The sequence below is a fragment of the Haemaphysalis longicornis genome, unplaced genomic scaffold (assembly GCF_048455015.1).
Source record: "Haemaphysalis longicornis isolate Haplotype H1 unplaced genomic scaffold, Haemaphysalis longicornis Haplotype H1 scaffold_2, whole genome shotgun sequence".
Taxonomy (NCBI): Eukaryota; Metazoa; Arthropoda; class Arachnida; order Ixodida; family Ixodidae; genus Haemaphysalis; species Haemaphysalis longicornis.
In genome coordinates this window covers 57,174,196-57,318,374 of record NW_027526295.1, presented here as the reverse complement: position 1 = coordinate 57,318,374, position 144,179 = coordinate 57,174,196, and the positions used below count along the sequence as shown (strand labels likewise).

General features: G+C 46.8%; 2 protein-coding genes across 2 annotated transcripts; both read left to right on the top strand.

Moving 5' to 3' along the window:
- Positions 1-22,450: 22,450 nt before the first annotated feature.
- Positions 22,451-23,014, top strand: LOC144167985 (uncharacterized). The gene has a single exon (XM_077697089.1). It carries the CDS (start codon positions 22,451-22,453, stop codon positions 23,012-23,014), a length of 564 nt encoding a protein of 187 aa, XP_077553215.1.
- Positions 23,015-38,183: 15,169 nt separating this feature from the next.
- On the top strand, positions 38,184-115,302 carry LOC144167984 (uncharacterized). Its single transcript, XM_077697088.1, is given in 6 exon segments — positions 38,184-39,753; positions 39,756-40,060; positions 40,946-41,856; positions 113,590-113,725; positions 114,103-114,818; positions 114,957-115,302. Coding segments are annotated over 6 exon segments (3,984 nt in total).
- Positions 115,303-144,179: the final 28,877 nt, after the last annotated feature.

Below are 144,179 nucleotides of genomic sequence, written 5' to 3'. Positions count from 1 at the left end.
TGACGCTACTTATGCATGACCCCCTCCCCCCTCCCCGCATCTGTACTTCTCGGCCCTCTTCCCTAGTTGCATCGAAAAAGAGCCCCCAGGAAAGGTACTGGCGTCACTTTTTCTGAAACGGCCCTGACATGTTGAGAAAGTCATCGCAGCCCGCTACACTTTTTCGTTCCAGTCCACTGCGTCTCGCCTTTTCTGCGGCTACCACCGTTCAAGTAGGAGCTGGTCGGGCACGTTGGAGATTGCTAAAGACCCTCCAAGTGACCACCGAAGAGCCCAACACCAGGTAAGTAGCGGCTGGCAAGGCATAATTGGTCCTGGACTGATGACTTCACCTCCTGGAGGGTCCAGGCAACTTTTTTCCCACAATAAAGATGTTTATCCTCCTGCTTCTCCCTCCATTCTTCTCTCGTCTGAGCCCTCGTTAAGTAGCGCCAGCCTGCCGTCCCAGCTCTCTTTTTTTCGCCGAGCCAAGGAAGCGGACGCGCCGTGATGTTCTTTTGCCAGCGTTTCTGGCGGTATACTGCCTATCGCGCAATGGCTGCTCCCGGCTACACGAATTAGGTAGAGCTCAAGTGTCATTAGGATTTCCAAAGTTTGTCTAGAGGCCACCCATTGGTACATTTGTGCGCCCCACAATTAGCGAGATCAAAGGTCTTCACCCTGTGCTAGTCGTCCTCGAGCTTCCGAAGTGGAAGGGCCGCGGTAATATTTCTGCTAGCAAATGAGCCCCTCCCACCATTCACTACCGGAACCCCGTCATCGTTGCGTGATGCAGATGCATTTCTATTTCGCAGTCAAAATTCGGCAAAGGAGTACCAAGCAGGATTGGGTAAGCGCGTATCAGTGCGGCAACGTACCGCTCGTACGCGCTGTCGCGGAACATGGGGGAAAGAATGCAAGGCGGAGACGGATGCGAGCTGGTTGAAAGTGAACTATGTGGCTGTGGCTCATCAAAGGTTGCCGCTACTTAAGACAGCGGCTGCGGACGTAACGAAGGGGCTTTGAGGCACGCGAATGCCGAAGAAGGCAGTGGACGCCACCATATCCGCCGGAAATTAGCCCTAGCGATGAAGCAACAGAGACGCCCCGTGATTATCCCAGAGACGGGACATAGCTAAATACCAAGCAATTTCCGTCAGACTTCCTGGTCTAAATGTACGATAATGAGAGCCTGCCCTGCGTATTCATTCTATTAGGTCTGGTAGTGCGAAACTCATGTTGAGTTGGTTGTCCGGCTCCCTGCGTAGTACTCGGTCCTGCGCAAGAGCAACCTACGTTTTCTGGGGCGATGGAGTATGCCGGAGAGCTCGAGCAAGTATACTACGACTCGAATGTTGCTTACACGTAGCATTTCCTCCGACGGGAACGCGAAGCGGACAAGTGGTTGGCATCAGTAACGTTCTTAAAAATGGCGTTTTACATGCGTTACAGAGGCCACTCTATACGGGATCATCAAAAGACAGATTCGGCTTTCAGGGGTTGAATATCTGCTAGATAAATGGAATTTGATATCTCAACGGGCGTTACACGAACCCACAAAATCCGTATAAACAGGGGATTTACGTGCGAATTCCGATTCCCCGGGTTCGGTGTCGTTAGAATAAAAGCCTCAGCTTTATTTGCAGATACTTTCAAGTGTTATAAAATCCCTATTAACCGATCGATATCTGAATGACTTAGCGAGAAGGTAGGAAATTTTCGGAAAGTACATTTGGTTCCTCTGCTGTTCTGTTCTGAAGCTGAACAATTTCAAAAAATGACATTTTCACAGTTGCACAGGTGCACAGGTGTTCAGTTCAAAACATAGGGTAAGTAGATATGAGAGGACACATTACAGACTCAGACTTCAACCAGTCTTCTTTATTTGCAAAATCGGCAGAAAATATATACAAAGCACGCCAACAAACTCAAGCAGCTATCCTTTCTTGTAAAGCTGCTACGCCACGCAAAAAAAATGTGATACCTGGTGTTCAAGTCTCCAGGCCATGAGTTCCCAACCGGGGTTAATCATCCCGCAAAGCAATCAATCTGGAACTGCTCTGTACATATATCACTATATCTTCTGTGCCTGCCGAATTTTGGGACAGGAAGAGAGCCACAAAACTATACGAGTTGTTTAAAGGGAGGCTATGTATGGCTGTGATCACGGGTCTACCACCAGCGGCCACAATTTGCTGAGCTGCGGGCGTTTACCTTAGGGAGAAAATTGATAAACAATTAAAAAAGGCCCTCGGGCCTCCATATTCATAAGACGGCGGCTTCTCTTGTCTCTGGAAAAATGCCTTCTCAACAATGCACTTGTGTTTAGAAGCGAAGCCGACGTCAAGACGATCGTTGTAATCTTGGCATAGCTGTAAATTGTCTTTCCCACATTGGCTGTTGCACAGCGAAGCATGGGCACATACGAAAGCGGTATGGTTACTCCCACTTCATACTCCTCTCCACCACCGCCGCCTCTTTGCCGAGTGTATGTACTGCTCACCACTCGCTGCACCTCTCTCCCTCCGACCGTTCTCAATGTCGCAATTCTTCGTTGACCACTTGTGCGGCGCACAAGAGCATGAGCCACCATTTTGCGTTGCAACGCCATGGTAAAACACCGCCTCTACCATCGCCTCCTGTATGTTTCAATGCGAATGCATTATCCGCAAGCGGCCAACCAAACCCTCTCCTTCTACTCTGGCCACTCTCCCCAATTGCTAGCCATATCCCAGTGCTTTGGTCACGTCGCCGGTTAATTTTGGGACGACGCGTGGTGGAAAGCGGCCACGTTGGCCAAACGTGCTCCGCCACGGTTCTGAGTTTTATTATTCATTATTTATTTATTTACAGATACTGCAGGTCAAAACCTTGACCTAAGCAGGAGATGCTATACAAAACACAGGACTGACACGAGTACGAAAGAGAACATTAGTAATAAATATATCAGAAACAATTCATGGTACCCTGCATCTTATACACATGTATTACAAGAGCAACATGACAGAACACATTAATTTGAAAAAAGATGACACTGTAACGTTTCTCCAAAATCTTTTGCTTTTAAACATCTTGAGGTAAAGAATTCCAGTGCGCAATAGTGCTGGGAAAAAAACTACTTTTGAAGGCATCTGTTCGAGAGAAAATAGGTGTCAGTACGAATTCGTGAGCACGTCTCGTAGCCCTTGCTACTCGCGGCTTAACGCAGCCAGGGAGAGGTATTTTTATTTCGCCTGACAAGCAATCACGCAGAAATATCAGCCCACTGACCCGTCAATGATGATCTAAAGCTTGAATATTATTTTGTTTCATAAAAAGCGATAACGCTAGCGAGAGCGCTGGCGACAGCGTCGTTACTTTCAATCTCAAACGTCCGTTGCCTTTACAACCAGGCTCAACCGCTCTCGAATTCAATTACGGTCGCGTGATCCCGGTTAATCTCGGGCCCCACCTTACGGCATGTTGCCACTGCAAGCGTACCATTCACCCACATTGGGAAGCGGACGATGCCTTTGAAATTTACAAATACAGGAGGCGATGTCTCAACATACCTGTCTTTTGTGTCCTTTTGTGATGTAAAGATCAGGCATTGTTCATGTATTGAATATAGCAAATCCCCAGTATAGCTAAACCCCAACAAAACAAATTCAACAAGAGCGACAGCTTAGCTTGTCTTCCCTCTTCACAGGGTGAAGGCCTCTGATTTCTCATAAACCAGCATTATCGAATCATGACTCCACCCAATCAAAAGAAATGAATTGGCCACTCCGGTAGCCGCGTGACATAAACAAAATATTTTTCGGGGAAATTCTGCGCTTGGTTCTAAAATTATGAAACTTACAAGATTGACACACAACGCTACTTTTTAAAGAAACAAATAACTTCAGACCTCAATCGCGTTACTGGCAATAAACTCCATAAAAGCACACTCAAAGGTTAACAATGTTTAGCAGTCGTAGTTTACGTTTTCTGAATTTCTATGGGTTGTAGGGTCAGGGGTCAGACTACCGCGCTAGACTACTCGTGGTCAGGGATTTACACAGATTGCCATGTCAGCTAAAAAGTTGGAGAATATTGGAGGTCCCAAGCATAGCTGGAAATGTAATAAATGAAAGAGTTCAGCCTCCCATAGCTGGTTTGAAACGAGTGCGCCTGTGGCATTATATTAGGGGCATACGTACTTTTGGTAGCTGGTAATTCCATATTGTGAGCAGTGGCGAGTGCGTCAAGAAATACCAGCTGTCACGAGAAAAGTGTAACCTTTCAATCCCCGTGGCGGAGGTTCAGTTACGCGTAGCAGTTTTTACAGACAGCAGTCTTTCTTGGGCTATCTAATCCCGAAGATGTTTCGTCTGCCTGTCTCTTTGTATGCATGTCTGTCTGCCTGTCCCTCGATGCAGCCATTCGGCGAAAAGGTGAAAAAATTCCTTGACGAGAAGTTTATATCGTCAAAAGCTTTCCGAACTGATAAATTTGGAAACACACTTTGTAGTTATCAACATTGTTGACAAAAAAAAAATGTAAGGCCTAGTTGAGGCGAAATAATAAGTTCCAACTGGTGCTCCCAGTGTTTCTTTTGTGAAAAGTAAATGTATGCTTGAAATTTGCGTGCGCAAATGAAAAGTACTGGTCAAAAACATCATTGTGACCCCCAAAATAGAAACATATCTGAGAGCCTGGTGCTCCTGGCAGACTTACTATTTGAGCAGTTACAAAAGTTTCTCGTAGATGGCATCAGCAGGAATTCCCTTTAGCAAACCTATTCCGTGATTATCATGGGAGCATCAAAATGGAGTGGAAGAGATTGATAGGTGACCGGTGGACAGAAAAGACGCAATTACGTGGCAGAGGTGGCAGAAGGTTATCGTATTATGAGAAAATTTATAGTGTACTGAGCAGACACCCGGCCATTTTTTTGACGCGGACAATACTGAGTGGGAAGGTTTTTTCCTGAGAATATGCGCGCCATAGACAACTGTCACGGCGGGCTGTAAGCACCGGTTGCTGGATTTCTAATTATTAATGCGTAGCATTCTTTGCCGAGCACCCCCCCCCCCCCCCTAAGCCAGGACTTTGTAACACCCAGGATTTCCACGAGAAAGCAGACTTCGCGAAAGGTCAAATTGTAATCATTGTAATAACGTAAAAGAAGATAAACGGTCGAAGTAAATACGGGAAAACTAAAAATTAAGAAAAATATAAAATAATCACAGAAAATGCCGAACCGTCTAACACCGTGCATTTGCACACAAATGCCACTTTCGCGAAAATTTCTCCTGTAGTCGTTATAATAGCGTAAATACAGATAATTGGTCGGCCAGGATTTAAAAAAAAACCAACAAAATGGCGGCAAAACAACCCACACTCAAGATAAGCGATATAAGAATGCTACGCGTTAGTAGACAATTCTCTGAATTTCAGCAGATTTTTTTAGGTTAAGATCTCCGGAGCAAACCACTTTTTGTCAAGGGCGAAGTCGTAACCAGGAAGCACAGCCCCTTGTGCGCACTGAACTAAACGCAGGGCGACCAAGCCTTTATCACGCATTTGTATTGCAGCCGGACTGATGTGGAGGGTGGCCGAAGCGATGTCCACGTCCCCACACTTGACTCGCGCAACTCAGCCGGCACCCATACCATTAGCGAAAAGGATGTCGGCCTTTACGTTAGCTGGCAGCGACAAATAACCATGTGTTGGAGTTTTCTTGAAACTTTTCGACGTGCAGCGCCATCACGCGGAGTCACTGGCTGTAGCGTGGCGATGCCATTGATTAACTGCAGCGGTTTTCCCTTTTCACAGCAGGGCTTTTTATAAAAAAAGCCTTAGCTTGGCCCATTGGCATTCGCAAAAAATACAAAGAAAAAAAATTACGCCCACCTCCCCTCGCGGGAACCCTGGTGTGATGCTACGCTGAAGGGGGTTCCATTGGCGTCGGATCAAGCAATCGGAGGGCACGGCAAGAGAGCAAGCGCAAGCGCAAGCGCGGACGACCGTCGACTGAGAGACCGGCCGGAGCGCGGCACTCCGCTTCTATGCGCAGCGCGCCCAAAGGAGAGGAGACCGCGGAGAGAGAGAGAGTACTGCACATGCGCACAGTGCGCAGCCGCGCGCAGCGCGACCGCAGATGTTGGGAGAAAGTGTTCGCTATCGGAGCGAGGGTAGGAGGCGAGCGGAGGAGAGACGCAGCTGTGCGAACACGGACGACGGACGGACGCACGCAGTACAGGGCCGCCGGCAAGAGATGCTCCTCTCAGCGTCGCATCTAAAATACCGAGCGCACATGAGGGTGTGCCTGCTGAGCAGTGCCCGGTTGCGTCCAAATCGATCTTCGAGAACACTCTGTCCAGCGTTCGTAGAGTCATCGCTCGCGTGGTGTTCTCCTCGCCAGTTTACGTGAGTTCAAATTTGAAAAGGTGAGCGCAGAAGAGCTCCGGCTACAGACGTGTATACTTCACGAAGCTGGTTCCAGCGCCTAACGAGGTCCACTTTGGGCGAGATGTGAAGGCCTGAGGAAGAAACGATCCGGTCCTGCCAGTCATGAAGAACTTTAAGCGGCAAGTTGAGACATCCGTGTGAGCTGCAACAGCCGGTTCTCCAATAACAAAGGAACAGGGGCCACCAGCTCTGCTGTTTCTCCAGCCTTGCCCCACAAGTAAAAACTGTGCTAATATTTTAAGCTGCGTGGGGTGGTACGGCGACTTTAATGGATGCGTCGGTAGACACTACCCTCGTCTCAAGAAGAAAATTTCACAATTTATAGTATTTCTATCATACTGGATTTATATTTTGCGATTACTTTCTGGTTTCCTGTCTCCTTTTTCCCAACTAGAAATCCAACATTTTTTTTTAACCCCTCTACTCTCCAATTACAATTTTCCGCCAACTTTAGAGCGGAGGGATTCCGGAAGTTCAATGACTACCTCGCTTATACAACATTTCGCATGCTGTTTCCCTGTCTCATCCGGCTCACAGAGTGACCTTTTGTACGTGGTCGCGTGTAGGCGTTTCGCAGCGAAGCTGCATCTCTTTGTATATCTGTATCTGTTTCGAAGCTGTATAGGCGTCGCGGAGAAATCTCGCTATAATGAAAATTTTGCGCAGGAAGTATGGTTACAAAACGCGGCCGCAACTTTTATTTAAGGTTCTGACTTGAGTGCCGTCCGATGGTATTATAAACCCTCCACTATATCGACGTCCCCCAGCGTTTTGCAACAAAATTGCGTCTGGCACTACATCGCCCTCGATAATCTAAAGCTAGGCAACCTAACTTGAACATAATATAATATGACCTAACGCACACAAAAAAATCATTTAAGACACCAAAACTAATTTAAGCCATAAAAATTATATTTCAATTTGAAGACGAAAAGAAATACCGAATCAATAGCCGGTCTCGAACTCCCGTCCTTGGGATCGAGAAAATAGGACGGATCCTCTACACTACAACGACTTTTTTTTTTCAACACCGCCAACCTTCGCTAATATTAGTTGGGTCACCACTCCAGTGAAGTACTTGGGCGTTGAACTGGAATATTACAGGGATAGTGAACCACACAGGCGTAGCCAGACACAGGCGGTGAGGGAGACGGCCGAGAAATGGAAGGGGGCAAGCTTGTCAATTTTTGCAAGGCCATGGCATGTAACTTATTCTTTGTAACGAAGATTTGGTATATCATGCAGGTACTGCATTGTTCGCGAATCAACGTCCAAAGGCTTCACCGGGTATTTGCGGTGTTCGTTTGGGGCTCAACATGGGAGAGGTGCAGAAGAACAAACCTGTTTCGGAGAGTCCGAGATAGTGGCTTGGGGCTGGCGCACCTTTATGTGCGACAGCTGGTAAACCGGTTTTTGTTTTGGCGAGATGTTCGGTACCCGTTCTTGCAGAGTGTCATGCAAGTACGGCTGGCGCGTGCTATGCCGGAATATGTAGTATCAACATGGTGCATGCCAGGTGGCGTGTATGGGTATTTTAAGGAAATAGTTATGACGGCCCGTTTTCTATTCGCACGTTTTTCTGGCGAGTACCTGCCCTCTGTGACACGCAAAAAACTGTATAAGGACATTTGCGATGTTGTTTTCCCCGTTCCTATGTATAGATATAATTACCGTGCTGGGCCAGGCCAAAATGTGCTAAAGCGCGGCAAAAGAATGGAGGTTCACCCTGGTGTGAAAACCTTTTTCTTCAAATTACACACAGGCACCTTGTCTGTTGGAACCTGGATGCAGTATAGAGGGATATCTGTGCCATGGGGAACTTCGTGTTCAGTTTGTAAACAACCAGAAACGATAGAGCATGTTTTTCTGCATTGTTGGGCTCCGGTATTTTTGTGGGATGTCCTCCACAGGACCCTCCAAAAATTTTTCCCGCTGAGCCCCCATGGCATACGCTATCTAGCGGTGGAAAACAAGGAGGGGGCGCCCTTGGATCTCGTTATGTTGGTGGCCTCGCATAGCATATGGCGCTCGCGCATGGCCTGGCTCCACGGTGATGTGGACGCCCGCCCTACGCGGCAATGTTTTCGTGAGTCTATATCCCAGTACGTAGAAGTCCAGAAGCGCAAGGCATGCACTCCTGAGTGGCTGTCAAGGATAGAACTTTTGACTACGCTTAGGGAATTTTAGAGAGACATCAGCCTTCATATAGGTTGGTGGCTTGTCGCTCGAGTTGCTCATGTGAATAAGTTTGTTTTGTGTTTCTGTGTTGTGTCGAAAACCGGCATTAAAAAAAATCTACACTACAACGACAGACACTTTGGCCGGTGCTAGCTCGGTCTTAAATATTCGAATTTAGTCGGACGGCACTCTAGCCATGCCTGCAGCAATCACCTAGAGTGCCGTCGGACGGCACTGTAGACACTGCGTTCATTTAATACAAACTATCTTTTGTAGAAACTATCTGGACAAAAATTTTAGGAGGCAAGCTGTTTCGCAAATCGTGGTTTTTTGTGTCCGCAGTTAAAAATACCAAAAATTAAAAAGCGGCTGCACGTGAGCGCGTGCTTCGCGGCGACCTCCCGGCAGCAAAGAAAACAAAGAAAATGCCTAGCGCTCGTGTGTGCTTGCCTCGCGACGGCGGCCCAGCGTTTCCCCTGCGTGGGTTTGTCAAGCCAGGCATACCCACTTAGTGAGATTGGCCAAAATTGACAAAAACAAAAACTCCAGCGTTCGCCGTAATCGTGGCAATACTCGCTCATAATAAGAAAGACACGTCATAGCGTACGGCCCTCCAAGGTGATGTCACTCCTCCCAAAAACGAAGCTTATACTTATAGCAACAATGACGAATAAGGTCGTTGCTGCAGCGAAGAAGAAGAACATCGGCTGCAATCGTGAACTTCAACCTCCGCGTGAAGGTTGTGTACAGCTTTGCTACCTCCAAGTCTTACGCGTAAGTGTGAACTTCCTTCATTTTTAAGGTACCTGGCCGCAAAGGCAGGTTTACCACGTGACTGAGTCCAATTTACTTGTAATTGTTCAGTTCAAAATGCATCCCCGCCTGCTGTCAATACATGGCGGTCGGCTGATGGTTTATTGCTACAGAAAACGGCTGCAACTTGTGTTTTGCTCAAACGACCCGAAACAACTTCCGTGAGAATTTCCCCGCTAAGAGGGCTTTTAACAATACGCCAAATGTGATTTACTTGATTTTCGCATTTGCGTACTTCACAGTCACATTGCACGTGTTACAGAATTCCCGTCTTCAGTCAATACATGGACTTCTATGGGAGAAAAACGGACAGCCCCATGTTTGTCTTCAATTATGAAATTCCTGTCCTTGCAAGTTTAATTCAGCGTATTGAAAGAAAGAATGTGCCATCGCAAATTACTAATCATCGTGTTTTGTTTCCTGCATTGTTGCATCGATTGAGGTAAAACCCACCCCAGCTTCGCTGCTAGTCTTTACAAAGTGGAAGTACGGATTAATTCTTTTATGTAGTGATGGCATAGATACCTAAGGCGACATTTAGCTTTTCTCGGAAATGGCGAAGAACATCCACGCAATGAGCGCGTTGCTTTGGGAGAAAAAAATACTCTGCCTATGCAATCTTTTACCCCATGCGAGAGATTTCCAATACCGTACCCAGTCTTCTAACATTGCCCGTTAAACGTCCACTGGGGTGAGAGGTGTTCGCGTGCTAAGACCGATGCAAGGAGCATATAAGAGAGAAATTTATTAATCGGCTAAACTGTATTGTGCCTTCGGGGCAAGACTTCTACAATTGTGTCTCCCCAACGCCTGTCGCTGTGGCCGGGATTGTTTGGCAGGCATTGGCCTCAATTAAAAAGCACGATCAACCCGATCAGTCCTGGCCACTTCCACAGGTTGAAGCCAAGCTTACCATATTGCGGTTTCTTAAGTTTGGAGTGAACATGACAAAAAACACGCCCAGAAATTCATCTGCAGAGGAGCAGCATTCTTATGCCGGTTGTGTTGGCAATTCCTTAAAGCCAGGGTAAGCTATGAGCACGCTATACGTTGGGTTGTATTTGTGTTTTTTTTTGCTTTCCTCAATTATATTTATTTATACTAATATAATACTGCTACAGCTCTGCTTTTCTGTCCGAATGCTGGATTTTGCCTTCTTGGTTTGTTTTCGCAAATTTTAAAAGTGTTTCCGTTGTCATTTTGGGGAATTTTTTTTTGTTTACGTCTTTGTCATATGGGGTAGGTTTATAGGGTCCATAATTTGATTTCTTATGCTGACGTTTATGACCTGTTACCTTTATGGTATTGTTATATTTGATATAAGTATCCTGTTTCCGCTATTATCGGCATTTACGCTATTATAATGACAATTGTGGTAGTTTCGCCAATCACGCAGTTTTGTGCAAATAGGGGGCGGAGCTTGACATGATTGGACATTCTCAATATTTGAAGCACAGAGACTGAAGCGCCGCACTCTGAGAACAAGTGCCGTTGTTGTAGTAGATCTCGTTTTAGTTATGCGTTCGGAGAAATGCTCGATGATACGAAGAGTAACTGATAAAAGGAGTCACTAGTGAATTAATGGAATTTCAACCAGAGTATGCACAGTAGCCGTTGGCACTCTAATAACTACCTCTTTTCTCTTTTATGGCATGTAATCCAAATATACAGAATAGTATATAAAGAATTAGGAAATCATGGTGGTTATTTCAAAAAGCCAAACAGTTAATCTCCGCACCTCGCCTCCATAGCACAAATGTAGCTCCTGCTGTAGTTGTTCCTTTCCTCGTGGCACATAAACACTTGTGTGATTGGCCAGAAATCTGCAGCTTTAAGCAGCAATGTACCCACTTCAAGAAATTCACAAAACCACATATTAGAAACGTAAAAGCTATAGATTAGTGCATGCGGCGTGTTTCTTGAACGTGATGGCACGGCAGTAGGTGGAACAGGCGCACACAAGTTGCACGGAACCCTGAAACTGGAAAAGTAACGCCTGCCAGTATGCTTGCTGACCTGATTATCACCGTAAGATTCGGAAAGACTGAAAAGAAAAAGGCGTGAACACGGTGTAGTATAAAAGAAGACTGCCGAAGTACTCTGCGCCAGAAAACAATGGCACGAAAACGAAGCTGGACGCAAATATGACGTTGCAGCGACAAAGTGGTCAAAACAGAATCGCGAGCTTCTGCCTTGAAAACACGTAAGGAGACCTAAATGGCTCCAGAAACGATTTTATTTTTTCGTATCTTGTAGTTTCTTTTAATTTCATCCAAAAAATTATCTCTATTAATCATGACATACTTCGACTGAAATTATAGCATTATGGGATAAGATGAACAGCACTGCCACTGATGCGATCTTGGGTCACAGTATGTGCAAATCAGTGGACGGCTATCCGCGGTAAATTGAATAACAGCAAGTGTCTCCTAAGGTAATATTTTGGGCCATTTTATGTTTGTTTTGTACCATAATTAAATCATACACTGCAACGTGCATCGTATCAGCAGATTACACCAGTGTATTTTTTTCGGTTCGCCCGGGAACCGACCTATCTATTCGAGCTAATCAAGCTCTTGGGGTTTGAAAAAAATGACTTTGGAAAAACAATGATTTGAAATTAAACACAAGCGAAACAGAAGAAGTTACGTTCCACCCGCGTAGCAAATCATATTAACTACCACCCCTCATACTAGATGACAGATGACATTGAAACAGAAGTTGGGAAGCCTTTCAAGACTTTAGGTGTGTATTTTTTCGAAAATAGGACGTGGGAGAGCCACGTGGAATACTCGCTTAAGAAGTTATCCAGTACATTTGCCTTCTCCGCCGTCACTGTTGCTATTTCCCAATTCCGATTAATGTTACGCTTTAAACCTCTTTATTTTCATCTACACAAAATAATGGGTTCCTAATCTGGGGAACAACTACCATGGATAACACTCAGGTTAACTTGTGCTTCCGAAATGTACTGTAGGGACGTTATGCAGAGCGCCTTATCTAAGTCGCACAAGTAAAATGTGTAAGAAATTCAACATGATTCGCGCTGATCAAATATATCACTTCCAGATTTGCTTTTACTACAAGCTGTAAGTAAGCATAAACCACATCTTTCGCTGCTTTATCTCGTGGAGAAAAATATATCCCGCAGTATCCCACTCGCCATACCAAACAATTGATAATACGGAAATGCCGACGAAATTACGGCGAGGATATGGTAATATTTCGACTTCCAACAATATTAAATGAACTGGCTCGACATCATAAGATGGATATATTATCCATATCTTTTAAGGATACCTGGGCGCAATGTTATTGTAAACGTGACTGTCTCTTGTAACTTCTCCTTGTTCATGACTCTCTTTGTGCGCGTGTTTTTATGCTTACTTTCGGTTGTTTTATTTCAAATGCATCTTCTTTATACTTCTTACTTCTACACTACTGTTGCATCTTGACATGTATTTACGCACTGTATGAGTGTATGTAAGCGGTCGAGCTAGACCATTCAGTTATCCGTGTTTTGCAACATAGTTTAGCGTTGCTTTTTTGACCATGCTGGTTGCCATGCATTGGAGCGCAGGCCCTGTAAAGACTTCATAGGCTTTTTGCCTGTGCTCCAAACATCGCTCAGATCTTGAATAAATCGAGATGAATTGAATTGAATATTTCCGCTATTGTAACGACTAAATATGTTAGCTCGTCCAATTATGAATTTTTGTGCGAATGAAGGGCTTTATACGGTTGAGAATGGTGAATGGGGGGATGAGGGCGGTAAAAGGCAGAGAAAGCTACACATTAAAAACCGCCTTTTGGCATGAACGTTAGAACGGATACTGTAACTTTGTATGAGAATTACAATTCTGCCGCTGTTTTTACGACCAGCATGACCAGAAACTATCCCCTCAGTGGTTTTAATCTCAATTCTCTAACAAAAAATATTGTACTACCAAAAATGTCCCACCACACGAGTTAAGCCCTCTGTAAACGAATGTTTCGCAAACGCCGCTCAACGCGATAGTCCATGATTGACCGTTGTTCGCGACGCTCAATTGGCACGCGTAGGTGCAAGTCCGAATCCGACTATCCGGCTACAACCGCTCGCAATCATTTCGTTCCGGCTTTGGTGGGAAATTGGACGTGCCCTCACTGATTGAGGTTTAAGGAAGAGGCGCTATTTCGTGCCTTCCTGCTCGTCGGAACAATCTCATTTAAGGCAGGCCGCTTGGCCGAGTAAAAACTGAGGCGTACAGTTTGCCGCAGAACTGTAATTTGGGGCTGGGCCTATTCGGAATTCTAGATTTCAGAAACAGCGGTGCGTAGAAACATGCCTGTGTAGTCACAGTCGTTTGTTGAATAGTTGAAAGCACAGCGCGTTCGATCCTCAAGAATACGGGTTTAGAATGTTTTTTTCAATATGTACCAATGTTTGCTGCTTCATGAACAGCCCTTTCTTTCCGTGTCACCAAATGTAACCATGGTTCTCAAGACATTGCCATAAAGAGAGGATGGACACAAGGTTCTCCAACGTAATACAGGTTTTTGGAGGGACCTTGTGCTCCGCCTCTGAATGTAAAATGTGGTGCCCTCAAGAAGCCGAGAAAAAAAATTGTGTTCTGCAATTCATAGTCGGCAAATAAGATACCGCGGCGTTTAATATGCGTGGATTCATCTTTACGCGGAGCTGTTTCTCAAACATCTAATAACATCCCGTACTTCGTCGGTAAACTAAAAAAATGCCACGGGGCTGACGAAGGCGTTCAACCAGTCCCCCTGTCAAACAAACTGTGCCAACCCTACTTAAAAATACTACAGAAACAATCCATGTGCCCTGGTCGCTAGCGATAAAACAAAACAAAGGGCTCTATGCTGGACTCCACAAATTCTCCGCGAATATCAAAATTATTCCGTTTCGTGAAACGTAAGCAAGGAGGGCTGTTTGTAAGTATACGTGTGACGACACTTCTTGTAGTTTAACGCTTAGGTTAGAAAAATTAGGAAAAAATTATATCAAGCAGAAAAGGTATTGAACACTTTTACACCTAATACTGTAAAAGTTAGTACGCAAGTTAACACTAGCTATAGAACCATATTTTTAAGTTGGCATTAGCGTTAGTTCAACTAATGACTGGCTTTACATATAGCGACCTGTCGATAGGAGCGGGCGACAATGGAAGCCAGCGTGCCAAAAAAGTGTGTGTAGGTACTGCGCGCTCCCTCGGGTGGTTCTGAATTTAATCCCCAACCACGGCAGCTTCGCCGCGCTCCCTGTGCGAACTGCGACTTCTCCCATTAAATGCAACGGTCGTACTAATAAATAGCGATAGTACCTATCAGTCCCAATGATACCGGCCAGCACCGAAAATTTATGGTTGAGCCTGTATTTACTTCTTATTTATGCAAATGTCGACGAATCAAAGTAAACCACACTGCTGCCATATCTGCCTAGTCGACCAGCATTCTTCATTTTCCAGTATCCCCGTTCATTTAAACACTCCAAAACTTTGTCTGAAGCCTTTCGGAAGCTTTGCTTGTACGTGAAGATGCTCCCTTTTCATTAAACGCGAAGGCCATCTGTGCACCTCCAAATGTTCAGAGCGAAGGCTGGAGAATTTTTATCAAGGAGCTCCAACGTGGCCATTTGGTGCGTGTCTGCGCCGTCATTCTTCCGCGAAAACAATGTTTTTCCAGCGATCGGGCTACTATGCACGGCATCCTGTTCAACTTCAGCGACTGCGCCGTTTTCACCATAAGAAGAGTCACGCTTGTCGGAGCTTCCCCATGGTCGCTTACAAGCCCGACAAATGGGAATGTTAGGTATGACAGCCATCAGTCGATCGCTGTAAATCTATACAGTTGTTTTTCTTGCATGGGTTGCTACACCCCCCACCTAAAATATGCCCACGCAATGATTCCTAGGCAATGCGTACGGAATGAGCGAGCACCATTTCTGAGTTTTCGATAGCCTAGACAATCTTATTTGAGTAACAGCTTTTACAGCTACACATTTGCGTTTGTTTTGTGGCCGCTAACTCTACCCAATGCCTTCGCTATTAGCACCAAAACGACCACGACAGACACAGGTAAGAAAAATATGTTTCGTTCTCTTGAGAAATCCTCGACTTCAAAAAGAAAAACCACCGCGGATAAACCTACCCGTTCAACGTAGGCGAAACTTCCGTGAACAATGCAACTTCGCGAGTAGTGCACTGCTTAGCTAAGTACCGCGGTGCAATCTGAGACAGAAGGGCCTGTCCGGGCTAATAAAGAGGAGCCATACTTCATCGCGACGGTGGCTAATGAAAAATTGCGCCCACCTCCCCGCAAGGGGAACCCTGTGTTGATGCGACGCATCGTGTGGTTCACTTGGTGTTTCCGTTGGATTGATTCTGAAATCGCGTGAAACGTGTCGGGAACGCGTATGATTATTATGTTTTGTCATTATTATAATGTTTTATTCGCCAATATTGGTCACTCTCTAAGTGGTATACTTGGAGCTTCGTTGTCGCAACGACCTTTACTCCATCATTGTTGCTGTAAGAGGGAGCTTCTTTTCTTTTATTGCAAGTGTTAATCATTGCCCCATCATGCGTTGTATCAGTAGCATCTTGACGTAGTTTGAATGAGTCAAGGATATAACGCGCGTTCGTAGCATTTGATTCTGTCTCGGTTTTGTGGCGCAATTCCATGCCCGGCAACTTCTTTACCAGCAACACACAACCCGCCGACGTCCCCACAGCGTGACTTACACAAGCGTCGTAACTCGACGTAAAACGGCGCACCATGCCCTCGGTCTCTTCCTCTCCGTCCACCTTCGTCTCCTGAACTGCTAGCACATCGATGTCCTGACCTATTAAAAGGCGATATACCTGGCTTTGTTTTCTCTTTGAAGCCAGACCCCGGACGTTTAATGTTGCTACATTCAGGGACCCTTCCATTTCGCCTCCCTTTGAATATTAGAGACCGCCGGCATGGTGCTCGCCCCTTCGCGTCCGCGTTTCGCTAGACGCAACCCTCCTCCGCCTTGGAGACAGGGGGTGGCTGCTGCGTCGACGGCGTTGCTGGTGCCGGTTGCTGCGTTGCCGGTGTTCCTGGGCGTACGCGTCTCTTCACGACGCTGGGACGCGGTTTCACAGAGGAAGAGCGTCGCCCCGGGTTAGTTTTCAGCGGCGGCTCCTCGCTGGTGGCCATGGCTCCCTCTTGCGCCCCCTCGTCCGTCTTGTCAAGGCCGCGCTTGCCGTTGTTCCCAGCGCTTGCTTGCCCGCCCGCCTCCATCGTCTCATCCACACTTGATTCGTATTCGACTTCAGTGGGTTGTTGGTTTTAGATGCGAATGCATCTCATTCACCCGCCTTGTCCCTGCATCCCGCGTCGGCGTCGTTGTCGTTGGCGTACGCCCCTCCCCCATTCTCCTCGCCGCGCTAGCTGCGCTCTCCGTGGCTCACCCCCTCTCCTCTCCGATAGCGAACACTCTCGCGAGGGGCATTGGATTGGATTCGATTGAATTGGATTGGATTTGGATTGGATTGGATTAAAGTGGATTGTGTTGGATTGTGTTGCATCATAGCTGCGGCAGGCGCACTGGCGCCGGCGCGTCCCCTCTCCGTTATGCGCGATATAAAACGCGGTGCCTGCGCCGCTCCCCTCCATCGTTCCAGCGCCGTTCCTCCACTATCCAACGCTGCAACGTGAACCCCTTATGCGTCGCATCTACACAGGGGTTCCCGCGAGGGGAGGTGGGAGTTTTTTTTAATAAACCGTCCACTGGAATCGCAGTGACACACGCTGCCTCCTTCTCCTGGTTCTTTGGCTCTGTGTCTTGCGACGGACTTGCAGGGGTCGCCTCCACCTATTCCAGGTTTCCCATGCCTTGTGCTGCTGCTTCCGCCTCGGCCACGTCCATCAAGTGCTCTCAAAACTCTTCTCTACCCGCAGGCCCCGTCACGCTGGCGTAAGTGCGGACGCAATCGGCGTCTGCATGGCCGAACCGACGGCATTTCGAGCAGCGAGGCACCTTGCAGTCACGGCGAACGTGACCAGTCCCTTGGCAGCGCAAAACATTGCATGGGCCTGCGTGGCGCCACCAAGAGGGCCAACTCGCCTGGGACCCTGATTTCATGCGGCAAATCTTCCAAAGTCAACCCGGCCTTGAGCTTCAGCGTTACCGCAGGCGTCGTGGACCCCTTCTCCTGCACTTCATGCACGCGCCACCTTTCCTTGGTGACTTCAATTACCTTGCCATAAGAAGCAAGGGCGGTACGCATGTCCTCGACTTCAACGCCGAGCAGGAGCCAGTGAAGCTGAAGCCTCACCTGCTGGTCCTGCGGATCCACGACGAGGCACCGGCGTCCCTTCACTTCCTGCTCACCGGCCGCCAGCATCTTCTTTGTAGCCTCGGCACTTTTGAAGGTCACCGCCCACCCGTGGTTGATCTGTTACGCCCCCAACGCTATCACGTCGGAGAGCATACCAACACGTGCGAGCATGTCTCAGAAGTCCTCGACGCGGAACGGTCTGGCTTTCACGTCCCCGTGAATAGACACCGTATTCAACACAATACGTCCTGTCGGAAGTTGGGGCAAAATAACCACCTACAGAGACGCTAGCACTAGTCTGCTAGCTGAGATAGTACACGAATTTGGCTTGATTGATGTCGGGGAATGCCTTCAGGGTACGAGAGACGTGAGATTCACACATTTTCAGGGGTGCAGCCACGCACGGCTACATGGGTTTTATTTTTCGATAAATTTAATTCAACAATGTCATGGCTATGATGCACAGCCGATTTCTTTCTCGAACCACTGTGTGGGTAAATGCAGACTGGGTAAAAAAAACAGAACACCCCTTTCTCGTGGGATCTGTGGAAACTGAATGAAAAGCTGTTGCATGGCAAAATGTTCATGGGTTTTGTAGTAGAAAAAATTACGGAAATCACAACAGTAAAATGGGGGAGAAGTGGGAGATGTATAAGCAAGACGTCAAAATAAAAGCCATAGAAAGGTCTAGCTGTATAAAATATGAGGAAAAAAGAAAAGAAAACCTTTTGCGAGTGAACCTACAAAAGTTGATTGCGTTGGAGAACAAAAATCCAGGCATGTTCAAAGGCGACATAGGGCAGATTAAGCACAAACTCGAAGTCATTGACCAAGACCGCTATCGCAAAGCGCTAGTACGCGCGAGGGCGGAACATTGGAGGTTCGAGGAGGCACCCACAAAACGGGTGTTAGGAATAGAAAAGACGCAAGCCCGGCGGAATATGATTAAAGAAATAGAAACCACCGGTTATGTAACTTCGGAAAAAGAGGATGTGTTGCGCGCATTTTTCGATTACTGTAAGGCACTGTTCGCTTTCAGAGAAACCGACTTAGAAAAATACAAGCGAAATTTTATCGGTGCGTTGCCACGCTTGGATGACGAAACAAAGGAATGGCTCGAACAACCCTTCTCGGCCGAGGAAGTTAAGTGTGCCATCGAAAACCTGAATCCGGGCAAGTCACCGGGTCCTGACGCGCTTAGTGCGGCGTTCTATAAACATCTGAAATCTTTGATATCTCTGGTTCCTGCCGACATGCACAATCAAAGCTACGAAATTGAAGCGCTTCCTCCATCTTTTTCTACCTCCCATACAATACTAATTCCGAAAACAGACGACAGGCAAAAATTACGGTATGTTAAAGCATACCGACCAATCTCGCTGACAAGCGTTGATTATAAAATTTTTATGAAGGTTCTGGGGAAAAGGTTACCAATGGTAATCCAGAAAATAGTAGGTCCACATCAGACGTGTGGCATCAGGGGTCGTAACATATTTTCGAATACCCAAAAAGCGACGTGCGTACTGGAATGTTGCGATGCAATGGGCTCGGGCGTGGCGATTCTCCAGCTCGACCTGGAGAAAGCCTTTGACTGCGTCTCCTACAAGATCCTGTTTTATGTTTTAGAGCACATCAACCTTGGTTCTGTCATTGTACGGGAAGTGGCGATGGCGTACCGGAACTGCACTACATGGTTGATAGTGAATAAGAAATTGGGAGCGGTCATCGAGGTGCGGCGTTCGGTGCGCCAGGGCTGCCCCCTAAGCCCTTTATTGTTTTGTGTATACATAGAAGCGCTGTGCCTGAGCATCATTCATAATGGTAAAATAAGCGGATTTAAATTATGGGAGACAGAGGTCAAACTTCTCGCCTATGCTGACGACATTGCCGTTGTTAGCTCGAACAAAGAAAGCGTGATGTTCGCCGTGGAAACAGTGAAGCATTTTGGGGAGGTCACGGGGAGTCTGGTAAATTGGGGAAAATGTCTGGGGTTTTGGCACGGTGAATGGATGTCAAGGCCAGCGATCTTTGCTAATGTAGCTTGGGTAAACACCCCCGTAAAGTACTTGGGAACCCCTCTGGAATACTATCGCGACAGTGAGCCCTACTGGCGGGGGCAGGTGCAATCACTGAAAAAGAAAGCGGAAAAAATGAAAGCAACTGGGCTGTCAGTGTTTGCGAGAGCCACGACTTGTAATCTTTTCTTCGTGGCAAAGCTTTGGTTCGTTATGCAAGTGCTGCATTGTTCGCGTTTGAATGTCCAGAATCTGCATGGCGTATTTGCTGTTTTTGTGTGGGGGTCCACGTGGGAAAGGAGCAGTAGGACGAATTTGTTTCGGCGAATCCGTGAAGGCGGATTAGGACTAACTCATCTGTTTGTATGGCAACTCGTAAATCGATTTTCGTTTTTACGGGATGTACAGGACCCTTTTCTACGCACTCTAATGCAAGTTCGGTTAATGCGTGCTTTGCCAGAATTTGTGGTTTCTTCAAGTTGCATGCCAGGTGGTGTCCATGGATATTTTAAAGAAATCGTTTTGTCATTCCGATTTTCATCAAGGCGTTTTTCGATCCAATATCTGGCCAATGAAACTAGGAAAAAATTATACAAGGATGTATGTGACCTAGTCTTCCCAGTGCCACTGTATAGAGCTCTGTACAGCAATGGTCCAGGACAAGATGTGTTAAAAAGAGTCAAGCGAATGGTAGTGTAACCTGGGGCAAAGAGTTTGTTTTTTAAATTGCACACGGTTACACTTTCAGTCGCTACTTGGATGAATGAAAGGGGGCTCTCGGTTCCTTGGGGAACCGACTGCCCCATTTGCAAACAACCCGAAACTGTGGAGCATGTTTTTCTTCATTGTTGGGGAGCAGTGTTCCTTCGGGATGTCCGCCAACGGACATTCCAGAAAGATTTTCCATTTAGCCCACACGGTATTCGTTTTTTGTGCATTGATAGAGAGGGCGGTGTACCATTTGACACTGCCATGTTGTTAGGTCTGCACAGCATTTGGCGTTCTCGAATGGCTTGGCTGCGTTGCGATGTCGACGCGCGACCAACGAGACAGTATTTTAGGGAAGTGTGTCACAGTTTGTTGAGGTTCAGAGAGCGAAGAACTCTCCACCAGAGTGGTTGTCTAAAATTGAACCCCTGACTACGCTTAGGGAATTTTAAACGACAACACCGGCCCTGGGGGGCATGGTGGCATTACCGTGATTTTTTCTTTGTCGTTGTACCTGGTACCTGGTGTTGCTTTCCGAGATGGGCAATAAAGAAAAAAAAAGGTTTTATGGCGCAGTGGGAAGAGCACCATGTACCGCGCGTTCCGCCCACAGGGTCGTGGTATCGAAACCGGGCGCCGCTAACTATTATATTTTTGTAGTGTAGGGGAGGGGCGGACGACAACAACGCCGACGACGCTGAATGGACAAGGCGAGTGAATGAGATGCAGTCGCGTCTAACATACGGCTAACGTCGTCGGCAAAGAAAGGTATTTGGGGAAAGGCTGGCCCCTCAGTAGTTTGGGTAACATGGTAGATGAAGGAAATGTATGCCACCATAGAGCATCAACAAAAACAGGAAGCCGCTGCACCATGAAAAGAAAATATCCGCGTAAGTAAGTTTGCTAGTGGGAAAACAAATTATTACTTTAGCGACAGGCGACGATTCAATACGCTTTCTACATTCGAGAGCAACAGAAAAACGGAGGAGGAATAGGTAAATGAACTTATGTCCAACTTTGGTGCTGATGTTGAATTATCCGCCCGGTTACAGGATACTTCATTCAGGGCTGTTATTCCTGCCGCTTGAAACCCAGTCCTACTCTACCAGGTTGCAGTGTCCGCGGTGGTCAGTGTAGCCACCCATTGCTCGCATAAGGGAGGGACAACCATTATACGGGCACTCATATAATAAATCGTAGAGGACGACCGGGAGAGGCAGTTGTTAGAAAATGTATTCTGGTTCTTAGCTTCACATCAGGCACATACCTACGCAGAGATTGGACAGCAGGTTTCCTACCAAATTAGTCGGAACGCACGCAAAAAATTCTTCTTTTCTTTGGGGTATGTGTCAATAAACACCTCATGTTCGATGGGACTGATCGACGGGTTCTGGATTCTGGTCTTTTCGCAAATGTTTGGTGCCGAAATCCCCCTGAAGACTCGACGAAACCTCTCCTGAAGACCACTGAAGAAGCAGCCTGCACGACTGAAGCAACAAACGGCGCTTCTACAATGTGTTTAGTCCCGACCCGACGCTTCTAGCTCCCCTAGAGCCTCACGCCGCCTGCGCCTCAACGCAGTGGATTGCTACGCCGTTCCTGATTACGCGGAGTCGATTCCACGCCAAAGCCCTCCACAGAATGGATCGACAGAAGCGCAAGCGGGCCACCCTTCGAGCTGGCGTGACAAAGACCATTAATGACTGCAACGCTTTGTTGGACTCCCAATCTGCGTCTATCGGTGAGCTGCAGGACCTTTTCAATGGTCTCGTGATGAAAGAATTAGCACTTCGAGACATAGACAAACAAATTGAAGGCACCATTGATGAGTAGAAACAAGAGTGGGAATCTGCGGAAGGGTATTACGTTTCCATATGTGTGGCAAAATCCAAGCTCTCCCGAAGAATCGAAGAAATTCAGCGCCCACAGGCATCAAACGGCCGAATGAACAACGTAGAGCCATTGCGCGCAGTTCGTGTGCACTCAAGCGCCTCTATTAAGCTCCCTCAAATGGAACTAGGAAAATTCGATGGAACCATTCAAGGCTGGCGTTCCTTTTGGGACCAGTATGAGGCCACCATACACCGGAACTCGCAGCTGTCGACCATTGACAAGTTTAAATATTTCAAAGGCTACCTTGTTGGTACGGCGCAAGATACGATCTGTGGACTTTCCCTGACTGAAAGCAACTACCAGATAGCGATCGATCTACTTGAGGAACGCTTTGAACGGAAGGACTTTGCGATCAACGACCACATGACTCGTCTCCTACAACTGCAGGCTGTTGATTTAGCGCAAAACGTTGGGGCACTGCGACGCCTTTACGACGAAGTGGTAAAGAACGTCAGGAGCCTTGAAGCACTAGGGGTGAAGCAGGAGCAGTACAGTGCTCTGCTCAGGGTGGCTATCGAGAAGTGGCTACCTCACGAGCTTGTACTTCGGTACTGTCAACAGAAGCCTGAGGAAGCTGACACTCGTAGCACATTTTCAGCGCTTCTAGACTTCCTGAAGAAGGAAGTTCGCAGCAGGGAGGAGGCCATAGAAATCGCATCGGACGGGTCTACAGTCCACTAAAAACTCCACGACAAAGCGCGACGCCACTATGTACCTTCAGCAGCCACCTTTACCACCACTTCCGGATCGGCCAAAGAACCGTGTTATTTCTGCAGTTCTGAAGAACACTCATTTACTGCGTGTGATAAAACGTTAACCCTTGAGGAAAAGAAGAACATACTCAAGCGAAGCGGCCGATGCTTCAAGTGTTCCAAAAAATTCCTTCGAGCCAAGGACTGTCGGAACTCGAGATTTCTGCGTTGTCAGAACTGCCAAGGCCGACACTTCACATTCCTCTGCGACTCCAAATACGCTGTTCCTTCGGCAATTGACACTCAGAGGCAGTTCGTCACGAAATGAATTCAAGTGACCAGTGCTGTGACTCAGGCCCAAGATACTATTCTTCTACAAACAGCTAAAGTTTGGGCACGTGGCTCCACTCAGCCGCGACATGTCCGCTGCCTTTTGGATGGTGGTAGTCAACGAACGTTCCTCACGTGGACACAGCCAAGAACCTTAGCTGCAAGGAAGTCGGAAAGGAGACTCTGAATGTGCAACGTTCGGAGCAATGGGCCCATCTAAGCAGACTCTACGACGCGTGGAACAGTGGATTACAAGCCGTCAAGACACCGAGGCCATTCTGATCGAAGCCCTCGAGGTACCAACAATATGCAGTGGAACTCCGTTCTTAGTTCCTACTTCTTGCGTGAGAGAGGATGTTCGGGATCTTCGCATCGGCGATGATGCTGATGCTCCAACAGATGATACTATTCAGGTACTTATAGGATGCGACTATTACTGAAAAGTCACAACTGGAAAAATTCGGAACGGCTTAACTGCCGTTGAGACGTCTTTTGGGTGGACGCTACAGGGCCCGGTAAAAAGCACGGAGAATATCTGAGGAACGTTTTCCACTAGCGTCATGAAGATATTGGCCCGGAATTTCAGTGACGACAACGAAAAACTGTCTCAACAGCTGCAAGCCTTTTGGGAGGTTGAGTACATGAGTATCCTTAACCACAAGGATGAAGCATCTGTCGAAGATCCAGTTCTCATTGAATTCAGAACCTTCAACATTGTATTGTTGAAAATAAAATTTGATTTGATTTGATTTGAAAAATAAAGAGAAAGGATGAAAAGTACGAAGTTTGTCTTCCCTGGAAGGATAACGCTCCGGAGCTTGATTGCAATGTAAAGGAAGTGAAAGATCGGCTTGCCAAGCTCACGCGACTTCTTCAGAAAAACGAAGAGCTTATCATTCGGTACCATGCGACGATACGCGAATATGTTGAGAACAACTTCGCCGCACCCGCAACGACACAAGAAGCAGCCGGTCCAGTCTACAACCTGCCGCACCGAGCAGTCATCCGCAACGACAGGGAAACAACGAAGACTCGAATTGTCTTTGACGCGTCATCTAGTTCACCTGGAAAACTGTCACTGCATGACAAGTTACACTGTGGTCCTAACCTGAATCCATCGGTACTATTCCTGCTTCTGAAGTTCAGGATGTACAGAGTCGCGTAACAGCCGACATAGAGAAAGCATTCTTGCAAATTTTGTTGCCGGAGAACGACCGTGACGCACGTCGGTACTTTTGGTATGAACACCCGCCGACTCCTGGACAGACCTTGCCGAAACAACTTGTCTGGAGAATGAACCGTGTTCCCTTTGGTGCTACCTCAAGTCCCTTTCTACTGAGCGCCACGCTGCACTACCATTTTGAAAATTCGACAGGTCCGCATGATGAACTTACAAAGGCCATGAAAAATCAATTTTACGTTGAAGATTTTGTGACAGGCGCCGACTCTACCGAGAATGCATTGTTGTTATGTGACAATGCAGCCAAAGTCATTAGCAAAGCAGGCATGCACCTCAGAAAATGGACGACTAATGAACCGCAACTAAAGACCGCTACTGAAGGGGACAACACCGTTAACTCTGATGTTGAGTTCACTATCCCTCAAAAGAAGAAAGTTCTAGGCGTGTTATGGCACCCGGACGAGGATACCTACGGGTTCGACACGTCTGAAATTATGCAACTGGTAGCCTCAATTCCAAGCACGAAGAGGAATATGCTGAAAATTACAGCCAAAATATACAATCCGTACGACCTTATTACTCCGTACACAGTGACGGCCAAGGTACTCTTTCGGAGGGCTTGGAAGAGGAAGGTGAACTGGGACGGAAATTTGCCGGATGACTTAAAAACGGAATGGGACAAGTGGTGCGAAGACCTACGTCATCTTAACGTGATACAGGTATCACGCTTTGTGCTGTCAAATGAACCCAGCAAAACAACCTTCCACGTGTTCTCTGATACAAGCACTTCAGCTTATGGATCTGCAGTCTACGTGCGAGTCGAAACTACCAGTGGCATAATGACTAGGCTGCTCATCACCAAGACAAGAGTCGCCCCCGTGAAAACGTAGACCCTACCAAGGTTGGAACTTCTTGGGGCTCTAACAGCAGTTCGGCTGATGTCAACCGTACAGAAGGAGTATGGTGCCCGCTGCCAAGTTTCGTTCTGGACAGACTCCTCTGCGGTTCTTGGATGGTTGAACTCAAGCCCAGGAAAGTGGAATACGTTCGTGGCAAACAGAGTGGGTGAGATCCATTCCCTAACCGATATTGAACAGTGGCGTTACTGCCCGACAGATCAGAACCCTGCAGATTTATTAACGCGGGGAATATCGGCTAAGAAATTGCAAGAAAGCAAACTTTGGTGGGAAGGACCTGAATGGCTACTCAAAGGAAGTGACAAATGGCCAAATAAAACATTTTGCGGCGAACCGTATGCGGAAACCACAGAAGAAAGGACACACGTGTTACCCGTAACTGAAAGGAATATTTCAGAGGTTTTTGACCTCGCAAGGATCAACAACATGTCAAAGGTCTTGAACATCACGGCTTGGATAATGCGGTTTGTCCACAATTCTCGTAACCCTCGCGGAAAAATAACTGGACCCATATACACTTGCGAAACTGAGAACGCCAAGAAATTTTGGATTTACAAAGCTCAAGAACGGGCGTTTTGTCCTCAATATTTGACCCATCCAGTGATCAGCAAATTTTTGCCCTACCGTGATGAGGATCGTTTGATTAGAGTGGGAGGACGGCCACAGAATTCTGACTTCACGACCAGCGAGCAACACCCAATCGTACTTCCTCCAGACGAGGAATTTACAAGATTAATAATTGAAAACGAGCACAGACGGCTTTTTCACGCTGGTGTTCGAGATACCTTGGTGCAGTTACATGAGCAATATTGGATCATCAGAGGTCGTCAAATGGTTAAAAAGGTGATCAGTCAGTGCAGTACATGCAAGAGACATTCTGCGAAGGCAATGAGCGAGCCATTCGCCCCTCTCCCAAGGAATAGAGTCACCAAATGCGAACCGTTCAGTATCATTGGAGTTGACTTTACTGGACCATTGTACCATCGAGAAGGAGACGGAGCCAAGAAATGTTACATTGTCATCTTCACTTGTGTCGTCGTGCGAGCAGTACACCTCGAGCTTGTGTGAAGCCTCAGCACGCAAGACTTTTTAGATGCATTCCGTCGTTTTACAGCCAGGAGAGGAATATGCAAGATAGTGTATTCAGAAAATAGCCTCACTTCCAAAAGAGCTTCGAAAGATTTGAAAACTATTTGTAGGACAATACGAGCTCAGGGAACATTGAAGTACTTTAGGGAAAACCAAATCCACTGGAAATTCATAGCCGAACGAGCCGCCTGGTGGGGCGGATTTTGGGAAAGACTTATAAGAACGATCAAGGAATCACTGAGAAAACTTTTAAAGGCTCATTGTTTTGACTATGATGAACTCTACACTTTACTTATAGAAGTTGAAGCCATTGTAAACTCGCGGCCACTGACTACCTTTTCAGCGTCCCTAGAGGAGGAACCCTTAACTACCGCACATTTTTTGATCGGCAGAAAACTGCTGTCGGTACCTGAAGGTGGAATCTTAGAGATCCAGAAGAAGGTATCAGAAGAAGAATTTCGGGGACGCTGGCGACGACGGAAAGAGTTACTAGATGCCTTTTGGAGTAGGTGGCGTAGAGAATACATACTGCAGCTGCCATCTGTCCACACTGTACATAATGCATCGTCGGGTGACGCTAAAGTTGGCGATGTCGTCCTCATTGTGAACGAGAAAACACCTAGGCCGCTTTGGGATCTGGCGGTGATCGAAAAAACCTTTCCGCGCTCTGACAACAGAGTTCGTCTTTGTCTTCTCAAGAAGTCGGACGGATCTCGTATTCGACGTGCAGTGCAACATCTGTATCGCCTGGAAGCTTCGAGTTAATGCTCTTTTTTTCGCCGGCGGAAGGATGTTAGAAAATGTATTCTGGTTCGTAGCTTCACATCAGGCACATACCTACGCAGAGATTGGACATCAGGTTTCCTACCAAATTAGTCTGAACGCACGCACAAACTTCTTCTTTTCTTTGGGGTATGTGTCAATAAACACCTCATGTTCGATGGGACTGATAGACGGGTTCTGGACTCTGGTCTTTTCGCAAAAGCAGTCATTACCAGTGGGAGGGTAGAGAGATGGATAAAAGGTGGGAAATATATTACGGTGTGGATTGAAAGTAGTTTTCAGCGGAAGATGAGTTGCGGCTTCTGCTCTTGTGAGCTGCAGGTGCGGTTCACTGAAGAGCCATCGTTCTTGGCAGCAACGGGCGACGACATCGGCGCATATTACGGCGAAGTTTACTATGCCTAACTAATAGCGCTGACGTCCGAGTAAAACACAATGAAGAATATCCAACATTAACCGCACTGCAGGAAAGCCAACTTTACACAATGGGTTTCCGGAAGGGTAAATCAATCATACACCTCATTACGTATTAATGTGACGTCTTCGCACAATTGGGGGACCTCTCGTAACACGCAAAATACAGTTTGGCAGGACGCACGGCTAGCGCTAATGACAATGAAATATATCCTAGACGCAGGGTGCGAATTTAGCTTAGTATTTTAGTGGTGTGGGGTTGGGCGTTGACTTTGCAATTTGGATGAGCTGAAGTTGGCTTTGGCTCTGGACTTTGGCAGTTTCGATTTCTGACGATGGGAGAGGGGGTTATGGACTTTGGATTTCACTCAGGTTGCACAGGAGAAAGCTTCACGTTTTAACCATCTTTCTCTAAAGAAAGGGGCTCTGATGTGTTTGAAGGTTCTCTATCTTTACGACGTCAGGAGCAGTTTTTATCTCGTGAGTAGTGTGAAAACATGTGCACACAAGGAATGCGGTGTGACTAGACTCAGCACCATTTGTATCGTGATCAGGCGCCCTGGTGATGTGTATTTCTTGGAGCTGACGTATGGTCCTGACAATAGCAGGTTCCTGCTTAAAAATTTGCCCATAGAAAGCGGCTGGTGAGCCCATAGAAACAGTTAGGTATCCGTCGCCCGTAGAGGTGGTCCGCAGAGGTGGTCCGAGGCGGCTTTTTGCTCCAGAGATTCCGTAGATTTAGTTAAAACTGTCAAGGCTGTTGGCTCGTGAAGATTGGATGACGTAAGTCTGGTGGTGTATACTGATTGGAAGGGGTATAGCTGTTAATCGACCAGATTTAGGGGAAATCCCCAAGGTGGAGTAAGTTTCTGTGAAGCCAGAAAGCTGTATAGCTTTCCTTTGTAGCCGTATGGCTGCATTTAGGTGGATGTCAAACTTTCCTTTACAGAAACGTACTCCACCTTGGGGATTTCCCCTAAATCTGGTGGATTAACACCAGTCCTTCACTTCGAGTTGTTGATCAATTCGCTCTCGCGCTACTAACGACTAGCCTCCTGGTTAGCTCAGTTGGTAGAGCGACTGCTCCGGTTAAGCAGTGGTCCCGGGTTAAAATCCTGTACCAGGACGAATTTTTCTTCAACTGCGAAGTTTCCGAGAAATCTGTATACCTTTCCTTTCTAGCCGTATGGCTGCATTTAGGTGGATGTCAAACTTTTCTTTACAAGGGGTATAGCTGCGCGTCTGTGCAGCGGGCAGAGGGACAGCAGCCGAAATTAGTGCGAATTGCCCGCAGTACATTGCTGGCGTGCTCATCTCATGCTAACACCTTTTAATTCGGACGCAACCACGAATACGTGATATGTGCGGTGTACGACTATTTGGTGTGAATATTTATTTTCCCTGCTTTAAACCACGCGAAACAAGGATATTTTTTGAAGTTCACATGCATCAAATGCCATTAGACGCCACCCTGTTTAGGGATGACAAACAGTTATTCGACCAGATTTAGGGAAATCCCCAAGGTGGAGTTAGTTTCTGCGGAAGAAATTTGGCATCCACCTGAATGCAGCCATACGGCTACAAAGGAAAGCTTTACAGCCTCCTCAGAAACTTCGCAGTTGATGAAAAATTCACCCTGGTCCACGATTCGAACTTGGGACCACCGCATAACCGGAGCAGTCGCTCTACACACTAAGATAACCAAGAGGCTGGTTGTTTGTAGTGCGAGAGCGAATTAACAACTCGATGTGATGGACAAGTGTTAATCGACCAGATTTAGGGGAAATCCCCAAGGTGGAGTAAGTTTCTCCGAAGAAAAGTTTGACATCCACCTGAATGCAACCATACGGCTACAAAGAAAATCTATACAGCTTTCAGCGCTGGTCTGGGGATCGAATTCTGCACAAGGACAAATTTTTCTTCCACTGCGAAGTTTCTACGGAAGCTATATAGCTTTCTTTTCTAGCCGTATGGCTGCATTGAGGTAGAAGCCAAAATTTCCTTCGCAGAACAACCAGCTTTCCTTCGCAGAACAACCAGTGTTTTTAAACTTCTTTAATTATAGCTTGATCATATAAAATGTTTAATACCCATCTCACATCGAACGTAACTCCAGGCCCCCTAGGAAGGCAGGGCGGAACTGAGGGATTCCCTGGTTGTTCCAGACTCTGGATGCCCTTAAAGGGACACTGAAGTGATTTGTAAATATTGCGGGATTACTAGTGCAAAGTGTGGTCCGGAGTCCACACATGTTTAGACCACTCTGGGTGCGTTTCCGCAAATTTATTCATTGAAAACTCAATTCGGAAATTTTGTCCCCCTCTCTGCATCGTCGCCCCCATTTTATGTGGCATTTTCGTGCGACGTCAGGAAAATAATGACTTGGCTTGACTGCGGTACTGCCCGGCTCGCCGACCTCCTTAAAGAGTCAGTCAGCCCAGTGCTTATTCCGCCGTCCCCACTCTGGGCGCGTGTTTGTCTTTCTTTCTGTATATATATATATATATATATATATATATATATATATATATATATATATATATATATATATATATATATATATAGAGAGAGAGAGAGAGAGAGAGAGAGAGAGAGAGAGAGAGAGACATCATGAGGTTCGATGGGCCAGTATAAAAATAGTGAAAGAAGTCGACTGACACGTTTCCCGTTTTTGTTGCCAACAGTTTCGGAGTTAGAAACTCCTACTTCAGGGCTGTATTTTAATTTCTCACATTGCGTCTTTATACAAAAACTTCTGTGAGGGAGGGTTACTTCCCTCATCCCTGCAGGAGAGCTCGCGGGTGAGGGGTGTTTCGCAATGTGAGAAATTAAAATACAGCCCTGAAGAAGGAGTTTCTAACTCCGAAACTGTTGGCAACAAAAACGGGAAACGTGTCAGTCGACTTCTTTCACTATATATATATATACAGAAAGATAGGCCAGCAGTCTACAACGCCAAAGGAGGCATAGGGGTGTGGTTAGGTTATTTTCTTTTTTCACTACAGTTAATGAAGTTACCTTTTTTTTTAATATACAGAAGAAAGAAAGAAAGAAAAACACGCGCCCAGAGTGGGGACCGAACCCCAGGTTCGGTCCCCACTTTGGGCGCGTGTTTTTCTTTCTTTCTTTCTTCTGTATATTAAAAAAAATAACTTCATTAACTGTAGTGAAAAAAGAAAATAACCTAACCACACCCCTATGCCTCCTTTGGCGTTGTAGACTGCTGGCCTATCTTTCTGTATTTCCTCAACGAGCCCCTCACTTCCATACTATATATATATATATATATATATATATATATATATATATATATATATATATATATATGTGTGTGTGTGTGTGTGTGTGAGTGAGTGTGTAGCCAACTGTCTTCGTAAAACCAAACAGGGACCTTAAAACAATAAGGCAACAAAAATATCCTGCGTTCTCGTGAAAAAGTCATGACGGCCAAGACGAACAACAACCGCCAAGGCAGCTCCGCGCGAAACGTTTGTGGAATCTTCGTGATAAATATTCTCGCGCGTGGAGCGGGGTACTTCCGAAAGTAGTGGCCCGGACTCTGAGACTGAGAGGCGTGTACGAGCTGATATATACGAGCATTACTTTGTCCGCACTCTACTTTATGAAAACGCTCTTAACGTCATCCGCACGAAAACGTTTCCAGGGATCTGCAGCATTCTCGGAATATTTTTAACATGATAGGTAGAAATATAAATGCTGCGATGGAGCATAAATAAAAAAACACAGCCACACCATAGTGAGAGAGGCAGCCATTATATTTACTTTGCACACGACACAACAATGAACATAGTTCTACGCGCGCTCTATGAAAGGAAACCAGGCTTTGCGTGACCGCAAAATTGTCCCTAGTGCGCACAATGTTTATTTAAATCTTGCGAATGTTTGCTTAGTTATTAGGCTGTGCAATTACGTACAATATTAGCAGACCTATTTTGCGTGTCAGTCACTGGTATTCCCTGCTATTGTTGGGAGATTTTGTCTGTCGCTGTCGGCGTAGGCTTAGCACTTAGCATGACCTCAAGCATACTAGACTCGCGATGTTCGTAGCGGCGTTTTTTACGACTCATTGATTTTAGGATTTAGAGCGATGACACTATAGAGGCGATGAAGCGCGCCGTGCTGGAGGGCTCCGAATTTATTTTGACCACGTCTTTCAAAATTTGAACCTGCGTCTAAATCTGCAACACATGGGCATTCTTCCTTTTAATCTCCATCAGATAAGCGGCTGCCGCGGACGGGAAACGGCACTTCCGTGGCGTCTCGGTCTTTCCAACTCGCCAATCACCAGCGTAATCTAGCGGAGCACCCACTCGCTCCTTCTGATTTCTCCTCTCTAAAGACAATTACGCAAAGCAGGCCGATAGCCTTGCACTAACAGCACCCTCGGCTGGACTCTTCAATGAGGCACCTCTGGGTATACGTTCAAGTGTCGAAATTGGTGCCTTCTTACAGTAACGTTCACTGCGAGGGGAAGCTTTGTGTTTCCAAATGTGCCGTCACGCGATACGTTTTGCTGGTAACTTTTTTACAGCAAAGTGTTTGGCACCCTGAATTTCTGACCTATTCGGCAGGCTTCAGGTATGAAAGGAAATGCCTCGCGGCTTTTTTTTGTAGCTTGTATTACGTCCGCCGATGTGCACAAATTGGAGGCCCAGGAAAAGCGAGCAGCCAGCGAACGCGACGTTTTTTTATGTTTTCGCTAGAAGTCCCCTGGTCGGCAAACAGGTTATTTCCCGACAAGATAATTTTTCACGCCAAATAAAAAGGTCGGTTATAGGGTTGCGGAATTCCAGCCGCATAACACACTTTCACTGTGTCTGCGAACTATTGCTACAATATATAAATATACACACTATGTACTGAATTCATTTTTTATTGAAAATTATGAAGAAATATCAGTGAGCCGCTTGACTCTGTCAAAGGGATGACCAACGTAGCCGAAGTTTGCAATACACGGGGCGTCACCATTACGACGGCGGAAGAGGATGGGAATTAAAAGGGGAGAACAACAACTTGTTTTTCACCGGGACCACCGTTCAGAGGAACCGTGGGAATCTAGCCCCCCAAGTGCTTTGAACGCCAACGAAGGCTGGGCGATGTGACCGTGGACATAGCTGGCACGGGTCGCACAGAGAGGCATAAGTTTGAGCAACACTTTTCATCTGCCTCAGAGCCTGCTTGCCATGACGATGGTGCCTTCTGACAACCAAACAGCTCAAAAAGCATGCGCATGCCTTAAACCGTGAATTTGTGTATGCCCCGGTGCAACGCCGCCTGTATAAACATTGCCTAACGCGTGAGCGAAAAATGGCCAAACAGCCACTCTCCTGTTGCTCTCTCCTACCCTTCCCCGCTCCGTAGCCTTCCATCGTGCTTTCGTGTCCGCCAGCCAGTGCCGCTTCTCGGAAACTATGCAAAATAGTGAAAAGTTTGTTTAGCGTTCCCGAGGCGGCGCTCCTACGCCTTCTTGTTTTTCACCATGCCTGTCTGTCTTGGTCTGTCACTGATAAAACTTCCTTTGTCACGAAGCAAAATCCCTTGCGCTGCCGCAGGCTTATGCCGGCTTTGCGCGCTTATCTACTCGGATCACAGGGCCTGAAATTTTCTGAGGGGGGCATCCCAACTCTATCCCCTCCGCATTTAGGCATTGTTTTGACCCCGCTGTTCGCACTCCGCATCGGTACGCACTTCTAAAATTGAGGACTGTACTGTAGAAGCGCCTGGACAGCGTGGCGGGATCCCAGCTGCTTATCCTTTTGTTTCCTATAATTTTCTGAAGTTTACAAGCACGTGACATTATTGGAAAGTAATCGTAGAAGTGAGCGCCTGAACAAAAAACGAGCACGCAATTTTTTCTTCTCTAAATGCTCCAGAAAGAAAAATATCAGTAAAATAGTGGCTGCCCCATCCGAAAATATCGTTTTTCTTTTAGCTATATGTCTACCAGACAATCAGTATGTTCTTACACTATTTCAGTCCGCCTCCGTTTTTATCTTAGGAAAAATGTAGCAAGTATGAAGCGAGCGACACGTTGAACGAGATCCCCAGTGCGCCACAGAACTAGCGCCCCGTCGCGGCTAAGATGTAAGCGAAACGGCCCTTGAAGCCCAACAGGCAAGCTGACAGACACATGTCGTAGAAGTGGGTGCAGCGTTCGCGACTCGCGAGCAGTGACGTAAGGCGAGATGTCCGCCGGCACGCACCACATAGCGGATCAGTGCCTGAACTAAGCGTCCCTACCCTTCCCATTGAAAAGCGCGCGACGCGTCAGGCAATGTTAATACAGGCGGCGTTGGCCGGTGTAAAGAAACAACAGCTTTGGCTAAAGCCCACGTGACCGGCGATTAGACAACTATACAGCGTTGAAAATACTGCACAAGTCGTTGACCCTCGTCTTAACGGATTTTTGACAGGTGTAGTAGTCTGTAAAGCTCATGCGAAGACATCAAGGGCAGTGGATCAGGACCACATTCTTTGTTCGGGTCGGTGCGAAAAGCAACACTATCCAATGTTAAGGTTGATTCTTGCCCGTTAAAAATATTAGTCGGACAAATATCGAGATCTGAGATGATGACTATGTGGACAACACGTAATCATTGACTTGCATTGTATTTTTTCGTAGGCTACACATTTACTCAAGCCAAAAGCAGCTTGGTGAATGCTATTGAACTTTGCTTTATTGCCTATTTGGAGATATTTGTTTGGCAGAAAGAACGTTCCATTGTTTTACGTCCACCCCAGGTTAACGCACATGGTTAGTGGTGAACTAGTGCGCAAATGCAAGCACCGATCGGAAGACTTACATGAGAAAGCCCCAAAAAATGCGTGCAATCTATCGGTGAGCATTTATAAATGCAAAACAAGCTTCCACCATAGCATCCGAACGACTTAAATCGCAAACCCGAGTTGAAATCTATTTAGGCATCTAGAGGAAGCATTAGGTGGATTTAAGCGTCTCTTTAAAACTGATGTGATGCCTTAATATGTGTTTATTAGGTATAGTGTAATCTTATAAATATTTCGAACCGCAAGACAGACGTTTCGCAGATTGCACGTCAGCGCGTGAAGTTAAAACGGGCTATGGTTTTAGATCATGGTACTGCATTGTAATTGGCGTATTCATGTGAGGTTGTGGCCGTTACTACACCAAGGTGGCCAAGCCTGCTTTGGTGAGGGAGTGCGTTACCGGAAATGGTCGCCGGGGTCAGGCCCCACACCAAGCCCCATTACTCGCCGATCAGCTTACTCTCAGTTGTCTACAAGGTACATACCAAGGTAATCGCTCACAGGATTTCCGCAACCTTAGATTTCAGTCAACCTAAAGAACAAGCGGGGTTCCATAAAGGGTATTCAACATTGGACCATATTCACACGATCAATCAGGTGATAGACACGTGCGCTGAGAATACTGAACCCCTATATATAGCCTTAATAGATCATGAGAAATCATTTGACTCGGTCGAAACCTCAGCAGTCATTCAGTCACTACGGAACCAGGGTGTAGATGAGCATCATGTAAGAATACTAGAGTAAATCTACAATGAGTCCACGCCTACCATCATCCTCCATAAGGAGAGCAGTAAAATACCTATAAGGAAGAGCGTCAGACAAGAAGACACTACCTCCCTAATGTTATTGACAGCATGTTTACAAGAAGTATTAAGAACATTGGATTGGGAACACGTGGGAGTAAGGGTTAATGGTGAATAGCTGAGTAACCTCAGACTTGCTGATGACGTTCCCTTGCTGAGTAACTCGGGGGAGTAATTGCAAAGCTTGCTTTCCGCACTGGAAAAACAGAGTAGAACCATGGGCCTGAAAATTATATGCAGAAAACTAAAGTCATGTTCAATAACCTCGGGAGAGCACAGCGGGTTGAGGTAGATGGCGAGGCAGTGGAAGTGGTAAGCGCATATATCTACCTAGGCCAAGGTATAACCCCGGATCCCAACCATGAGGCCGAGATAATTCGAAGGATAAGAAGTGGAGTGCATTCGGCAGGCATTCTTAGATAACGAATGGCAGCCTACCACTGTCCCTTAAAAAGAAAGTGCATTACAGCTGCACCTTGCCGGTACTCACCTACGGGGCAGAAAATTGGAGGCTCACTAAGAGGGTTCAACTTTATAGGACTACTCAGCGCGCAATGGAACGGAAGATGGTAGGCGTAACATTAAGGGACAAGAAGAAAGTGGAGTGGGTCAGAGAACAAACGCGTGTTAAGGACGTATTAGTAGAAATTTAGAAGAAGAAATGGATGTGGGTAGGTCATGTAATGCGAAGGCAAGATAACCGTTGGTCATTAAGGGTAACAGAGTGTATCCCAAGAGAAGGAAAGGGCTGCAGGGAGCGGCCGATTGTTAGATGGGCAGATGAGATCAAGACGTTTGCGGGGATAAATTGGTCGCAGTTAGTACAGGACTGGGGTAATTGGAGAATATTGGGAGAGGCGTTTGCCCTGCACTGGGCGTAGATAGGCTGGTGACGATGATGCTGATGACGATGATTATGATGATGACTGCATTGTAGATATTTTGAATTTTAACTCCTGATATGTTTTCTGGAATAAAAATTCTGCATGGATTCAGAGAATTATCTACTAATGCGTAGCATTCTTATGCCGCTTGTTCTGAGTGTGAGCTTTTACAGTCAGTTTTTGGTCTTTCTAAATCCTGTCCCTCCAATTAGCTCCGTTTGCGCTATTAAAGCGATTCGAAGTGAAAAATTTGCGAAATCTGCATTATTGTGGAGATGAAGGGCGTTATACGGATTGCCATTTTCCGTAATAGTTTAATATTTTTTTTTACTTTTTCATTAGTTTTTAAGAATTTCGTTCCACGAATTATCTCCGTTTACGCTGTTATAACGACTAGATTTGTAACTTTCGGGAAATCTGCATTGTTGTGGAAATGCAGGGCTTTGCACACTTAACCATTTCCCGTAACTTCTTTTTATATTTGTGTCATTTTTAGGGTCTCAAAATTTCGTTAAACCAATTATCTATTTTGCTGTATTATAAAATTTATAGCACTAACTTCCGTAAAATTTGCATGATTGTTGAAATGCAGGTCGTTATACGGTTTGCCATTTTCCGTATATTTTGATATTTCGTGTATTTATTATTTTTCAATATCTCGTTCGACCAATTATCTCCCTTTACCGTATTATATTGAATGCAAGTGAACCTTTCTCGATTCTTCGATATTGTGGTAATGCAGGGTGTTACAAGATTCGCCAGATTTAGTAATTGTTTCATATTTGCCTTATTCTTTCAGTTTTTCAAAATTTCGTTCCACCAATAATCTCTATTTATGCTATTATCACGATTACAGGTGAAACGTTCGCGATATCTGCTATATTGTGGAAATGAATCCGTTATTCGTTTGGACATTTTCCACAAATATTTTATATTATTTTTATTTTTCATTTTTTCAAAATTTCGTTGAACAATTATCTCTATTTTCGTTAATATAACAGCTAGGTTTGGAACTGTTGTGCCAGAGCGCCTGGCCCAAAGGCGTTGCACGAGGCGACGCTCCGACAGCGAGGCTGAGTCACGCCTCTCCCTTGCGTCGCTACGGCGCGGCCGAATCCCGCATCTCAGAACGCTGCGGCGCGGCCGAATCCCGCATCTCAGAACGACCAAACAAGGGCATGTCGCTACGCCCGGAGGCGAGGTCACGGAGAAGGCGGGGGCATCGTTCTCTCTTTCCCCATTGGCGGTGCAGCTGACTCACCGCTTCGCTACCATTCGTCGGAATTCAAACTTCAGGCAGCGAGAGCCCTGATTGGAGCTTTTCGAACTTCTTGGGGCCACAACGAACTTCCCGGGCTATAAAAGAAGCCCGGAGGCTCTCATCGTCGGCCTTCCTCGGCGGCTTCTCTCCGGCACCAGTCTCTTCGGAAGCACCGAGTGAAAAGGGTGCTGTCGCCTTTGTGCGAGTAAGGTTTGCTTACCCTGTAAGGTTTGCTTACCCTGTACATACCCTATATAAATGTTACTTCAACTCTTCGTCGGCTCGAGGACTTCGTCGCTCTGCTCTAAGCCGCGTCTATAGCGGACGGAGCAAGGCAACATCGCTACACCGGTGACTGCGCTCGGGTGGCCGGTCGCAACAGTGGATGGCGGCTGCGGGATCGACCGGCAACGGCTACTACCTGGTGTGGTAAGCGCTCGACGTTTTCTCTCAGTTCACCATACTTCTCTAGCACAGGTTATGGTAGTTTTGAGAAGGGCTGTGTAAAGCACTGTGTATAGCTTTGATTGTTTCATGCCTAGAGAGTGTGTTTAAACCAGAGCTAGTGCCGAGAGGTAAACAAAGGAGCGTAGAGAATTACTTGCGCGTGCCTTACTAGTAGCTCGATAGTATAAGAGCGGCAAGGGAATTCTAACGCGGGTAAGCAGCAACAGGCCAGTGCAAGCGATGGAGGACCTTAAAGTGAAGGAACTCATCGAAATTTGCGAGGAGCTGGGCCTTGACTTAGGCCGTGCGAAACGGAAGCATGTGATCCTTGAGATCATGCGGAAGGAGAAGGTAACGGCTGAGGAAGTCAATGAGGCCAGGGCTGAAATCAAAGAGCGCCATGAGCGCGAGGAAGCCGAAAAGAAAGAGCTCCGCGAACGCAAGGAAGCCGAAAAGAAAGAGCGCCGTGAGCGCGAGGAGGCGGAAAGGCGGGAACGCAGGGAGGAAGCCGAAAGACAGGAACGCAGGGAGCAAGCCGAAAGGTAGGAACGGGAAGCCGTGAGGCAGCTCGAGTTGAAGCGGTTAGAGTTCCGGCAGGGCTCGCCGGCGCCTGGCGTAGCTTCTCCAACGGCTTCTGCGAACGTTCCAAAAATTCGGGACCAACTGCCTCCGTTCGTTATTGGCGAGGACATGGCGAAGTACCTCGTTAAGTTTGAGCACGTTTGTGAGCCAAACGATATCGAACGGTCTCTGTGTGCGCAAAACTTGTTAGCCCTGCTTCCTGGAGAGGCATCGGACGTGATAACGTGCCTGTCGAAAGAGGCCTTTGAGAGCTACGACGAGGTCAAAGAGGCTCTTTTGAGGAAATACCGGTTGTCGCCTGAGGCTTTCCGGCTGAGGTTTCGGTTTGCGAAAAAGGGCAATGAGTCGCATATAGACTTCGCATTTCGTCTGAAGGCTGACCTAACTGACTGGCTCAAGGGCGAGGAAGCCTATGTCGACCGCGACAAAGTGGTTGAGTGCATAACGCTTGAGCAATTCTACCGCTGCGTCGAAGACGACCCTAGGTTGTGGCTGCAGTATAAGCTCCAAGAAGTAAAGCTTAACAAGGCAGCAGAGTTAGCTGAGGAGTACTACACCCGCCGAAAGTTGCATTATACGGCGGTTCGCGTTGAAAAAGCGGACGGTAAGGACGCTTTTATGAAGAAGCCTGAGGAAGGGAAACAGCTAGCGCGTCGCAGTTTTCGAAAAGACTCACCTCCTTCGAAAATAACTTTTGGGGAAGGGACAGATGAGTCTCGAAAATCGAACAGCGATGCTAAGCGGCGCGCGGATGCCGCCCGGGCATTTGAGTCGCGGAAGCAGATAATCTGTTACAACTGCAAAAAGGAAGGGCACTTCGCGGCAAACTGTAAACAGAAGGTTGCATTCGCTACGATCCGAGAAACCGAAAAGAACATGCGGTTGCTCGAGCCCTACATGCAGGAGATAAACGTGAACGGCAAGAAGTGCAGAGCACTCCGAGGCTCGGCAGCAACTATGGACATAGTCCACCCGTCACTAGTTTCTCCATACGACTGCACAGAAGAATGCGCGTGGATAAGGCAAGTTGCCGAGGGGCAGAGCGTTTGCTTGCCGATTGCGAGGGTCGTCATTGAAGGCGGGTTTGGTAAGCTTAACACCGAGGCGGCCGTGTACGCAGCGCTCCCCGAGCATTTTCCTTATCTCTTCTCTAATAGCTCGGAGCAACTGCTGAAAGAACAGGGAAAATCGTTCTTTATCTGTTTGGCGTGCATGACACTCACGAGATCGAAGCGCGGAAGCTCTCGCAGGAACGTCACACTACCCCAGCGAGCGAAACGGTAAAGGCGGGGGAGAAATGTAGCCCGAGCTGCGAGCCGACCGCACACTCTCGCGATAGGTCTGTTGAACCGCCAGCGGCCGAAGCGGATTGCGTCACCCCTTTCGGCGGAGAAACCGAAGCGGCGCCGCCGTGTGAGGCGAACGATACGTTGTCCCCAGTCTCCGACAGCTGGCATGAGTTAATCAAGGTGGATCGAGCAACGTTCATTCGAGAACAGCACAATGATAGCTCGATAAAAGCCTTGTTAGAGAACGTGAAACGGGGCGCAAAGAAAAAGAACGTTTCATTTCATGAGAAGTCCGGCTTGCGGTACCGCAGTTACACGGATGCAAAGGGTCAGAAGTACGAGCAGCTTTTGATCCCAGAAAAGTATCGCCGTCAGCTACTGGAACTCGCGCATGAAAACGCATGGGCAGGGCACCTCGGTCTGAAAAACACAAAAGCTCGACTTGCGCTACAGTACTGCTGGCCTAAATGCTGGAAAGACATCGAAGGCTTTGTGCGCTCTTGCGACACATGCCAAAAGGTCGGCAAGAGTACGGATAAGTGGAAGGCGCCTATGAAGTTGGTACCAGTCATAACTGAACCATTCCGTCGGCTGGTGATCGACATTGTTGGGCCTCTGCCCGAGTCCGAGAATGGCTGTAGGTACATTCTAACCGCCCTTTGTGTCGCGACAAAGGTCCTGGAAGCAGTGCCACTCAGAGAGCTCAATTCTCCTCAAGTGGTTGACGCGCTCCTTTCAATATTCGCTCGTGTCGGATTTCCTGCTGAAATTCAGTGCGGCAACGGTAGCTTCTTCACTAGCTGCCTAACCTCGACTTTTTTTTAATTGTGCGGGATCACAGTTGTGCACAGCTCTATCTATCACCCGCAATCCAACCCAGTGGACCGAATGCACTCAGTGTTAAAGCGAATACTGCGAGCCCTCTGCTTTGAGCGAAAACGCGCTTGGGAAGCATGCGTAGCTGCTGCTATGTTCGCTTTGAGGTCTGCTCCACACGAAAGTACGGGGTTTAGCCCTGCGGAGCTGGTGTACAGGCGGAGTCTCAGAACCCCGCTGCGAATGCTGCGCGAGTCTTGGGAATGTTACAGTGAGCATCCAAACGTGGTGGAGTACGTTCTTAACCTACTGCAGAGGCTCGGGAAAAGTAAAGACGTTGTTGAGAGACACATGAAGGCGGCACAAGCATTGTCGAAGGCGTACTACGACAAGTCGGCTAGGAAGCGTACGTTCGAAGTGGGTAACCTAGTGATGCTGCTGCGCCCTTCGAAGAAAAATAAGCTAGAAGTTCATTGGGAGGGGCCAGCAAAAGTAGTGTCGAAGCTATCTGACACAAACTACGAAGTAAAGCTAGGCGAACGGCAGAACAAAATCTACCACAGCAATTTGATGAAACCCTACATTCAGCGTCATGATGTGGTGAACATAGCTTTGAATGCCGAGGATGAGGAAGGCGCAGATATTCTGACCTCTGTGGACCTGAAGGAAGGCACTTCGGATCTCCTGCGGGAGCAAGTGAGGTTAGAACCCTCTCTAAGCGAAGCGCAAAAGAAGGACTTGGAGAAGATAATTTTTGAGTTTGAGGATGTTTTCTCTGATCGGTCCGGAAAGACTACGATAATCGAGCATGACATTGAGTTAACGCGGGACGAGCCGGTTCGTAGCAAGCCGTGCCGATATCCTCCCGTACAGAAACAGATTATGGCGGACGAGATCAAGCGCATGTGTGACCTTGGGGTCATTGTCCCGAGTAAGAGCGATTACACCTCACCTGTAATACTAGTTGAAGTACCTGGAAAGGACCCCAGGCCGTGCGTCGATTACCGGCGCCTCAACGCGATAACCCGAGACCAGAAGTATCTGATTCCGTACCTCGAGGAGCGGGTGGAGACCGTATCCAAGGCGAATTACATTTCCACACTAGACCTCGTACGAGGCTATTGGCAAGTGCCCCTCTCTGAGTGTGCCAGCACACACGCTGCGTTCGTTTCCCCGTTCGGAACATTCCGCCCCGTCATGTTGAGCTTCGGTCTCAAGAACTCAGCGTATTGCTTTTCGAAACTAATGGATCATGTACTTCGCGGCCTGTCAGAGTACGGGCTCCCTTACCTCGATGATGTTGCCATCTTTTCGAACACATGGGAGGAGCATGTAGAGCACTTACGAGTCGTGCTGAGCAGGCTCAAAGAAGCCGGCCTAACAGTCAAACCGTCGAAATGTCACCTAGGTTGCGCCGAAGTGACGTACCTAGGACATATAGTGGGGAGCGGCCGACGCAGACCGTCGGAAATCAAAGTAGCCGCGGTTCTAAACTATCGCGGACCAATGACTAAGTCCGAGATAAGGGCTTTTTTTGGGTTTGGCTGGATATTACCAGTATTATGTGAGAGATTACTCTACACTGGCTAGTCCTTTAACTGACGCTCTCAGAAAGACTGAGCCAGTAAAGGTGGCATGGGACACCAAAAAGGAGGACGCGTTTCAAACGCTCAAACGAGCCCTGAGCGAGGAGCCAGTCCTAATGGCCCCCGACTTTTCGAAGGGTTTCGTGATTCAGTGCGATGCGAGCGATCGTGGCATGGGAGCTGTACTATGCCAAGAGGATGCGAATGGCCGGGAATGACCAGTTTTGTACTTAAGCCGCAAGCTAACTTGCAGAGAAGAGGCGTACAGTACATCCGAAAAGGAATGTGGCTGCGTCGTGTGGGCAGTACAGAAGCTGGCGTGCTATGTAGCCGGTTGCCAGTTTGTTGTGGAAACTAATCATTGCCCGTTAACCTGGCTAAATAACTTGTCATCTAAAAGCGGTCGTTTGCTAAGGTGGAGTATGATACTCCAGCAGCACAATCTTGTCGTTCGCTACAAGAAAGGAAAGTTGAACGCTAATGCAGACACACTCAGCCGTGCGTTCTAAGTAAGGCTGCGTTCATTCTCCACGTGTCTTTCATTTCTCCTCTTCGTGAGCAGCTTTTATCTTAGCAGGTAGATGGGAGCAAAATTATTGCCCTCATTTGCTGACTCAGTTGATTATTTCCGCAACGCGTCATTTCAAGAAATCAACCTTAGTTATCATTTAATCTCCTGTGTTACGTTTGACACTTAGTGTGAGTTCTTCTTTTAAGCGTTTTACGTCCCGCATGGGCCTCTTGTTGTAGAGGGTCCAAATTTGGGGATAGATACTTAGCTAGGAGAGTTTGTCACGCTTTAGAGTCTGGTGTTCTGACAGAGGACACATGGTGCTTGCGTGCGCTTGGTGTTGCCTGTTGACGGTCGGTTCTTTGAAAGCTCCAGAACGATAAGCACCGGGGCCGAGGACAGAACAGAAGAGTCGGACGAAGCTGCTCGAGACACCTGGCAGCACGGCGAGGTACCTGTGATCCGGACCTGGCAGGCGGTACCCGTTCAGGGAGAGGAACTTGGTGGAGCCGGCCTTTCCTGGGACACTGGAGGTGGACCTGGATGCGCCTGGCGAACGAGCGCGCCCAGCATCCGAGCCACGTGGAGGCAGCTCGTCTTCACGGCGCATTGTCTGGCGGCGGAGGTGCTGTTGTGCCAGAGCGCCTGGCTCAAAGGCGTTGCACGAGGCGACGCGCCGACAACGAGGCTGAGTCACGCCTCTCCCTTTCGTCGCTGCGGCGCGGCCGAATCCCGCATCTCATAACGCTGCGGCGCGGCCGAATCCCGCATCTGAGAACGACCAAACAAGGGCATGTCGCTACGCCCGGAGGTGAGGTCACGGAGACGGCGGGGGCATCGCCCTCCTTTCCTCATTGGCGGCGCAGCTGACTCACCGCTTCGCTACCATTCGTCGGAATTCAAACTTCAGGCAGAGAGAGCCCTGATTGGAGCTTTTCGAACTTCTTCGGGCCACAACGAACTTCCCGGGCTATAAAAGAAGCCCGTAGGCTCTCATCGTCGGCATTCCTCGGCGGCTTCTCTCCGGCACCAGTCTCTTCGGAAGCACCGAGTGAAAAGGGTGCTGTCGCTTTTGTGCGAGTCATGTAACGTTTGCTTACCCTGTATATACTGTATATGAATGTTACTTCAACTCTTCGTCGGCTCGAGGACTTCGTCGCTGTGCTCTAAGCCGCGTCGATAGCAGACGGAGCAAGGCAACATCGGTACACCGGTGACTGCGCTCGGGTGGCCAGTCGCAACAGAACTTTCCCGAAATCTGCAATATTGTCGAAATGCTGGGCGTTACACTGTTCGCCGGTTTTTGTTATTGTTTTATATTTTCTTATTTTTTTAAATTTTCAAGAGTTCGTTCAACGAATTATCTCCATTTATTCTGTTATAACGGTTACACGTGGAACCGTTATAAACCGTTATGGAACCGCATTATTGGGGAAATTCCATGCGTCATACGCTTTTCGGTTTTTCGTAATTTTAAATATATATGTTTTATTTTTAGTTTTTCTAAATATTGTTCGACAATTTATCTCCATTCATATTGTTACAACAACTAAATCGGTACCTTTCCCGAATTCTGCATTATGGTGGAAATGCAGGGCGTTACATAGTTCGTAGTTATTTTCGTTCGTACTTTCGGTTCGTTCTTTCGGTTCGTACTTTCGGTTCGCACGGTTCGTACTTATGTAATTATTTTATATTTTTCTGATTTTTTTAGTTTTTTTTTCAGAATTGGTTCGACCAATTATCTCCATCTACGCCATTATAACGACTACACGTATAATATTCGCTATATTAGCATCATTTTAGAAATGCCATTCCTGATACGTTTTGCCGTGTTTCGTAATTTTTTGACATTTTTCTCACTTTCTAGATTTTCAAAATTTCGTTCGACAACTTACTCCATTTGCGCAATTAGAGTGATTACAGGTTAAAGTTCTGTGATATCCGCATTTCTGTGGAAATGCAGGTAGTTACAGGGTTGTCGCGGCACTCGGCAAAAAAATCTACTCATTAATAAGCTTCGTGCCATATAAGTGCGCATTTGCTTAACAATTCAGTGCTGTTTTCGTCTCACACTGGAGATTATACTTATAGGTACCTAAATGTGGTGACAACACCATTCCTGCGCGATTTTTGCTTGCGGCTACCTCTTTCTAAGCAGGCGCCCAACCTGGGTTTACCCGCGACGTTCCGGCTGGCAGCAAACCGCCTGAACAATGTCATGGCTTTATTTTCTGTCCGTGTTATCTAAGGCGTGTTCAATATTGAGTGATACTTGAAAGGAAACGAACCCTACTCTGAAAAATACCCCACGTGCATAACAGTCAAAGTGCAAAAACATATGAAAGGTACTACATCCTACCTGAAATTGCTGTAGCTCAATGTCTTCAAATGTACCTCATATGTGCTATAAAAAACATATCAAGAGGAACGCTTACATAGACAGGAATTTATATAGTAACAAAAATATGCAGCACTGGCCGACCCACGCGCGCGACAGACGTTACCAGCGAATGCTCAACGCGTGAACGGTTAAATAATTTTTTCGCTGTTAAAGAGCTGAAATAAATACTATAATTGAACCGTCCAGTGAACTTTAGGTGTTCTTATCTGTTGGCGAATTCTTCTAGGACAGCGGCCAGCACTATACTTGCAATCTAAGACCTAATGATGGACTTTTGGAATTAAATTGTGACTGTGCGGCTCTACGTTCAGAGAGAACTTCTGGGACGATGAAAGACATACTTCGTGGAAACTTCCTACTTTCTGAGTATGTCGTTCGCAGCCCTGCTAACAATAAGTCGTCACCGACAAAGCGCCGGTCTTTGGAGCCCTTAAAGTTGCTTCGTTCGTTATTTAATTTACTGACCTTTGGTTCCGGAACCTGCTGGTGTACAGACCTCCCCTTACATTTGTACTTTTCTCCTTCCGATGCGGAACCACATTTCAACTATTTTCTTGCAAATTAGGATGCGTCTTTGCCGAGAAGCGTAAAAAGAAAAAAGAATACGCTCCAATTCTTGGTGCCTTCACCTAAGAACGACACTTTGTGGCCGTTGTTGCCTCACGCTTATAAAGCAGTCAAGACCAAAGCAGGAGGTAGAGATTCGAGGCGACGCCTTTTCATTCTGAACACCGCCCCGAGCATCCCTCGCGGCAAAAAGAAATGGTAATCTCGAGTACGCTTCGGGGCATCACAATGTTTGCCGGTGAAGGGACTTATTGCTATGATTGTTGCGGCACAGGCACATATTCGGAGCCACGACGTTGTAGCAATATTTTCATACTGGCGACATATACCGCATTGCAACTAGGGCCGATCGAATTCCTAAGGTTTTTCTCTTGAACTCTAGAAGCAGCGCTCCAATTTAATACCGGCGTCTGCCGTAAGAATAAGGTCATTGAAAGTTCCTAGCATATTGGGAAACGGCTCTCTGATAACGTCCTTTTACCTTTTAAAGTGAGATGCTCGCTAAATGCAAAAGAAAACTACCATAGTACTAATGACGTGGAGTTTAACTATAAGGAGCAGATAGAAGTATATAATTTTTTAAGCGTCGTTCAAGTGGATGCCAGGGCATTCCTGTCGCTCGAAGGTTTTTCGCGACTGGTCTTTCACGCGGGCCGTGTCGTGACCGGCGTACTTAACGGCTGTTTGCAGACATTAACATGCCCAAGCACTTGATATAGAAGTCCGTTTATTCGTAGCGATTACAATGAGCAATTTCGACCTGTCTGGCTTCACAGCAATCAAAGACGCCATTCAGATCATCGATACGCCCGCGAAACAATAGGGTACTCTACGCAGTAATTTACATTAGGTGGTGATAGAATTGTCACATGGTAAAAGGCGCGACAAGAATAGGGACACTGAAAAGGAGCGCCCGTTGTGTGCAAGTGTTCGTTTTTGTGTCCCCGATTTTGAGGTGCTTGGGCTGTTGGCGGCCTCTCCTGTCGTTGTCGTAATGGTCGTCTCATGTAGTCAAGGTGCTAAAACACCGGGACGCTCGTTCACGCCTCGCGCACTGTGTTTTGTGCTTCAAAGGTAAGACCTTTTACAGGAAAGCTGTATACCTGTACTCCCCAGCCGTTTCATCACCATTGGTAAAAACGCCAAGGTGCGAAGTTTACACTTATAGACTGCGCGCTTCGGCCCTCCCCAGGTGTCACGTTACTGGAGATGGCCCGGGATTTTCTCGCGCTTGTTACCCCGCAAAAAATTTCAAGTTGGTTCAGCTACTGCATTTCGTTATTAAATTGCAATTACGCACATTTACTCACAACAGTTTCATTTATTAGGTGTCTATAGTAGACAAATTTACAGGTCAAAAGCAAACTGATTTTCACTGAAACAATACTTCAGAAGGAATGTCGCAAGCCCCATTTTTCAGCCCACAACCGACCAACACCGTACTTCCAAGACTGCAGAATGGGAGAACATCTGCAAGCGGCCATAATAAGAAGTACTGCAATGTGAAAAGGCTCTAGCCGATTTGTTACGCCTCTTTAGCGCAACAACGTTACCGACAAGTTGATAACAGTGGCTAACATGTTTTGCTTTCTTCACAAACACTTCTTCAAACTGTTTTCCTGATAGAAGCGGGAAATAAAATTTATAAGTGGACGTCAGCAGCGGACACCGGACGCTTTAGCATATAGAATTTAGTGCTGGGACTGCGTGTTGCTCCAGCACTGCCAATGCGAGCATTGAATAACGCACTGAATATATATACGTACTACCAAGATGGATTGAAACACAAAAAAGGGAGGGCACGGCTGTCATGACATGCTGCACATCGTGGTGACGGGTCCCACATGCGCAGTATGTTTTGGATACACGAGTTGGCGTAAAATGTTCATGTGTAACGACATCGTTCGACATGTGTGCTATTTGATTTGCCTTCACGCCACGCTTCCCGCCAGTTCGCGCTGCCGTTTTTTAACTGACTCTCTGAAGAGCATAAAAACGACATACAATAAAGTTGGCTAACGGCAAAATGAACCGGGGAGAAATGCGGCGGCCAGCAAGCTCAAACGTCTTAATAGTCGAACGATGCTCCTTATTTAGTAAATATATACAGAAAGCCCGTCGCTAGAATGTGTAACGTGTGCTGAAAACGACCCGCTCTGCTGTTCATATTACATGTATCTTGATTGTACAACGCTCCTCGCCGTCTTTTAGCCGGGCTGTGCACTGCTCTTTGCCGCTGCCACGAGCTAGCTTATCATTGAAACCTAAAACCTAGTTCACCACATTACAATAGGCGCCAATGTTACAACAATGAGAAGCCTGCGACAAGACAGGGCGTACCGTCTGCTTCCGTGATGCGGAAAAGCTTGTGTGTTTTTACTGGCGTACAAAAGAAAGGCGATTCAGCGTTACCGGCTAACGTTCCTACATTTTTACGAGTATTCGAATTACCACACAAAATTTTACACTCATACAAAGCACACTCAGAGCTCGTGCTTCGAACTGTAAGATGATGTCCTCTCAGTTAGAATGAAGTGAAATTCGAACTACTTAAAGTGATGAACAACCGACGTACACTGCGATTGGCAACACGAGAGTCTGTCAGCAATTTAATGATTGAAAAAAAAACGAGCTATTTTAGTCTGCCTTTTGTCCTTGAAAGAGAAAGCCGGCACTTCCTGCCCTAATGAGCGAATGTAGCGGAAGCCCTCCGGTTCACCTTCTTCACACCTAAAGAGGAGACGGGCGGCATTTCATACGTTCATTACTTCCGAGAGATTGCCTCACTGGTGATTCGCTTCCTTTCGCTTGATTTTATTTCTCCGTGTAGTTTTCTCTCCTTTCCGGGGACGACGAAGCCTCCCATGCTCAAGGCCCTAAGCAACCGGGGCGGTGGCGCGTAGTTCGAACTATCCGCGTCAGAGGCAGCTTGCGTTCGAATTATTTTTTAAACAAAGGCTTCTATGGGGCTTGGCCGAACTAAGCAGTTGAGTTCGAGTTACACATTGGTTCCATTTGTTGAAGTTTGAAGTAACCAGCTTTTAGTGTAAAATCAAGGCGAGTTTCTTCGTTCTGCAGACGCATAGAGAACTTCAGTGGCCCAAGTGATTCGCCAAATAGAATTTATTCTGCTGAAAAAACAGCAGTAAAATCAAAGCTAAAGAGGGGTTACATTTACAAGGCAGATGTCTCTTGTGCGTTCTGCGGGTGTTACGGCTCACTGCTCGTCCGGCCCGCTGCGGGAAAGCGTAGCAGCGTTCTTGTAATCATTTTCACCACTTCGAGGAGATTAGTGAATAGTTCGAGTCGTAGCTGCATGGAGGAAAAAAAAGCTTAGGCGAGGCCCCCAGCTATCCCCGCGCATTGGAAAAAGTGTGGGGGAAGTCACGTGTTTTCGGCGGCTATTGGAAGTCGCGCTAGCAACGGCGTCCTAGCAACAGCCCGCCCGCCGTTCGCCAGTCACGGAGGAAAGGCAGCGCCTCCCTTGTCGTCCGATTGCGAAGATTGCTGCTTCGCTTTGCTGCGCTGTGGTCTTGCGGAACTCGAAAAGGATGCTGCGAGTTGCGACAGCTGCGCCGATGTGAATATGTCATTTAATTTCTACTTGCAAGTGCACCTTGTACCGCGTCAAGCTTTTGCTCCGGTCGCGATCACGACGCGCCTATTGAAGCGCATATATCGTGAACGCGCCGTCCCGTCGTACGCGCGGACACCCGTCAGGTAGATTTTCGGGAAGTGATACACGGTGTGCAGTACGTAGGCGACTTGCAACCGAACGATTCGCAACTCAATTTTTTGGTTATCGCCGCTGCAATATATAGTTTGCTAGGCCGGCAATGCGCGGCAGTGCCTTTGCAACTGTTACAAGGTAGATTCCCAGTTGATATAATTCCATCGTCCTATTACGTTAGTAGGTGTCCGCCTGTTGACTGGAAGAGTGCTGGATCTGGAATATGGATCTTTTTGTGGTCTCGCTCTGGATTTCGCTTTTCAACGCTTCATACTGCGAGGTTAGTGTATGAACGTTTTCAACTGATATCACCTTGAATTTATTGACACTGAGACAAGTTGAAACTTGGCGAAAAAAAGTTTATTGACGCCACCCACCCTCTCATTTTTTTTTACTCAATAAAACGTTTTGCCTCCCCCTCCTCCTTCGCAAAAAATTCTATCGAAGGCACGCGAACAACGGTAAAAACATTCCACAATTTTTTATCGTGAAATCTGCATGAAGTACGGCTTACCTATATATATAGAACGGCCGTTTAATTGACTAGTCATCTCTGGGATTGCCAGTGAAACTGCAACGCAAACTTGGGCACTTTCCAGTCCGGTAGCCGCACGGCGTTCGCCCACTGTTTGCGGCGATTGCAAACAAAGGATGAATGCACACCAATGTACAGCAATACTTGTCAGCGGAATGATGCACTAACCGGTGGAAAGTGACGCCCAATTCCTTGGGTACCGATCGCGACTTGCAGCCTGGCACCGAGCATTGCGGCATTGTTAGAGCGAGCCGCTTCGCAAAACTGCTGCGGCCACACTGAAGACGTGTAACGGTGTAACCGCGCGTTTAGGTTCACGGTCACGCGCTGCAAAACGGCCTTCTACCTGCCTATCAGCTGATTTCCGCCGGCTCGGCGCTGGCAGATGCAGACGACAAGAGAGGCGATACATGACGGAGGAGGCGGAGAAGGTGCACCGAGAGAGAGAGGCAAAAAGAGTCCGCCAATGGCATGGAGGGCCAATGGTCCGCCATTCGACTTACAGAAATGGCGTTTCCGGCTGCGCTGGGTGTGACGTCAGGGCCTCTCCTAAGCTTTTCTTTCCTCCATGCGTAGCTGTCATAACTGCCCCCTCTCCCTTCATTCCCACATAGCCAGCTATAGCCGAGACAACCAGCAAGTTTGGGTGCTCTCGTTGACATAAACGAGTTCCCAAGAATCTGAACGTTCACCAGGGTTACTTTGCTACGTCGCTAACGGAGCGCACTCTGCTTGTACAACGCTCAGAGCTTTTGCTCAGAATAGAGGAAAAGAATCTCTGCTCTGCAACATTTGGCGAAAATTCAAAGCTACGCTTTAATCGCCGAGAGACGACATGAATTAAACCACACCCATGCTTTTTATCGTCCGTACACTCGCAAAAGCAGTATCATTGCAAAAAGAAACGTTATTAGAGTCCAGTTAAAACATTCCTCCCAAGGTTCCACCGATGCCAACTTTCACGTGGTTCCCTCCCTGTTCAGCAAACACGCTGTCGAAGAACTTGGCTTGTCTGTCTCGCTTCTTTTGAAATGAGCGCTGTCGACTAATAGCATACTTCTCAACTTTACTAGCATCCTCTACTTCTTTGATCATGTAGATCGAAGATAGCAGCTGCGCAAAAGAGGTCTCAGAACTACTATGAAAAAGCTGAACTCAAAACCTCATACAACGATGAAGCAAAGACAATAGCTTTCAGCTGCCCTACTCTCGCATTCTCAGAATATTAATTGCACATATATTGTTGCGTTTGAGCATCTCATCGCCTTCCCCCGCTAACTAGACGTTCGGCTCTATGCACACGCGTCGCCCCAGATTCCTTTTATGCCGCCCTGCGCTGCCTGCCCACTCCGTTCTACAACAGGTGGAAGGGGAGGCGGGAGTCCCGGGACCCATCGGAACGGCGCAGAGGCGAGTGGAACCACGCGCTTCGAATTTCCGTCGATTTTGAAATGCCGCGCAATTGCGAAGAATGCTCTGTTCTTTCTGGAAACAAGCTCCGTCTCCGCGATCTCTCCACCCTTGCGCTATGTGCTGTCTTTCGCTAGCTCTGTGGACAAACCGCCGCGGATCTGCCGAGCGACGAAAAACTTTGCCGATATGTCCTGTACCAGGGTTACCCAAATTCACGTTCCGCTACACAAAACTTTTTACGGTGAATATGTTACACCTAAGGTTACGTAGAAGGCCCTATGAGTCTTTGTCAGAGCTTCGCCATGAGGGCATTCAACCTTCGCTGAAAGTGCTCCCACGTGATCGTTAAACCGTCAGTGACACAAATCGCAAATAAAGAACGATCCGGTACGACGGTTTATTGCCCACTAAGTAAACACGTTTACGCGTGATTAAAATGCATTGCGATACGTGTTTTAAGGAATAGAGGAATGCTACTGTACTACTTCTTCATGATCAATGCGTGTATTGTTGTCTTGTGCAGAACCGTTCCTTTTTGGCCATTTTCAAGTGACCGTATTGATACACTAGAAGCCCGATTTAACACACGTGCCGTGTGTCCAAAGATCTTGTCAGAGCTTTTCGGTACATCAACCGGTGTAGATGAAAATGCATTAATTTTTCGACAGTGCGTTATCTATGCCAAAAGGAAAGCTTTCGCTTGAGCCTGAATGAAGAAGAAGCAGAGCTAGTCGCAGCCCGACGTTTAAATTTCCATGTCATATCACCTTCACGTGTCATTCACGCTCACAGAATACAATGACTGACGATTTTTTGGATGACTCCATTTCTTCCAGTTTATGAAGTTCAATATGAGAAAACCGACAGGTTTATGCTGTACATCACTTCACGATCTTCCATTTTGAAGTTTATTTATTTTTTTTTTCTGAGTACAGAAAAACGGATGGAAGGCAAAAGGCGAAGCAGCAGCCGTCAATGCAGCCGTTTAAGACACTGTCGAAGCTTGCCAACAGCACACAAAGATGGGTGATGGCATCTGTTCCAAACATTTTTTGCACACGGCTGTGTATTCGGTATACGCGTGGAGCTAGTTGCGTTCTTGTTGCTTATACGGTGTATATGTACTGTAGATATTGCTGGTGAGGTGACCTGGTAATTGAAGAAATGAATTCTCAGTCCCCTGCGGCTCACCTCGTGACCTTCTCTGGCCCCCTTTCCTTGATGCACGTCGAAACCACGAAGTTATGGAGGAAGTGCGCTTCGAAATGTAGAGGAACGAAAAAAACAGCTATGATCAAGACGAACTGCTTAGGAAACATCCACAACCAAATCACGACGCCTTGATCAATTATGCTTCCTTTTATTTGTGCATCTGCCTTTTGTTGTATTTGTGTATTGAAACTTTTCTTATAAGGGGACAGCTGGTTAGTATGCAGCAATGCAGAAGTTCCAGTGAAATCTTTATCGAAGGAGATGAGGTGTCCAAGAAGAGCTACCATGTCATGTCAGTGGGGCATGAGGAAATTTATGAAGTGAAAAAATAAAGGTGGTGTGGTAAACCTGAAAAGTACAGTTGAAGATGACGTGGAAGAAAACGCACTGCCTCGGGGATAGACAAGGATACTGAGACCAACAGTTACACATTTTTCTCGCTTCTCCGAATAAAAAGGCGATCCGTCTTCGGCTGGTCAGCTAGAGAATGTGATTACCCAAGATATGTTTTATCTGCAGATCTCTTGTGCGGCACATATTAGGTGAAAGAAGCAGTGTTTTAGAACACTGGGCTAAACTTAGGCCCGTACAACGTGTGCCGCCTATTTGGGAGGAACAGGGGGCGCAACACTAAGACGGTGAAATTACATTGAAATGATTGGTTTACCGGAATATTACCATGCGTTTGACTCTGACAGTTCTGGTCATCCGTTTCACCCTTTTTTAGTGTCAAAGGTGTTCACACTTCTATAGCGCTGTTTGCGAGTACGACCTACTTGTAGTGCTTGTAGTCGAACAAGAATTACAAGAGAGATATCAGTAAAACAAACAGTCGTGCCACGGCATTTAAAGCTATCTCCTTGCCACCCCAGCACTGCAACCCATAGGAAACCATTATCTCTACTCTTTTCAATTGCGCCCTCGCGGTAGCTAGTGCTCAATATTTTCTCCCGCGTAGCGCCAAAGAAGCTAATTTGATCCCGGCTCAGGATGCCTTTTTTTTGTTTCGGGCGAAAGTGAAAGCACTTGTGTGTAAATTATTTCCTCTCAGAAGAGATACCAGGGCGGCCGATTGTATTACACACCCTTCACTCTGCCGCGCCTCACAACCATGGTGTATCTTGGGTGCGTTAAAGCACCAAGATGTCATTTTTTTTAGTATTCAAATACCACTAATCAAACTATAGTACTCACAAAGCCGGTAATGACCTACAATCGCTGAAGTGCGATCCTGCAGATTTTAAAGTGTAAATGTTAGCGACATCCGCGGCCTATTTTTAGAAGGTGAAATCAAAAAGTGAGTCAGTCGATTTAACCAGACTACACAGCGTAGCAAAACAAATTTCATCCGCTAATAACACATTCGTTTTGAGAAAGTTTTGAACCGTGATGTTACCGATTACCTTCGTAAACAACTATAGAATGCTTAGTTTACGATTATTTTTTGCCATCGCCGGTGACGATGAGATTTCACACGACCAAATACTCCGTTTGTTTCATCGCCGTTTCTCAGCATTCCACAATCGTGGACGCTCAGCCAACCTAGTTCTGCTTCCTTAGTTCCCAGCCTTTCAAGCCTTTTTTTGCATCACCCATTCAACTGTTCTGGTTTTCTATACAGTTAAACCTGGATGTAGCGAACCACTATGAAACAAATTCCTGGATTTAACGAAGTCTTTCAATTACCCATTGCCACGCCCATTAAAGCCCAAGTGTTAGCGACCTCTATGTAACTAAGGCGTTGCGACGGTTAACTTGGACGTAAAGTATTCCATACGCTGATGAATAATTGTTTTTTGCACTTTTTCTGAAAAATCTAAAAAAAAATATGCTGGAGAAATGCACTAATTCAACGAATTGCGCCAACACCGCTAAGTAACATGCGTTTGCACGACTGAGTACGGTATCGGTTAGCTGCTAGGCCTGGCTATGGGCGTGTAGTCACTAGTCTGAACTGTTATCCGTGATGCCGGTTCGTCGGTGATCAGTTCCGTTGCCAGAAAACAAGAACTTCTGGCTTTTCAAGACAAGCTCGAAATTGTAAATCCCATTTTCGTCGGCTAGAAAGAAGAACGTGCCGCCCGATATAACATCCCAGCTAGCACCCGTTCAAGACTTTTGCGTGCTGAATGGAGCATCAAATTTCCAAAAAGGCGCCCTTTCAGCATACATTTTTTTCTTGAAATGTGTTAAGGCACCAAGAAGTGTCAAATGCCAAATGTGATACTTAGGTTACGTTAGTGAATGCGGGGGTAAGTTGATTGATTGTAGGGTTTAACGCGCCGACGCAACGCAGGCGATGAGGCGCGCCGTAGTGGAGGGCTCCGGATTAATTTTGACCACCTGGGGATCTTTAACGTGCACTGAAATCTCGAACACACGGGCGTTTTTGCTTTTCGCCTCCATTAGAAAAGCAGCCGCCGGCGGGGGTAAGTGAACTAGGCTCTTTGGAGTGCCGTGTAGTGACTAAGCTCCTGGGAAAGCAGCAGGTGCACATCCCGCAGCTCTTCACTTTGAAATAAATTATTACGGGTGAGTTTTCCGTCACTGATTTTGGTTTCGTTTCTCCTTAATTCATGAGAGCCTTAACTCAAAACCTGCATGTAAAGAAATCCCGCCTGTAACGAAAAATTTCGAACTTTTTCATCTTCGTTAATCCAGGCTTAACTGTTTTCCTTAAACAGCCCCGGAACTTTTGTCAACCTTGTCAGTATATGGCCCGCGAAGCAAGTGTTCCTAGAGATATATGTTTCAGGAGTCGATACTCAGGCCTTACGATTTCTCCGCTTGTACAACCTATTCCACACTAATGAACCTGCCCTACAGCTATGCCTGAAGCGGTATAAATAAATAACGAATCACATGACAGCTGCAATGCAATGAATGCGTAGGGTAAATGGATCAACCGGTAAAATGTTAGGAAAGCCTTATTTGGGAGGTTTAATAAGGTTTGCGACTCGGTGTTCACCGTAATTATTTCTTTCCTTCTGTAATCTAATTTTTCGTTGCTTACATTTCTGTTCTTACATGGTTATCTGCAGACATACGTTGCCTTGAAACAACATACACTAACGTCATCGTATTTTTCTTGGGAAATTTGCACCTTTTGTAAAGGGGAACCATGGTTACAACGAAAAATGTATTTTTTGTGTGTGTTGTCGCTACAGGCCACTTGGGGGCAATAGTTCTTGCATTGGAACATCAGCAAAACTTCTAATTGACTGCATCGGCCTTCGTTTGATTCTGCGGCTGTAAAATTCCGTGCATACCCGATTGTAGGTGTGTAAGTGTCTGCCAGATCTCTTCATTAATAGCCCGGTCCGGTGTGTACCTCACGTTTAGGAGGACCAAATAAGCCTCAAAGTAACCCAAAATCCCGCTGTCGCTCTGTCAACCACAAATTCACACAATATCACCCAAAATATTGTTTTTTATTGCAATCAACAAAAAGTGCGAGTAAAAGTACCAAAAATAGTTTTACTAAAATCGCAAGAAAAATAAGCCTGACTCAATCTCATTTTGGATCTATCTATGTGAAATACACACTCCAATTTTATCAACAGGAAATCTTACCTGAGGTTACCAATTTTTTCCCGTGTATAGGTAAAAAATGGATGGTAAATGGGCTCAGAGTTATATAAGACCTATTTTCGAGGCTTATGGACAACAAAAAACCAGAATCAACCTTTTGGGACACGTTACGTCAGACACTTAATGAAAGCGCAGGCGATCATTAGGCGTTCTCCTACTCGTAATGCTTGTACGTCTGCTATTTACTGATGAGAACTTCTGGGAATAGCATCCGGATTGCAGTTCCCACCCTCGAAGTGCTCAGATTATACCGCACTTTCTCTCTAAATAGAATATTCCCTCCAACAATGAGCTATATTTAACCATATCGATAAGCGATTAGAATAAGCTTCTCGAAAACGTTGTTGCCGCATGTGGTGTTAGGTTTGACACCGCTGTAAAGTGTTATCTGCGTGGCGGCATTGAAAACGGTGTTTTGTGAATTACCGTGATCTTGTTCCTCTGTATTATTTGTTTCTTGTTATTTTATTCATTACTGCTGCTGCGTATTGACGCCCACTGCAATGGTTGATGATAGCTGTGACTCATTTTATAGGTTGTCCATTATACTTAAATTTTGCCTTTCGTCTAGCTTTTCTTTTTTCGCTGTTTTTTCTTTTTTTCTGTTTAGGCTCCGTTCTCCTTTGGGTTGTACAATGCTCTTGGCTGCAAGTTTTTAAAATGCTTCTGCTGTTATGTATTTTTGTATATTTATATTATTTAGTACGAGATTCATGATTCCGTTTCTGGACTGAACCCTTTTTATGTATCTCCTACAAAAATGTCCTCTGGGGGAATGTAGTATTTTAAATAAATAAATAAATAAATAAATAAATAAATAAATAAATAAATAAATAAATAAATAAATAAATAAATAAATAAATGAGTAAACAAAATAACAATAAATAAAGAAAGAAAGAAATAATATTCTACAGCGTTTTCGGCCAGAACCCCTACGTGTGTTTAGAAATGAAATTTAGAAATTTAAATCTTAATAGGGCTAAATTGTTGCAAGTGCTAAGATGTGTTTTCACAACATTTTAGGAAAAACTGCAAACGTAACAATCACTTAAATCGATCCACGACTCTAATTGATAGGGAAGGATTTGTGAGGATATATTACATTTTCAGAAAAGAAAGACTGTTTTCTTGTTTCTTAAAAAAATGAGTGGCTGTCATTTTGCTGAATCTACTTCAAGATCTTGAAAGTTTACACAAAAAGTAGAAAAATATATATTAGGGCAATCTTCCACAGTCCTTGAGACACGGAGCCGACGAGGAAGCAATTTTTATAGGGTTAACCGGCAAGGCTTCTTAGAGGCGGACATGGCCATCCGCAATCAGCCTTTTTGCCTTAATGTAATGAAAAGGGAAGGGTTCAAAATTTTTAACTACAAAGAAGTATTGGTGAAAGGAGCGCTGTGCCTCGGTATTTATTAAAGTGAGAGCAGAGTTCATTTCACGTGCGCCATTATTGGTGTTCTTTACCCACGTCCAGAAAAACAGCGGTATGGCGTGTTTATCTTATCCGAATTGCAAAAAAAAACAAAAATCGCGTAAAACGATCCTTACAGCTCACACAAAAGCACAACAGAAAATTTGTCGCCGAAAATAAAATGAGCTCCTGACTCGTGAGATAAATCAGTGTAGTGGTGCCTGTGATCTTAATGACCCCCCAAATTTCTTGGTTGGTCTGTAAGATTTCTGTTGGCCGCTAGTAAAGCTCATCACTTTTTTTTCTCGGAAGCGAAACAGGCGTACACTGATATTGATTCTCTTTGGAGGAAAAGAGAAACGCCCGTCAGTGCCGTTAAACTACTTTGCTCGGTAGCCTACGATAGAGTACTGAGCAGCAGTGAAGGATACCGGGAGACGATAGAAGCGCCGTTATAGTTCTTTAGTAGGCTTGGTCTTTCATATTGCCGTGATATATATACTTTCTTTGCGTGCTCTTTTTCTTTATATGAATCCTTCACCATGAGAAGGTATTTTATTACTTACTTTGCGAATGTTAGCAATCCGAGCAAAAGTTCCATCTAGAACGGCAGACATGGTGAAGCGGATGTCCTGAAACACACTCAAAAGCAGCTGTAGAGGCTAAACCTTTTTTGAGGTAACTCTAGATTGTATCAAAATCACACGGTCAAAGATTTGTTCGCATGAAGCAAGGATATTACAATACTTCATGTCGGGAAGTTCTATGTCGCTAGTAACAGTAATGATAGGTCTGCTTTCGTCTTTGTGCAGACGTGTTGTTATGGTGGCGCGAATTACGAGGCAATTCTAGGCGCGAGAGGAAGTATAAAACAGCCGTAGCTGAGGTACACTTGAGTGGTTGGCAGCGCTTCTCGTTCCTACCACATTTTGTTCTCGACGTTTCGCGTAAACACTAGTTCCTGGGATGGTAGTCGGAGACGCGTTCTTTATAGTCCTCGTCCGGAGCTCGAGAGTGCAATGTGCAGTTGGCATCGTCGAATGAGTTTCGCCACGGAGATCGTGAGAGAGTGTACAGGCTCGGTTATGATAATATTGATTGGTATGTATGGCTCAATATCGCTGACGACGGCAATCGCACATGAGCCTAAAATACCAATTTTTTTCTCTTCATCGGCCTTGCTGGCGTTACTGCGCACAGCGTTCGAACGACGGTGGCAGTGCCATAAGATGTGGTTTTGCCACCACAATACTTCTTTTAATTCAGGATTGTATTATGCGGTGTGGTTAGATTATTTCTTTTTAAAATTCGAGCAAGGTTAAACATCAACACGATAGTTACATGTGTCTCTAAAGATTTCATAGATGTAACTCCCCTATTTTACCATTCACAGATTTCTTGCTATTTTTTAAAAAATCGTGTTGCTAAATTGGTACCAAGATTCTTGCCCCAGCTCACGATGGTTTTGGGGCTTCCCGTTACTCCTAAATCCGCAGGGAAGTAGCTAGGCAACCAGCGCAAGCGTAAAAGCTTGAGCGAAGCCCCCACGGTAATTATTAACGTCTGCCTCAGGTCTTGTCTTTCTACGTTTTTTTCCAGTTTTCGTCGATATTGCAATTCCCACCACCGCAAAACACACAGCTTCCAGTCTCCCAAAAATGAAAGGAAGCTCACACTAACGCATAAGACTTGTGGGCAGCGAAGCCGTACGCAACCTTCACGACCACCACGACGGTTTAAGTTCATGATTGCAGCCTATTTGCTTTTCCTTCACTGCCGCAACGACCTATAGTCCATTACTGTTGCTATTTGTATGAGCTTCCTTATTGTTTTCGAAGTCATAATCATTGGATATCACCTTGTAGGGGCGGGCGCTATGACACGTCTTCCTCGTTCCGAGCAAGTGTCGCCATGATTAGGGCAAACGCTGGAGTTTTTTTTTGCCAATTTTGGGCAATCTCATTAGGTGCCTATGTTGGCTCCACAAACGTGCACCGGGAAAGCTGGGTGGTCACCGAGAGGGACGTACACATGAGCGCTCGGTATTTTCTCCTTTTTAACGGCCGGGCGATCGCCGCAACCTTGGCCAAGCCCCCTAAATGTGTATGCTTGGCTTGATAAACGCGCGCCTGGGGCGCACGGCGGACGTCGCGAGGCACCCAAACATGAGCACTCGGCATTTTGTTGGTTTTTTTTAACTGCAGGGCAGCCGCTTGGAGGCACGCGTTAACGTGTGCGCGCTCCGCATTTTCCTGGTATTTATATTTGCGGACATGAATAGCTACGGTTTTATAAAAAGGTTCGCTGTTGAAAAGTTCTGCGGCTGATGCGAATGGACTAAACACCTGCCGTTACATTCCTCCTTAACACATCGACAGCCAGCTGTTCGAAGTACTTGGAGTGATTCACAATATGGTGGAGGAGCTTACTAAAGCCGACGTTGCAAATATGACGGTTCTCCCAAAACTCTTTCTGGAAGCAACACTCACTTGTAGATAGGTGTAGGTCGCTTTAACTGCACTATGGCTAAAGTTCCCCTTACGCAAAGCACCCATGCAATACCCAACAGTAACCAGTTTTTTCCAACGTGCATACCATAAATACGCGTGCGGCACGAAGAGACAACAGGTTTCCTTAAAAAATAACCGGTCGCTCGATTCCACGTTGTTTATGTACAGGTGCGGTCAAAAGTTTTTGGAACACGGTCTCGTAAATTTACAACAATTTCTTCTTCCGGTTATTTCCTGGCTGCATTGGAGAGCATTTAAACGAGTCTACGCTAATACAAAATCTCCCAGTATATCGGTAATGGCTGTCATGAAGCAAGTCAGACCAATACTTTGTTATATTCACCAAACGTTGGCACAGTTACTTCTGACGGTATCTGTAAAACCTTTATTTGTTTCCTGCACTTCAAAGCAACAAAAAGCAAATACTAGGCGCTGATGTTTCATCGCCAAATAGGAAAGATTTCACAAGTAATGACAGTAAACACTCGACTAAAGAAAATTAAAAATAATAAGGTTACAGCGTGAATATCTACATTTCGCTTAGTTATTTTGGTGTGGCTGCTTGTATTGGTTGCTCATTCGGTAAAGTACGATACGGAGCTGTGAATTCGCAAGTTAAATATAGAGCAGAATTAGAAGAGGATAGCACATCGATATACGGAGAACTTCCCTGAGGATCTACGTTTCGTCTTGGTAAACAGCCGGAAGACAGAAAACGGAGGGCCTTTTCTGTGTCCCTAATGACTCAGTGCCTAAAGCAAGATGAAGTGTGGACTGCGCTTCCCGACCCAGAGCGAACGCAAGTGGCTATGGTGTCGCGAAGGAAGTGCGTACTGCATAGCGCGTTCCAATATTGAACCATACATAAATGAAAACGACAAAGGGGCAGCCGAAACTAGTCTCGGTGCGGACTCACGATATTTTCATTATCGACTCCTGACAGCTTCTGTCTAATATCGGCTCTTTGTGACTTGCGTGTCTGCTGGCCGCTCGCAAGCAAACTGCGTCAACAACGCACTTCTGTCTATCCCAGAGAGCTTCTGGGCACTTTAGGTATTTTCCCAATCATTAGCCTTCTTCATAGAAAACACCTCAGGGTTTACGAGCGGTGTCGAATAAGAGACAACTGTCTCCCACTTCTCACCATGTCATTTCCTTAACATCTCTCGTGCTTCTCGTACAATTCACGGTGTTGGTATTGGTTTACAGATATACTGCCGCCCGACCTTTCAGGGTTACCGCATAATGATACATTCATAATCATACAGTATTGGACAAAGTAAGAGAAATAGAGTCCCTCTGTCTTCACTGTCGTGTAAATATCAAATGTAAAATCGAAGATATTATAGAGAATCAAAGGAATTGGTTGGATATAAACGTCAGATAGCTGGTAATTTCCGTCGATCACGAGCACGAATAAGAAAGTTATGGAAACACTCTCTCGAACGACTGTCAGCTAGCAACTCCTCTTTCTTTGGACTTGTGTTTTACATACAATAAACTACAAGTTCTTACAAACCAAGCTGTTGGCACAGTAAGAACATTTTTTGCAGAACTCGTAATCTACGATGACGCAACCAATAATTCACTTGTGAGGCACTGCTCAACAAAATTACAAATAAAGCCGTGTCATATTGTCCCGACGTCCGGATATATGCAAGGTTTATAGCGCCCTTCCCGTCATTTTGTACCGTCCATGTCCTTCGCTGCGCTATATCTTAATTACCCAGAGTTCGTTAACCCCCCAAAGAACGAATGTTCTATTATGGGGATTAGAACGCTCTACCTTGGGAATTAGAAGAATATTCTTTAATTAACAACACTTTCAGGCATTCTTTTTTTTTTCGACGCAGCATTTGGGACTGAAATGAATTAGGCCTTGTCATCACTCAACAGTCAACCATTGAAAAATATCTGCGACTTGCTGAAAAAAGTGTTCCAGGTTGTGTATCTTGATGGATGGTGTTCGTACTTTCGTAGTATGTAATTGGTGTGCGCTACTTCTGTGTGAATTGCCTAAACACCTTGAAATCTAATCTATCTAATGTCGTGCATGCATCATCTTTGTGCCTGTATTGTTTCATTACGCGTACGGTTTTTACTGTAATATTTAGATTATGTCTACGGTGAATGTGAACTGTAGTACTGCGATAATCTTGGTGCTTTGCCTGCGCAAGCTGCGCATCTTTTCTGTAACGTTGAATATATATGCTCACTCCTGTAATAATCCCCCTTGGGCATTGACAGTATTGTGTAAATAAATAAATAAATAAATAAATAAGCTAACCGATGCGAAGGATGCGGACAAAAAGAGAGTTTTGGATTGTCAGTCAAAAACGCTGTCGCTGAAACGAATGCCGCAGTGTTACATCTGCAATCACTTCACATGAATTGCACGTAATTCCTTCTCTGCAGACATCTGTTCAGATATTCAGCTGTTTCCATCGAACCAGAAAAGTCTGGGTGAGTAAATAGCAGTCTCACCGTTTTCTCATCGAGCAAGATATCAGGGTGCCTCTTAAGGGTAGAAGGAACAAACGGATGCTCCGCGTTTGGCCCCCATAAAAAAGGGGTGTGCGTCTACATTCTTTCATCAAAAAATAAACAAACATTACAAAGCAGAACTGTAGGACATACGAATAATAAAATAAATGAAACACTTTTTTTACAACCTTTCTAGTTGATATTTCCGTGAGTGGAGAAAAATGGCCGCGTATCTTCTCCTTTCGTTGCAAATGTCGACGAAGGAGGATAATCGACTGGCGTCCCTGCAAAGTGAAGGACTCCCTTCTCTTTCCCGCTCAACTCTAATTGCTGCTCCTCTTCCGTCTCATTCCTCCCACATTAACGCGCTGGAGGTTTGCTAAGTCAATAAAAATTTACCGCGTTCCACTGCTCCCCGTCGGGTATCTCGATGCCAGCGCTGCCGTACGGCGAAGACGCGCATGAATTGAGGCACCCTGCTACAACTTTCATAGAACCATGTTGCCCTACTCCACTAGCGTTCCAAGTGCAACGTGGATCCTATCTAGTGGAACCATCGTTGCTATTGCCGTTTGATTTTTTAAATGCAACCAGGAGGCAGCACGGGTAACAGCAGACACCTGTATTTCGCGTTGATGCAGTATTTTATTTGCTATCGTGAAAAGCATGCATGCGTGAAATTTTTAATAAAGGAACACTGCAAATATCACTTATGTATTGATTTGCTGCCTTATATTTGCGCAATGTCTTTCACTTGTTCCACAATGTGGACAAGTATGATCATAGACACCGGAGTTTCATATTTGTTTAAACCCATTTTTGCCATGCTGCATATGAGAAAAGAAAAGACATTAGGTAGAAAAAGAGAAGGGGTACAAAAGCTCAGGTAGTTAGACATTTATTTTTGCCTGTGGGCACTTGAGACTATCACACAGCTATTGCTTCACTTTCGCCAGGTGGCTGAATCGAGTCCCCGGCAGACAGACAGACAGACAGACAGACAGACCAAACATTCTTGCTTTGAAGTGCGTGTCGCTTTGCGCCCATGTCACAGTGCTCCCCTTGCTTGTTTTGGCCCTTCCTCCGCCCCTGAAAGCCCCTGAAATTAGCGCCCCAATCAGAGAACACATGTATTTGCATGGCGTTACCACGCCGTTTCAGAGCGACGCCACGCTGAGAATTGGGGACCAGGGGCGTATTCTCTGAAACGACGGCCGCCTTTACAAGGTGATGCCGAAGTGACGCGGAAATGCGTGTATTCTTCGCTTGAGTAGTCGTGCAGGCGGCTGACGAACCGTAGAAATTACGCAGCGCTTTCCCCTGTACTGCAGCTGAGGAAGACGTGAACGAGGCCCAAAACGACACGCAAAACAAAACGCGAAACGACTCACACACTGCGCGTCGTTTCCGACCTTGTTATTGCACCTACCTATTTATTCTTCAATAATGTTCGTTCGCGAGCACTGAACATTTGGCAGATGAATAAAGTATACATATATATGTCATTACGCTGTGGTTACGTAGGTCCGCTCAGGCTAAACTGAATGATAGAACGATTCCCATAGACAACGGCCATTGCTCCTGAACACGCGTCGCTGCACACATGACGCGAAAATGGCCGCCCGCCTATTTCTCGTTCGTCATGTACGCAGTGTGCGAACTTTTGTCGGTTTTTTTAAAAAGACGATAGCCTTTTGCTACCACGCTCGTGTCCCCCCGCACCACAAAGCGGCGCACCAAGCAAAGAACACATGCATTTTCTAAGCCGTACCGCTTGGTTTCACAAGGACAGCCTCTCGTTTCAGTTTAATTGATCCCCTGGCATGAGGCCATCGCTTTGAAACACGTCTTTCCACGCTAAAACATAAACAACTGTGCTAATATCCTGTGTGGCTAATGAATACTAGCAGTCTCGGTGTTTACACGGCGGTAGCGTTGGTAACGCGTTGAAGTTCGCTTTTTGTGGTGAATACGATTGGAGTGCCCAGCGTACTAACGCCTCGCCCCGCCCTCTCTCGGAGACACCAGTACACGACCCGCGTCTAGCTACCATTAAATGCCTAACCGTTGCCCACGCGTCGACTTGAATCGGCTACCTATTATATTCCTCCGGGTAAAATGTACATTGTTTTTCGGTACCAAAAATGTACGGGCATACATGCGTTATTACCAGGCAAGCAAACAGCCTTCAACTAAATCCGTTCCTGATGTGCATTTGCATGTCCTTGATTTTTTTGGTCAGAAAAATGTGGCATGTCGGCAATCCCCGACGATGCCGAAATACGCAATAACATGCACTGCGCCTAAACTATGATGCAAACGATGCATGTTAGCACGGCAGTTATGAAGCATTAACCATATTATGTTCACCTCGGGCTAAACAAAATTTGAATTATTGTATTTTGCATGCCAACATCAGCTAGTTTTTTGTTTTATTTTCGATGCACCCTCTTCGCGCGGCCCTAAACCACTGTATATTGCGCTGAAAAAAATGGCCGTAAAAGGGCTGTCGGTGCAACGTTGACTTACGAGAGCATTGGGGTATTATTAATGTTTTATTAACTTTCAGACGTACGTGTATCTTGAATGCGTCGGATAACTTATGAGCGAAAACTATTGCGCGATTTTCCTACGCACAACTGCGAAAACTTCTTTCAGCCCCGCACAACGTACCACATCGTACTGCAATGCTGCGAAAAATTTTCGCAGTCTGCTTTTAACATCCCCGGGAGACAACTACGATTGAACCAACAATGTGTTCTACTTTGCCCGTGGCCCCTTTCCCTGTCACTGCAGATCGCACATTCTTCTTTCGCTTGTACGATTGTCGCTAGCCGGAACGCGATGCGCAGTGCGCCTGCCAGTCGTTCCCTGTAGAACAATTTCCAGAAATTGCTGTGCTGGATTCACCCGACGTGTCTTTTCCGTGAATTTTCACCCGCGCATTTGGTGTAATGAGGTCTGAAGTGGCGGGAGCACACGCTAGAGCAAAACAGGCGAGCAGACCCGGGTCGCCTCCGTATAACGACATTCCGCCGTGTTGGGTACTCGTGTATACTTGCAAACATTGGGTAGGTTCATTAAAATTCACCAGTGTATTCGCGCGGTGCAAGTCGTTGCTTATTCTTGTGGGAATACAATTTAAAGCACCGGTGGAAAAGTTTGTACTGCATTATGCTTGATGTTCGAACGTTCACTGTGTTGAAAACGGCAGATTGACTTTTGACCCATGAAAACCCCTTTCTTTGACGACGAGAAAGGGCAGGAATTTATGTTGAGGTTTTCTGCTGCAAGTTTTACAGTTTTTGGACTTTTACGTCTACAACTCATTTTTAACGACCGGAGCAAGACGCCCAGCCTTGTGCCGTTCTGCAGCCTCCTATATCTTCCTTAGAATGAAGTATTGCTAGAGTCACGCGAACGACAAATTCAACTAACGTATGGTGTAATCATTAGCGATATTTCAAAAGCAAGCAATATTGTATTTCTTTTTATTCATTTTGTGCAGGGGATAACATCGATTGCATTACCTGTTTTGGCAAAGCATTAATTTTGCATTGGTAATGTTCACTCATTTCCAAATAAAAAATGAAAGGAGCGCGACATCTTTGCGACTCCCTGGAAGCCTAGAGCATATATCGGACACTGCAAAGTCTTGTACCCGCGGTACGCGAGGTATTATGTTCGTGAAGAAATTTAAGCAGGGAAATATATAATTTAGAATATGGCTAAAGCGCTACCTTGCCTTGATTGTATCAAGGATGTATTCCTGACTGACACTCGTTATCAGAAAGATGAGCGTTTAACCAATAATGTAGGAAAATGTATTGAGATGAGAATGAATCACCCGAGTCCTCTCTTCTCCGGGACATAACCTAAATCTGGAAAATTCAACTCCGCGGACTTTTCAATAACGTTTGCTGGCTTAAAGGGGTCCTGAAATGCCTCCCGCCGATGCATGGATGTACATGTAACCAAATAAAGCAATGTATTAGCAATCTCCTCCTGCAAGAATTTTGTTAAAGCGATGAGTATTAGCTGAGAAATCGTAAATCGAAAACCGCGCATTATCGTCGCGCCGTATTTCCTCCTCCTTTCAACCGTTTCTTCCCTGTTGGCCTCCCCTCCCATGATGCTTCGCTCCTCAGCGGTGACGTACTTCCGCTATTGCGCTCCCACAGACTGCCGTCTGCTACGGGCGAGCTGTTTCGGCTTTTTCATCTTTGCTGACACCATGGACACTCCTCTAAAGGCTGGAAAAGCGAACGAAAGACCTGGCCGCATGTGTTCGGCCTGGCCTTGCCCTTTCGCGGTGTACGTAGCTGCAGTTGGTATCGGCGGCGAACTCGCAGCCGCGCAGGGAGAATCGTGCGCTCGTTCCCTTTGGTGCACCGCGCACTGTTTATCCAAAAAGCGCGGTCTCAGATGTGGGCCCGCTGGTGCCGGGTCTTATTTTGCGACGGTTGTAATTCCTACTACCGGCGGCATGTGAAAAAAAGACATTTTAAACCGACACAGAACCCGCGCACAAAACGCGCCGGATCGGATTGCTTTATCAGTGGCGATGAACGGGAAGGCGCAGAGCAAACCAACGCCGCACTCGAGCAGCCAGCATCCGTGTTCTGCCAAGCTGCACCCGTGTGTTGCATTCAATACTGATGGGAAAGCGTTGTTTGAACTTGTTTTGATAGTCGTAAAATGTTCAGGCACTCCGGCACTCCGCTAGCAGATCAGCCGCCGAGTCATTTCGGAAAACATTTAACAGATGGCGCCGTATGCATTAGCATGTCGCAACGCAAAACTGATGAGACGTTCTACTAAAACTTCCCTCGCGATGTTTACGTAGCGGGACGCAAAAATTTAGCGTTTAGCGTATGCAAAGGCACAAACGCTGTACTAAAACTCTCTATTAGCAGCAAAATAGCGTGCGTACGTGAGGCTGCTTGCGTTTACAAAACTGCACGCCGAGCGCTTACGTTTCAAACCTAGTGACATCGTTTAAATACACTCGCAAGCACAGTGTAACGTAGTCACATATCAACCGTATGCTCAGGCGACAAGCAAGAGCTTATTTTATGTGGGACGGAGATTGCGCATAAAGGCCCGTTCGCACTTGCGACGAAAGCGAGCGAAAGCGATGGGAATTTCGTCGCTTTGTCGCTCGACGATCATGTTTGTCGAACTGTCGGGAGAAATTTTCGTCGCGCGACAGAATTCCCGTCGCTTTCGCTCGCTTTCGTCGCAAGCGGGATTGGAAAGTTCTGCCCCTGCCGTCTGCTACGCAGCGCGGAGGCAACCGCGCGATCTGCTCGGGCCGGACGAACGCGCACACTCCCGCACGGCAGCGCCCCAAGCGGCAGCCGGCCGCGTACATCGCTCCCGGCGCCCGCCTGGGGCCCGCCCTCGGCACACTAGCAACACTAGCCAGTATATTTCAGGCACAATAATGGAGGAAAGATCTTTTGCTTCCGATGAACCAAGTTCTTTGCCCCTGTGTTTTTAAATACGTGAAGTGCTTAGCACGTCGCCCTCACGCAGCTCTGTATCGTCGTAGCATCGTTGACTGTCCGAACGAAGCTTGCAGCTAAGCCAATGCAGCGACCGAAGATGTGTGTGTGTGTGCACCGCCTCCTGTGTGTAGCGTTCGTTTCGCGATGAAATGCGACGTTGTACTTCTGCGGGTGGATAGTGCTTCCCATGGTCTGGATTATCTTTCTCGAACGACGAACGACTCAACCTCGCATGGGGTATGTGTAGTGTGCCTGGCAAAAAGCCTTCTCGCTTGCGTGCCAGAGTTCAGTGACTTGCTGTTCGTCCCCGCAAACAAGGCGCGAGGTGAGTGCCGAATTTACGACGGGCAGGAGGAAGCAACCGATCGTCTGTCAATCGCGGTTCAGACTTGCAACGCATGTTGTGACGTTGTGTTCGTTCGAAACGCATCTCTGGTTTGTTTTGAAGTTGAATAATATGTATCCGTCAAACCCGGGCATTCGGCTCAGGGCGTTCTCTGCGATTGCACGAAAGAAGTGCCACGGGGCTTCAACGCTTTCTTTAGGGAAGGTACTCAGGTAAGAGAATATCCATGTCGTGTTATGGCCGTGTTGCATTCAATACGAACGGTTAAGCGTTTGTTTACACTTGTTTCGTTTGTCTTAAAATGTCCAAGCACTCCGGAACTACGCTGGCAGATTAGTCGGCGAGCCGACGCTGAGCAGACGACTCATCTCTTTGCCGGAAGTGCGTGAAAAAGCCGCCCAATAGCAGGATGTCTAGCTCATGACGAACATATGGGAATCGATGATGTAGACATGTGAAGATGGCGGCGTCCAAAAACACGAAGGGAAGGGTGAGAAAAAAGCGACAAACTTTGCAACAAAAGTGTGAGCTTTCCGCTGCGCGTAAAAGAGTAATACTTGGCACAGCTGACGTTGACGACCCAATCTAACGATTGCGCTAGTTCATTTAGTGTGCTCAAAATGCCTTTCAGGGCCTCTTTAAGCAGTTAGGTTCGAACTGAAGCCAGTAGTTCTAACAACACTCTGTTTCGTTAGTGCTCAGGTTGACACAATTTTAGGAAAGTGAAAAACACAGACCATATGCGGCACATCCAGGCATTGATTCCGCTACATTCTTAGCCTATCCCTTACATAGCAGCTAAGTTTGTACTACTTATCTGGCCGTATTGCAGCACAGTGGTATTTCAGCGCTACGCACACGAGCACTACGGGGATGTTTTTTTTTGGTAAATAAAGCTCTCATCAATGGATAAAAAAAACAGATGTAAATACAGTCGAACACGGATATATCGAACACGGCTATATCGAATTATTGCCTATCTAGAACTCATAAATTATCTCCTTGAAAATTCTGTGTAAAAGTATTGGAACTCGTACGTTTATATCGAACCTATTTTCCCCTACATTGCGTATATCGAACGCCGCGCGAGCTGGAAGGTGCTCTTCGGCGGTCGCTGCACCCCCGATTGACGTTGAGGAGGATCTGGAGGAATGCGCGGGCATGGCGAAGACTGGCTCGCGGAAATAATCCCCCCTACCGGAACGAATTTGCGCTTGCCCAGTCGGGCCCCGCTACCGGCCGCCGTAGGGTTAGCGGACGGAGCCCGGTATGCTAAATCTCTCTAGGCACACAAGCCGGAACGCTCGGAAAATGTGACAATGTGATGTAGGGATGCCCCGACTTCGCACGTCCATTTTTTTTGTTTGTTTTGCGGCTGCGTACGTTCTCCGGCTCTCCGACAAAGGGGTTTTTTTCTCTCTCTCTCTCGGTCTGTCTTCCCCCGATGTCGTCTCGGGAAAGGAAAGAGGGAACGAAGGCGCTGGCGGCCTCCTTTTGCATTTTGCTGCTGTTGCTGCTGTTCGGCGAGTTGTCCCGCACCTTTCGGAGATCACTGTTTCTCTCGGAGATGACCATCGCGAGCGCTTTGTTGGAGTCCGTTCAGGAAGCCTTGGAATGGTTACCTTCAAAGTTCTTGTGGTACGTGCATGCTGTTCTTCTTTTGCGTGCGTGTTGTGCATGGTGTGCGAAGGCGCAGCATACTGCTGCAATTTTCTAGTTGTGCAGCCTCGAGAAGATCCAGACCAGCGTCTTTAATTTCATTTCAAGGACGAAGAAGCAGGCCAAGATCAGTGATTTTTTTTTTCACGGAAATAAAGCATGCTGTTGCGACGTGAGTGCGGAATTAGTTGTCATTCTTGAATGCGACGATCGTTAAGTGATCGTCCGCCATAGGTGAGGTGTGAGAGCCCATATTTTTTATATCGAATTTTCATATATCGAACTATTTCGCGATCCCCTTGGAGTTCGATATATCCGTGTTCGACTGTATTTCTTTTAGAGAAGATTCGTGTACAAGAATCATTAATAAAATGGAAACACAAGCACTGTAGACGAGATTTGTGGTGCATACTTTGTCAAAACTGCCTTATATATGTAGCTACCTCTTCGTTCTCCTTCACTGGTCATATTTTTTCGTAAGACTTGAAATCGAGCCGTAAGGCCCCCTGTGAAAAAAATCCTGAGCGGTACGAACGCTATAGCACACTTACGAAGTGAGATTATGGAGGTAAAGATGAATTCATTAATTTCAAGACCAGAATCTGGGTCCCTATATTACATTGAAGGACTCTGCTATTACTTTGTAAGCAAAGCGAGGCAAGTGTGCCACATTTTCTCAACACTCGTGTAACTAAAGACCCCGAAATCAACTTAGGCTGTAGTCTTTGTACATATAAACAAAATTTTCAAAGCATTCATGTGTACGTTGAGAGGAAGAATACTTTGTCCTGGCGTAAAGCGCGATCGCGCCATTCAGTGAGCTTTCGCAAACGCGTGCCATCGTGTATGCAAGTGCTACGGAGCTGCTGCTGGCCTCAAATCGCAGTGTTTGTGCAAACGCAGGGGCAGTTTCTTAAAAAAGTGGAAGTAGGCCTAGCTTAACAGCTTCGTAGACGATTTATAGCATCCACATGATGCGCCTGCCCCTGGGTTGATCGGTAGGACTTGTGTAGAGAACCCCCGTACTCGCAAAAAAACGTTTTTGAAGTGCTGTTCCGCACTCTTCTATGGCACAAACTAAAAGACGTGGCTCGCACCAAGTGCGACCAACACGCAATAGACAGCCGTTTACCCGTGTACCCGAAGTTCACATTTTGTCTATATCACCGCTTGTTAAGCTTTCGTTTGTCGCGGCTTAATATCTGCTGCTCAGAAACGAAGATGACCAGTTATGGGCACGTCTCCTAGCAAAGATGTTTTTCTGTCATAAAAATCCCGACATCTTCTAATATGTTCTGCAAGAAACACACGGCCAGTCATTCGAGGTGTAGGTGAGATGTGAGATGTAATTTATTACTAAGAAAACAACACGTACGAACATAGTGTTATTGGACTCGTGGCCTTGGCCCAGTTGCACGAGAAGTTTCGTTACATTGCTATTGTAACATGAAGACTAAGACAGGGCGTATTGTACATAATACGATGTTTTTCTCCATCTTCGAAGATGATAACTGTCATGGTTCCACAGAGCTTCACTCCTACAAAGAAGACACCCACCCATTAAAACCCATCATATCATCGACCATGGCTCGTGTTGCCTTCATCCTGCCGCCAAAGAACATATTTGGAGGATGTTGCGGAGACATCCTTAGCCTTGTACCAGCTTCGCCGGAGTGTGTAGAAGGAGAAAAAAATCCTTAAGTCACGTGATCAAAACGTGACGTCACTTGCCTTGTTTTTGAGCGCCTAAGGACAACGCCGAACTACGCGCAGCATTTCCCTCGGTCCCCCCGAGTGAACCATTTGCGCTGTCAACATCCAGCGTGTCAGCGTGTGTTGATTGCTACCAAAAGAAGCTACAGGTGCATGAATATACCGTGAATGCTAGTATTCATGCGATCTCCCTATTCGATAAGGTGTACTACGATATTCAAGAAAGACTTGCAGCCTGACCCCAGCGTAGATCAGCAATGCAGGTCTCCGGCGTTTGTTTTCACATGCACGGAAAAGTGGAAAAGAGGGCATCTATGCGCTTATTTTCCCATCAAGGTCAGAAACATTGTTATTTTATGTTTGTTGTAGTTTTTGTGTTTATACCACTGTACTGTCTACTTAAAGCTGCGTGAATTCTTATTTGTGGGGCCGCCTCTGCCTCCTAGCTGTCATTCTCATTCCCGATAGTATAGTGACGTTACAATATTTGTATATTCTTGAATTGAAATTAAGCGTCCGCTGCATAATTGAACGAGGAACAGAGAGAGTGTAAAAAAAAAAACCAGATGCCGGCACGCAAACCAACACCTGCTTCGTGTAGCCAGCGTGCCTGTGGTTTGTCTTTTCCCAGTCCCTGTTTCTCGTAAGAGTATGCAGTACACGATAAGTTCAAACTACGATGCTATGTCCTTACACACTCCGGCCGCAGTTTCAAGCGTTTCATTGTTCCTGTTGTGTAGGAGCCCATAACATTGCTCAAGTTTGATCGAACCGGCGGCGTGTACTCCCGGAACCGCTGTCCTGGATGTTTGAAGTGAAGTGCCTCGATCGTAAGTATGCATGTGTTTGAGTTTGATAGCGTTTACCTCGCGAGTATGCCGTGTGCACGCATCAGAGTTCTACCTCTTCGGGCAGCTAAGTTGCGTTGCGGGAGAGCAATTCGAAACGTCGCTTTTGTACAGAGAACGTAAGGATATCCCGGCCAAAGGGAAAAAAGCGTGAAACCGTGAGCCAAAAAAGACGGGAGAGGGAGAGAGAAAGGATAGCCCAAATGACGGTGGCAGAATCAGATCATCCGAATGTATGTGAAGGTTACGCGGCATTTTGGGCTCTTTGTGAGGGAGCACCAGAAGAAACTGTGTGTAAAGTGTACATTGAAGGTGAATTCAAGAATCTGGGTATGGGAGAAAAAGTATTTGGCAGGGCATAAAGCCTTTAAATATTTCAAAGTGCACAAATGAAGTGTGGAGGCAGGAGGGACACACAAAAGCACATACTGGCAACTGCTATTTTATTAAAAAACAGAAAATTTGTGCACGAAAAAAGTAAGAGATTTAAAAAATATGGTGCTGATTAGCGCGTGCTCCTGCCCCTGTAGAGTGATAGACGGTTTGCTGAAACACTTGTTACTATGTTCATTGATAAAGAAGGCCTCAACCAGTTTCCTAACAATCTGATTATTATGCCTGTACAGCACCGCCGTCACATCAAACAAAGGGTGACACCAACACTTATATAATGCGCAGGATCATTTTCACCCATTAAATAGATTATCGTAAACAAATGCTATCTCAGATGTACGCTTAGACAGGGTCCTGTCTGGCCCACATACACGGAATTACATGACAACAGAATTTCGTAAACCATGCCAATCGTACAACGAAATAAATGCTCAGCATGGATAACATCGCACTCCTTCCTCCCTTTCCTCGGATGTCGATCCTTGTTATTAACAATGTGGCAAAGATTGCCCACTTTTGCTTTTGGATAAAACAACACACACGACCATGCGCTGCGTCTTCTTTTTCTTGCAGTGGGTTGTCCAGTGTGGTCTTATTCCAAGTCGCCATGTTTTACACATTTTGTCTTTCAAAGATGTAATATTAGCTTACCCGAATTTCAGTTGTGCCGACACAGCATTTCATCCTGTTCCTGCGGCATGTGCATGGGAGGGCTTCAAGTGGAAACACAAAACTGCTCAGACGTGGCCCCTACGATGTTGGTGCAAAGTCTCGAGGGCAGCCTTGGAATACATACTTTCTCAGTACCCACGGAAAACAGGTGAATGCCTCCAGAAGTGGCTGTTTTTGTGGTACACTCGAAATTAGCAGCAGACAGACTGCGTCTGCTCGCAGGCCACCCAGGTAGTATGACAACAAAATATGTAGCTGTGACCTAGTTACTGACAGGAAGACTTAAAGGAGCCATGAAGAGAAAATACAACTTCGTTTCATTTTCAAGAACTAGGATTCAGTATCTCACTTAGCTCCATTACAGCCCCAAAAGATGTTTTTTAAAAAAAAAAGCAAGAAGTATTCAAAAACTTTCAAATTTAGCGCCACGGTGACGTGTTATGAGCAAGCATGACGTCATACGGGCCAACAATAAAACATAATTTTCAGTGCGTTAACTGCACGTTAGCATTCAAGTGATGCGGTCAAATGAAACTAGAGGCCCCATAACAGACGTCGAGTCATGTGTCATCGCGACAGGTCACTTAGGCGGCCGCCAATCGCGCAAACAAGGTTCTGTGACGTCATAGAAAAGTTGCGGGAAATTGGCTAGGGGGTCGCGACTGCTTCACACGTTTTCTTTAATATCTCCGTTATTTGTTCGAAGATTGCGATGATATTTGTATCATTGTTATCGGGACTAAGCAGTCTTTCTAATAAGCCCAACCTGTATTTTGTCTTCATGGCTCCTTTAATAAAAACAACTGCCTATTTGTTGAAATGACAAAAAGGGGGGGGGGTGTAAAGCTTTCCAAAATCAAGTCCAACAGTAAATTAACCAGCCCAATAATCAGCACACGGTTTCTTATTGGTGCGGTCTGCTGTGCAGTTGTGCTCTCTATAGCTTTACTGATGCAGCCAATCCATCACCTTCCGTAGCGTACAACCATTGTCGTTAGACGGAGGTGTTCATTTTCTGTGTATTTTCAATGTCCATGCAAGTCCAAGCTTCGACTGTGCTTGAATGGTGCAATTGGATAGACGTCAGCTTCATAACATGAGGCACCAAGGTTCAGTTTAGATCCTGGGAAGCATATTATTGTTTTGTCACTTGACCCACGATTGTCATCATCAGAAAAAAGTGGCGGTACTGCAGGGAATTTTGGGTGGTGGTGGTGAAAACATTTATTGATCATCTGTTAGCCGAAGAGAAGCCTGTATGAGTAGGGTCCTCAGTCCAGGACTACAATGGCGGACGCTATCCGGTGGGCCCGCTCGATCAGCCGTTGCTGGTCTTGCGGGACAGTGCTCGACAGAGCAGCCTCCCAAGAGGAGAGGGTGGGGATGCGTGTAGGGGTGAGCCCATCTGGTGGACGCGGACACTCTCATACAGAGTGATAGAGAGTGGGAGCGGGGCGCCGGCAAGCCGGGCAGTTGCTAGCGTATTGGGTGGGGTAGAAGAGGTGTTTCTGGTGTAATTTTGGGAACGTGTGTGTTTGGAGCTGCCGCCATGACGTGGCGTCGGTGCCGGATATGGAGTGGTGGGGTGCAGGTAGTGTTTTTTTGTGTGTGCGGTAGTAGGCGAGTGTGAGTGTATAGTTGAGAGGTTCGTGGGATGGAATGATGGAAGCTAATGCCTTGGAGCCACCCTGGATCTGACTGTCTGCTTTCTCTGACGCCCGGTGGGTCATTTCTCGGGCTGGCGCGTATGCATGCTCATTTTCAGGTAGGGAGGCATGGCCAGGGGCCCAGACGATACAAGTTAAGGGAAGCTTGGATGGATCGGAGTGTCGAAGAATGTTGTTTGCTTGGATGGAGAAGATTCTAGAACAATATGCAGGGCAGGCGGCTTTCGAGTAAGGTATAACTGCCCAGGTATCGTCGTCGTTAGCTTCGATACGTCGGGCGGTGGTGATGTTGGACGCAGGCAAGGCTATGGCTGTTTCCTCGGCCACTCTGATAGAATCTGCGCGTACAGAGCAATTTGTTTGCGCATCGCCAGCAACTGTAGAGGCCACTGCCACTTTAGCGTTGGGGTTGGCTAGGTAACTGGCTGCGTCGGTGTAAATTGCATGTGGGGCATGGCCATACTGGCGGGCTAGCGCTTCGGCTCGGGCAGGGCGTCGGCCCTGGTTGGTTTCCGCGTGCATGTTCTTAGAGAGCGGGGCAAATTGTAAACGCGCACGAAGGACCGAGGCAAGTGCGACAGGGTTTGGCGGGAGAGGTGAGGACCGCTCGGGCTATCCCAGGCGGACGAGCACGTGACGACCGATGCGGGTGGTGCTAAGGTGGATAAGCTGACCAGCTCGTTGTGCCTCAATAATTTCCTCTATCGTGTTGTGGACACCCAATTGAAATAGACGTTGTGATGGGGGAAAGTCCCAGTACAGCTTTGATTCCCGTCCGTAAGGCAGTGTTGAGGCACTGGAGTTCCGAGCGCAGCAAACTGTGGAAGGGGGCATGGTAGGCAAGGCCGCTGATGAGTAGGGACTAAACTATGTGGAGGGTGTATGCTTCCTTGAGGCCGGCGCGTCTGTTGGTGATGCGACGGATCATGTGCGTGATTTGCGTGATTTTGGTTTTGAGAAGGTGAGCTGTGTGCGTAGCGCGGCCGTTAGACCGTAGGTGGAGGCCTAGGACTCGGACTCGGGTGACGCACGGGATCAAATTACTGGTAAGGTAAACGAAGAATTCTGGCTTTGTTACAGGTCGCATGCGGGCAGGCAACACAAAAAGCCCGGACTTCTCCTCTGCCCAAGACAGGCCCCCCAGAGAGGCATAGTTCAGAACTACATCTGCTTCCTCTTGCAGGGCGTCCTGTATTTAGCCGTCCGATCCGCCTGTTGCCCACATGGTCACGTCGTCCGCGTACAGCGCGTGACGAAGCTACGGAAGTGCGTTGAGTAGACAAGGCAGCTTAGCCATGGCCACATGGAAGAGTATCGGGGATAGAACTGAGCCCTGGGGCGTTCCTCTTGCAGTCAGTTGAACGGGTGGTGAGCGGTGCTCACCTAACCCTATGGTGGCGGTCCTATCAGCCAGAAAGGCTGTGATGTAATTGTATGTGCGTTCCCCACAATTTGATGATGCCAGATTGTCTAGAATGAGGCCGTGTGCGACGTTATCAAACTCACCTTTTAGGTCGAGTGTCAGAACGGTGCCTGTTTGAGCGCTGTTGGGATGATCCAGGATGTCGTGCTTGAGTTGGAGGAGCATATCCTGTGTGGCCAGGTTAGAACGAAAACAGAACATTGTGTCGGGGAAAAAGTGGGTGGCTTCGAGATGTGGTTGCAGCCGAGGAAGAATTATATGTTCGAGAAGCTTGCCCAGACACGAAGTAAGTGAGATGGTGCGTAGGTTGCCAAATAAAAGAGGTTTGGGTATGAGGATACTCTCCGCGTGACTCCATTCCTGTGGTAGAGTGCCCTTGCGCCTCGCACCGTTGTAGTGAGCCGTCAACTGGGTTATGGCGCGGTCGTCCAGGTTGCGAAGTAACTTATATTGGATGTCGTCTGCTCATGGTGCAGTGCTTTTTGTGAGGTGTTGAAGGGCCGAGCTCATTTCTCGTTTTGTGATGTCAGCATCGAGCAGGACATTCGCGTCAGAGGTGTCTGGGTAAGGCCGATACTGTGGGCGGGGACCAACGCTGATATAGCGCCGTTTCAGTGTAGCGAGAAGGGTATCTTTGTCGAGGTTTTCCCTGTGGGCTAATGTACGGATGGCTTTTGTGGTTTCTGTTTTGGTCTGCTTGAGGACGAGGAGACTGCGTAGCAGTGACCACGACTCTGCTGTTCCAAGTGTTCCTTGTAGCTGGTTGCAGACATTTCGCCAGTTGGCCCATGTCAACTCTGCTGCGTAGCGTTCGGCTTTGGCGGTTAGCAAGGCAATGTTTACAAAAAGGCCGATTGTGCCTTTGCCCTCGCCATCGTTTTCGGAGGCTACGGCGCGAATCCCAAATATGAAGAAGGTGGTTGTCCACATCTGCAATGTGTGCTGTTGTCTGTACGGTTCTAGTAGTGTCTGCCAGATCGCTTTGAATTTGTTTAATCCACTCAGGGGGGAAGGGAAAGGTGATAATTGGGCTCTCCAGTAGTTGACGTAGGGTCAGTTCGGGTGAGCTATCGCCACTCGGCAGGGCCCGGCGCTTGCGGAAGGGATGCCAGTCGGTGATTGCCACCGATCGCTTGGAAACCTTGGCGCCAAAGTCCGCTATATCAGTTAGAGTGAGGTCCGGACATGTATCCCATGGAACGCTGTTACTCAGGCGAGTGGGTTGGCGAAGTTCTGTGAGAACCGTAGGTATGAACCTGGCTATTGTCAGGGCTAGCTTTCGTCCCTTGAGAGTTTCTGTCCTGTAGCCCGAAGTAGGGTGTGCCGCGTTGAAGTCGCCAAATATAAGTACGGGGCTGTTGGTACGTTTTGCTAAAGAGAGGGTGCTGTCGAAGAGGTGGTCAAATGTGCCTCGTCTGTCCTGGGGCGTACTGCATATCTTGAGGACCTATACACTTGTTTGCTTGGAGGTATTCGGGACAATTTCTAGTAATACGTGCGGGATGTGACGGGGACTGCTGGAAGAGTGATCAATGACTGCAATCCTCTCGTCCACAAATAGCGCCACTAGAGGCGCATGGTCGTCATTTCTGGAGTTGGAGTAGTTAGAGTAGCCTGGAAGGGTGGGATCGCACCTGACTTCTTTTAGAGCAATTACGTACAGCGAACTTGAGTGCGTGGCAATATATTGCAAAAGTGCCCCTTTCTCTGCGGCGGTAGCCTCTAGAATTCTAATGCCAAATGCGCAGGGGTTCGGGGGTATGACCGGTGTGTAGTTTTAGTGGTCTCGACTTGCTGGCCGTGTTGAGGGGGTGGCTCGGCGTAGTTTGGAGCATTGCCGGGATCGATCAGTTGTGGGTGTGAGGTAGGGGTGGACGCGGCGTAAGTCTCGGTGATCTGTGTCTCCTCCATGCGTGTCTACGGGCAGAGTAAGTGGGAGAATCGGCTGGGGTTGAGCTTGTTTGAGCACCTCGCGGATAGCATCAGTTACGAGGGTTCGGAGTTCGTTCTGAAGGCACTCGTGATGCGTCCGCAGCTGGCTCCGGATTTCTTCGGAGCAGTGCTATAAGGTTCGTGTGTGTTCTTCACGGAGCTCGTCGACGTCTGCTTGCAGTTTTTGTATGGTGGCCGTTAATTGGGTTTGGAGATCGGTCGCATCGCCTCGAGCTACTGTGGTATTGTGGGTGCGTGTGTGGGTGTGGGGAACGGTGTTGTGATCGGGTGAGACAAGGAGGTGTTGTTAGAAGAGAGGGAAGGAAACTGCTCTGTCTAACTCACCTTGAGGTTGGTGCTCTGCACCCGTAAGTTAGGTGGAACTTGGTTTCCGCGGCTGTCGCTGGCCTCCCGGCTACACCCTGGTACCCTTGATTGGCCATGGCTCGATGACCGGCCTCGGTCCTCGCGTCTCCGGTCGTGGATTTTGCTGCTGCCGCGCGAACGGTACTCCGTCAACGGTAGCTCTGAATCGGCAAGCGGGCACTCGGTGGTTGCAGAGGACTGCAGGGATCCCTGTTTTGATGGACAACAGTTTCACCGGTACAGACAGGGGTGGAAACAGGGGTGGTACAGACAGGGTGGGTAGTGGCGAGAGGGAGAAATGGTGACGAGTGGTTTCTCTGTGCTAAGGATCGAAGATGATGCGTCTTGTTGTATGGTCGTCGTTGCCGGACCGGGCAGCGGGGATCCGTGGCCGGGTGGTCTGCATTGCAGTTTGGGCAGCGGGGAACGCATACGTGATCTGGCACTGGGTTCACCATCCCACAAGCGCTGCACTTGTGCCTGTCTGGACTCGGGCACACGTCAGCTCGCTGGGCGAGCTTAAGACATATCCGGCATACTTGGTGGCGAGGTTGATGTGCGGGGCAACGATATTCGCCCCCGTAATATTTGACGTAATGAGGCACACGGAGACCCGTGAAGGTGAGAAGGGAGGTGGTACATTTGCCCATCATCCTGGCGTGAATGATTTCAGCGTTTGGTGACCACAGAGGCTCTGCAAGTTCGTCGAGGGTGGTGTTGGCCGCAATTCCCGTGATCATACCTTTGCTTGAGCTGCCTGGGACAGCAATGTAAGCGGTGACTTCATACTTCTTGCTGTCCATGTTAAGGGCGGTGCTTTTCTGGATCTTGTTGGCGATGCCAGGTACGGGGTACAGGTTTCGGTACCTTCGGATGCGAAAAGTGATGCGGTTTTGTGCGGCGTCGGATATCTCCGCTGCGGCACTTATCACTTTGGTGGCACTCCGAATGAGCCACTGGCCAGGGATGAGGCGGTACGGGGCCGAAGGACCACTTTGTATTCCTCAAGCGGGAAAGGTGGCAGTCGCGATTGGCGGGGTAGGCGCTTGTCCGTTTAGGAATGATGCTGCGGACTGGTGCGATTCGGCGAGGATCCGTGTTGCTGGTAGGAGGGTTGACAAACAAGATGGGACTGCTGTTGTTGGAGGCGCCTCTGGGTGTTACGGCTTACGACTTCGGTCCACGTGGGAGCTGTACGTGCCGGCCGATCTTCAATACCAGCGGGGTCATCAGATAAAATTTGAAGATAAGAATTTCCGTGCTCAGTTTCCATGTTCGCAGGGCGCTTGGCGTCGCTGACATCTTGGTGGAAAACAAAAGCACTCAAAAACCAGGCACGAAGGAGGACGTAGAACAGCACGGCGCTTCCTTCCTTCGTCCCTGTTTTTTGAGGGCTTTTATTTTCCGCCAATATGAACACATACCAACTAGCCTAACTCTTCGTTCTTCTGGGTCACTGACCCCGACGGAGTGGGCACCGCCGTCGCCGCGCCAGGTGGGGTTGTTGAACGCGCCGAGGCTCCGTCGGCTCCATCGGTCAAGCTGATGTCGTGGGTTGGCTTAAGAGAAGCGGCGGCCCACTCACACTTGTTGCAGGTAAAACGCCGCTCCCCAGACTCAAGCATGGTCAGCTCTTCATCTGGCCAGGTCACACGCTTTACATGCACTCGACTTTCACAGTCGGCACATCGAAGGAACTTTCGTTTCCAGTAAAAACTCTTCGAGAACAGGGAGCACGCATCCGTGCTCGGCGCCATCTGGCGGGCGCTATCATTTTGGGTGAAGTACAGATACATCAGAGAGAGTTTGGAAGCTTCCCATTAGTAAATAAAACTGTCCAGTACAGCATGTGCATGAAGCTTAAGCATTGTACATGAGTCAGCCAGTGAGGAGTGGTTATAGGTCAAATCCTTGTCAAGAAAGGTCACAAAAAGTTTTATTGTGAACCATAAAGCTTGCAAACTTGTCAAATCTAAACGACACTTTATTGCACCAGCCTTTCGCGCTCAGCTGAGTAATGGTGGACAGATGGGGGCAACAACTGGCACAAGGGGTCATTGCATGCAGGTAATGTGTCTATGTGAATATTTTAAAAAGTACTGGTATAAAATTTTTGTTACATTTTTTCCATTTTCCATTGCTATGGGTTCCTACCAGCCAAGGAATCCCAGAATAGAACATTAAAGGGTCGACCGCAGGGTATATAATTATTTTGAGCTTTGTTTACTCGTGTCAGTTTCCGCTTCTACAAAACGAACATCAAGGCCGCCTCCATGAGAGAATGGCCCTCTTGATGTCACTGTTGTCATTGCATCATGGTCCGTCTGGATGCGCGTGCTAGAGTGAGCGAACACGCCCAGGCTGGCCGTTGTCGCACGCATCTGGGAAATACGATCTCAGTCCTAAACCTGTAGCATGATACACAAGGCAGTGCAGCGTGTGCCATTAGCAGCCAGTGTGATGGCTAAGTCACTAGAGCCCTAATATCGGCAGTTTGGGGCGAACTGCATGGCGAGGCACGCCACGTGTCTTCCTTATGTCACTGTCAAAAGGGTATTATTCGGAGCTTTGTCGTTCATGCAAAGATTAAAATCGATTTAAAATATGTTACACTAAATGGTTGCTACTAAAATCTTCATCTACAATGGAAACTTTTTGCAGAGTTATCTCAGCTTTTATATTTCGTGTCAGTACTCCTTTAGGTAGAGCCTAATCATGCTATGAACCTTTAATCATGGTGCAACGTCTTAAGGTATTGTTTACTTGTATTAATATGACTTGTTTTGGGTTTCGAGTTAAGCGAGACCGCTAGAGTCTCGCCGCCCATTTCTGGCCATCAGTATTTTCTAAGTCGTTCTTCAAAACACTTTTGCTCGTCACTTCTCTGAAATGTGGAGGACATCGAACTGAACTTAGCCGTAATTAATGCACTCGTGGAAAGGTCAAGCAATCTCCACCCTTGAACTCACCTTGCAGAGCATCATCCTTACATCCCAAAGGGGTTTGTTTTGCGGAACCTTTGCCACTTCGGACGCCTATAGAACTTTCTGCTCACATAGGGGTGCTCTCAAGCTGAATCAGCCGTAGGTGTCACAGGAGGACGAGTAAGAACTCTAAAATAGTGTTAGAAATAAGCACTATACAATAGCTTACTTTTTTGGAATGTGTTAACAGGTCGCCCAGTTGAACTTCATGGCGACTGTAGAATGTCACTTGTTTTCAGAGGGGCAAAATCGGATAGAGAGAGCGTCAACTTCTGCGGCACCGATGTTGGGTGGCTTGCAATTTACGTGCCAACAAAATTGTATGCGAGATGTTTACAATTTTATTGCCCGGTTCAAAAAGACCCCTGGTATAAAAATTTTGAGGAAAGCTGGAGTTGGTCTAGTTTTTCTTTTATTTGTATTACGGTTTTTAGTGAAAATGTGCCAGTTTATTATTTCTTTTATACATTTTTTAACTGGTAGAGGAACGTTAATTTGTAGATGCTGTTTTTTTTATGTATTTGGTGTTTTATATTTATTTATCGAATATACCCTATGGCCTGTCAGGCATAAGTGAGGGGTGTGGTACCTGAGCTGATTACACGAAGAATTATAACATGAGAGAATTCTGCCGCGTGCGTACAAGAAAAAAACATAACAATACAGCAGAAACGACAGCCTCCATGGGCGTACTAAAAAACATACACTCACGGAACACATTAATAGTTTACTTTGTTTAAGCTATTTTGTCATTTGAATTTTGAATTAGACGCTCGTAAGGAAATAAGTGTAATGCTTGACCAGTTTTGAAAATGGCATCTCTTTTTTACTTTTCAGTGACAGAGGTCTCAAGAAGCGTCTGGACGCGCATGACGTTTGTGATGGACACCTCGGATACCTGTGATCATCCTTGTCGGTGAAACTGGGAATAAATAAAAGTAAAAACTGTCTCCGTCCTTTGCTATATTCCTTTTACATTTCCAAACTTACGAGATTTCGGCGCACCTTAAAGAACCCCATGTTGTCAAAATTATTCCGGAGCCCTCGCCCACGGCGCGCCTCATCGCCTGCGTTGCGGCCTTTTTCTATGTCTGCGCTGAAAGCTTGCTTCAGCTGTTATATTAAAAGCACTCTCATCATATCTGTGCTACCTCAGTTGGGCGACAAGGCGGAGGTCAGGCACTCTGTAAACATTGCACGAACTGTGGCTAGTAACCACAGTGCACTGTTCAGAACTATTTGCGCCACTTGAGCGATAAAAGCCAGATGGGTGCGTGCTAATGGCTCGGCCAGCGATAAGGGGATATGGCGGCTGTGTAAACAAGTTGCATAATGCTTGTTATCCGTATTGCCCTCGGCCGTCACATTGTGCCGCGACAACGTAGGCTACTTTCGCCCCCCGACCATGCCGTCACAAGCCCCACATTATGCGCTTACGTCGTAAGCTCGTGGCCTGCCTGATGCAACATTTTGGCCAAATTGATACGAAAGACACCCCATAAACGTTTTTCTCCATGTTGCCATTCTAATTTAAAGTGCGCTTTTAAGAAGAGTTGTTTGAAAAGTGGACCTGATTTGACAGTTTTACAGTGAAGGTGGTTGCCTGTTGTTGGCCGTAAAATTTCGTGTCGTAAACAAAAACCCATGCAGGGCCCACCAGTTCTCGCCTAAGACGCTGATCGTCTGCGTCGGGATAAACAGGCATACAGCTTAGAAACAATTTTAAAAACCACAAAAAACATCGAAACCGCATTATTCATGAGAAGACGCCTATGAACAGTGTGTCCCCTTCGACCATGTGTTCTTGGTAAAGGTTATATTTTCAGATTATGTTTGAGTGTCACTAAATAGAGCCGTCCTTGCGCAAGACGCCGAGCGCTTGCGTCAAGCTAGGCAGGACCCAACATTTGCCGCCAGAGAAGCCGAGCGCCACCGAGAAGCGTAACGAGACGACGACAAACATTTCATACCATCCGCCAGCAGCAATTGTGGGGGTGTTCAACAGTTTCGCTGGATATACGCCTTCTCAAGACGCGATTGCGACCATTTTATTCTTAAGTACATTTATTGCGAACTCGGCCCTTCGGTTTTTTTATTTTATTTTTTAAAAAGCACCAAAGTTCATTTCAACTCGCGGGAATAATTTCAAAAGGAACTAGTACTAATTTTTAAAAACTCCGGAATCTCCAATGGTAGATATGTATTGGCGAGGCGATCGCCACTTACATGCTATAGAAGGGAAACAATCGACAAAAATAGATGAGTTTCTGTAGAGAGGAATTGAATGAAGGGTCGTTTATTTTAAATATTAAAGTCGTCCTTTTAGGATCCGTCTTGGTCCGACTGGCCGAAATCAGTCAAGGCTCTCCGTTCAGTAACCACTTCAGGATCGGTAGACTGGCAGTTTTTAACGGCTCTTAACTTCGTTGCATCGCGGTCTTTCAAGCTTGCGTTTCAGTTCCAGGTTCCCGAAAGACAGCCGCTCTCTTCTTCCCATTTCTCTTCTCCGGAGGCGGCGAGGAGAAACTGGAGCGTAAGCGTATGACCTTTTCCAAATATGAGGAATAGATACAGATTTTATTACCCGCGACAGAATGCTAAATACTGGAGCGTGCAAGCTCATGTATCTACAGTATACAGTAGGTGTAAACTTCGGAAAAGTGTGGCATTATTGCATCATTGCAAGCCATAGGCATGTAATTGTAAAGCTAAAATGTCATATTTCTCTAAAGGTCTCACACACCAGCGGTAAAGTCCCGTTTGAAGCACAGGGCAGCGCAGCACGTGTTTAACGCATTGTCAATGTCTTCATATGGATATTACAGCACATTTTACTTGTGATTTTGGTGCTTTATCTCCCAAAGTGGGGCATATAATAAGGAGTTTCTTGTGGTTTTGGGTGCGCCACTGTTGCAAGGCGCATTAGGCAGCCACGATCAATTTTTGGATTCATGATTTATAGGGAAACAACGGGGCACCTAGGCAGCTGCGGAAAAATGTTCGCAGAATCAAACTATCCCGTGCGTGTGTCACGGAAAAAGCGCCACTTTCGTACGCCGAAAGCATTTCAATCGCCATTCGCACAACGCTCGTTTGTCTCAAACGACCCGCTCTAGGTTCAACAAAAGCGAAGAACTTTAGTTAAGGCTTCACGTATACCGCAATTCTCAACCGGGTGCACACTAAGGACATTTCCGATTTTTTTTCCCTTTATGTATTCGCTTCTTTGAGTTTTGAATCTGTTTGGCTTTAATAGCTCTTTTTGCTGTGTTGTGGTCTACACAGTTTACGTTTAGCCAACTAGTTTCTTTTTTCATAGTAGCGCTTCTAGGGTTTTTGTGGAGATGTACCGAAAAACGTCGAGCCTACGGTATTTAGAGCCGTGCTCAAACCACATTTTATTTCGATCCTCAAAAACTCAACCAACGCCCAGCCGACATCTCCCTGTACTGCTTCGCTCGTTTCTGTTCCAATAGACTATGAGAACCGAAATGCCTAGCCTTTAGGATTGAAGGTCGTGTTTAAAGGGACACTGAAGTGAATTTGTAAAGCTCCCGTTTTTGCTTTCACTGTGTAGACTGACTCAAATTAGCACACTTTTCATCGTTTATCCGGTTGACAAATTGGTAATTATTTTGCACAGCACGAAAGGAGAAAAACTACCATGCGCGGTTTGCGGCGGCCGCGCCAACTAAGGCTGTGACGTTGGGAGGAGGGGGCACCGTGATTGGACGATGTCCAAGGTTAGCAATCAAAGACGTTTCGGTTTCGGTTTCGGTTCTGTAAAACACAACCAATGGCGTTGTTGGATGGGCATTCTCAATATCTCAGTAATCACCGTACCGCACTTCTGCCATGTTGTCAGCTGTAAAATGCATAAGATAAGCCTCCCAGGACGGCTTTGAATCGTAGCATTGACTAGCCGAGGCCTAAGCAGTGCATGGACGCCCTCTGCGTCCCCGCCGAGGCTCAAATACCATGCGCTTTTCCCCTATATTTGGAGCTTGCCTCACTCATGCCTGTATCGTAAAAAGCGTGTTCGCACCAGGCGAAGGGTCTGTTGATTCTGGCCTGTGCCCACTGCCCGCAAGCAATCGGTGCTTATGGCAACAGCACGCCAACGAGAATTCGCTAGTGCGCCAGTGCCAGCCTGTGCGTGTTCTGTGAACTAGTTCGTGGAGCAATGAACGTTGCGGCCAAAAAAAGGTAAACGCAGTATAGAAAACATCGGCGGAAAACGAAAAAGTTAACTTATAAAAAAAAAAGACGTAACCGCGGGGATTCGAACTTGTGACTTGCAAAACACTTGCGCTGACATACCTAGCCCTCCAAACCAACCGGCCACGGGCGAGCGCCGCCGACGTCCCAAATATAAGGTATATAATGTATAACCAGTTTACACTTTTATTTAGTCTTAGCATTCCAAGCAGCTTAGGTGACTATTTGTTGTTTTGCGCTCGTGCAGTAAGATCCCCCAAGTTTCCACAATATCTCACGTCTAGCAATTGCATTTCTTAGACGGAAAAGCGTTCGCAGATGCGTAGTCGTGCTGCTGGCCGCTGTGCCTGTTCGCCCAGCGCAAAAAAGTGGTTCCCGCCACCTAGTTTTACGCTGTACGGTAAAAATATCAGTTGATTTTATTTCCTTGGTACCTATATCGACTTCGCTGACTCTTCTCCCGCCTTCAAGAGGCCTTATATTTTCGTACCGGCGTAGCAGTCAGCGCAGCGTCGCATGTGCGCTTGTGCAGCGCTTGTGTGAAGCGACCTTGACTTGGAGCTAGATACAGTGTACAAACTAACCAAGTAACGAAAGGCACATTCTTCCACTCACAAACATGTCCTGGCTTCGTTTCAACTGAGCGAACGAATTGCGAGGACCCGTCGGCGACCGGCGGACGAAACACTGGGCCGACTGACTCTGTCTGAAGGCCGGGGAGCCGTGCAGTAGCGCAACCAATTGCGAGCCCGGCTCCTCCCGACGTCACACGAAAATGCCACAGAAAATGGGCGAGCGTAAAGAGAGGAGGACAGCATTTTAGAATTGTTTTTTTCTACTAAATAAAATCGCATACACGCACCCAGAGTGATCGAAACGTGGCCTGGGGACTCCGGACTACAATTTGCGCTAGTAATCCCGAAATGTTTACATATCACTTCAGTGTCCCTTTAAGGCATGTTAACACGTCTGCGGCACATTCCCTACATATTCTGAAATGAGCCAATTGGCCTGCACTACAAAAAAACAGTGCAGCGCGCCCTGAAGCGCGAATTGATTAGAATTTGCTTCAAGTGTAACGTGTCTAGGAATAGCTAAACGACACAATTTTATTGCTTGCAAAATGCGCTTCGAGTGATAGCTTCTTATAATCGTCATTGTGTAGAGAAATTGGCTTTTCGGAAGTGCTTCAAGTCACGTGAATCAAAAGGGTTCAAATTTGTCTCGAATTCCTCTGACGCTAAATCGATTCCTTGATTTGAATAAATCATGTTACAAGAACAAAAAATATTTGTTAGTGTCATTAGGTGGGCCAGGAAAAAATGAAGCAGGGTTACACTAACGTGTAAGACTTGGAAATAGCGAAGCTATACGCAACTTGCACGACAATCGGGACGCTTTAAGTCCACGAATGCAGCCTATTTGCTTTTTCGCTGCAGCCGCAACAATCTTTACTCATTAATTGTAACTTGCTATACGTGTGAGCTTCCTTTATATTTTTGCATTTGCTACTCATTTGGCATCATCTTGAAGAAGCGTACGCAATGACCTGTCTTTCTCGTTCCGGAGAAGTGTTGCCACCATAACGGCGCATGATGGAGTTTTTTGCCAATCTTGGCAAATCTCGCAAGTAGGAACACTTGGATTACAAACGTGCGCCGATAACGCTGGCACTTCGCCGCAAGGCAAACACACATGAGCGCTCGGCATTTTCTTGGTTTTTTAACTGCCGAGCGGTCCTCGCGTGTTGGCCAATTTACCTACGTGGGTTTGCTTGCTTCACAACCATGCGCAGGGTACTCTGGGGGGTCGTAGCGAGGCTCATACAAACGAGGGATAGGTATTTTCTTGGTTTTTTTAACTGCCGGGTGGATGCCGCTTGGACCGAGCTCACGTGCGCGCGCTCGACAATTTCTTGGTATTTTTAATTGCGGACACAAAAAATTACAATTTGCTAAAGAGCTTCGCTTTTTAAAATTGGCACAGTTTGCACTAGCCATGCAAGTCTGGACTGACAGCAGAAGAGCCGCCAACGAGCCGGAGAAACAGCCACCAAAGTAACCTCTGTCCCTTCGTCCTAGACCCGGCTGTCGCACCTCACTGGAATTACTGAAGTTGCCGCTGAGAGTTCCCTATGACTCGCACTGCCGGGTCGTTTTGTCCGCGGGCTTTTACACCTCTCACTAAGAGGACCTTGTTATCCGGCGCTAAAACCGGCGGTAACCGGATTCGCGAACACAGCGTCTGTATCGCGTGCTGTTCGGCGCTCCCCACTTCTGACGCGAAGGCACGTAAACTGGCGAGGAGACGTACACCGAGAGATGACGCTACAAAAGCTGTGCAGAGTGTTCAGAAGGTGGAGCGGTTCGGGCGCGTGCGATAACGTTGTAGCTAGCCGAGGCTGGGCTCCGCCTACGCGGCTTGGTGAAGGTACTGGTTCTTGGCATTTTTTTGCGAAGGCTAACCAACCAAGATCAAGCTTAACGAGCTTTGCTGGTTGAAAAGCATACAGCTATTCCTGAACATCCGCAAAAGTAATTCGTTTGGTATTAAACAGCCGAGACAGCAGTGTTGGCCAACTTGCAGATATTTGGAGTTGAAGTGGAAATGCTTGTGTGTTTAAACCTCGAGGTTAAATCGTTTTGTAAACAATTGGTGGAAGCACTGAACAGCGCGAACTGGAAACAAATTGTGCTGCTGATTGATTATTCAGTTGTAAAGGTGAGAAGCATACGCACGTTACGCAGCAGCCTAACTAATCGTAGGTGCGCAGTACGTTTCAAACTAGCGCGTGGGCCCAGAAGCAGGGTATATAGATTAGGCAATCTCTAATAGAACATTTTCGGGTGCACATGTAAGCAAAAGTTTGCGCTGGAGCTATAGCCAAGCATTACGCTTTGTGGTAACATTCTTGATTATAGTTGTTTGCTGATTGGTGGACCGGCATCGATGAGTGGACGGGTATGTGGCGGTCCAATCCCATTTACATGTCGGCTCCGGTTTTTGCAGATGGCAAAAGGCGTTCCTGGAAAGACGTTGCTGAATACACAAGACGTCTCAGACAAAGCATCATCCTACGCAGAAACTGGAGGATAGAAAGAGACCATTCCGCCGATGTCAGGTAGAACCATTGGTTCTGAGAGACCTCTCCCAGCAGTTTCTGTTCCCAAAGCAAGGAATAGTGACCAGGCACCAGACAAGAGATCAGTAGCGATGCCAGTGGCTAAAAACTTGTGGTTAACATTGCTGTATACAGCTGTCAGGCCGGGTGCCAGATGTATCAGTAGCTGCCCGAATCCCAACAGCGCTCGGGTTAGTGAATTCTTTTCTTGGTTCTCGTCTACACGCTGTTTCTTCCCCTAAATGCAAACAAACCAACTATGTCAAGCTCCAACCGTAGTTAACCGCACAACTGCTGACGGCACGACGATCTCGATAAAACAATATTGTGCGGAACTGGCATTTTAAGAATCTCCATGCTACGGCGATATTACAACACCAGCTATTGCTGCCCCGTGATACCTCCGTCCCGCCAGCCAAAACAACCTCTACCACTCCGACTCAGACACACGACTCAGCACACTTACATAACGATTGCAACTCATCGTACCGTTGCCGAAGATCACTCTGGAGAGCCGTGAGTACTGCCCGTTATTCAGAATCATTTCATACGATAATTATAATTAAGTGCATTCACCACGAACGACAAAGTTTGACTTCACAAGATTCAAAAACTATAAGTTTGAAGCTGTCAACAACAATGACAACGAACGAATCACAGACAATCCTGATTCTGCCCCTCTATTGTAGACCCCGTTGAAGAAGAAATGAAGTGCTTCACAAGCACACCAGCGCCCGCATATGGGTTTATTGAGCGATGGTATTACAAGACTTCTTTTGTGCTTGCACCGGTCGCGAATCTTCGGCACATGTTTCATCAGGGACAGCGCGCCGCTGGAGGCGCCACGGCCACTAATGAGGCATCCAATGGCCCCGCACATCCGCAAGCGGCTGCGAGGTTTGCCCGGTCTCGGCATGTGATTGCCCCCTGTGTCTCCTGACCCCTCTCTGATTTAAATGGTTTTTCCCCTAGTCATGCACGTCCAATCTTTGTAATATTACACCAACAGCCTTTCATTCATGGGTGGACTGATTTTTTCTATTTCAGCCCTACTTACTCCTGCCTCGGGCGATGAAAGCAGCTTATGTTCGGTCTCTACCTCATCATCATGTTTACAGATGTTTCTTTTCAATGTCTGTTTTTTTACGCACAGGTCGTAACCATTATAACGACTGGCGCTCAGCAGTCAGGAGCAGTTATAATGGAATGAAAAAGCAAATACATGCCGTTAGGGGTGTACATATATTTTAATTACGCTACGATTCCTAAAACACCGTATCTACAGAATCGTACTGAAAGTGAAAGCCCAGTACATACTCGCAATGATTTAAAACAGCTGCACCGAGGCAAGGTACCGAAACACGGAAAAACAGGCGGCACCATGTCTTTCGGCAGCAACGTGTTTAAATCGCTCCGAATATGAAGGCACAAAAAAAATTAAAATAGATTTTCTCACAGATTGTAAACAGAAATAAGCAAGCCACGTATACAAAGAGAGACAAACAAGCGTGACTCAGTGTAAACATCAGAAGTTTATTTGTTGTGTTATAATGTGCAGCGCTCGTCGAAAACACCATAAGGAAAGTATGAACACAAAGACAACATTAGAAGAACTTTTTACGTGCCGACGTAAGCCGGAGGCAGCGAAATTTGCAAGCAGGTAAATAAACCACGGCTTCAAAGATGCTGATCAGGCAAAATTAGAATTTAATTTCGGCAAGTGTTGTATATTTCGGGCCCACGCAAAAGTTAATATTTAATTTGATTACCACTCTGTGAGATTGATTTTCTTCTTCCACCTGCTCTCTTTAGAACACACAATTTCGTATTTTTCTGTCTCGTGAAAAACTGAAAAGACATAATGGGCGCCATTCACACTAGTGGGTGCAATGCTGGAGAAACAGCACAGCGGCTAGACCCTCTGCCTTCATCGGAGGCCCGGCTGCTGCACCTTAGATGGATTCCCGAACTTGCCGCTTCAAGTGCTCAATGACTGGCAGGCAAGGATCGTTTTGTCCGCAGCCTGCCGTGTCTCTCCTAAAGTATACCGTGATAGCACACAACCGGCTTCGCGAACACGGCGTCTGTAGCGCTAAATCGGCGTCAGTGCTCCACACTTTAGTCGCGAACGCACGTGAACTGGCGAGTAGAAAAGAACCAGAGAGATCACGCCACGAACACTGGAGAGAATGTTTTTGAAAGGGGAGCTGGCCGACGCCCGGTGCTCCGCACGACGCGGAGGCTAGCGAGCGCTCGGCATTTTTCTTGGGTATGTTTTTGCGAGCTCCTCACGTGGCGCAAACCCACGTGCAAGCCTTACGTACGCCGAGCGCTTCTCACGAGAGGCACGCATACAAGCTCTCGGTCGTTTTTTTTTTGTGTTTGTTCCTGGTAACACTATACAGCGGAAGTAGAAGCTTAAACTGTCGGCTGTTAGAGAAAGTTAATCGGTTCTCTCAACGTTGCCGCAAAGAAAATGCAGCAACCGAAAGTAGCTGAAACTGTACGACCCTCCAGCTAAACACGTTCAGCAATGTCCATGTTGAAACAAGCAGCAGCCATTTTGTTTCCGGTTAATTGTGCAACGATCTCTCCGACAACTGGGAGCAGGCTCGTCCACGTAGTTTTTCTGAAAGCCTTGGCAGCACCGGAGGTTGTGGCATCAAGGCTGGAAACAGGCCGGAACGCCGCTGGAAACGGCGTCAGGCTTGTCGCGCTGCAGCAACACCGCATCGAATTCGACAGAAGAATTCAACGGCACAGATGATGTAAGTGGCGTAGAAATGCTAGGAGTTGAAGCTGAAGTCGCGCGTTTCTTGCCGCGAAATGGGTTTCTTCTGCTGTCTGCCGTCCCTGGGTAAAGACGCAACAGTGAAACTTTCCTTTGTAAAATTCTACCAGAACGGCCGCCCGGGACACAACATGTGTTTGACATCGTCCCTTTAGACGAGCTATTTATTTAGGTTCCATGATAATAAACAGTGCGAGAAGCTCGCTGCTGGTCGTTCTCGCAGTAAACACTCTAAACTTACCGTGTCCCCGTCGCTCTGTCCAGAGCTACGCCGCCCACGGACTGCCCCCAAACAGATGGTGGCGTCCCCACGCGGCAGCCTGAGGCAGCAGAAAAAGGTTGCCTATACAGTTACGGAGGAGTTTCGTGGCCAGTAAAGCACTGAAGGACTGTGGTGTTACTGAATCACCACCTACACGACACGAGGAAAAAACTGATTTCCCTAATCTGAGCAACATCTTTTGACTAGCTGCCATTCTTTACAAGTGTATGCGGTTTGTATACTCGTTAGTGACCGAAAGAACATTTCTAGCCATGGCCACAGACCCTAAAACCTTATGTCCTTATGAAACTAAATTCCAGGAGGAAACTGCTATTTCACTCAACGATCGCCTAAAGCACCAGGTCGACAGGCAACGCTGCGCCTTGAAGAGATACCTACCCGATAAACTAGCTGCCCAAAAAATTGGACCAGCCAAGATGACGCAACAACCTGAGTGGTAGTGTATCTCCAAGGTTTTCAGCTAGTCGTCATTACTATGTACGTTAGCAAATTCGTAGAATAACCAATATTTGATATGCACGATTTCTGGCAATAGAGATATCGTTCCCCGAGCAAGACACGCAAACAACAAGTGTCACTGCTACGATGAAAACACCGAAGCAACCTTCCGCCCGAAGACACCATAAAACGTTATTGCGCAGAATAACGAGACCCCCAACCAAAAGAACAGGACCTTCTTTCATTCAAAAGTAAAGAGAAACACCGAATAGACTACCAGCAACGCGTGAACGAGGTTGCTTTTACTGAGGAAGTGTTTTTGTCGGCGCTAGACATATTCAGGAAGGCTGAAAAGCACAGCACAAGCAAAAACACCGCTAAAGGAAAAAAAGACAATAGCAGAATTAAGGTGTCCAAAATCAAGCTGCTAATGACTTTGCGAATACTGAACTATACAAATACCTGTCCCTACAAGACTCCCAGCATCCCGAGGGGAGAATGTTGAGTGAAGTAGTCTAGTCTACGCAGAATACACGTTGTTACCAACCTCACTAGCAACGGCACGGAAAAACAGCAAGACGAGAGGTAGTTTCTCCACCGTTGCCTGGTGTGACGAATGCTCTTGCCCCGCTTCTGCCACCACACCTTTTTTCGACTAGAAAAGAACCACACACGGCATGTTGAAACCTTGGTCACGTGCTTCACAATGGACTAGTTTGTTTTTCTCGTTCTCTTATTGTGCAAAAGTTCACTCGATGCCGGACGTGTTATCATGCATGGGCTAGTTCTAGGAGTTTTGAGACGGAAAACTACCATGTGGTTTGCTAATAGATCCAACAACGTTGTTTGCAAAGTAACAGGATGAAGTAAGCTAGCCGCTTTTGTTGTATTAAACTTTGTGGCGGGAGGTAACAAATACGCGGTGAAAAGCGAGCCAATCAAGCGCAGTCCGAATTAAATCTGTGCTGCTTGAAGCCATCATTATGTGAGGTCGAAAGCTTTCAAATAGTACCGGTTAATAAAGCAGGGATCTCATTTTTCATTAAAACTTTCATGGAATGGACACTTGAGCTGCAATACATGCATCATGCAAATCGTAAAAATTCAGTCAAAAATATTAAATGCACAATATTGACCGCAGTGACAAAACAAGAAAACAAAATTACTGGTCGCTTATTAGAGACCAAGGCAACTTCCCGGCTACAGGCATCCTGCATTCTCTGCACGCCTTTAAAGTGCATGGAGTAACTGTGAGGTATAAGGTAGCCAAAATGAGGCCGTGCGAGAGTGGACGAGAGAGCGCTGCGGGTGGTTAGACAATATTGGCGTCGCATTGTTTGACATCCTAGACTATTTCAACGTAGATGTTGCTTGAAGTCCTAGAATATCCTGCCATCACAGTTGTTTGCCATCCTAGTCTATTTTGACATAGGTGTTGTTTCACACCTAAGACTATTTTAAAATCGGCATTGCTCGAGGTCTACGTGACTATGTCGCATGGTATTAGTTCGTAGGGCTGCGGTGGGTATAACACGACACCGAGTGGAGAGAGCACATACGCTTGACGTAAAGACTACGCTACAAGTGATGTTCAACCAAATATTCCGACAGCAAGCCTTATTATAAATGGCATTACGTCATAACTTGAATACTTAAAATAACGCGTTTTCGAGTTCTGGCCCATGTTTAGAAGTTGGTTGATTCGAGCCCGGACAGATATTTTGAAAGTCATGCACGATGCACGACAAATCCTTGTATAATGAGGGTTGGAGTCCCGACGTAGACGTTGGAGGTCGTGGTTCAACACACGTACATGGAATATTGTGGGTTTGCACGACGAGAAGCAATGAGCGTATGTGATAACCGAGCAACGTGGACAGAACCTCACTGTACATTACTGTGGCAAATTTGCCACCGCTCAGGTCGTGTGACTGACTTTTGGCGCTATTCGTGTTGACACCAACGACGACGACGGTCACTTTCGCCCTCGCTTTTTAGGTTTAATAAAGTGTATAAAGGTTTAATCCTATTCTGGAAAAGAAGAACCTAGTGGGTGTATTAATATGTATAGAGGGCTAGGCAGCACTGCAGGAATGCAGATAAGTAATCCGCTCGTCTTTTTCGTCCAGATTATTGTCGCCTTGCTACCGATACCGGTAGACTACGAAGGATCTGCGCAGGCGCCAAAAGTCAACCCGTTAGGGCTGACTTTTGATTGGCGCAAATGCCGCTTCATTACTGCGAACTATGTGGTGGCTTCACGGACCCACCAGGACAACACAGCACGCCAGCTCGGGTTACAACGCTGCCCTGGCGGCCTTCTGGGCGCCTTCGGGTATAAAGCCAGAACAGAGTCACCCAAGCCTCACAGGGCACGGAAGCACTGTAGGCATGCAAATGTGTAATACGCTTGTCTTTAACGTACAGGTGAACAAACGCTGCGGCAAATGCGTCCGATCTAGCGACCCTTGTTTGAGTGTGCTGCCGCGCCCAAGGCGTCTTTGTCCTATGCTTCCGACATGCTCTTGTACGCTTTGGGCTTACTGTCTTTAAGTGGTGACATCGAGACTAATCATGGACCTGACTTAGCTAAGATAGCGAAGCGCATATAACTTATAGCTACTGACTTAAAGAGATGAAAAGGGGAAGGTTAGCTTCAATCGACGCGAACTTGAAAAACCTAGCCGGACTTGACAGCAAGACATCAAAGTGTATGGACCAAGTATCTAACCAACAGAACTAACAGCTCTCTATTTAAAGCTAGATGACTTAGAAAACCACTCCAGGAGATCTAATCTGGTATTCTACTGCATTGAGGAGGAAACAAACGAAAATAATGCATCTCTTGAGGAAACAATAAATAAAAAAATTCTGAAGGATGTTGTACAGATAAAGCCTGTAGCCATTGAACGGACATACCCTCTGGGACGAGCAGCCGAAGGAAAGAAGAGGCCCGATAAGGCGAGGATGTTCAAAAGCTCTCACAAACTTAAAGGAACGACTTATCGGTAAAGGAAGACTTCTCACCCCAATTACGAGAGATCAGAAAAAAATGATGGTACACTGCAAGAGCAAATAAATGTGTGGGTGACGAGGTAAGCTTGTCATACGATGAATTGTAAGTAAACAAAGAAATGTATAGTGCGGTCCACTCTTAAAAGGAATCGGCGAATACGTGGCCGGAGCGCTCTGCCAAGCGCCGTCACAGGGGAGCGGTAGGAATCGCAAACAGGCGGCCCACGCGCGCTGAGCTCAGAAGCAGGGGCAACCGCCTGTCGTCTGCTACGATGCGCACCTGCCGCATAGTTGGTGAAATCCGGGAAATGCCGCTGTCGAAAAATACGTTGAACGGAAAGCGATTCTGTTCTCGTTCGAACGTGAGCGCGCTTCGTTCAGCCCGTTATATTGTAAAGCCAAGCTTTACTACTTTCGTCCAGCGATATCGTGGAGGATGCTCAAATGACCTTTTGACCAGAGGCACACCCCCGGCGACACAGCCCTCGAAGCGCATCGCGTGATTCGCCGGGCCCGCTGTTGCCGCCTGCAGGCGCCGACAGCGGTCGCCACCACCGCTGCGGCCGAGGCAACCAACCACCCCCGTGCGTCCCGTGTAAGCGCGCTGGGTCGTTTCAGGCAACGTGACTCGTCTCGCGCCCGGCGAAGAGAAACGGTGTGTTCGCCATGAACGAACCCCGCGTTCGCCACGGCGAACGCCGCGCTCGCCCGGCCTCCCTCTGTGAGCATCGCACGGAAGCGAACGGCTTTGAGACGTGGTCGGCAACACAGCTAAATCAAAGGTCTTACCAAGCGAAACCGATACTCAACTAAACTAAGCCAAGCTTTTGCTTTGCATATACAAGGTTAGCTGAGTTAAGCCGCAGCCATTTTTTTATAGATTGCAGTCACTAACTTAACCTCCGCTTAACAGAAAAAGCTGTTCTAGAGCAGGCCTTGACGAGTGTGTGCTGGTATCGTGTCAGGCTCTCTGGTGCCGGTTTCTCTACCGCCCAAAAGCAGGTTCTCAGCATTTAAAAAATCAACAAAAAGTAAGAACGGCCCTAGGACCCTCTTATTTTGATAAAAGATGGCTCATACCTCGCCTGGCATATTGTCTTCCCAGCAAAAAAATCGGTGTTCAGAGGTGAAGCCTACTTTTACGATGTCGGCGCAAGCTTTGAAGTTGGCTTTTCCAAATTGCCGGCATTGCAGTGAAGCATGGCCATTTACGGAGGGGGTATAATGAAAGAAAACGGCTGTACTGTTGTTTTAGCGCAACTACGCGGAAATAAATTGTGTGACAATTAGCCGCTAAGATGACTCTCCCTTCGCACAACACAGCTTCGCTAATCATTTTTCTTAACAGAGTGGAAGGAAACGGATTTTTTCCCCCAAAACCGGGATGTGTAAACCCTTCGATGTGCCTGTCAGGCAGAACACCTAAAATCCTTGGCCGCGTTCTTACAGCGGAGCTGTTTTAGGTTAAATACCTCGAGTTTGTGTCCTTGGAAGGATTGGTTCAGCCCTCCTCTTCATTACGTCGCACACTCGCCACCGTCGGCTTAATTTTTGTGTAAGTACGCGTTAACGGCCCCTAGAAATTGCCTTCCCGACACTTCATTTGTGTTTAGAAGTGAGGATGACTGCAGGCATCTCTAAGCTGGCTTTCCCAATTATTTTCCTTAGCTGGTTCTCCCAATCCCAACAGTGAACCCTACTCACAATCCAACTGAACGCTTGTCCGGCATGACGGCGGGAAGTTTGCGTCAACCACATATCTAGCAACAGCTGCACTGGTCATCCAACTTCAAGAACGAAAATGGCTGTGATGTTTACTTATTGTTTCTGCTATGGGGCGCGCTATCATAAGGAAAATTAGGACGAGGAATACGTATCACATTGGTCGCGTTTAATACGAGTGCCAATGTTGTTTGCCTACAATGGCCTAATAGCTCCACGAGTTCTAAAGTGTGCCTATCGGTGAATCGTTGAAAATAACGTTGTACCTACACTTTACGAGACGCAGTACCCGCAATAAATTATTGAGTTCTATAAGCATATCAATTTCTCTAATTTTCTTTTTTTTTGTGGGGGGGGGGGGGGAGGAAACATTTTACGAAGAAAGAAGCCTTTAGTTTAGCGTGCAAAATTATAAAAATCGACCTGTGATGGGAATAAAGCGGACCTCCTATGAATCATGATTAAAAAACAGCACAAGATACACGGGTACCAAAGAAGAGGCGACGACACACAGCGCTGATTATGAACATTTTGTGTTCAGATGCGTTACTCCGAGTTTATTAAAGAAAATAATGTTCTTCCCTTCTTGGTACGAAGTGTGATGCGCTCGGTTAGAGCGGTTAGTACCGGTTTAGATAACCCTGGCACTCAGTCACTGCGATCACACTTGCGTGCAGTGACTCATACAACGCACCGGTAGTGTCGGGTTCCGTTTTAGTCGGTCATACTGCGACTGGAGGGCCACCCACAAACTGTCTGGGGATACTACGTGCAGACACTGCCGTGAAAGCGCCGTCTTAATTCTTCACCAGACATTTTCAATTATATTGAAATCTGGTGTTTTGGGAGGCCACGGTAGAACGGTAATGCCTGGACTGTCTTGGCCGCGTGCACGGGGGCGCGATCCTGCTAGAACACGTAATCTTTTCCAGGAAACTGGCCGCCATTGCGCAAGGGAAACGCCACGTTTTCTAGGGTGTGGCAGTAATGCTGTGTAGTAAATCCGTCTTCTTTGTTGACGACAATAACATGCCGAACAATAGACACCCCAAATCTACGTTATTTAGATTAACTATTTATTACTGAAGCAGGAATGCTAAACCTTTTGCTGAACCTTGAAACAAAAAAGAGTAATGGTCCTGAGAATATTCCAGACACTTTCTTATAAAGATATACTGAATTAAAGGGACACTGCAGTAAATTTGTCAAGCTCCCGGTTTTGCTTGCACTGCGTAGACTGGCTCAAATTAACACACTGTTCATCGTTTATCCGGTTAACAAGCCGGTAATTATTTTATAAAGCTCGAAAGAAGAAAAACTACCATCCGCGTTCGGTGGCGGCCATACCAACTAAACGCTGTGACGACGGGAGGAGGTGCACCGTGATTGGACGAAACTCATGATTAGCATTAAAACAAGTTTCGGCTTCGTTTCTGTAAAACAACATGCTTGACATCCCACGTTGCCATTGGATGGGCATTCTCGATATCTCAGTAATCGTCCTACCGCACTTCTGCCATGTTGTAGGCTGTAAAATGCCTAAGATAAGCCTCCGAGGACAGCTTGGAATCGTAGCAATCACTAGCCGAGGCTTACGCAGTGGATGAACGCCCTCCGTGTTTCCGCAGACGCTCAAATTCCATGCGCTTTTCCGCAATATTTGGAGCTCGCCTCACTCATGCCTGTACCGTAAAAAGAGTGTTCGCACCAGGCCAAGGCTCTGCTGATTCTGCCCTGCTACCACTGCCCGCAAGCACTCGGTGGTTATGGCAACAGCACGCCAACGAGAACTCGCTAGCGCGTCAGTGTCAGTCTGCGGGCGTTCTGCGAACTCGTTCGTTCTGGAGCAGTGAACGTTACGGCCCAAAAACTGGTGAAATCAGTATAAAAAACATCGACTGAAAACGGAAAAAATGAACTTACAAAAAAAAATGATGCAACCTCGGGGATTCGCACTCTTGCAAAACAAAAGATCTAGCGCTCCAGACCACTCGGCCACGACCCAGCGCTGCCGCTGTTGCAAATATAGGGTATAAAATGCCTAACCAGTTTAAACTTTTATGTAGTTTTAGCATTTCAAGCAGCTTAGGCGGCGATTTGTTGTATAGCGCTCGTGCAGTAAGCGTCCCCTAAATGTCCATAATATCTCACGTCTAGCAATTCCATTTCTTAGACGAAAAAGCGTTCACAGATGGGTGGTCATGCTGCTGACCGCTGTCCTTGTTCACCCAGCGCAAAAAACTGCTTCCTGATCCCTGGTTTTACGCTGTACGGTAAACGTTTTAGCGGATTGTATTTCCTTAGTATACCTATATTGACTTCGCTGACTCTTCTCCCGCCTTCAAGTCGCCTTAGGTTTTCCTACTAGCGTACCAGTTAGCGACGCCTCGCATGCGCACTTGTGCAGCGCTTGTGTGGGGCGACCAGGAATTGGAGCTTGATACAGTGTACAAAGTAACAAAGCAAAGAAAGGCACAATCTTCCATTCACAAACGTGTCGTGGGTTAGTTTCAACTGAGCGAATGAATTGCGATGACTCGTATGCGGCCGGCAGACTCAACGCTGGGTCGACTGACTCTGTCGGAAGGTCGGCGAGCCCTGCAGTAACGCAGTCAAGCCAAGTCTTCTCCTCCTGACGTCAGACGAAAACGCCGCAGAGAATGGGTGAGGATGCAGAGAGGAGGACAAAATTCTCGAATTGATTTTTCTACTAAATAATTTCGCGTAAGCGCACTCAGAGTGGCCGAAAGATGGCCTACAGAGTCCGGACTACAATTTGCGCTAGTAATCCTGCAATGTTTACAAATCTTAACAGTGTCCCTTTAAAACCAAATTATCCTGTCTTGATTTTCAACAAATCATTGCCATAAGCCACGCTGCCGAAAGACTGTGAAACGGCCAAAAGAATCCCCGTTCCCGAATAGGCCGCTATGACACCAAGTCAAACTTTTTGCCAATTTCTTTAACTTGGTTAGTAAGCAAGCTGCTGGAGCACACTATCTTAAAGCACATAACTACACACCTAGAACGTGAACATATCTTATCACGTTGCCAACACGGTTATACCCAGGGACCATCCATAGTAACCCAACTTGTAGAACTAACGCACGATATATCTGTAAGAATACCCAACCAAAATCATCCGTCCGGGATCGTCTTGGACCTTTTAAAGGCGTTCGATCAGGTACTACACAATAAACAAAAAACTTGAATCTGTTCTCGACGGCGACGACATGTTTTTTGGATAAAAAACTGCTTAGCCAACCGTTTGCAATACGTAGAATACAATGGCAAATTGTCTACAGTAGCACGTGTCACATCCGCAGTACTCCAGCCTTTCTTTGTGGCCCAAATCTTATTTCTTATTTATATAACTGACTTGCGTTCTAGTATTACAGCCAACATTGAAATATTTGCTAACGATTGCGCAATTTATCTGGAAATTAACAGTATAGAAGACCATCTGATACTACAATCTGAACTAAGCTCTGCTTAGTGCTGTCGTAATGTAAGGCGAATGTCCCCTAAGGTATAAAAATGCGCTACTTTTTTCAATAACGAGAAGAAAAAACAGGTACAAACACATTTATGACGAATGATAGTCATATAGGCTTGGTGCACAACCACAAATACTTGGGACTGAACTTTATGCAAGTCTTCAGATGCTACCTTCACATAAATCATATTGCACCGGCTGCACTAAGACGGCTGTTTTCCCTAAGAAGACACCTGCGATCAGGACCACCAGATACAAAGCAATTAGCCTACCACGCTTTTGTGACACCCTTACTCGAGTACTCTAACACCGTCTGGTTCTCGTATGCAAATATCTGGTTCCCGTATGTACACCCAGTACACATAAATAAACCACAGCGAATACAACGAAAAGCAAACAGGTGCATTTATAATCGCAGCGACACCACTACTTCCCCAACGGAACTACTGAGGAACGCCAGAATACTCACAACACAGAGTCGTTCTAAACTAGCGCGTTTAAAAGCATTGTATCAACTCCGTCATAAAAATCTACGCATTCATGCTTTAAATTATATCACGACAATAAAAATGAGGCCCAAGCGGCACAATCAAACTAACTTTTAAAGAATACAATGACCGTACCACTTGCCTTGAATACGCCTTCCTCGCACAAGCTATAAGAGAGTAGAATTTTATGTGCTAGACGATTACTGGTAGCGCATCCATGCAATAATTGCTAAAACTAGCTGAAAACAACTTACATAAAACGAGTAACCCAACCAGTCCAGTCAGAGCGAACAGAGTAAACCGAAGTATTTATTCAAGTATCTCTACAACGTTTTCCTTCTCTCTCTCTAGCTCAATTCAGATTTCAGTGTTACTGAGCAGTTCTTCTGATAAGAACGTTCCGCTAAACATTTTTGGTTTGGTCTGTTCTTCAGGCGCTGCTGTAAAATACATTCTACAAGTTGTGTCTGTTAAGGCATCATTGCATTTGCTTTTTGTTTCCCTGGATTCGATTACGCTCGACGCGTGCGATTTCAGATTTCATATTTCGTATCTTAACCTTCGCTTTTCGCGTAGGAAATTTGACTCGCATGTTTACACCCTCGTTTTTCTGTAGGAATGAAAACCAAGTTTGTATTGTGCATTTCAAGCGACTCTATCGCCCTGCCTCCAAAAATCAATAGCTTAAAATAAATAAGTGAAAAAAATAATAAATAAATAAATAAATATATAAATCAGTAAATAAATAAATAAATAAATAAATAAATAAATAAATAAATAAATAAATAAATAAAATTTACTCTAGAGAAAGAGGGCATCTTGTTGTGGGTGAAAGATGCTTCTGTATGCAATACTGATGGCACAGTTGCTTGTGGAACTATTCGTGGTTGTTCGTGGAACTATATCTAGCAGTCTATCCTTAGCGGTATGCATGTCCAGTGGCAAACGTGGTACTACTGTGCAACGTTGCACTCAAGCTAATGGAAGGGCAAATTAGGTTGTAAGGGGCTGCAGAGGATTTGGCAAAGGGAATAGTAGCCCGTTCTTTTGAAGGGCTCCACCTTTCGCAAGATGCACTTAGCCAGAGAGAAGTATTGCCGGGCGTTATATTTCCCCCATTTAAAATTTGCATAAAGATGTGTCGCTTTTCCCGATGTCGAAGAATGGGAGTGGAAGAATGGGGAAACATTTCAACACTGAAATCCTACATGCAGACTTTGTGGCTGTTTTCGAACAGTACAAAAGAATCTGAGCGTTCAATGAACGTTTCATCTGCGCAACCCAACCGTTCCAACTCTGCTTATCTATCTGTACCAGACGTGCGACATGCGTCTGGTTTCGACGTCAAAACCGGCAAATTAGGATTCAAGCAGGTTCTTGACAGCATTGACACGCCTATCACAACCCTTTATTCTTGCTACTGAACGTTGGAAACACTTGAACACACAATGTTAGGCGTGAGAGCCGGGTAGTGCTGAATTCCGCAACCGGAACGAAAAAAAAAACGCGTCTGGAGACGACCGCGACCCTACATTTTTATTTCGGGGTTGTGGATGCTCCCGAAGCCATTAAAATTTTTCATCTTTTATAAGGCGTATAGAGCTTGGGTGAGGCGTTTCCGTAATAGACGCAAGAATATGCTATTCTATTTTTTTCTTGCTAGCACCACAACACGAGGCATGCACACTGTTGTGTGCTTCGTACCATAGGAGTGAAACCCCGTATTATCTCGCAGAGGAAGCAATACCGCTCCAATTCAATGCGTTTTGTTCAATGCGGACGGAACACTCGACGCATGGTAGTTCAGTCATTGCGCAACATCAGTTGTATAGCGCGGTGCTGTCCCAGTGCTCCACGAAGGCACGAGAAGCGCGCTGACATTTCACAAGACAGAGTGAAACGATTCTCCGCCAGTCTGAACAAAGGGCGGATGCCCCTTTATTTGCAGCACCTTTTCTACTTCTCAAATGTGCCAGTGAATACAAAATACTCTATCTGGTATTTTATTTATTTGAGTAAACCTATTAAATGATTGGCTATTACCTTGACTGCGTGCGCCGACAGGTGTGTAGAAAAAAAGATGCAGGTGAAAAAATTCAATCGTGTCGCAAAGCTAAGCTCTCGGTAGATTTTAACCCAAAACCGGCAGCATGAACAAAATCCCACTGAAATATGACCCTAAGACGGCTCTTCGTTACGCCTTTTCATTCACTTGTGAGAGTTCAGATTGAAGTTGCGAACGTTACAGAATTCTCTGCAGCTTTTAGGACACGGCTGCTCTAAGAAAGGAGCTTTAGTGCAGAAAACGGCTTTAACTCTTGCACCATCGAAAGTACAGTATCCCGAAACAAATTATCAGGCAATTATCCGCTGCGAAGACTCTAACCATAGACCGTGTCATCTACTTTTTCTAATAACGAACTTCACAATGAATTTGTAAATAATGTGGACTTGCCGTCTCGTCTCCATGCATGGGCTTGTACGGGTGGGAAATGAATAGCCCCATTCTTGGCCGCTAGAATAAATGTACAGTCCTTCGAAGCAAAGTGTTTTTTGAGCACGTGTGCTAGAGAAGAAACTTTTCCTAGGAATGTGGTGGGTTGTGGGAAGATCATTGCTACTGACTTGGTGCGTCTATCGAATTGTTAAACGTCTTCTTGGGTTTGATTCCCTCAGTATGCATTACTATATTTACGAGGTAGCCGAAATGGTTGGTAATCACTTCGCTTCTCTCGCTTTGCTTGGAAACTGGAAATTCGCTCTGTTTGTTCATGCTAAGACAGCGGTGCTATATTAAAGCGAGTGGGATAAGTTGTGCCGGAGAGCGGTCATACCTTCACATTTGCATAAGTACAAACCCACAATGTAGTATGCTAGTTTGAGGTAAGGAGTGTTGTTTTTTTTTCCAGTAGCAGTGCAGATGGTAAGGGCGGCCGAACACCTTGACTGAGCGGGTAAATAATCGCCGCTAAAGTTGCAGCAGACGGTCTGTGCACCGGTGCGCCGCGAAAGGGATGCTTTTACACGTACATTCATTTAACCCTTGGTATCTTCAAACAATTTTTGTTAATAAAATAATGGCAATATAATAGTTCTAATCACTATTCTGCCACTTTAACACATTATTATTACCACAAGTTTGGTCTGCAGAATAGTGGGGAGAACCGTCCCGGCAGACTCTCATTAGATGGATTTGCCTTTCAATTCTCTGAGCTTTAAAACACTGTGTTTCAATTTATACTTCTACAGTTACAATCTCTTCTTTGCATGTTTTAGCACGGTATATGAAATGGCGGCCACTAAAACGTCTAAATTCAAACCAATGATGAAACTAAGGCGAACGTATGGTTTGATGGCGGCCCATGACGACACAGACGGGCTTGATTTGGCCCGCATAGACACCACCGCCAGATTCCTTTCCAGTGTGTATTGTCACAAACGCTATGATTCGAAGTTTCATTCGGCTAATTAACTAGGAAGCACGCTCACTCGCAAATTACAAAAAATATGCTTGTTTCGTGCACTTCACTAACTGCGCTCAGATTCGCCGGTCACCCTATTGCTCAGGTTGGAAGGGCGCTGAATTTTATTATTGCTTATTTATTAGTAACGCTAGCAGGCACGATCTCTGAAGCCCGAGGAAGATCTGAGCACACAAAGAGCGAAAGGGTTGGGTCAACGTAATCCAAAAATTCATGAAGAATCATAGCGCTAATGTCTACCTCCACAAGTGTCTGGTGGCGCAACCAGGCAATCAAGAAATATTTAAAACAGCAGGCCAGGATTTTTTGTAAATTAGCAATCAAAACGCCTCATTTTCGCGTACTGAAAATTTTTTGCCTCGACGGAGACCAGAAGGCACAAAATAAAATGTTACCACGTCAAACTAACCGAAAAGGACGGTTCTACTTCGCAAAAATAAAAGGTGTGCAGATTACACATAAATGGATGGTTTTTACACGCAGAGTACACCTGGACTAAGGTCGTCTGAGAAAGCGACGCAACAAAACAAAATGCTTTAAACTCGCTGATAAAAGCATGGGGGTTAACCGGAAGCACGGAGCTGAGTTACAAAAAACATGCCTACTCAGAGCGACGAGATCGCAGACAGTGCTAGAAAAAAACGTGTGCAGCACGGCAGCGGATGCGGATTATTATCATTTTTTATTATATTCGTGTTGCTAAAAAACCCTGTAAATTTCGAGATAACATGTTTTCGGTATTTGGGCCAACAGTAAAGATATCGGCTTTTACTGCCACCGTAACCTACCAGAAAACCCTAAGGGGACTTGTAACACTTTCGATAAACGCTTTCACTCTCTCCTTTTCGTGGGGAAGCACAGCCACAGTTATAGTTAGCGCGGAGCTACGCTGTGTGATTTGGTCGTCGCAGCAGAAATATCCCCCTCCGTTTCTGCTTTGGTTCTCTGGCTTTCATTTACAGCAACGCTGTATACCTCTACCCCCTTGCGGTTTCATCGGCGGGGGAAAAAGACCTCCGTGGACAAAAACGCCGAACCGCCGAGGCCTAAGACACCGAGCGCATGCGACAGTCTAATGAGTCATGCAGCATGTATCCACGAATTCCTTTAAGGAAACCACAAAACAAACATCAAAACCTCATTGTGGATGATAATGCACCTGTTAATAATGAGATGCGCCCACCATGTGTGCCTGGTAAAGATTATGATTGAAGATTATGTTTCAAGGCTAGGCAGGACAAGTGTCACTGCATAACAAAGCAGTTCTTGCCCAAGACGCCGAGCACAGTCGTCAGGTTAGGCAGGACCCAGGAATGGCAGCTAGAAAAGCCGAGCATGGTTTCAGTAGATAAACTATTAGAGTACAGCCACTGAGGCACGCCAGTCAGCAACGGCGGCCATTTTGTCGTTCATCGCTTTTGCTTGATTGCCCAATATACGGCCTCGCCGTTTACTTTGACCATGGCATTTCTTAACAAGACTACCGAAGATAGATCCAAACGTCATCTTCGGACACACTTCTGCTGCTGAAATGCTGTTGCACGCGTTACCTTTCATGCGCATTCGGAACGACGTCTGTCACGCGCCGCTGCAGAGCAGGGCGGACAAGCTAAGCCTACCAGAGTTGACCGACTAAAACGCACACCAACAACATGGCGGCGCTCATGAACCGCGCAGTGTAAGTCACGTAATGCGAACTGACCAACGCTCATGGCGGCGGCACAGAACAATAGTAGAAAATATTGCCGATACTCTGTACCTTTATCTAGTGTCACTATCCGAGCGTAACCGAAAGAACGCCGAGGCTTCGAAAAGCTCTCGACGTAAAATTTCCTGACTATTGTTGTTTCACAAAATATTTCATCACTTCCATCTGCATGAAGAACTTATTTTGCCTCTATTGTATGTTTCTTCTCGCCTGGATCATGCTCACAAGGTAGGCATAGCATGAAGCCGAACGAACGCTTTTTCTCCGTCGTTTATTCCCCATACAGCATTAGAATGCAATCACCTTCCCTCTGCTGCAGCAACCATTGTAAATCACACGCTTTTCAAAATGCCATAGTCAACATTGTGTAATTCAGCCTTTGTTGTGTGCAGTTAGGCTCGTTTGCTGCGTTTGTTTTATTATTGTTTTGCCTAATTTGATTTAAGATGTTTATTTGATATGTAATTCCATGACTGCTTTTCTTTCTTTTTCTTTTCGTGATAATTATGAATGTAACCACTCGTCTCTTATGTCATTTGTCCTGCGGGTATTACTAATAAATAAATTAAATAAATACCATTTTCCATCACCATCTGTAGGGGTTTACAACTTTGCTGGACCCCCACTTTCACAGGGTGGGATGGCTGCCAATTTTTTTGAAGTGGGTATTGGATGTGCTCACTTCTGCAACAGAAGCAAAGTCGGCCAATAGCCACTACTACGTCATAATGGCGTAATTGCCGCGGTAGAAGGGCACCAAAAGCGGGAAATAAAGGAAGATATTTTGACCAAGTTTCTCAGCTATCTCACAGCATAGAGCAGTAATTTTTGGCTGATGTACTGTGTGACCCTGTAAACGAATTAAGGGATGTGTTGGTTGACTACATTCTGCAAGTATTTAAGATTGTGAACAAAAGTTCAAAGAAGTGTTGCAGGGTCTTTTTGAAAACGTTGCCCACTTCGATGATTCCGTTTTTCGTAACCAATGATGCACAACCATCACTTCAGAGCAGAAAAGAAGAAAACAGCCAAGATTCTAATCTAAATTTTGTGAGCCGAAGACTAATGCAGGGTTCGCTTCGCTGATCAGCAGTCTTTCGAGAAAGTGTGGTGGCTTCTATATCAGGCGTGAAAGAGCGGATGTTTATTTACTAGGAGCTTCTCGGTTCGCACAACAGGGTTTCCTCACCTCGATCCGTGACTTGCATCCACATGGTCCTTCGGATGCGAGCAACATCGTCCGCTGTCCAGAGAAAACATGCTTACTTTAACCGGCCTTCCTTGAGCGGATCGAGAACTGTGGTCATCTTTAGTAAAAAAAAAAGCGAGTGCCTTCGTGGAATCAGTGGCACAACCCTGCAAGGTCCTAACGCTCCGTGCGTGTGTTTTAAATTTGTAGTGTTTCGTCGCTTAACATGTTAATAAGGAGGATAGCCAGCTATAAAGGAGACCAAGACAATTATGGCTGCTACGGAACTTCTTCATGGTGGTATTTATTGACAATACTGCTACGCCTTTTGGACTGTTGCCGAAGTTTCAGACGAATATAAACACAGTGATCATACAAACATAAAATGCAGCTGTTCTTGAAAGGTTTGTTACGATTCGCATATTGTAACATTTTGGTAGGCAGATTCATCTAATCGAGATAGAACGAACAAGAAATTGAAACGTAAATACATCGCCCGTCGATGTGTATACCTGAAAAATAAATGGGCTGTTATGGCGAGTTGGCACTCGCGCAGGCACAATCCAGGATTCACATTGCAGTAGTTATTGAAAAGCTGTATCTCTTAGCTATTTTTGGACTCATTGAAATTGGTCAATTTGAGCTTCTGTCCGTGAATTCCATATATCAGCTGTGTACTCCAGAGTTGGGATAAAAGTTGGTGTTCTAAAAGCCATCAGTATGTGGCCTTCCTCAGTTTCCGTCGTAAAAATTTAAGCTTTCCCTTGGCCTTTCCTGTAGTATTATCCGTATCCCTGTCCAACCTTACGTTGTCGGATATGTACACGCCTAAATATAGCTCAATAGTAGGTCGAACTCCTTAATAGACTATTGTGTGTATTAAGTACAGTGACAATACTGCATTTAAAACTGTCATCAAAACTTTTTTATCAAAACTCTTTTGATGTCCCATTTCTTATGTGAAAAATAAATCCAGCGTAGAAATGATTACTGGAAAAGTTTGAGACATAAACGCGTAAGTTTTGAACCACGGTCGCTGAATTACTATTACGACAATTTTCCCGCCGGCAGCGGCTACCTCACACTCTTTCGTTGCGGGCTAGTTACTTAAACTCAATGTAGTACGTGCAGCGAACACAACTTTTAAGAACTCAAGAATTTAAAGAATAAAAAGGTAGCGCATGACACATGAAGCCGCCACGCAGGAACGAAAACCGCAAAGCCCAAGAGTGGTAGCAGTGAGTGGTGCTCGTTTTTGGTTGTCCGAAAACTCCACGTATGGTCTTTTTCAAAACTGTGTAGGCCTTGTCAAAAGTACGTAGGCCACAAAAACATAATCGCACAAGGTTACCCTTCGAGTGGGGCCGATACATTGCATGCCAAAAGGAGGACAAGGATCGTTCTTACTGTCCTAAAATAATTTCGTCACAGTAAGTCAGCTTGTGGTTAACCAACCTGGTAACATAAATCCTACAAGTTATGTTATTCTTATGATCCTTCATTTATGGTATATATGTGTTTTTTTGTGTTGATGGAAAGGTGTATTGAAGAACAAGAAAGTGCACATACAGAGGCATAAGTCGCTACACTGAACTCTCGCTTGAGTGGACTTCAATGGACCCAAAAAAGTTCTTCACTGAACTGAAAGTTCCGTAAACTATTTATTCAGGTTAAAAAATTAAAACTACACTAGGACACACAGCACACGCGGGTAATGTGCGTAATGCAATATATTAGGTGCATATATCCGAATACGAAGTGCACCACTGTGCATTGCAGCCCATCTTGTTTTGAAAAAAAAATTGACGCAATGTAGGAGTGCAAGTCTCAGAGAGATGTCAGGACGCCCAAGTTGTTGGTTTTTTTACCTTCTGACGAAGTGCATTTCAGCGAAGTTTTCAAAGTTAATCATCTCGCTTGCGAGAGAAATTAGAAAAGGCGTGTGCGAAATTTAGTGAACGTTCCTCACCAACTACGCCCGTTAGGAGCAGTCTATATGGACAGCATTTGGGAAGCGGTTGGACGTTCCGGCTACAGCATTCCGTGCTTCTGATGAAAATGCTAATTGCTGTGAAGACACGATAGAATAGAGACACATCCTAATTAATTGCTACCGGTCGGAGAAAGATTGCTCCTTTGAGGGGCACCCAATTAGGCCGTGAAACCAGCTGTCCATCCTCATTTCTCTGTCACCATATATTTTATGTTTTCTTAGACTTTTGTGTGCACAGGACACTTCAATTGCTTTAGTGAAAAGCAATACATTCATAAGTAGACGCAGTGACAGCTCAACCGGACCACATCACTAATATATACCCGCAAAGTTGTGCAAGCACACGCAATGCTGATTCCAATTTTTACTTTCTTCGTGATTCGGCACATAGAAAAAAATGGAAGGGTTCTACAGTTATTCACTGCTTCGTCAGATCTCTATACGACGACACACGGACAGTCAGCATGGCGGGCTTATATTATGATATCTTTACTCTTCCTCTTAGGCTCTCACATTGGCTTATGTCAGTAACTGCTCCAAGCTTTAAAATGCGTTTTCTGCCCCGAACATCTTGGCGATTTTCCGGGTGGCTTCCCGAAACATTTCGAGAGGTGATGTTCTGGCGACGGTTCAAAAAAGCCGTATTTAGCTGATAGGATTGATTGTGACTAGAATGAACTGAGGAATAAAGTTTACGAAAGGTAGACGTGTTAATCCTGCTATGGCCTAGTTGGACGTCAAATGGGAAAAGACCAACATTGGGAAAAAAGAAAATAGAAGGGACGGAAGAGACAGGGCGCAGACAGGTGTGCCCAGCATTAGGACACTAGCTGTTCTCTTTCAGTTAGTAGCTCTGTAGTCTTTCTTGCTGGAGACTTTTGCCCAGGTCGGCAGTATTCACAAAGCACATAGGCGTTTTTGCTGCCTTGACAGTTGGTAAGAGAGAATGCCACCTACGCAGGACTTTCTTGCCGGAGAAAGTTATGAAACGTTGCTTTTTGTTCTTTTCTTTCTTTTTTTCTTTGCTGTGGAGAGATTATGATGAGCACAACGCGACGAATGTTTGTACGCACATGCATATTGCCCTCTCTTTCCATGTTCCCTAGCCCTCACCCGCCAATGTTCTTAATAAGGGTGCACTGCAGCACACCTTCCGGAACTTTATAAGCATACGTGCTTCTAGGTTGTATGTTACTCAGATGAAGACCAGTTTTTTTTTCTCCACTTTTTTTCTTTCCAAATTCTTTATCAGTTTCAATTATGTACGACATCCTCCCCTCTTCTTTCCGAGCTTTTCTTGACGCCAACCCTTATTTCTGTCTTATTTCAACAAGCCCTTCATTTCATATTCTGATTCGCTACATGCATAGCGAGGGCCTCTGTTCTGCCAGTCTTGGTGCCATAGGGAGCTTAAGAGGGTTCAAAGCTGGTCGACCACTCGACATGTCGTAGAAACTCTAGTCACGGCACGGGGGTGAAAACGAAGGTCCTCTCCACCCCGAGTAGTCCGAGTGGCGCTGGCTACCACCCCAAGCTGAGGAAACGAAAATACCTTAACATGAATACCCCAGAAAGTGGAGGGGAAAATAGCCCCGTTGGTAGCGTAGTGGTCATCGCACCAGACCGGTATTCTGGAGGTCGTGGGTTCGGATCCCACCTGGCGGGCATTTGTTCTGCACTTTTTTTCATATTCCTAATCTTTTAACTACCTACGACATCCTCCCCTCCGCTTTCCGAAGTTTTTTGGACTAAGAACCCTTATTTCTGTTTTATTTCAACAAGCCCATCATTTCCTATTCTGATTCACTCCCTGCTTAGCGAGGGCCTCTGTTCTGGCGTCTTGGTGCCATAGGGAGCTTAAGGGGGTTCAACGCCGGTCGACAACTCTCGACATGTCGTAGACGCTCGAGTCACGGCCCGGGGGTTAAAAAAAGAAGGTCCCTGTCACCCCGAGTAGTCAGAGTGGCGCTGGCTACCACCCCCAGGAACAGGAAACAAAAATACCTGCACATAAATACCGCAAAAAGTGGAGGAAAAAAGCCCAGCTGGTAGCGTAGTGGTCATCGCACCAGACCGGTATTCTGGCGGTCGTAGCTTCGGATCCCACCCGGAGGGCATTTTTTCTACACTTTCTTTCTTTCCAAATTCCTCATCTGTTTCAGTTATCTACTACATCTTCCCCATTGCTTTCTGCAGTTTTCTTGACTGGCAACCCTTATTTCTGTCTAATTTCAACGAGCCCTCATTTCCTATTCTTATTTGCTATTTATATATATACTGTCACGAAGCCAAGGACGACGCAGTTGTCTTGGAGGAGAAACAAGTTTATTGGAGCGAACTTGTGCTCCCCTAGCAACTCAAAAGAATACAGAGGCGGCGAAGCTGCGGTGAACAAAGTGACTAGCACAGGCGAGTGTCGTCGAATGAATGCCGCGGCGTCTGCTCTGCAGGCTTTTATCTTTCGGCGCAAGTGTTTCTGGAAACGTCGATTCACATCCAGAACATTGTAGATCACAGAAGATTATTCTGGGCTAGTGACGTTAGGGCGAAACAGTCTGCTTATCTGAATGTGATAGCCCGTGCGGCATAAAATTAAAGAATGTAAGACGCGCTTCGTTTGGAACGCAGACAACACAGCCGGGCGTGGCCCGGCAGTAAAAACAAACAATAAATAAACAAACCAATACATGGTTCGCGGTATTACCCGCCCCCTCTAAGAGTGAATCGACCCGATGCTAAAATAAAACACAGTCCGAACGAACAACAACAAAAAAGTCCGTCAAATTGCACAGTAAGGTTTCAAGCGAACTACGTGGACGCCTTCGGGCCGCGTGCGTCGCCATGATGTTCCAGAATCATCATCGGGGATCACCTCGTAGGTAAGTTGGCCGACACGTTGTAGAATCTGGAAGGGTCCGACATACCGTCGCAGAAGCTCTTCACTTAGTCCGCGTCAACGGATGGGAGTCCAAACCCACACACGATCCCCAGGGTGGTACTCGGCGTCTCGGCGTCGGAGGTTGTACCGCCCGGCATCCACCACCTGCTGGTCCGTTGTAAGAACTCGAGCCAGCTGGCGGGCCTCCTCCGCTTGCTGAAGGTATCCTTGGAGCCTGCACTAAAGAAGAGAGCCATCGATAAGCAAGCAAATAAGGAGACAGCCAGCGACCTCGACGCTCGCTTCGTTGGTATCGACTCCCGTTCAGACAAGCTCGAGAAGCTGATTCTGACAATGAAAACCACCATTGAGAGAAAGTTCGGCGAGTACGACAGCAAACTCGCCGTCCAGGAGAGGAACACTCAACTAATAACGAGCCACCCGATTTTCGCTCAACAGCAAGGTACCCAAGCTCCCGGTAACAACTTACACCTCGGACAAACATGGCCACCAAACCAGCAAACATAGTCGTGTGGCAGTTGAACTGCCGCGGCCTCCAACGGAAGCGCGCAGTGATCCAACAACACATCGAGCGCGCCAACCGAAAACCCTACGTGCTACTATTACAAAAGACTCTCACTGCCACACCGTCCCTTCCCGGCTACAGAGTGCACGCCGGCGCTCCAGAGGGCAGGGGCCTGTGCACCCTGGTCAAAAAGGGACTGACCTTCGTGGAGCACGTACTCAAAAACGTCAAGATAGAGCACACATTCACGGAGCTCGTGATGACCAAACGCAGAAAGGCAAGTGTTTTTTTATTAAACATATACAGCAACCCGTCGCAAAGGCTACAGCGGTTCAAGTCGGTGCTGCACAAGGCGAGCACTGCAGCGGGGAGGTCAAAGCTACTGGCGTGGGGAGACTTCAACGCCATGGATCAGACGTGGGGATATACCAAGAACAATGCGAAGGGGAGGAACCTAGCACAAGGCGCACTAGTACTAAACTACACGCTCATCACGGACCCGGTATACCCCACAAGAATAGGAAACTCCGTCTCTCGCGAAGCCACACCCGACCTCACGTTCGTCAAGAACGACGAACCGGTCACCACCGCCTGGAGAAACACCGGAGAAGACCTGGGAAGTGACCACACGATCGTCGAAATCATCGTGCCCAGTCGGGAGAACAACCAAGCAGTACAAGAAAGTACACCTGGGTCGACTGGACCGAGTTCAGGAAGCTCAGGGATCGAGAAGAAGCCGAGACAGACGAGATCACGGACATCGACACGTCGACTCAAAAGATCGTCCGAAACGTGCGCGACTCGACGCGAGAAATCGAGACCGACGTAGATACAGACAGGATGGACAGCCGACTTGCCAACCTCATCGAGGCAAAGAAATCCATACAAAGCAGATGGGAAAAGCAGAGGCTTAACAGAAGCCTCCGCAAGAAAGTGGCCGAGCTCAACCGCACGATCGAAGAGCACTGTCGCATGCTCTGCAGCCAGCAGTGGAACGAGCTATGCAATGCGGCTGACGGAAGGCTACACAACGGCAAGACATGGAATTTACTCAAACAGCTACTTGACGCTACCAAAACCAAGTCCCACCAAACAGACCGTCTCGCCAAACTTCTGCATCGAGAGACTACGGAGACAGGAGCTGCCACCCTGCGAAAGAAGCTCCAAGACAAATACGTCCCGACGACACCGTCGGTCGACCACGGTCCATACCGCTGCCGACCGAACGTGCGTCTGGACAGGGATATAGAAATTGAAGAGGTACGCACTGCCCTTCACGACCTGAACAGCCGTTCGGCACCAGGGCCGGACCTCATCACAAACAAGGCCCTAAAAAATCTCGATGACCACTCCATCGAGAACCTCACGGCGTATTACAACAAATGCTAGAGGAGCGGTACCCTGCCGAAGCAGTGGAAGAGGGCCAAGACAATTCTCATACCAAAACCCGGGAAGCCACTGAGCACGGACAACCTCCGCCCCATCTCGCTCACGTCCTGCCTGGGCAGGGTCCTGAAACACGTCCTACTCAACCGATGGCAAGAGTTTCTCGAAAACGAAGACCTCTATCCCGAGACGATCATCGGCTTCCGCCAACACCTGAGCACGCAGGACGCCATGATCCAAATCAAACATCAAGTCATCGATGGCGAAACCAGGGACACCAAAGCCGTCCTCGGGCTTGACCTGCAGAGTGCCTTTGATAAAGTCACGCACTCGGCCATCCTTTCGCAGGTATCCAATCTAAACGTAGGTGAAAGGTTGTACGAATATATTAAGGTCTTCCTGAGTGGTAGAACGGCAGAGCTCAGAGCTGGCGACCTGAAGATGGATGAGAAGACATTAGGTAGTTAGGGAACCCCAAGGCTCCGTCATCTCACCCATGCTCTTCAACTTCGTTATGATACAAGTTGCCAAAAGACTATGCCAGCTCGAAGGACTTCACCACACGATATACGCGGACGACATCACGCTGTGGGTGGACGGGGGCAGCGATGCCCACATAGAATCAACACGGCAGACGGCTGTCGACGCGATCGAAGAAAGCTTGGAAGGCACGGGACTGCGTTGCTCCCCCACCAAGACCGAGCTCCTGATCTACCGACCGAACAAAACGCACATAATCAACCAGCAAAGGGAGCACGAAATGATCAAAATCCGAACCAGGGACGGCAACACAATACCGAAGGTCAGCAAGATCCCAGTCCTACGGATGACGATCGAAGCGCTCGGTAGGAACGGAGGCACCGTCACCCGCATCATGGGAAAGGCGGCGAACGCGACGAGACTGCTCAAGCGCGTTACTAACAAGAAGGGAGGCATGAAGGAGGAGAACCTCACCAGACTCATACACTCCTTCGTACTTTGCCACATAGCGTACGTGGCAGCCTTCCACAAGTGGATAAAAAGCGAAAAGAACAAGATAGACATCCTAATCCGGAGGGCCTACAAGACAGCCCTCAGCCTACCCGAAACTACCAACACGAAGCGTCTCCTCCAGCTGGGCATGCACAACACGCTCGACGAGATCGCCGAAGCGCAAAGAACCGCTCCGTTGGAACGACTGTCGTCGACCAAGGCCGGCAAAAAGATCCTGTGAAAACTAGGCATCAGTTATCACGAACAACAGGGACCAAAACGCCCCGTTCCCGACTACGTACGGCGGAACGTACGGGTAGACCCCTTGCTGAGGAACATGCACCCGGACTTCAACGATGGCAGAAGACGCGCTAGAGCCAAAACACTAACGGGCCTGCACGCGAAAGACCCCGGCGCCAGATACGTGGACGCAGCCGAATATGCCAGCCGCAACGGCTTGGCGATTGCCGTGGTTGACTGCGAACGCAACTTGCGGGAGTCCGCCAGTACTTCAAGCAAGTAAGTCGAGGAAGCGGAAGATATAGCCATCGCCCTGCCATCATAGACCAAGAATGTAACGCGATCCTCAGCGATTCCAGACAGGCGGTGAGGAACTACGCGAAAGGAAGAATTCCCCAACGGCGGCAGGAATTCTGATCCGACAGGCAGACATCGACAAGAAGATTCGAATCAAGTGGTTCCCGCCGCACGCAGGCGCAGCGTCGGAGAAGAATTAACACCATAACGAAACGGTACGCGCCCGAGCGCGAGGACTGACCGACCGCGCCCACGGCAACGGCCGCCCGCTGTGGTTCAGCGCCAAAGACCGAATGACCAGCAACAACGAGTTGACCAAGGCCTTTCGGCTGGCCCGCAGACTACTCCCGCCGCCCTGCAAAGGGCTGAGCAGGTCACAGGCCGTGCTGTTCAGGCAGTTACAAACGAAGACGCTTCCGATCCCGGCGCTACCGCACCGGATGTACCCGGAATCACATCCCGACGACAAGAGCAGAGCGTGCTGCCGGGAGACGGCCACATGCGAGCACATGTTCTGGAACTGCTCCAAACATCAAAGCGAAGCTAACGCAGGACGTATACTGTCGCAGCTTGAAGAAGCACCTGGAGTGACCACCAAGAAACGCAACTCCAGGCCGTCCAGCAGGTCATCGAGGCACTGGCTAGGCAGGGACCGAGTGAACCGGCAACGGCGAGCGAGGAAGCGAGGATGCCCGCAGGGCACCCGCCAAGACGACGACGTAGGCCACGTCCGAAGCGCGCGTGCGCGCTTTTCTGCAGGCACAATAAACGTTTCTCCAACCCAGTTATGTTTTTTGGTTTTATTTGCATTTTATAATAGTGACCTTTAGCTTATAATGTCTAGTGCGCTATCTAGTGCGCTATTACAGTCTCTGGATTCTCGTACCTTCGTTCGTATACTGATATGTTTGTATTTATTGACAAAAATAAATTTGACTTGGATTTCGAGTTTGACATGAACTACTCAACAGTTCATGAGTGGTGCTAATGGTGACTTTGACAGTACCTTTTGTTTGGTTTTCCATTAGTCCTCGCAAGATCTGCCGCACCCTAATTTGTCGTCTCTGGCTGGAAGTGGTATTCCAAAATGCGCACTCCTTTTTTACTGCAATGGCCATAAGTTGGCGTGCGAAGTCTTTGTGACGCCGAAGACCATTCTGCATGCTTCATGGTAGTCCCGCGTTTTGCTTTGGAGAACGCACAGCTCCCCTACAGCTCTCAAGCTAGACGCTCGGGGTCCGTTCACCTACATGAAAGTCCTTCGTCGGGGTCATTCTCCCTCACCAATTTTCAAGGTGGCCAAAGCGCTTACGTGCTCTCAGAAAACTGCCGACCCTGGCAAAAATCAGCAGCAAAAAAGACTATAGATCTAGCCACTCGCTACAAGAGAACCGCTAGAGTCCTAGTACTGGGTAGATCTGTCTGCCCTCTGTCTTTACCTTCCTTTTTCTTTTCTTTTTTCTCAATGTTGTTCTTTCCGGACATTTGACGTCCGCCAAGGCAATAGCACGGTTAACGTGCCTACATTTCTTTTACCATTTTTCCCACTTCATTCTAGTCCGATGAAATCGCATCAACTGAATGCGGCTCCGTTGAACCGTCGTCAGAAAATCACCGCGGAAAATGTTTCGTGAAGCCACCCGCAAGTTCGCCAAAATGCTCTTCGGGGACGAAAAACGCAGTTTAAAGCTTTGTGCAGTTGCTGCCATAGCCTAATGAGAGAGCTAAGCGGAAGAGTAAAGATATCATAATAGAAGTAGGTTATGGTGACTCAGTCGCATGCCGTCGTGTAGAGACCTGTCGAAGCAGTGAAGAATAGTAGAACCAGTTGAATTTTTTCTATGTGCACAATAAGAAAGAAAGTAAAAACGGAATCAACATTACCTGCGCTTGCAACGCTGTCGGTACATATTAGTGATGTGTTCCGGTTGAGTTGTCTGTGCGTCTACTTGTGACTGTATTGCCTTTCACTGAAGCCATTGAAGGGTCCTGTGCACAAAAAAGTACAAGAAAACATATAAAGTGAATGGTGAAACAGAAATGAGGATGGACAGTTGGTTTCGCGGCCTAATTGGGTGCCCCTCGAAACAACAATCTTTTACTGAGCGGAAGCAATTAAGGAGGACGTGTCTCTATTCAATCGTGTCTTCACTGCAATTAGGCCGTTGAGCAGAAACATGGAAAGCCGTTGCCGGAAAGCCTAACCGTATCCCAAATTCCGTCCAGATAGACTGCTCCTAACTGGCGTAGATGTTCACTACATTTCGCAGAAGTCTTATCTAATTTTTCTGTCTAGCAAGATGATTAAGTTTGGAAGCACCGCTGAAATACACTCAGTTAGAAGGTAAAAAAAGAACAACTGGGGCCTCTTGGCATCTTTCTGAGACTTGCACTGCACAATTTTTTGTGTTTTGCATTTATGTACTGAAGGGTGTATTTTGTCGGCCACCGGTGCAGTTCGGGAAAAATAAATACGCTGTGAGAATAGCGCATTGTCGGATTCAATCTAAAACACAACCATGTACGGGAGCTCCGAGAATTATCTTGAAATGCATAAGAGTTCCTACACCACCCCTCCACATTTTTGTCTTCGTTTTCGGAGGACGGTGTATAAAGATGAATGTCTTTTAAAAAAATTGTGTATTTTATTATGCTAGAGTTTTAATTTTCATTTATTTAATACCGAGAATCTCATCAGAATTACAAGAGGAGTGATATTGTCACGAAGCCAGAGACGACGCTGTTGTCTTGAAAGAAAACACGTTTATTGGAGCGAACTTGTGCTCCTCTAACAACTCAAAGAATACACAGGCGGCGAAGCAGCAGTCAACAAAGTGACGTGTGCGAGCGTACGTCGACGACCGGAATCGCTGTGGCGTCTGCTCTGCAGGCTTTTATCTTTCGGCGCGAGTGTTTCTGGAACCGTTGGTTCACATCCAGAACATTGTAAATCACTGAAGATTGTCCTGGGCTGGTGACGTTAGGGCGAAACAATCTGCTTATCTGAATGTGATAGCCCGTGCGGCATAAAAGTAAATAATGGAAGACGCGCTTCGTTTGGAACGAAGATAACCCCGCCGGGCGTGGCCCGGCAGTAAAAACAAACAATAAACAAACCCATACATGGTTCTCGGCATTACCCCCCTCTATGAGTGCATCGACCTGATGCTAAAACAAAAGACAGTCCGAACAATCAACAAAAATTCCGTCATCTTGCATAGTAAGGTTTCAAGCGAACCACGTGGACGACTTCGGGCCGCGTGCGTCGTCGTGATGTTCCGGATTCACCATCGGGGATCACCTCGTAGGTAAGTTGGCCTACCCGTCGTAGAATCTGGTAGGGTCCGAAATACCGTCGCAGAAGCTTCTCACTGAGTCCGCGTCGTCGGATGGGAGTCCAAACCCAAACAAGATCCCATGGGTGGTGCTCGGCGTCTCGGCGTCGGAGGTTGTAGCGCCCTGCATCCACGAGCTGCTGGTCCGTTGTACGAACTCGAGCGAGCTGGCGGGCCTCTTCCGCACGCTGAAGGTATCCCTGGACGTCGGGGTTGAGGGCGTCGTCTTCTACATGCGGAAGCATGGCGTCAAGCATCGTGGTCGGCCGTCTTCCGTAGACAAGCTCGAATGGGGTCATCTGCGTAGTCTCCTGGATAGCCGTGTTGTACGCAAACGTGACATACGGGAGCACTTCGTCCTATGTCTTATGTTCAACGTCAACGTACATTGACAGCATATCTGCGATCGTCTTGTTCAGACGTTCCGTTAGTCCGTTCGTTTGGGGGTGGTACGCCGTCGTTCTTCTGTGATCCGTGTTGCTGTAGCGTAATATTCCTTGCATCAGCTCCGCAGTAAATGCCGTTCCGCGGTCCGTGATTAGGACTTCCGGAGCTCCATGTCTCAGCACAACTTGGCTTATGAAGAACTTTGCGACTTCCTGTGCAGTCCCCCTCGGAAGAGCAGCGGTCTCTGCGTAGCGCGTCATGTAGTCTGTTGCTACGACAATCCACTTGTTCTCGGATAGTGACGTAGGGAACGGGCCCAGTAGGTCCATTCCAATCTGTTGGAAGGGCCTCGATGGGACGGCGATCGGCTTCAGAAGTCCGGCGGGTCTCGTTGGTGGCGGTTTTCGTCGCTGACAGTCACGGCAGCTCCGGACGTAGTGGGTGACGTCACATGTAAGGCGGGGCCAGTAGTACTTCGCCTTGATTTTTCCAATTGTGCGGGCTGTGCCGAGATGTCCGAAAGACGGGTCGTCGTGGTATGCTTCCAAAATTTCGCCACGAAGGTCTGCGGGGATGACAAGAAGGTAATTCGTTCTTGTTCCGGGGCTGAAATTCTTCTTAACGAGGACGTAGTTTCTCAGGCTGAATGCTGGTAAGCTACGTTTGAAGGTCCTAGGAACGGCGACGTTGCATCCCTCAAGGTAGTCGATTATGACGCGTAAGTGGTGGTCGGCACGCTGCTGGGCGGCTAGGTCATTCTCCGTCACGATTCCGAAGAACGCGCTGTCTTCATCAGAGTCTTGTGGTGGTGGGTCGACGGGGGCGCGCGACAGGCAGTCGTCGTCGGAGTGTTTCCTGCCGGATTTATAGACGACTGTAACGTCGAACTCCTGCAGGCGCAAGCTCCACCGCCACAGCCCACAAGGCGTAGCAGTATTGTCAATAAATACCATCATGAAGAAGTTCCGTAGCAGTCATAATTGTCTTGGTACCCTTGATAGCTGGCTGTCCTCCTTATTAACATGTTAAATGACCCAAACACCACAACTTTAAAACACGAGCACGGAGCGATAGGACGTTGCAGCGTTGTGCCACTGATTGTATTAAGGCACTCGCGTTTTTTTTACTAAATATAACCACAGTTCTCGATCCGCTCAAGGAGTTAAAGTAAGCCTGCTTTCTCTGGACAGCGGCCCATGTTTCTCTCTTCCGAAGGACCATGCGAATGCAAGTCACAGATCGAGGTGAGGAAACCCCGTGGTGCGAACCCGGAAGCTCCTAATAAATCAATATCCGCTCTTTCACGCGTGATATCGAGGCCGCCACACTTTCCCGAAAGACGAACCCTGCGTTAGTCTTCGGCGCGCAAGACTTTGAGTAAATTAGAATCCTGACTGGTTTCTTTTCTGCTGTGCAGTGATGTTTGTGCATCATTTGTTACGAGAAACGAAAGCAACGAAGTAGGCAACTTTAAAAGAGACGCTGCAACACTTCTTTAGAGTTTTGTTCACAATCTTAAATGCTTGCAGAATGTAGTCAACCAACATATCCAGTAATTCGACTTTGGGGTCGTACAGTACATCAGCCAAAAATTACTGCTCTATGCTATGAGAGAGCTGAGCAACTTGGTCAAAATATTTTCCTCTATTTCCCGCTTTTAGCGCCCTTCTACCGCTGTGATTATGGAATTATGGCGGAGTAGTGGCTATTGGCCGGGCTTGCTTCATTTGCTGAAATGAGCACATCCGACAGCCACTTAAAAAAAATTAACTGCCATCCCGCCCTGTGAAAGTGTATGCCCAGCAAAGCAGTAGTCCACCCGCCGCGGTGGCTCAGTGACTAAGGCGTTGCGCTGCTGAGCACGAGGTCGCGGGTTCGATTCCCGGCCGCGGCGGCCGCTTTTCTGATGGATACGAAAAGCAAAAACGCCCGTGTGTACGAGATTTCGGCGCACGTTAAAGATCCCCACGTGGTCGAAATTAATCCGGAGCCCTCCACCACGGCGCGCCTCATCGCCTGCGTTGCGTCGGCGCGTTAAACCTTAGAATCAATCAATCAAAGTTGTAAACCACTACAAATGGTGACAGATGAGTGTATGAAAAGTTTTTCGAACCTTAGGCATGTTTTCCGTTCCTCTTGGCTAGTGACAACAGATAAAAGTACAGATTATCGGCAATATTTTGTACTCCTGTTTTGTGCCGCTGCCATGATCGTTGATCAGTTCGCATTACGTGACTTAGAATGCGGCGGTTCATGAGTGCCGCCATGTTGTTGTTGTGCATTTTAGTCGGTCAAGTCTGGTAGGCTTAGATTGTCCTCCCTGCTCTGCAGCTGCGCGCGACTGACGTCGTTCCGAACGCGCATCAAACGCAACGCGTGCAACCGCATTTAAGCGGCAGAAGTGTGTCCAAAGATGACGTTTTGCTCCATCTTCGGTAGTCTTGCTAACAAAGGCCATGGTCAAAGTAAACGGCGAGGCAGTATATTGGGCAATCAAGAAAAAGCGATGAAGTACAAAACGGCCGCCGTTGCTGACTGGCGTGCCTCAGTGGCGTTACTCTAATACCTTATCTACTAAAACAACGCTCGGCTTTTCTTGCGGCAAATCCTGGGTTCTGCCTAACCTGACGCCTGCGCTCAGCGTCTTGGGCAAAAACTGCTCTATTTAGTGACACTATTCCTGCCTAGCCTTCAAAGAGAATCTGCAAACATAATCTTTACCAGGAACAAATGGTGGGCGGATCTCATTGATCACAGGCGCCTTATGATCCATAATTAGGTTTTGATGTTTGTTTTGTGGTTTCCTTAAAGGAATTTGGAGCTACATGCTGTATGCCTCATTAGCCTGACGCATGCGCTCGGTGTCTCAGGCCTTGGCGCTTCGGCGTTTTTGCCCAAGGAGATCTCCCCCCCCGATGAAACGTAAGGGGGTAGAGGTATACAGCTTTGCTGCAAATGAAAGCCAGAAAACCAAAGCACAAACGCAGGGGGATAATTCTGCATCGACGACCAAATCACACAGTGTCGCTCCGCACTAGTGATAACTATACCTGTCACTGTGCTTCCCCGCGAAAAGGAAAGAGTGAAAGCGCTTATCGAAAGTGTTACAGAGTCCCCTTAGGGTTTTCTAGTAGGTTACGGCGGCAGTACAAAGCCGATATCTTTACTGTTGTCCGAAAAACCGAAAACATGTTATCCCGAAATTTACAGGGTTTTTAGCAACACGAAAGTAATGAAAAATAGTAATAATCCGCACCCGCTGCAGTGCCGCACACTTTTTTGCTAGCACTCTCTGGGATCTCATCGCTTTGAGTAGGGATGTTTTTTGTAACTCAGCTCCGTGCTTGCGGTTAACCCCCATGTTTTCATAAGCGAGTTTTAAGCATTTTTTTTTGTTGCGTCGCTTTCTCAGGCGACCTTAGTCCAGGTGTACTATGCGTGTAAAAAACATCCATTTGTGTGTAATCTACACACCTTTTATTTTGCGAAGTAGAACCATCCTTTTCGGTTAGTTTGGCGTGGTAATATTTTCTTTTTGTGCCTCCTGGTCTCAATCTCGGCAACACATTGTCAGTACGCAAAAAGGAGGCGGTTTGATTGCTAATTTACAAAAAAAATCCTAGCTTGCTGTTTTAAAGATTTCTTTATTTCCTGGTCGCGTCACCAGACACTTGTGGAGGTAGATATTAGCGCTATGATTCTTCGTGAATTTTGGATAACATTAACTCAACCCTCTCGCTCTCGGTGTGCTCGCATTTTCCTCGTGCTTCAAAGATTGTGCCTGCTAGCATTCCTAACAAATAAGCAATAATAAAATTCAGCGCAATTTCAATCTGAGCAAAAGGAAGACCAGCGAATCTGGGCACAGTTGGGAAGTGCACAAAACAATCATATTTTTTGTAATTTGCGAGTGAGCGTACTTCCTAGTTAATTAGCTGAATGAAACATCGAATCATTGCGTTTGTAAAATATACACTAGAAAGGAATCTGGCGCTGGTGTCAATGCGGGTCTTTGTCGTCATGCCCGTCTGTGTCGTCATGGGCCGCCATCAAACCGTATGCTCGCCTTAGTTCGATCATTGGCTTGGATTGAAACGTTTTACTGGCCGCAATTTTATATGCCGTGCTAAAACACGCAAAGAGGCTGTAACCGTAGAAGTATAAATTGAAACACGGTGTTTTAAAGCTCAGAAAATTGAAATTAAGGCGAATTCCATCTAATGAGAGTCTGCCGGGACGGTTGTCCCTACTATTCTGCAGACCATACTTGTAGTCAATAATAATGTGACAAATAGGGAGAATAGTGATTAAAACTATTATATTGCAATTATTTTAATAATAAATTGTTTTAAAGGTTCAAATGATTAAATGCGTGTACGTTTAAAAGCATCCCCTTCGCGGTGAACTGGTGCACAGACCGGGTGATGCAACTTTCGCGGCCATTACTTACCCACTCAGTAAAGGTGTATGGCCGCTGTTAACATATGTACTGCTACTGAAAAAGTATAAAATACAACAACAACGTTCATTTATGCTCGTATATAGTACAGCCCCCAAACGTTAGGATCGCTGCAGTCACGGGACAGGAAAACGGCGGAGTTTCATCCCCCTGGCTGAGTCGCCAACGCACGCCGCTGACGACGTAGTTTGAATGCGTTATAGATATAAGGCGCGTCACTAACACTGATATCAGCGTCGCGTCCGTGGCTTGGTCGGTAGAGCGTCACGCTGCGGCCGCAAAGTCCTCGGATCGAAACCTGGCGCCGGATGCTGTTTCTTTTTTAAATATAGAGGAGCACTGCGGACGCCGCCGCCGCCACCGGCGGTGGATGGTTTGGGGTCGCTTATAAAGTGCATTCACACTTACAAAAAACATAGAAGAGAGCACTCCTTATCCACGAACTATCGTACTACATTGTGGGTTTGTACTGATGTGAACGTGAACGTATGACCCCTCTCCGGCACAACTTATCCCACTTGCTTTATTAAAGCACCGCTCTCTTAGCATGAACAAACGGAGCGGATTTCCAGTTTCCCAGCAAAGCGAGAGAAGCGAAGTGATCTCCAACGAGTTCGGCTACCTCGTAAATATAGCAATGCATACCGAGGAAATCAAACCCAAAAAGACATTTAACAATTCGACAGACGTGCCAAGTCAGTAGCACTGGTCTTCCCACAACACACCACGGCGACATGCATTCCTAGGTAAAGTTTCCTCTCTAGCACACGTACTCAAAAAACACTTTGCTTCGAAGGACTCTAGTTTTATTCTAGCGGCCAAGAATGAGGCTATTCGTTTCCCACCCGTGTAAGCCCGTGTATTGAGAGCAGACGGCAAGTACACATTATTTACAAGTTCATTGTGAATTGCGTTATTACAAAAAAGTAGATGAAACGCTCTATGGTTAGAGTCTTCTAAGCGGTTAATTGTCTGAATATTTGTTTCAGGATACTTTCGACGGTGCAGGAGTTAAAGTCTTTTTCTGTACTCAAGCTCCTTTCTTAGACGGCCGTGTCTTTAGAGCTGCAGGGAATTCTGTAACGTTTGCAACTTCGTTCTAAACCATGACAAGTGAATGAAATCACGTAACGAAGAGCCGTCTTAGGGGCATATTTTAGTGGTATTTTGTTCATGGTGCCTGTTTTGGGTTAAAATCTACCGAGACCTCACCAGAGAGTTAGCTTTGCGACAAGATTGCATTTTTTCTGCGGCATCTTTTTTTCTGCACACCTGTCGACGCACGCAGTAAAGGTAATAACCAATATTTTAACAGGCCTACTCTAATACCTAAAATAAAAGCCAGGATATGTTGTATTCACTGGCAAATTTGAGGAGTAGAAAATGGCTACACATAAGGGGGCATCCGCCCTTTGCTCAGACTAGCGGATAATCGTTTCACTCTGTCTTGTGAAATGTCAGCGCTCTTCTCGTGCCTTCTTCGTGGAGCACCGGGGCAGCACCGCGCTATACAACTGATGTTGCTCAACGACTGAACTACTTTGCGTCGAGTGTTCCGGCCGCATTCAACAAAACGCCTTTAATTGGAGCAGTATTGCTTTCACTGAGAGTGAGTACGGTGTTTCACTCCTATGGTACGAAGCACACAACAGGGTGCATGCGCCGTGATGGGGTGGTAGCAAGAAAAAAAAACACAATAGTATATACTTGCTTCTATTACGAAAACGCCTCACCCAAGCTCTATACGCCTTATAAAAGATGAAAAACTTTAATAGCTTGGGGAGCATCCACAACCCCAAATAAAAGTGTAGAGTTGCGGTCGGCTCCAGACGTGTTTTTTTTTTTCGTTCCGATTGCGGAATTCGGAACTACCCGAGTCTCACGCCTACAATTGTGTGTTTAAATGCTTCCATCGTTCAATAGCAAGAATAAAGGGTTCTGATACGCGTGTCAATGCTGTAAAGAACCTGCTTGAATCCAAATTTGCCGGTTTTGACGTCGAAACCAGTCGCATGTTGCACGTCTGGTACAGATAGATAAGCAGAGATGGAACGGTTGGGTTGCGCAGAGGAAACGTTCATTGAAAGCTCAGAATCTTTTTTACTGTTCAAAAAGAGCCATAAAGTCTGCATGGAGGATTTTAATGTTGAAATGCTTGGTGGACATTCTCATTCTTCGACATCGGAATGAACGAGACATCTTTATGCAAATTTTAAATGCGTTAAATATAACGCCCGGCAATACTTCTCTCTGGCTAAGTGCATCTTGAGAAAAGACGAGCCCTTCAAAAGAACGGGGTACGATTGTGTTTGCCAAATCCTCTGCAGCCCCTCACAAGCTAAGTTGCATTTCCATTAGCTCGAGTACAACGTTGTACAGTAGTACCACGTTTGCCACTTGACATTCATAACGCTGCAGATAGGCTGCTAGAAATAGTTCTAGGCATAACCTTTCGCAACTGTGCCATTAATATTGCATACAGAAGCATCCTTCACTCACTACAAGATACCCTCTTCCTCATGACTATGTTTTATTTATTGGTTTTTATTTATTTATTTATTTATTTATTTATTTATTTATTTATTTATTTATTTATTTATTTATTTATTTTAACCTACTGATTTTTGCAGGCAGGGCGATAGAGTCGCTTGAAATACACAAAATACAAGCGTGGTTTCCGTTCCTACAGAAAAACAAGGGTGCAAACATGCGAGTCAGGTTTTCTGCGTGGAAAGCGAAGTTTAAGATAGCAAATAAGAAAATCTGAAATCACACGCGTAGAGCGTAACCAAATTCAGGGAAAAAAAATTACCAAAACAAAAGCAAATGCAATGCAGCCTTTTCAGACAGAACTTAGAGAATATATTTTACAGCAGCGCTTGAAGAACAAACCAAACCAAAAATGTTTAGCGGGACGTTCTTGTCATAAGAACTACTCAGTAACAGTGACATCAGAAGTGAGCCAGAGAGAGAGAAGGAATACCCTGTAGGCATACTTGAATACATACTTAGGTTTACTCTGTTCAATCGGAGCGGAAGGGTTTAATTACTCGTTTTATGTAAGCCGTTTTCCTCTAGTTTTGGGAATTATTACACGGATGCGCTGCCAGTAATTGTCAAGTACATAGCGTTTCACTATCTTATAGCTAGTGGGAAAAAGGCGTATTCAAGGCAAGCGGTGAGATAATTGTATCCTTTAAAAGTTGAATTGATTGTGCCGCTTGGGCCTCGTTTCTGTCGTCGTGATATAATTGAAAGTATCAATTTCTGAATTTTGATGATGGAGTCGATACAAGAGTTTTAAACGAGTTAGTTTCGAAAAATTCTGTATGGTGAGGATTCCGGCGTTCCTCCGTAGTTCCGTTGGTGAAGTAGTTGTGGCACACCGATTATAAATGCACCTAGTTGCTTTTCGTTGTATCTGCTGTGGTTTATTTATGTGTACTGGGTGTGCATACGGGAACCAGATAGTGTCAAAATATTCGAGTGAGGGTCTCACAAAAACGTGGTAGGCTAATTGCGTTCTATCTGGTGCTCCTGATCGCAGGTGTCTTCTTAGGGCGACACAATATGATTTATGTGGGCATCCCATCTGAAGTCTTGCGTAACGATCAGTTCCAAGTATTACTGGTGGTGCACCTAGCCTAAGGACTATTATTTGTCATAAGTGTGTTTGTACCTGTTTTTTCTTCTTGTTATTGAAAAAGTAGCGCATTTATGTACCTTAGGGAACATTCGCCCTACTTTACGCCAGCAATAAACAGAGCTCAGTTCAGATTGTAGTATCAGATGGTCTTCTATAGTGCTAGTTTCAGGGTAAATTGCGCAATCGTCGGCAAATAATTCAATGTTGGCTGCAATACTGGAAGGCAGGTAAGTTATATAATTAAGAAATAAGATTTAGGTCACGAAAAAAGCCTGGAGAACTGTGGATGTGACATGAGTTATTGTAGACAATTTGCCATTGTATTCTACGTATCGCAAACGGTTGGCTATGCCGTTTTTTATCCCGGAAATCATGTCGTCCCCGCCGAGAAAACATTAATTTTTTTTTTGTTTATTGTGTCGTACCTGACTGAATGCCTTTGAAAGGTCCAAGACGATCCCGTCAACATGGTTTTGGTTATGTATTCCTACAGATATATCGTGCGTTAGTTCTACAAGTTGGGTTACTATCGATGGTCCCTTGCTATAACCGCGTCGGCAAGGTGATAAGATATGTTCACGTTCTAGGTGTGTAGTTATGTGCTTTAAGATACTGTGCTCCAGCAGCTAGCTTACTAATCAAGTTAAAGAAATTGGTCGAAAGTTGACTTCGTTTTATGGCGACCTATTCGGGAACGGGAATAATTTTGGCCTTTTTCAATTCTTTCGGCACCGTAGCGGATGTCAATGATTTGTTGAAAATCAAGACCGGATATTTAGCTTTTAAAAACACTGAAGTGATTTGTAAACATTGCCGTATTACTAGCGCAAACTGTAGTCCGGACTCTATAGCCCATGTTTCGACCACTCTGAATGCGTTTACGCGAATTTATTTAGTAGAAAAATCAATTCCAAAATGCTGTCCTCCTCTCTCCCTCCTCGCCCATTTTCTGCGGCGTTTTCTTGTGACATCAGGAGGAAATGACTTGGCTTGACTGCGCTACTCCATGGCTCGCCGACCTTCAGACAGAGTCAGTCAACCCAGCGTTGAGTCCGCCGGCCGCCGACTGGTCATCGCAATTCATTCACTCAGTTGAAACTAAGCCACGACACGTTTGTGAATGGAAGAATGTGCCTTTCTTTGCTTTGTTAGTTTCTACACGGCATCAAGCCGCGAAACCAGGTCGCCCCACACAAGCGCTGCACATGCACGCATGCGACGCTTCGCTGACTGGTACGCTAGTAGTAAAATCTTGAAGGCGGGAGAACAGTCAGCGAAGTCAATATAGGTATCCTAAGGAAATAAAATCCACTGAAACGTTTACCGTACAGCGTAAAACTAGGGAGCGGGAAGAACGTTTTTTGCGCTGGGTGAACAAGCACAGCGGTCAGCAGCACGACCCCACATCTGCGAACGCTTTTCCGTCTAAGAAATGCAATTGCTAGAAGTGAGATATTGTGGAAGTTTGGGTAACGCCTACTGCACGAGCGCTATACAACAAATAGTCGCCTAAGCTGCTTGAAATGATAAAATAAATAAAAGTTTAAACTGGGTGTACATTAAACACCTTATATTTGCACCAACGGCAGGTCTGGGTAGTGGCCTAGAGGTCTGGAGCGCTAGATCTTTGGTTTTTCAAGGCGCAAGTTCGAATCCACGAGGTTACATTCTTTTTTTTGTAAGCTGATTTTTTCGTTTTCAGCTGATGTTTTCTATTATGAATTCACCATTTTTGAGCCGTAACTTTCACTGCTCCACGAACGAGTTCGCAGAACGGGCGCAGACTGACACTGACGCGCTAGCGAGTTCTTGTTAGCGTGCTGTTGCCACAAGCACCGACTGCTTGCGGGCAATGGGCACAGGCCAGAATCGGCAGACCCTTGTCTTACGGTACAGGCATGGTGAGGCAAGCTCCAAATATGGGGTAAAAGCGCATGGCATTTGAGCGTCTGCGGTGACACGGAGGGCGTTCATCCACTGAGTAGGCCTCGGCTAGTGATTGCTACGATTCGAAGCCGTCCTTGGAGGCTTATCTTAGGCATTTTACAGCCGACAACATGGCAGGACCGCGGTATGACAACTACTGAGATAATGGAATGCCCATTTAACGACAACGCCGGATGTAATGCATGTTGTTTTACAGAAAAGAAGCCGAAACTTGTTTGATTGCTGATCGTGAGCATCGTCCAATCACGGTGCACCTTCTCCCGTCGTTACAGCGTTTAGTTGGTGCGGCCGCCGCTGACCGCGCATTGTAGGTTTTCTTCTTTCGAGTTTTATAAAATAATTACCCACTTGTCAACCAGAGAAACGACGAAAAGTGTGTTAATTTAAACCAGTCTACGCAGTGCAAGCAAACACAGGAGCTTTACAAATTCCCTTCCGTGTCCTTTTATTCAGTATATATTTCTAAGAAAGCGTTTGGGATATTCTCAGGAGCGTTACTCTTTTGTGTCAAGATCCAGCAAAAGGTTTACACTCCTGCTTCAGTTATAGATAGTGGATCTAAACGGCATAGATTTGGGGTGTGTATTGTTCGGCATGTCACTGTTGTAGACAGTGAGGACGGATTTACTGCGCAGCAATACTGTCACACCCTAGAAAGCGTGGCGTTTACCTTGCTCAACGGCGACCAGTTTCCTGGAAAAGATTACGTGTTCCGGCCTCTGTGCACGCGGCCAAGAAAGACCAGGCGTTACCGTTCTCACGTGGCCTTCCCAATCACCGGATTTCAATGTAACCAAAAACCTCTGGAGAAGAATGATGACGGCGCTTTCGCGGCAGTGTCTGCACGTAGGATCCCCAGACAGTTTGTGGGTGGCACTCCAGTCGTAGTATGACCTACTAAAACGGAACCCGACACTACCGGTGCGTTGTATGAGTCATTGCACGCACGTATGATCGCAGCGAGTGAGTGCCACGGTGATGTAAACCAGTACTAACCACCCTAACCGAGCGCATCACACTTCTTACCAAGCAAGGAAGAACAATAATGTTCTTATTTAAAATCGGAGTAATAAATCCGAACACTAAATATTCATAGTCAGCGCTGTGCGTCGTCCCCTCTTTTTTGATCCCTGTGTATCTTGTGCTGTTGTTTTCATCATGATTAATAACAGGTCTGCTTCATTCACATCACATGTCAATTTTTATAATATTGCACGTTACACTAAATTCCTCTTTCTGCGAAAAATGTTTGCACCCCAAAAAAAAAAAGAAAATGAGAGATATTTATACGCTTATATAACTCAATAATATAATGCGGGCACTGCGTCTCGTAGAGTTTAGGTACAACGCTGTTTTTTCGCGATTCACCCACAGGCGCACTTTAGTGCTCGTAGAGCAATTACGTCATTGTAGGCAACCAACAATGACGCTCTTCTTAGACGCGACCAATGTGATACGTATTCCTCGTCCTAATTTCGCTTATGATAGCGTGCCGCATTGCAGAAACAATACGTAAACATCAGTGCCATTTTGCGTTCTTGAAGTTCGATGACCAGTGGAGCTGTTGCTGAGTACGTGGTTGACGACAAACTTCCCGCCGTCATGCCGGAGAAGCACTCAGTTTGATTGTGAGTAGGCTTTACTGTGCGACCAATAATTTGGAGAGCCAGCTTAGAGACACCTGCAGTCATCCTCACTACTAGACACAAATGAAGTGTTGGGAAAGCAATTTCTAGGGGCAGCCGTTAACGCGTAGTTACAACAAACCTAAAGCGCTGGTGGCGAGTGTGTGACGTAATGAAGAGGAGGGCTGAACTGATCCTTCCAAGGACACAAACACGAGGTAGTTAACCTAACACAGCTCCGCTGCAAAAACGTGGCCAAGGATTTTAGGTGTTCTGCCTGACAGGCGCATCGAACGGTTTACACATCCCGGTTTGGGAGAAAAATTCTGTTTCCTTTCACTCTGTGAAGAAGAATGATCAGCGAAGCTGTGGTGCGCGAAGGTAGATCCATCTTAGCGGCTAATTGTCACACAATTTATTTCCGCATAGTTGCGCTAAAACAACAGTTACAGCCGTTTTCTGTCGTTATACCTCCTACGTAAATGACCATGCTTCACTGCACAACGGGCAATGTGGAAAAGCCAACGTCAAAGCTTGCGCCGATACCGTAAAAGTAGGCTTCACCTCTATACACCCAATTTTTGCTGAGAAGACAATATGCCAGGCGAGGTATGAGCCCTCTTTTATCAAAATAAGAAGGTCCTGCGGTCGTTCTTACTTTTTGTGAATTTTTTAAATGCTGAGAACCTGCTTTTGGGCGGTAGAGAAACCGGCACAAGAGAGCGTGACACGATACCAGCAGAGAATCGTCAGGGCCTGCTCTAGAACAGCTTTTCTGTTAAGAGGAGGTTAAGTTAGTGAGTACAGTCTATAAAAAAACGGCTGCGGCTTAACTCAGCTAACCTTGGATATGCAAAGCAAAAGCTTGGCTTAGTCTGGTTGAGTCTTGGTTTCGCTTGGTAAAACGTGTGATTCAGCTGTATTGCCGACCACATCTCAAAACCGTTCGGTTCCGTGCAATCCTCACAGAGGGAGGCCGAACAAACGCCGCGTTCGCCGGGGCGAACGCGGCGTTCGTTCATGGCGAACACACCGTTCCTCTTCGCCAGGCGCGAGACGAGTCACGTTGCCTGAAACGACCCAGCGTGCATACATGGGACGCTGCGGGGGTGGTTGGCTGCCTCGGCTGCAGCGGCGATGGCGACCGCTGTCGGCGCCCGCAGGTGCCAACAGCGGGCCCGGCGAATCACGCGATGCGCTTCGAGGGCTGTGTCGCCGGGCGTGTGTCTCCGGTCAAAAATTCATTAACGCATCCTCCACGAAATCGCTCGACGAAAGTAGTAAAGCTTCGCTTTAAAATAATGGCGGAACGAAGCATGCTCACGTTCGAACGAGAACAGAACCGCTTTCCGTTCAACGCAGCTTTCGACAGCGGCATTTCCCGGCTCTCACCAACTATGCGGCAGAAGCGCACCGTAGCAGACGACAGGCGGTTGCTCCTCCTCCTGAGGTCGGCGCGCGTGTGCCGGCTGTTCCCGCTTCCCACCAATTCTCCGTGCCGGCGCTTTGCGGAGCGCCCCCGCCACGCATTCGCCGGTTCCTTTTAAGAGTGGACCCCCCTGTACATTGCTTTGTTTACTTACAATTCATCGTATGACAAGCTTACCTTCACACCCACACATTTATTCGATCTTGCAATGTTCCACCGTTTTTTCCTGATCTCTCGTACTCGGGGTGAGAGGTCTTCCCTTACCGCTAGTCATTCCTTTAAGTCTGTGACAGCTTTTGAACTCCTTCGCCTTATCTCGTCTCTTCTTTCATTCGGTGGCTCGTCCCAGACCGTGTATCGGCTCAATGGCTACAGGCTCTATCTGTACAACATCCTTCAGACTTTTTTTATTTATTGTTTCCTGAAGAGATGCATTATGTTCATTTGTTTCCTCCTCAATGCAGAAGAATATCAGATTAGATCTCCTGTAGTGGTTTTCTAAATCATAATTTTAAACAGAGAGCTGTTAGTTCCTTCGGTAGGTTAGATACTTGGTCAATATACTTTGATGTCTTGCTGTCGAGTCCCACTAGGTTTTCAAATTTCGCGTCAAGGGAAGCTAACCTTCACCCTTTCATCTCTTTTATGCCACTAGCTATAAGTTCTATCTACTGCTCTATCTTAGCTAAGTTAGGTCCTGAATTAGTCTCGACGTCACCACTTAAAAGCAGTAAACCCAAAGCGTACAAGAGCTTGTCGGAAATCACAGGACAAAGCAGCCTTGGGCGCGGCAGCACAACCAAACAAGGGTCGCTTTTGCTCCTCTGGACGTAAAATTCAAGCGGATTACGATCAGCATGCTTACAATGCTGGCGTGCCCTGTGAGGCTTGGGTGACTCTGTTCTGTCTTTATACCCAAAGGCGCCCAGAAAGCCGCCAGGGCAGCGTCGTAACCCGCGGTGGCGTGCTGTGTTGTCCGTGTGGGTCCGTGAAGCAGCCCCCACATGTCAACGGTTCCCAGAAATGACGCGGCATTTGCGTCAATCAAAAGTCTGCCCTAACGGGTTGACTTTTGGCGCCTGCGCGGATCCTCTCTAGTCCACCGGTAGCGGTATTGATTGATTGATTGATTGTAGGGTTCAACGCGCCGACGCAACGCAGGCGATGAGGCGCGCCGTAGTGGAGGGCTCCGGATTAATTTTGACCACCTGGGGATCTTTAACGTGCGCCGAAATCTCGTACACACGGGCGTTTTTGCTTTTCGCCTCCATCAGAAAAGCGGCCGCCGCCGCCGGGAATCGAACCCGCGACCTCGTGCTCAGCAGCACAACGCCTTAGCCACTGAGCCACCGCGGCGGGTACACCGGTAGCGGTAGCAAGGCGACAAAAATCTGGACAAAAAAGACGAGCGGATTACGTATCTGCATTCCTGCAGTGCTCCCTAGCCCTCTTTACATATTTATACACCCATTATGTTCTTTCTAGAAAGAATGCTTTATTCACTTTACTAAACACAAAAAACGAAGTAGAAATTGACCGTCGTCGTCGTTGGTGAAACGTTAATGGTACCAAAAGTCAGTCGGTCTACCTCAGCGGTGGCAGCTTTACCTAAAGTACGGTGGGGCTCTGTCCCCGTTGCTCGGCTCTCGCATACGCTCACTGCTTCTCGGTGTGCGGACCCACAATCTTCCATGTACGTGTGCTGACCCACGACCTCCAACGTATGTGTAGGGACTGCAACCCTCATTATACTAGTATTTGTCGTGCATCGAACATGACTTTCAAATTATTGTCCGAACTAGAACCAACGAACTTCTAAGTATGTGCCAGACCTCGAACACGCGATATTTTAAGTATTCAAGTTATGACGTCATGCCCTATTTATTAAGGCTTGGTGTCGGAATATTTGGCTGGACATCACTTGTAGCGCAGTCTTTACGCCAGGCGTATGTGTTCTCTCCACTCGGTGTCGTGTTATACCCACCGCAGTCCTGCGAACTAATACGATGCGGCATGGTCACGTGCACCTCGAGCAATGCCGATGTTAAAATAGTCTCGGGTGTGAAGCAACACCTATGTCAAAATAGACTAGGATGGCAAACAACTGTGGCGGGCGAATATTCTGGGACGTCAAGCGGCATCTACGGTGAAATAGTCTAGGATGTCAAACAATGCGACGCCAATATTGTCTAACCGCCCGCAGCGCTCTCTCGTCCACTCAGCACCGCCTCATTTTGGCTACCTCATTTTGGATACCAGACAGTTCCTCCATGCATTTTAAAGGCTCGAAGAGAATGCAGGATGTCTTTAGCCGTGAAGTTGCATTGGTCTCTAATAAGCGACCAGATCTTGTTTTCTTGTTTTGTCGGTGCGGTCAATATTGTGCATCTAATATTTTTCACTGAATTATTACGATTTGCATGATGCATGTGTTGCAGCTCAAGGGCCCATTCCATGGAAGTTTTAATGATAAATAAGTTCCCTGTCTTAATAACCAGCACCAATCGAAAGCGTTCACCCTCATATATTACAAGGTTCAAGCAACACTGAATTACCTCTGACTGCACTGGATTGGCTCGGTGTTGACCGCGTATTTATTACTTACCACCACACAGTTAAAAAAGTTACAAAAGCGCCTAGCTTACTTTCTCCTGTTACTTCGCAAACACCGTTGTTAGATCTGCTAGCAAACCATAGGGTACTTTTCCGTCTCAAAACTCCTAGAAGCAGTCCATGCATGACAACACGTCTGACATCGAGGGAATTTCTCCACAATCTAAAAACGAAGGGAACGAATACGTGCATTGTGAATACCGTGCCCAAGCTTTCAATATGCCGTGTTTGGTTCTTTTCTAGTCAAAGAAAGGTGCCGCTGGAGAAGGGGGGCAAGGGCATTCGTCACACCCGGCAATGGTGGAAAAGTCACTTATCGTCTCGTTGTTTTTTCATGCCATTTCTGGTGAGGTTGGTAGCAACGTTTATTCCGCGTTTACTGCTTCACTCAACGTACTCCCATCGCAATGCTGGGAGTCTCGTCGGGACCGGTAATTTTATTCAGTGTACGCAAAGTGGTCAGCTGCTTGATATCTGACACCTTAATTCTGCTATTGTTTTTTTTTTCTTCAGTGGGGTTTTTGCTTGTGCTGTGTTTATCAGCCTTGTTGAACATCTCCAGGGCCCACGGAAACAATTCCTCAGTAAAAGTGACCTCGTTCACGCGTTTCTGGTATTCTATTCAGTGTTTCTCTTTTCTGGTGGACGAAAGGAGGTCCTGTTGCTTTAGTTGGTGGTCTTGTTATTCTGCGCAGTAATGTTTTATGGTGTCGTCGCGCAGAAGGTTGCTTCGTTCGAGGGACACTCGTTTGTGTGCCTCGCTCGTGGAACGATGTCTCTATTGCCCGAAATCATCCATATCAAAAATTGCTTGCCCGCCGAATTTGCTAACGTAGAGAGTAATGATGACTAGCTGAAAACCTCGGACTTACACTACGACTCAGGCTGTTGCGCCAGCTAGGTTCTTGGCGAGTTCAATTTCTTGGGCAGCCAGTTTATCGGGTAGGTGTCGCGTCAAGTGCAGCTTTGTCTGTTGACCTGGTGCTTGAGGCGAGTCGTTGAGTAAAATAGCAGTTTCCTCCTGGAAATTAGTTCCGCGAGGACGTAGGGTTTTAGCATCTGTGGCCATGGGCAGAAGTGTTTTTTCAAAGACTAACCAGTATAGAAACCGCATACGCTTCCAAAGACTGACAGGTAGTCGAAACATGCGGCTCAGATTAGGGAAATCAGTTTGGCCCTCGTGTCGTGAAGGTGGCGGTTCAGTAACCCCATACTGCCTCAATGCTTTACTGGCCACAAAACTGCTCCATGACTCAATGGTCGACCTTCTTATGCTTCCTTTGGATTCTGCGTGGGGACGCCACCATCAGCATGGCGGCACTCCTCGGGCGGCGTAGCGCTGACCAGAGCGACGGGGACGCGACAAATCTGAATTGTTTACTGCGAGAACAACATGCAGAGAGGTTCTCACGCCGTTTATTTTTATGAGACTTAATAACCGCGTGCAAATGATGATGTCAAACACTTGCTGAGTCCCGCGCAACCGTTGTAGTACAGGTGTACAAGGGGTAGAGTTTCGCTGTTGTGTTTACCCAGCGTGTTTCGGCCTTTTCTATTTCTGCTGCGGTCTCAGATCCTTGCCAGCATATATTAGGCTTTAGCTTTACTATTATTCTATAAGCGTATACTGCGCATCCTAGCGACATTCAAATATAATTGTTGACCCCAAAATACGTGCATTTGCTTGTTTCATTCCTTTATCAACAAGCAGCCGCTGGCCACGGAGCTCAAGTCTTTATAGTGGTTATGACCTTTGCGTAAAATACACGGAGATTTTAAAAAAATATCTGCAAATATGATGAGGTGCTAGGGCTCGATTTCGAGGGAGCTGTCTGCGGCAGCGGCAAGAGTAAGTATAGGGCAAATTCATAAAATTACTCCCACCTCCCCTCGCGGGAACCCCTGTGTAGATGCGATGCATAGGGGGTTCCGTTGTTGTTTCCGTTAGGTTGATTCTCCCATCGCGTGAAACGTGCCGTGAACCCCCTGCCGCGGCTATGACGCAACGTGGCGCGGCTATGACGCAACACAATCCACCACAATCCATTTTAATCCAATCCAATCCAAATCCAAATCCAATCCAATTCAATCCCATCCAAATCCAAATCCAATCCAAGCCAAGCCAAGCCAAGCCAAGTCACTCCAATCGAATCCAATCCAATGCCACTCTCGAGAGAGTGTTCGCTATCGGAGAGGAGAGGGGGTGAGCGGCAGGCGAGCGCAGCTCGCGCGGCGAGGAGAATAGGGGGAGGGGTGTGGACGGACAATGACAACGCCGTATGGAGGGACAAGGCGAGTGAATGAGATGCCGTCGCATCTAAAAAGATTCGACCCATGAAATGCAGGCGGTGTAGTCTTACGAACATTGGACGTGGACTACAAGGGGAAAATATCAAAGAAATCATAGCGCGGTGACGAGACACAGTGAGCAATTGCATGCCGGGACCGGGAAAATATCAAAGCCGCTTGCGTCACTCCGTGGCCGCCAGGTGTCCCGTTCGCGTTGGTGGCGGCTGCAGTGGCACGCTTGTCCCTGTTTGAAACTGGCGCCGAAGATTCGACACCAGTCAAAGCAGTGAAGGAGTCCGGTAACGCCTTCACTCGAAAAAACCACAATGCGTGTGCGGGTGTGCTCGTTGAAACGCTTTATTTCTTTTCCAATCGTTGCCCCAATAAAGGGGTAGATACAGGGTTGTCTATCAGTCACCAGTAGCCACTGTCGGAGTACAGTTTCTAGTTTATAGATATCGGGAGGTGGTGACGTCAAAATTCGGTTAATCCCGGTTAATAAACTTGTTAATTCTTGTGTGAAATCATTCTGACTTATGGGCACAACGCGCAGCTGACCGGTAACAGTACGGTGAGTTCCAATCGTTTTGTATGAGCGCTGACTCGTGTGTTTAAGTCAGAATGGTAGTCGTGTTTTTTAGGCTGGTGAGACCGAGTAGCACGGGGACAGCAAAATGGCCAGAAACCACAAGTAGACGAAAACAAAGAATAGAATCCAAAAGCACGAGTGCTGTGGCGATGCAGGAAGCCATTAAGGCAGCTTTCGCACGGCCTAAAAGCTGTAAACAGCAGGGAATACCACGAGCGACTGGCCACTGGCATCGCTGCTGGCATCGCTGGAATCGCTGCTGATCTCCTGAGCAGCCACTGCTGCTCTTGCTCTGCCGCTGCTGATCTCCTGCTGACTAGCCACTGGCATCGCTGCTGATCTCCTGTTTGGTGCGACGTCACCATTACCGTGTTCCGGGAAGAGAAACTCGTGTGGGAGGTGTATCAGAACCAATAGTTCTAGCTGACTTCATTGGAATGGTGCCTTGCCATCCTCCACTTTCTTCGTAAGATTAGCCAGAGTTATGGGTGATGCTTTGCCTAAGTCATCTTTTGTGTTCCACAACGTGTTTGCAATAATACATCTTTCACCACCCCCAACGACTGCAGCCGACATATAAAGGCGATTGGCCCTCGACATCGTAAGATTAGCCAGAGTTATGGGTGATGCTTTGTCTAAGTCATCTTTTGTGTTACACAACGTGTTTGCAGGAATACATCTTCCACCGCCCCCAACGACCGCAGCCGACAAATAAAGGCGATTGGCCCGCGACATACCAGTCCACTCATCGATACTGGTCCAACCATCGAGAAGCATCTAGAATCAAGAATGTCACCACAAACAAAAAGCTTGGCTATAGCTCCAGCGAAAACGTTCCTTGGTACGTGCGCCAAGAAACCTTCTAATAATGATTTTCAGATGCATATACCATCCTTGGGGGACTACAGGCTTGATTGAAAAGTACAGCGCACCCACAATGATCTAGGGTGCTGCATACCTTCCCTATGAATCTTACCTGTACAACTGAATAAACAATAAGCAGCAAGATCTTTTTCCATTTCGCGCTGTTCAGTGCTTTCACCAATTTCTTTTCATGAACGAGTCAACCTTCAGTTTTAAACCCAGAAGCATTTTCACTTCCATTCGAAAGACCCGCAAGTTGGCCAACATTGTTCTCTCCCCTTTGTAATACCCAACAAATTACTTTTAAGGGGTCTTTATGGATACCTGTGTGCTAGTTTAACAGCCGAGCTTGTTCAGCTTGGGCTTTGTTGTTTGTCTTTCGCAAAATCTACCAACACAAAAAAAATTGGTTCCAATCTACGCTGTGAAGGTGGTTAAGCAAAGCTTTAAACGAAACCCACAACAACTGCCCATGGGATGTCACTTGAATTCAAACACCTGGTTCTAAAAAGAGCTAAACCAGCGATTCTGCCAACCTTTCCCTGGAATTCCCAGGGGCGGCGTTCCGAACGCAGCAGCGGCGCCGGCCACAGCCGGGTTAGAGCTGCGGACGCCGCCGCCGCCGTAGCCCGGCCGTGTGTCGGCAGAAAGAAAACGGCGAGGGGCGTCCACCGAAAGGTAAGACAGCGGAACCTAGTCATCCTGATGCGCTAGTTAGGGGCTACACCACTGGGTGTCACAAGCGCAGACACCCATACAATTTGGCATGTGAGCTTGGCGATTCCCATTTATACCGATTTAAACTAGTTAGTTTAGTAAGTTCAGTTATAGTTAAACTACTTTAGGAAGCCGAGGAAACTTTTATAATCGCTATTTATCAGATCCAGTTGCCTCTTTCGCCTTTAGTAATATTTTTAAAACCCAACAGAATTTTGCCTTCACCAATTCTGAAAACGGAGTCCCATTCGTGGCAAGCAGGCCGCCAAAGGTAGCGTTTCTCTAGCGGCCAGATGTGTCTGTATGTGGTCTCTACATTTTATTTTCCCACCCTGCAAACCAATCCATAAGGCATCTTTGCCGTACGACCACATAATTTTGTCGGGTCCGGGTGACCCAGGAGGTGCTGTTGAACAGGCTAATCACGCCGTGCGAAGGAAGCCCGCAAAGGACGCGAAGCATGGCAGAACCAGCCAAAAACAACCGTCGCTAAAGCAGACGACAAAGCCGTCCCTCCAACGCGCGCACCGGTGCGAACAGGCAGCTGCGAGAAGGGAACGCTGGGTAATAGTAACCTATCGCCGCGCCATCCACACTGTGCCCCGGTAGTAAAAACCGCCCTACCCTTTCCCATTCACGTTCGGAGTATCTTGTCCCGCATGCCACGAAGGAACCATTGGCTGGTATAGGTAGAAACCTTTCCTTTAAAACTCCTCCGGGAGGGCCCGCGCGGCAAGACCTCCGCTAAGCCGCGTGGGCGAGGCCAAACCTTGCCTAGCTATGACGTTGTCGCACACGATGGAACCGCTCGACCTTACTGAACACTGTGCACAGCCTCCTCGGCGTCATCTCACGCGTGCTTTTCTCCTCGCCAGTTCATGTGCGTTTTGCCTCTGAAGTGGGGAGCACCGAACAGCTAGACGCTGAGTTCGCGAAGCCCGGTACCGCCGGGCTTCGGGGAGATTCGGACCACACAGGGAGATTCGAAAAGGGGGTGGAGGGGGGGGGGGTGAGCTCTTGAGGATCGAAATAAAATATGGTTTGAGCAGAGTTTTTATTACACCTTCCAATAACAAGGGGCTAAACTTTCTTCGGTACTCCTGCACGAATATCCTGGAAGCGCTGATTCGAAGAAAAAAACTAGTGGCTAAACAAAAAGAGTGTTGACCCCGACACAGCCGAAACAGCTGTCAAAGCCAAACAGATGCGAAACAGACAAGCGAATAACATAAAAAAAAACAAATCAGATATGCCCTTAAGGTGCACACGGTTTTGAAATTCTGTATCAGAAACCGAAACCTTAGCCAAAGTGCTTCGCTTTTTTTAAAACCTGGAGCGGGCTTTTAGATAGAAAGGAGCGTTCTAAGAATTGCGATTGCAATGTTTTCATCGTTCTAAAGTGGCGCTTTAACGGTGGCGCACCCGCGGTATAGTTTGAGGCTGCGAACAGCTTTGCGCAGTTGCGTAGGCGCACCGCTATTTCCATACAAATCAGGAATCCACGTATTGATGGTGGCTCCTTACATGCGCCTTGCAAGAGTGGTGCAAGCAAGAGCACAAAAGACTCCTTATTATACGCCTCACTTGTGGACATAAAACGTTAAAAGAACAAGTAAAATGTGCCGTAATATCGCTATCAAGACATTGACAATACGTAAAACACGTGCTACACACCCGTGCGCTTCAAACGAGACCCTACCACTGCTGTGTGAGAACTTTAGATAAATATCACATTTTAACTTTACAATTCAATGTCTATAGCTTGCAATGATGCAAGAAAGCGACACTTTTCCCAAGTTTACTCCTACTTTATACCTCTACATGCATGACAGTTTTTATCCGAGGATGTCATAATGGCAAGGCAGTGGAGTGTTGCATTACGCGCGTGAGCGTGTACGCTCGAGTATGAAATTCTGTCAGGGGGTACTAAGAGCTGTCCCGAATAAGGGTTATGCGCCAGTTTTTCTTCGTCGCCTCCAGAGAAGAGTAATGGGAAGAAGAGAGCGGGTGGGTTTGGGGATCCCAGAGTTAAAAGACTAGCTTGAAGGATCAAGATGCAACGGAAGAGCCGTAAAAAAACGGCTAGTCTACCCATCTTGAAGCGGTCGCTGAACGGCGAGCCCTGACTTATATCGGCCATGCATTACACTAGGGCCGATACTCAAGGAACGACTGAACTTTTTAATACACAGCCTCTTCCTCAGATTCCTCTGCACAAAAACCCATTCATTTTATTCTATTGTTTCCCCTCTTTCATGATTGATTGATAAATTGCTAGTGGTATCAAATTTCAAAGGAGTTGATGACGTGTCAGCTTACAGACGAAAAACTAATATATCTATATTTAATATTCGTCCTTTAATACAAGCGCTACACTGAGGGCAGGCACAAATTTCTTTCTTTTTTCCGGTTGCAGGTGGTAGCTATCCTAGGCAATATTCTCGTCACTGCTCTTCGTCCACCAGCATTGTAACCTTCTTTTAGTCGCCTCGAAAGCCTTGAAGTTGACTCCTGCTGTTCTACTATTAAATAATAGGGCTTCTGGAAGCCAAATATTTCCATCTTGAAGATTTCAAGAATATTGAAGAGTATTTTAGGAATCCTTCTCACTATAGCACACAAGTGGCGGCTTTTATAAGGTCGATCTCCTCGCCAATACGATCCACCATCGGACGTGTCAAAATTTCCCAGAAATTAGTACTAAGTCATTTTACATTATGCCACGGAGTTGATATCAACTCTGATGCTTCGAACCAAAGACCCGAGTTCGCAATATATGTACTTAACGAAACAATTGTCGCAATCCGGTCCTGCGAAAGCGGATGTCCAGCGAAGCTGTTGAAAACCACTACAAATGCTGGTTGGGAGGGTATGAAAAGTTTCTCGTTGTTTCGGCGGGTTTGTCGCTTGCGCTCACCTTGTCTGGCGGCAATTTCTGGGTCATGCCAAGCCTCAGGCATGCGCTCGGCGTCTTGGACAAGAATTGCTGGGTCCCGCGTGGGTTTTATTTGTGACATAAAATTTTACGACCAACTCGAGACAACCAGCTGCACTGTAAAGCTACCCAATCAGGCCCACTTTCCACAGAACTCCCCAGAAAAGCGCCCTGAAAATTATAATGGCAACGTCGAAAACAAATTTTATTTCGTGTTTTTCGATTAGGTTTGGCCAAAATGTTGCTTCAGACAGGCCACGAGCTTACAACGGAAGCGCATAATGTGCGGCCTGTGGCAGAAGTGGGGTTGGGGGGAAGGGGGCGTGCAGGTAACCTACTTAGCCGTACAGCCAGGGCACTTTTAGCTCTACCGTTGTCGGGGCGCAGTATGACGGCAGAGAGCACAAATGGCAACAAGCATTGTGCAAGTTGTGTACAGAGCCGCCATGTCTTTTTATCACGGCCCGAGCCATTAGGCACTCGTCCCTTTGGCTTCTATCGCTCAAGTGGCGCATAACGTCCTGGACAGTACATTGTACTTAATAGCCAAAGCTCATGTGATGTTTGCAGAATTGCTGACGTCCGCCTTGTTGCCCAATTTAGGTAGCACAGATATGACGAGAGTGCGTTTAATATAACTGCTTACGCAAGCTTTCAGCGTAGACGCAAAAAAGGCCCTTCAGCCCCGCGAATGTGGATGATTTGCGGAACCCTGCAACAACTGCGGGGTCACGCGTGTTCGTCGTTTGGCCTACCCAGTCAGCCACAGCACTGGGCATTACGAAATTCTTACGCACACTTTAAATGTTTCCGCGTCCGCGTTTTGGGATTTATGGTTGAGAAACGTTAGGAAAGGTTTATGGTTACGTTTGAGGATAGGCTTAGGCATACCTCACCTTAATCGCCCACATTCTAGCTTTGGGAAGACGCATCCCATCATTACCCGCCCCACTACTCTATCGACCCGCATTGTAATTTTAGTATACCACCTGGAATATCCA

Coding starts and splice junctions, on each gene's coding strand:
- LOC144167985 (XM_077697089.1), top strand. CDS start 22,451: ATGGAACTAGGAAAATTCGATGGAACCATTCAAGGCTGGCGTTCCTTT.